The sequence below is a fragment of the Equus asinus genome, unplaced genomic scaffold (assembly GCF_041296235.1).
Source record: "Equus asinus isolate D_3611 breed Donkey unplaced genomic scaffold, EquAss-T2T_v2 contig_812, whole genome shotgun sequence".
NCBI classification, from domain to species: domain Eukaryota; kingdom Metazoa; phylum Chordata; class Mammalia; order Perissodactyla; family Equidae; genus Equus; species Equus asinus.
In genome coordinates, this window is record NW_027225530.1 from 312759 (window position 1) to 456475 (window position 143717).

The window sequence follows — 143717 nt, forward strand, 5'->3', positions numbered from 1 at the left end:
AAGCAAAAGAAACACACAAGGGCGTGGAGACCTGGGGAAAAAGCAACACGGAGAAATCCACCCTCTGAAACTGAGGAAGATGGGCAAGAGAGGCTAGCTCAGGTGGCAATCGTTAAGCAAAAACAAAACCCAAAGGCGTGGAGACCTGGGAAAAAGCAACCCTGAAATATCTACCCTCTGAAACTGAGGAAGATGGGCAAGAGAGGCTGGCTTCAGGTGGCAAACTTTAAGCAAAAGAAACACACAAGGGCGTGGAGACCTGGGGAAAAAGCAGCAGTGAGAAATCTACCCTCTGAAACTGACGAGGATGGGCAACAGAGGCTACCTCAGGTGGCAATCGTTAAGCAAAAGAAACACACAAGGGCGTGGAGACCTGGGGAAAAAGCAACACGGAGAAATCCACCCTCTGAAACTGAGGAACATGGGCAAAAGAAGCTAGCTCAGGTTGCAAACTTTAAGCAGAAAAAAAAAAAGACGCAAGGGCGTGGAGAGCTGGCAAAAAGCAACACGGAGAAATCCACCCTCTGAAACTGAGGAAGATGGGCAAGAGAGGATAGCTCAGGTGGCAATCTTTAAGCAAAAAAATAAAATAAAAAAATGCAATGGCGAGGAGACCCGGTCAAAAAGCAACCCTGAAAAAGGTACCCTTTGAAACTGAGGAAGCAGGGCAACAGTGCCTAGCTCAGGCGACAATCTTTAAGCAAAAGAAACACACAAGGGCGTGGGGAGCTGGCGAAAAGGCAACACTGAGAAATCCACCCTCTGAAACAGACGAAGATGGGCAACAGAGGCTAGCTCAGGTGGCAATCTTTAAGCAAAAACAATAAAATAAAAAAATACAATGGCGAGGAGACCCGGTCAAAAAGCAACCCTGAAAAAGGTACCCTCTGAAACTGAGGAAGCAGGGCAACAATGCCTAGCTCAGGTGACAATCTTTAAGCAAAAGAAACACACAAGGGCGTGGAGACCTGGGGAAAAAGCATCACGGAGAAATCCTCCAGCTGAAACGGAGGAAGATGGGCAACAGAGGCTACCTCAGGTGGCAATCGTTAAGCAAAAACAAAACACAAAGGCGTGGAGACCTTGGGAAAAAGCAACCCTGAAATATCTACCCTCTGAAACTGAGGAAGATGGGCAAGAGAGGCTGGCTTCATGTGGCAAACGATAAGCAAAAGAAACACACAAGGGCGTGGAGACCTGGGGAAAAAGCAACACGGAGAAATCCACCCTCTGAAACTGAGGAAGATGGGCAAGAGAGGCTAGCTCAGGTGGCAATCGTTAAGCAAAAACAAAACCCAAAGGCGTGGAGACCTGGGAAAAAGCAACCCTGAAATATCTACCCCCTGAAACTGAGGAAGATGGGCAAGAGAGGCTGGCTTCAGGTGGCAAACTTTAAGCAAAAGAAACACACAAGGGCGTGGAGACCTGGGGAAAAAGCAGCACTGAGAAATCTACCCTCTGAAACTGACGAGGATGGGCAACAGAGGCTACCTCAGGTGGCAATCGGTAAGCAAAAGAAACACACAAGGGCGTGGAGACCTGGGGAAAAAGCCACACGGAGAAATCCACCCTCTGAAACTGAAGAAGATGGGCAACAGAGGCTAGCTCAGGTGGCAATCTTTAAGCAAAAACAATAAAATAAAAAAATACAATGGCGAGGAGACCCGGTCAAAAAGCAACCCTGAAAAAGGTACCCTCTGAAACTGAGGAAGCAGGGCAACAATGCCTAGCTCAGGTGACAATCTTTAAGCAAAAGAAACACACAAGGGCGTGGAGACCTGGGGAAAAAGCATCACGGAGAAATCCTCTAGCTGAAACTGAGGCAGATGGGCAACAGAGGCTACCTCAGGTGGCAATCGTTAAGCAAAAACAAAACACAAAGGCGTGGAGACCTTGGGAAAAAGCAACCCTGAAATATCTACCCTCTGAAACTGAGGAAGATGGGCAAGAGAGGCTGGCTTCATGTGGCAAACGTTAAGCAAAAGAAACACACAAGGGCGTGGAGACCTGGGGAAAAAGCAACACGGAGAAATCCACCCTCTGAAACTGAGGAAGATGGGCAAGAGAGGCTAGCTCAGGTGGCAATCGTTAAGCAAAAACAAAACCCAAAGGCGTGGAGACCTGGGAAAAAGCAACCCTGAAATATCTACCCTCTGAAACTGAGGAAGATGGGCAAGAGAGGCTGGCTTCAGGTGGCAAACTTTAAGCAAAAGAAACACACAAGGGCGTGGAGACCTGGGGAAAAAGCAGCAGTGAGAAATCTACCCTCTGAAACTGACGAGGATGGGCAACAGAGGCTACCTCAGGTGGCAATCGTTAAGCAAAAGAAACACACAAGGGCGTGGAGACCTGGGGAAAAAGCAACACGGAGAAATCCACCCTCTGAAACTGAGGAACATGGGCAAAAGAAGCTAGCTCAGGTTGCAAACTTTAAGCAGAAAAAAAAAAAGACGCAAGGGCGTGGAGAGCTGGCAAAAAGCAACACGGAGAAATCCACCCTCTGAAACTGAGGAAGATGGGCAAGAGAGGATAGCTCAGGTGGCAATCTTTAAGCAAAAAAATAAAATAAAAAAATGCAATGGCGAGGAGACCCGGTCAAAAAGCAACCCTGAAAAAGGTACCCTTTGAAACTGAGGAAGCAGGGCAACAGTGCCTAGCTCAGGCGACAATCTTTAAGCAAAAGAAACACACAAGGGCGTGGGGAGCTGGCGAAAAGGCAACACTGAGAAATCCACCCTCTGAAACAGACGAAGATGGGCAACAGAGGCTAGCTCAGGTGGCAATCTTTAAGCAAAAACAATAAAATAAAAAAATACAATGGCGAGGAGACCCGGTCAAAAAGCAACCCTGAAAAAGGTACCCTCTGAAACTGAGGAAGCAGGGCAACAATGCCTAGCTCAGGTGACAATCTTTAAGCAAAAGAAACACACAAGGGCGTGGAGACCTGGGGAAAAAGCATCACGGAGAAATCCTCCAGCTGAAACGGAGGAAGATGGGCAACAGAGGCTACCTCAGGTGGCAATCGTTAAGCAAAAACAAAACACAAAGGCGTGGAGACCTTGGGAAAAAGCAACCCTGAAATATCTACCCTCTGAAACTGAGGAAGATGGGCAAGAGAGGCTGGCTTCATGTGGCAAACGATAAGCAAAAGAAACACACAAGGGCGTGGAGACCTGGGGAAAAAGCAACACGGAGAAATCCACCCTCTGAAACTGAGGAAGATGGGCAAGAGAGGCTAGCTCAGGTGGCAATCGTTAAGCAAAAACAAAACCCAAAGGCGTGGAGACCTGGGAAAAAGCAACCCTGAAATATCTACCCCCTGAAACTGAGGAAGATGGGCAAGAGAGGCTGGCTTCAGGTGGCAAACTTTAAGCAAAAGAAACACACAAGGGCGTGGAGACCTGGGGAAAAAGCAGCACTGAGAAATCTACCCTCTGAAACTGACGAGGATGGGCAACAGAGGCTACCTCAGGTGGCAATCGTTAAGCAAAAGAAACACACAAGGGCGTGGAGACCTGGGGAAAAAGCAACACGGAGAAATCCACCCTCTGAAACTGAGGAACATGGGCAAAAGAAGCTAGCTCAGGTTGCAAACTTTAAGCAGAAAAAAAAAAAGACGCAAGGGCGTGGAGAGCTGGCAAAAAGCAACACGGAGAAATCCACCCTCTGAAACTGAGGAAGATGGGCAAGAGAGGATAGCTCAGGTGGCAATCTTTAAGCAAAAAAATAAAATAAAAAAATGCAATGGCGAGGAGACCCGGTCAAAAAGCAACCCTGAAAAAGGTACCCTTTGAAACTGAGGAAGCAGGGCAACAGTGCCTAGCTCAGGCGACAATCTTTAAGCAAAAGAAACACACAAGGGCGTGGGGAGCTGGCGAAAAGGCAACACTGAGAAATCCACCCTCTGAAACAGACGAAGATGGGCAACAGAGGCTAGCTCAGGTGGCAATCTTTAAGCAAAAGAAACACACAAGTGCGTGGAGACCTGGGAAAAATGCAACACGGAGAAATCCACCCTCTGAAACTGAGGAAGATGGGCAAGAGAGGCTACCTCAGGTGGCAATCGTTAAGCAAAAACAAAGCACAAAGGCGTGGAGACCTGGGGAAAAAGCAACCCTGAAACATCTACCCTCTGAAACTGAGGAAGATGGGCAAGAGAGGCTGGCTTCAGGTGGCAAACTTTAAGCAAAAGAAACACACAAGGGCGTGGAGACCTGGGGAAAAAGCAACACGGAGAAATCCACCCTCTGAAACCGAGGAAGATGGGCAACAGAGGCTACCTCAGGTGGCAATCTTTAAGCAAAAAAAATAAAATTAAAAAAATACAATGGCGAGGAGACCCGGTCAAAAAGCAACCCTGAAAAAGGTACCCTCTGAAACTGAGGAAGCAGGGCAACAATGCCTAGCTCAGGTGACAATCTTTAAGCCAAAGAAACAGACAAGGGCGTGGAGACCTGGGGAAAAAGCATCACGGAGAAATCCTCCAGCTGAAACGGAGGAAGATGGGCAACAGAGGCTACCTCAGGTGGCAATCGTTAAGCAAAAACAAAACACAAAGGCGTGGAGACCTTGGGAAAAAGCAACCCTGAAATATCTACCCTCTGAAACTGAGGAAGATGGGCAAGAGAGGCTGGCTTCATGTGGCAAACGTTAAGCAAAAGAAACACACAAGGGCGTGGAGACCTGAGGAAAAAGCAACACGGAGAAATCCACCCTCTGAAACTGAGAAAGATGGGCAAGAGAGGCTAGCTCAGGTGGCAATCGTTAAGCAAAAACAAAACCCAAAGGCGTGGAGACCTGGGGAAAGAGCAACCCTGAAATTTCTACCCTCTGAAACTGAGGAAGATGGGCAAGAGAGGCTGGCTTCAGGTGGCAATCTTTAAGCAAAAGAAACACACAAGGGCGTGGAGACCTGGGGAAAAGGCAGCACTGAGAAATTTACCCTCTGAAACTGACGAGGATGGGCAACAGAGGCTACCTCAGGTGGCAATCGTTAAGCAAAAGAAACACACAAGGGCGTGGAGACCTGGGGAAAAAGCAACACGGAGAAATCCACCCTCTGAAACTGAGGAACATGGGCAAAAGAAGCTAGCTCAGGTTGCAAACTTTAAGCAGAAAAAAAAAAAGACGCAAGGGCGTGGAGAGCTGGCGAAAAAGCAACACGGAGAAATCCACCCTCTGAAACTGAGGAAGATGGGCAAGAGAGGCTAGCTCAGGTGGCAATCTTTAAGCAAAAAAATAAAATAAAAAAATGCAATGGCGAGGAGACCCGGTCAAAAAGCAACCCTGAAAAAGGTACACTTTGAAACTGAGGAAGCAGGCCAACAGTGCCTAGCTCAGGCGACAATCTTTAAGCAAAAGAAACACACAAGGGCGTGGGGAGCTGGCGAAAAGGCAACACTGAGAAATCCACCCTCTGAAACAGACGAAGATGGGCAACAGAGGCTAGCTCAGGTGGCAATCTTTAAGCAAAAGAAACACACAAGGGCGTGGAGACCTGGGGAAAAAGCATCACGGAGAAATCCTCCAGCTGAAACGTAGGAAGATGGGCAACAGAGGCTACCTCAGGTGGCAATCGTTAAGCAAAAACAAAACACAAAGGCGTGGAGACCTTGGAAAAAAGCAACCCTGAAATATCTACCCTCTGAAACAGAGGAAGATGGGCAAGAGAGGCTGGCTTCATGTGGCAAACGTTAAGCAAAAGAAACACACAAGGGCGTGGAGACCTGGGGAAAAAGCAACACGGAGAAATCCACCCTCTGAAACTGAGGAAGATGGGCAAGAGAGGCTAGCTCAGGTGGCAATCGTTAAGCAAAAACAAAACCCAAAGGCGTGGAGACCTGGGAAAAAGCAACCCTGAAATATCTACCCCCTGAAACTGAGGAAGATAGGCAAGAGAGGCTGGCTTCAGGTGGCAAACTTTAAGCAAAAGAAACACACAAGCGCGTGGAGACCTGGGGAAAAAGCAGCACTGAGAAATCTACCCTCTGAAACTGACGAGGATGGGCAACAGAGGCTACCTCAGGTGGCAATCGGTAAGCAAAAGAAACACACAAGGGCGTGGAGACCTGGGGAAAAAGCCACACGGAGAAATCCACCCTCTGAAACTGAAGAAGATGGGCAACAGAGGCTAGCTCAGGTGGCAATCTTTAAGCAAAAAAAATAAAATAAAAAAATACAATGGCGAGGAGACCCGGTCAAAAAGCAACCCTGAAAAAGGTACCGTCTGAAACTGAGGAAGCAGGGCAACAATGCCTAGCTCAGGTGACAATCTTTAAGCAAAAGAAACACACAAGGGCGTGGAGACCTGGGGAAAAAGCATCACGGAGAAATCCTGCAGCTGAAACTGAGGCAGATGGGCAACAGAGGCTACCTCAGGTGGCAATCGTTAAGCAAAAACAAAACACAAAGGCGTGGAGACCTTGGGAAAAAGCAACCCTGAAATAGCTACCCTCTGCAACTGAGGAAGATGGGCAAGAGAGGCTGGCTTCATGTGGCAAACGTTAAGCAAAAGAAACACACAAGGGCGTGGAGACGTGGGGAAAAAGCAACACGGAGAAATCCACCCTCTGAAACTGAGGAAGATGGGCAAGAGAGGCTAGCTCAGGTGGCATTCGTTAAGCAAAAACAAAACCCAAAGGCGTGGAGACCTGGGGAAAAAGCAACCCTGAAATATCTACCCTCTGAAACTGAGGAAGATGCGCAAGAGAGGCTGCATTCAGGTGGCAAACTTTAAGCAAAAGAAACACACAAGGGCGTGGAGACCTGGGGAAAAAGCAACACGGAGAAATCCACCCTCTGAAACCGAGGAAGATGGGCAACAGAGGCTAGCTCAGGTGGCAATCGTTAAGCAAAAACAATAAAATAAAAAAATACAATGGCGAGGAGACCCGGTCAAAAAGCAACCCTGAAAAATGTACCATCTGAAACTGAGGAAGCAGGGCAACAATGCCTAGCTCAGGTGACAATCTTTAAGCAAAAGAAACACACAAGGGCGTGGAGACTTGGGGAAAAAGCAACACGGAGAAATCCTCCAGCTGAAACGGAGGAAGATGGGCAACAGAGGCTACCTCAGGTGGCAATCGTTAAGCAAAAACAAAACACAAAGGCGTGGAGACCTTGGGAAAAAGCAACCCTGAAATATCTACCCTCTGAAACTGAGGAAGATGGGCAAGAGAGGCTGGCTTCATGTGGCAAACGTTAAGCAAAAGAAACACACAAGGGCGTGGAGACCTGGGGAAAAAGCAACACGGAGAAATCCACCCTCTGAAACTGAGGAAGATGGGCAAGAGAGGCTAGCTCAGGTGGCAATCGTTAAGCAAAAACAAAACCCAAAGGCGTGGAGACCTGGGAAAAAGCAACCCTGAAATATCTACCCCCTGAAACTGAGGAAGATGGGCAAGAGAGGCTGGCTTCAGGTGGCAAACTTTAAGCAAAAGAAACACACAAGGGCGTGGAGACCTGGGGAAAAAGCAGCACTGAGAAATCTACCCTCTGAAACTGACGAGGATGGGCAACAGAGGCTACCTCAGGTGGCAATCGGTAAGCAAAAGAAACACACAAGGGCGTGGAGACCTGGGGAAAAAGCCACACGGAGAAATCCACCCTCTGAAACTGAAGAAGATGGGCAACAGAGGCTAGCTCAGGTGGCAATCTTTAAGCAAAAAAAATAAAATAAAAAAATACAATGGCGAGGAGACCCGGTCAAAAAGCAACCCTGAAAAAGGTACCCTCTGAAACTGAGGAAGCAGGGCAACAATGCCTAGCTCAGGTGACAATCTTTAAGCAAAAGAAACACACAAGGGCGTGGAGACCTGGGGAAAAAGCATCACGGAGAAATCCTCCAGCTGAAACTGAGGCAGATGGGCAACAGAGGCTACCTCAGGTGGCAATCGTTAAGCAAAAACAAAACACAAAGGCGTGGAGACCTTGGGAAAAAGCAACCCTGAAATATCTACCCTCTGAAACTGAGGAAGATGGGCAAGAGAGGCTGGCTTCATGTGGCAAACGTTAAGCAAAAGAAACACACAAGGGCGTGGAGACCTGGGGAAAAAGCAACACGGAGAAATCCACCCTCTGAAACTGAGGAAGATGGGCAAGAGAGGCTAGCTCAGGTGGCAATCGTTAAGCAAAAACAAAACCCAAAGGCGTGGAGACCTGGGAAAAAGCAACCCTGAAATATCTACCCTCTGAAACTGAGGAAGATGGGCAAGAGAGGCTGGCTTCAGGTGGCAAACTTTAAGCAAAAGAAACACACAAGGGCGTGGAGACCTGGGGAAAAAGCAGCAGTGAGAAATCTACCCTCTGAAACTGACGAGGATGGGCAACAGAGGCTACCTCAGGTGGCAATCGTTAAGCAAAAGAAACACACAAGGGCGTGGAGACCTGGGGAAAAAGCAACACGGAGAAATCCACCCTCTGAAACTGAGAAAGATGGGCAAGAGAGGCTAGCTCAGGTGGCAATGGTTAAGCAAAAACAAAACCCAAAGGCGTGGAGACCTGGGAAAAAGCAACCCTGAAATATCTACCCTCTGAAACTGAGGAAGATGGGCAAGAGAGGCTGGCTTCAGGCGGCAAACTTTAAGCAAAAGAAACACACAAGGGCGTGGAGACCTGGGGAAAAGGCAGCACTGAGAAATCTACCCTCTGAAACTGACGAGGATGGGCAACAGAGGCTACCTCAGGTGGCAATCGTTAAGCAAAAGAAACACACAAGGGCGTGGAGACCTGGGGAAAAAGCAACACGGAGAAATCCACCCTCTGAAACTGAGAAAGATGGGCAAGAGAGGCTAGCTCAGGTGGCAATCGTTAAGCAAAAACAAAACCCAAAGGCGTGGAGACCTGGGGAAAGAGCAACCCTGAAATATCTACCCTCTGAAACTGAGGAAGATGGGGAAGAGAGGCTGGCTTCAGGTGGCAATCTTTAAGCAAGAGAAACACACAAGGGCGTGGAGACCTGGGGAAAAGGCAGCACTGAGAAATCTACCTTCTGAAACTGACGAGGATGGGCAAGAGAGGCTACCTCAGGTGGCAATCTTTAAGCAAAAGAAACACACAAGGGCGTGGAGACCTGGGGAAAAAGCAACACGGAGAAATCCACCCTCTGAAACTGAGGAACATGGGCAAAAGAAGCTAGCTCAGGTTGCAAAATTTAAGCAGAAAAAAAAAAAGACGCAAGGGCGTGGAGAGCTGGCGAAAAAGCAACACGGAGAAATCCACCCTCTGAAACTGAGGAAGATGGGCAAGAGAGGCTAGCTCAGGTGGCAATCTTTAAGCAAAAACAATAAAATAAAAAAATGCAATGGCGAGGAGACCCGGTCAAAAAGCAACCCTGAAAAAGGTACCCTTTGAAACTGAGGAAGCAGGGCAACAGTGCCTAGCTCAGGCGACAATCTTTAAGCAAAAGAAACACACAAGGGCGTGGGGAGCTGGCGAAAAGGCAACACTGAGAAATCCACCCTCTGAAACAGACGAAGATGGGCAACAGAGGCTAGCTCAGGTGGCAATCTTTAAGCAAAAACAATAAAATAAAAAAATACAATGGCGAGGAGACCCGGTCAAAAAGCAACCCTGAAAAAGGTACCCTCTGAAACTGAGGAAGCAGGGCAACAATGCCTAGCTCAGGTGACTATCTTTAAGCAAAAGAAACACACAAGGGCGTGGAGACCTGGGGAAAAAGCATCACGGAGAAATCCTCCAGCTGAAACGGAGGAAGATGGGCAACAGAGGCTACCTCAGGTGGCAATCGTTAAGCAAAAACAAAACCCAAAGGCGTGGAGACCTGGGGAAAAAGCAACACGGAGAAATCCACACTCTGAAACTGAGGAAGATGGGCAAGAGAGGCTGTCTTCAGGTGGCAAACTTTAAGCAAAAGAAACACACAAGGGCGTGGAGACCTGGGGAAAAAGCAGCAGTGAGAAATCTACCCTCTGAAACTGACGAGGATGGGCAACAGAGGCTACCTCAGGTGGCAATCGTTAAGCAAAAGAAACACACAAGGGCGTGGAGACCAGGGGAAAAAGCAACACGGAGAAATCCACCCTCTGAAACTGAGGAAGATGGGCAAGAGAGGCTACCTCAGGTGGCAATCGTTAAGCAAAAACAAAGCACAAAGGCGTGGAGACCTGGGGAAAAAGCAACCCTGAAATATCTACCCTCTGAAACTGAGGAAGATGGGCAAGAGAGGCTGGCTTCATGTGGCAAACGTTAAGCAAAAGAAACACACAAGGGCGTGGAGACCTGGGGAAAAAGCAACACGGAGATATCCTCCAGCTGAAACTGAGGAAGATGGGCAACAGAGGCAACCTCAGGTGGCAATCGTTAAGCAAAAACAAAACCCAAAGGCGTGGAGACCTCGGGAAAAAGCAACCCTGAAATATCTACCCTCTGAAACTGAGGAAGATGTGCAAGAGAGGCTGGCTTCAGGTGGCAAACTTTAAGCAAAAGAAACACACAAGGGCATGGAGACCTGGGGAAAAAGCAGCACTGAGAAATCTACCCTCTGAAACTGACGATGATGGGCAACAGAGGCTACCTCAGGTGGCAATCGGTAAGCAAAAGAAACACACAAGGGCGTGGAGACCTGGGGAAAAAGCCACACGGAGAAATCCACCCTCTGAAACTGAAGAAGATGGGCAACAGAGGCTAGCTCAGGTGGCAATCTTTAAGCAAAAAAAATAAAATAAAAAAATACAATGGCGAGGAGACCCGGTCAAAAAGCAACCCTGAAAAAGGTACCCTCTGAAACTGAGGAAGCAGGGCAACAATGCCTAGCTCAGGTGACAATCTTTAAGCAAAAGAAACACACAAGGGCGTGGAGACCTGGGGAAAAAGCATCACGGAGAAATCCTCCAGCTGAAACTGAGGCAGATGGGCAACAGAGGCTACCTCAGGTGGCAATCGTTAAGCAAAAACAAAACACAAAGGCGTGGAGACCTTGGGAAAAAGCAACCCTGAAATATCTACCCTCTGAAACTGAGGAAGATGGGCAAGAGAGGCTAGCTCAGGTGGCAATGGTTAAGCAAAAACAAAACCCAAAGGCGTGGAGACCTGGGAAAAAGCAACCCTGAAATATCTACCCTCTGAAACTGAGGAAGATGGGCAAGAGAGGCTGGCTTCAGGCGGCAAACTTTAAGCAAAAGAAACACACAAGGGCGTGGAGACCTGGGGAAAAGGCAGCACTGAGAAATCTACCCTCTGAAACTGACGAGGATGGGCAACAGAGGCTACCTCAGGTGGCAATCGTTAAGCAAAAGAAACACACAAGGGCGTGGAGACCTGGGGAAAAAGCAACACGGAGAAATCCACCCTCTGAAACTGAGAAAGATGGGCAAGAGAGGCTAGCTCAGGTGGCAATCGTTAAGCAAAAACAAAACCCAAAGGCGTGGAGACCTGGGGAAAGAGCAACCCTGAAATATCTACCCTCTGAAACTGAGGAAGATGGGGAAGAGAGGCTGGCTTCAGGTGGCAATCTTTAAGCAAGAGAAACACACAAGGGCGTGGAGACCTGGGGAAAAGGCAGCACTGAGAAATCTACCTTCTGAAACTGACGAGGATGGGCAAGAGAGGCTACCTCAGGTGGCAATCTTTAAGCAAAAGAAACACACAAGGGCGTGGAGACCTGGGGAAAAAGCAACACGGAGAAATCCACCCTCTGAAACTGAGGAACATGGGCAAAAGAAGCTAGCTCAGGTTGCAAAATTTAAGCAGAAAAAAAAAAAGACGCAAGGGCGTGGAGAGCTGGCGAAAAAGCAACACGGAGAAATCCACCCTCTGAAACTGAGGAAGATGGGCAAGAGAGGCTAGCTCAGGTGGCAATCTTTAAGCAAAAACAATAAAATAAAAAAATGCAATGGCGAGGAGACCCGGTCAAAAAGCAACCCTGAAAAAGGTACCCTTTGAAACTGAGGAAGCAGGGCAACAGTGCCTAGCTCAGGCGACAATCTTTAAGCAAAAGAAACACACAAGGGCGTGGGGAGCTGGCGAAAAGGCAACACTGAGAAATCCACCCTCTGAAACAGACGAAGATGGGCAACAGAGGCTAGCTCAGGTGGCAATCTTTAAGCAAAAACAATAAAATAAAAAAATACAATGGCGAGGAGACCCGGTCAAAAAGCAACCCTGAAAAAGGTACCCTCTGAAACTGAGGAAGCAGGGCAACAATGCCTAGCTCAGGTGACTATCTTTAAGCAAAAGAAACACACAAGGGCGTGGAGACCTGGGGAAAAAGCATCACGGAGAAATCCTCCAGCTGAAACGGAGGAAGATGGGCAACAGAGGCTACCTCAGGTGGCAATCGTTAAGCAAAAACAAAACCCAAAGGCGTGGAGACCTGGGGAAAAAGCAACACGGAGAAATCCACACTCTGAAACTGAGGAAGATGGGCAAGAGAGGCTGTCTTCAGGTGGCAAACTTTAAGCAAAAGAAACACACAAGGGCGTGGAGACCTGGGGAAAAAGCAGCAGTGAGAAATCTACCCTCTGAAACTGACGAGGATGGGCAACAGAGGCTACCTCAGGTGGCAATCGTTAAGCAAAAGAAACACACAAGGGCGTGGAGACCAGGGGAAAAAGCAACACGGAGAAATCCACCCTCTGAAACTGAGGAAGATGGGCAAGAGAGGCTACCTCAGGTGGCAATCGTTAAGCAAAAACAAAGCACAAAGGCGTGGAGACCTGGGGAAAAAGCAACCCTGAAATATCTACCCTCTGAAACTGAGGAAGATGGGCAAGAGAGGCTGGCTTCATGTGGCAAACGTTAAGCAAAAGAAACACACAAGGGCGTGGAGACCTGGGGAAAAAGCAACACGGAGATATCCTCCAGCTGAAACTGAGGAAGATGGGCAACAGAGGCAACCTCAGGTGGCAATCGTTAAGCAAAAACAAAACCCAAAGGCGTGGAGACCTCGGGAAAAAGCAACCCTGAAATATCTACCCTCTGAAACTGAGGAAGATGTGCAAGAGAGGCTGGCTTCAGGTGGCAAACTTTAAGCAAAAGAAACACACAAGGGCATGGAGACCTGGGGAAAAAGCAGCACTGAGAAATCTACCCTCTGAAACTGACGATGATGGGCAACAGAGGCTACCTCAGGTGGCAATCGGTAAGCAAAAGAAACACACAAGGGCGTGGAGACCTGGGGAAAAAGCCACACGGAGAAATCCACCCTCTGAAACTGAAGAAGATGGGCAACAGAGGCTAGCTCAGGTGGCAATCTTTAAGCAAAAAAAATAAAATAAAAAAATACAATGGCGAGGAGACCCGGTCAAAAAGCAACCCTGAAAAAGGTACCCTCTGAAACTGAGGAAGCAGGGCAACAATGCCTAGCTCAGGTGACAATCTTTAAGCAAAAGAAACACACAAGGGCGTGGAGACCTGGGGAAAAAGCATCACGGAGAAATCCTCCAGCTGAAACTGAGGCAGATGGGCAACAGAGGCTACCTCAGGTGGCAATCGTTAAGCAAAAACAAAACACAAAGGCGTGGAGACCTTGGGAAAAAGCAACCCTGAAATATCTACCCTCTGAAACTGAGGAAGATGGGCAAGAGAGGCTGGCTTCATGTGGCAAACGTTAAGCAAAAGAAACACACAAGGGCGTGGAGACCTGGGGAAAAAGCAACACGGAGAAATCCACCATCTGAAACTGAGGAAGATGGGCAAGAGAGGCTAGCTCAGGTGGCAATCGTTAAGCAAAAACAAAACCCAAAGGCGTGGAGACCTGGGGAAAAGCAACCCTGAAATATCTACCCCCTGAAACTGAGGAAGATGGGCAAGAGAGGCTGGCTTCAGGTGGCAATCTTTAAGCAAAAGAAACACACAAGGGCGTGGAGACCTGGGGAAAAGGCAGCACTGAGAAATCTACCCTCTGAAACTGACGAGGATGGGCAACAGAGGCTACCTCAGGTGGCAATCGTTAAGCAAAAGAAACACACAAGGGCGTGGAGACCTGGGGAAAAAGCAACACGGAGAAATCCACCCTCTGAAACTGAGGAACATGGGCAAAAGAAGCTAGCTCAGGTTGCAAAATTTAAGCAGAAAAAAAAAAAGACGCAAGGGCGTGGAGAGCTGGCGAAAAAGCAACACGGAGAAATCCACCCTCTGAAACTGAGGAAGATGGGCAAGAGAGGCTAGCTCAGGTGGCAATCTTTAAGCAAAAACAATAAAATAAAAAAATGCAATGGCGAGGAGACCCGGTCAAAAAGCAACCCTGAAAAAGGTACCCTTTGAAACTGAGGAAGCAGGGCAACAGTGCCTAGCTCAGGCGACAATCTTTAAGCAAAAGAAACACACAAGGGCGTGGGGAGCTGGCGAAAAGGCAACACTGAGAAATCCACCCTCTGAAACAGACGAAGATGGGCAACAGAGGCTAGCTCAGGTGGCAATCTTTAAGCAAAAACAATAAAATAAAAAAATACAATGGCGAGGAGACCCGGTCAAAAAGCAACCCTGAAAAAGGTACCCTCTGAAACTGAGGAAGCAGGGCAACAATGCCTAGCTCAGGTGACAATCTTTAAGCAAAAGAAACACACAAGGGCGTGGAGAAATTGGGAAAAAGCATCACGGAGAAATCCTCCAGCTGAAACGGAGGAAGATGGGCAACAGAGGCTACCTCAGGTGGCAATCGTTAAGCAAAAACAAAACACAAAGGCGTGGAGACCTGGGAAAAAGCAACCCTGAAATATATACCCCCTGAAACTGAGGAAGATGGGCAAGAGAGGCTGGCTTCATGTGGCAAACGTTAAGCAAAAGAAACACACAAGGGCGTGGAGACCTGGGGAAAAAGCAACACGGAGAAATCCACCCTCTGAAACTGAGGAAGATGGGCAAGAGAGGCTAGCTCAGGTGGCAATCGTTAAGCAAAAACAAAACCCAAAGGCGTGGAGACCTGGGAAAAAGCAACCCTGAAATATATACCCCCTGAAACTGAGGAAGATGGGCAAGAGAGGCTGGCTTCAGGTGGCAAACTTTAAGCAAAAGAAACACACAAGGGCGTGGAGACCTGGGGAAAAAGCAGCAGTGAGAAATCTACCCTCTGAAACTGACGAGGATGGGCAACAGAGGCTACCTCAGGTGGCAATCGGTAAGCAAAAGAAACACACAAGGGCGTGGAGACCTGGGGAAAAAGCCACACGGAGAAATCCACCCTCTGAAACTGAAGAAGATGGGCAACAGAGGCTAGCTCAGGTGGCAATCTTTAAGCAAAAAAAATAAAATAAAAAAATACAATGGCGAGGAGACCCGGTCAAAAAGCAACCCTGAAAAAGGTACCCTCTGAAACTGAGGAAGCAGGGCAACAATGCCTAGCTCAGGTGACAATCTTTAAGCAAAAGAAACACACAAGGGCGTGGAGACTTGGGGAAAAAGCAACACGGAGAAATCCTCCAGCTGAAACGGAGGAAGATGGGCAACAGAGGCTACCTCAGGTGGCAATCGTTAAGCAAAAACAAAACCCAAAGGCGTGGAGACCTGGGGAAAAAGCAACACGGAGAAATCCACCCTCTGAAACTGAGGAAGATGGGCAAGAGAGGCTGTCTTCAGGTGGCAAACTTTAAGCAAAAGAAACACACAAGGGCGTGGAGACCTGGGGAAAAAGCATCACGGAGAAATCCTCCAGCTGAAACTGAGGCAGATGGGCAACAGAGGCTACCTCAGGTGGCAATCGTTAAGCAAAAACAAAACACAAAGGCGTGGAGACCTTGGGAAAAAGCAACCCTGAAATATCTACCCTCTGAAACTGAGGAAGATGGGCAAGAGAGGCTGGCTTCATGTGGCAAACGTTAAGCAAAAGAAACACACAAGGGCGTGGAGACCTGGGGAAAAAGCAACACGGAGAAATCCACCATCTGAAACTGAGGAAGATGGGCAAGAGAGGCTAGCTCAGGTGGCAATCGTTAAGCAAAAACAAAACCCAAAGGCGTGGAGACCTGGGGAAAAGCAACCCTGAAATATCTACCCCCTGAAACTGAGGAAGATGGGCAAGAGAGGCTGGCTTCAGGTGGCAATCTTTAAGCAAAAGAAACACACAAGGGCGTGGAGACCTGGGGAAAAGGCAGCACTGAGAAATCTACCCTCTGAAACTGACGAGGATGGGCAACAGAGGCTACCTCAGGTGGCAATCGTTAAGCAAAAGAAACACACAAGGGCGTGGAGACCTGGGGAAAAAGCAACACGGAGAAATCCACCCTCTGAAACTGAGAAAGATGGGCAAGAGAGGCTAGCTCAGGTGGCAATCGTTAAGCAAAAACAAAACCCAAAGGCGTGGAGACCTGGGGAAAGAGCAACCCTGAAATATCTACCCTCTGAAACTGAGGAAGATGGGCAAGAGAGGCTGGCTTCAGGTGGCAATCTTTAAGCAAAAGAAACACACAAGGGCGTGGAGACCTGGGGAAAAGGCAGCACTGAGAAATCTACCTTCTGAAACTGACGAGGATGGGCAAGAGAGGCTACCTCAGGTGGCAATCTTTAAGCAAAAGAAACACACAAGGGCGTGGAGACCTGGGGAAAAAGCAACACGGAGAAATCCACCCTCTGAAACTGAGGAACATGGGCAAAAGAAGCTAGCTCAGGTTGCAAAATTTAAGCAGAAAAAAAAAAAGACGCAAGGGCGTGGAGAGCTGGCGAAAAAGCAACACGGAGAAATCCACCCTCTGAAACTGAGGAAGATGGGCAAGAGAGGCTAGCTCAGGTGGCAATCTTTAAGCAAAAACAATAAAATAAAAAAATGCAATGGCGAGGAGACCCGGTCAAAAAGCAACCCTGAAAAAGGTACCCTTTGAAACTGAGGAAGCAGGGCAACAGTGCCTAGCTCAGGCGACAATCTTTAAGCAAAAGAAACACACAAGGGCGTGGGGAGCTGGCGAAAAGGCAACACTGAGAAATCCACCCTCTGAAACAGACGAAGATGGGCAACAGAGGCTAGCTCAGGTGGCAATCTTTAAGCAAAAACAATAAAATAAAAAAATACAATGGCGAGGAGACCCGGTCAAAAAGCAACCCTGAAAAAGGTACCCTCTGAAACTGAGGAAGCAGGGCAACAATGCCTAGCTCAGGTGACAATCTTTAAGCAAAAGAAACACACAAGGGCGTGGAGACCTGGGGAAAAAGCATCACGGAGAAATCCTCCAGCTGAAACGGAGGAAGATGGGCAACAGAGGCTACCTCAGGTGGCAATCGTTAAGCAAAAACAAAACACAAAGGCGTGGAGACCTTGGGAAAAAGCAACCCTGAAATATCTACCCTCTGAAACTGAGGAAGATGGGCAAGAGAGGCTGGCTTCATGTGGCAAACGTTAAGCAAAAGAAACACACAAGGGCGTGGAGACCTGGGGAAAAAGCAACACGGAGAAATCCACCCTCTGAAACTGAGGAAGATGGGCAAGAGAGGCTAGCTCAGGTGGCAATCGTTAAGCAAAATCAAAACCCAAAGGCGTGGAGACCTGGGAAAAAGCAACCCTGAAATATATACCCCCTGAAACTGAGGAAGATGGGCAAGAGAGGCTGGCTTCAGGTGGCAAACTTTAAGCAAAAGAAACACACAAGGGCGTGGAGACCTGGGGAAAAAGCAGCAGTGAGAAATCTACCCTCTGAAACTGACGAGGATGGGCAACAGAGGCTACCTCAGGAGGCAATCGGTAAGCAAAAGAAACACACAAGGGCGTGGAGACCTGGGGAAAAAGCCACACGGAGAAATCCACCCTCTGAAACTGAAGAAGATGGGCAACAGAGGCTAGCTCAGGTGGCAATCTTTAAGCAAAAAAAATAAAATAAAAAAATACAATGGCGAGGAGACCCGGTCAAAAAGCAACCCTGAAAAAGGTACCCTCTGAAACTGAGGAAGCAGGGCAACAATGCCTAGCTCAGGTGACAATCTTTAAGCAAAAGAAACACACAAGGGCGTGGAGACTTGGGGAAAAAGCAGCAGTGAGAAATCTACCCTCTGAAACTGACGAGGATGGGCAACAGAGGCTACCTCAGGTGGCAATCGTTAAGCAAAAGAAACACACAAGGGCGTGGAGACCAGGGGAAAAAGCAACACGGAGAAATCCACCCTCTGAAACTGAGGAAGATGGGCAAGAGAGGCTACCTCAGGTGGCAATCGTTAAGCAAAAACAAAGCACAAAGGCGTGGAGACCTGGGGAAAAAGCAACCCTGAAATATCTACCCTCTGAAACTGAGGAAGATGGGCAAGAGAGGCTGGCTTCATGTGGCAAACGTTAAGCAAAAGAAACACACAAGGGCGTGGAGACCTGGGGAAAAAGCAACACGGAGATATCCTCCAGCTGAAACTGAGGAAGATGGGCAACAGAGGCAACCTCAGGTGGCAATCGTTAAGCAAAAACAAAACCCAAAGGCGTGGAGACCTCGGGAAAAAGCAACCCTGAAATATCTACCCTCTGAAACTGAGGAAGATGTGCAAGAGAGGCTGGCTTCAGGTGGCAAACTTTAAGCAAAAGAAACACACAAGGGCATGGAGACCTGGGGAAAAAGCAGCACTGAGAAATCTACACTCTGAAACTGACGATGATGGGCAACAGAGGCTACCTCAGGTGGCAATCGGTAAGCAAAAGAAACACACAAGGGCGTGGAGACCTGGGGAAAAAGCCACACGGAGAAATCCACCCTCTGAAACTGAAGAAGATGGGCAACAGAGGCTAGCTCAGGTGGCAATCTTTAAGCAAAAGAAACACACAAGTGCGTGGAGACCTGGGAAAAAAGCACCACGGAGAAATCCACCCTCTGAAACTGAGGAAGATGGGCAAGAGAGGCTACCTCAGGTGGCAATCGTTAAGCAAAAACAAAGCACAAAGGCGTGGAGACCTGGGGAAAAAGCAACCCTGAAACATCTACCCTCTGAAACTGAGGAAGATGGGCAAGAGAGGCTGGCTTCAGGTGGCAAACTTTAAGCAAAAGAAACACACAAGGGCGTGGAGACCTGGGGAAAAAGCAACACGGAGAAATCCACCCTCTGAAACCGAGGAAGATGGGCAACAGAGGCTAGCTCAGGTGGCAATCTTTAAGCAAAAAAAATAAAATAAAAAAATACAATGGCGAGGAGACCCGGTCAAAAAGCAACCCTGAAAAAGGTACCCTCTGAAACTGAGGAAGCAGGGCAACAATGCCTAGCTCAGGTGACAATGTTTAAGCAAAAGAAACACACAAGGGCGTGGAGACCTGGGGAAAAAGCATCACGGAGAAATCCTCCAGCTGAAACGGAGGAAGATGGGCAACAGAGGCTACCTCAGGTGGCAATCGTTAAGCAAAAACAAAACACAAAGGCGTGGAGACCTTGGGAAAAAGCAACCCTGAAATATCTACCCTCTGAAACTGAGGAAGATGGGCAAGAGAGGCTGGCTTCATGTGGCAAACGTTAAGCAAAAGAAACACACAAGTGCGTGGAGACCTGGGAAAAAAGCAACACGGAGAAATCCACCCTCTGAAACTGAGGAAGATGGGCAACAGAGGCTAGCTCAGGTGGCAATCTTTAAGCAAAAAAAATAAAATAAAAAAATACAATGGCGAGGAGACCCGGTCAAAAAGCAACCCTGAAAAAGGTACCCTCTGAAACTGAGGAAGCAGGGCAACAATGCCTAGCTCAGGTGACAATCTTTAAGCAAAAGAAACACACAAGGGCGTGGAGACCTGGGGAAAAAGCATCACGGAGAAATCCTCCAGCTGAAACGGAGGAAGATGGGCAACAGAGGCAACCTCAGGTGGCAATCGTTAAGCAAAAACAAAGCACAAAGGCGTGGAGACCTGGGGAAAAAGCAACCCTGAAACATCTACCCTCTGAAACTGAGGAAGATGGGCAAGAGAGGCTGGCTTCAGGTGGCAAACGTTAAGCAAAAGAAACACACAAGGGCGTGGAGACCTGGGGAAAAAGCAACACGGAGAAATCCACCCTCTGAAACCGAGGAAGATGGGCAACAGAGGCTAGCTCAGGTGGCAATCTTTAAGCAAAAAAAATAAAATAAAAAAATACAATGGCGAGGAGACCCGGTCAAAAAGCAACCCTGAAAAAGGTACCCTCTGAAACTGAGGAAGCAGGGCAACAATGCCTAGCTCAGGTGACAATCTTTAAGCAAAAGAAACACACAAGGGCGTGGAGACCTGGGAAAAAGCATCACGGAGAAATCCTCCAGCTGAAACGGAGGAAGATGGGCAACAGAGGCAACCTCAGGTGGCAATCGTTAAGCAAAAACAAAGCACAAAGGCGTGGAGACCTGGGGAAAAAGCAACCCTGAAACATCTACCCTCTGAAACTGAGGAAGATGGGCAAGAGAGGCTGGCTTCATGTGGCAAACGTTAAGCAAAAGAAACACACAAGGGCGTGGAGACCTGGGGAAAAAGCAACCCTGAAATATCTACCCTCTGAAACTGAGGAAGATGGCCAAGAGAGGCTGCCTTCAGGTAGCAAACGTTAAGCAAAAGAAACACACAAGGGCGTGGAGACCTGGGGAAAAAGCAACACGGAGAAATCCACCCTCTGAAACTGAGGAAGATGGGCAAGAGAGGCTAGCTCAGTTGGCAATCGTTAAACAAAAACAAAACCCAAAGGCGTGGAGACCTGGGGAAAAAGCAATCCTGAAATATCTACCCTCTGAAACTGAGGAAGATGGGCAAGAGAGGCTGGCTTCAGGTGGCAAACTTTAAGCAAAAGAAACACACAAGGGCGTGGAGACCTGGGGAAAAAGCAGCACTGAGAAATCTACCCTCTGAAACTGAAGAGGATGGGCAACAGAGGCTACCTCAGGTGGCAATCGTTAACCAAAAGAAACACACAAGGGCGTGGAGACCTGGGGAAAAAGCAACACGGAGAAATCCAACCTCTGAAACTGAGGAAGATGGGCAACAGAGGCTACCTCAGGTGGCAATCGTTAAGCAAAAGAAACACACAAGGGCGTGGAGACCAGGGGAAAAAGCAACACGGAGAAATCCACCCTCTGAAACTGAGGAAGATGGGCAAGAGAGGCTACCTCAGGTGGCAATCGTTAAGCAAAAACAAAGCACAAAGGCGTGGAGACCTGGGGAAAAAGCAACCCTGAAATATCTACCCTCTGAAACTGAGGAAGATGGGCAAGAGAGGCTGGCTTCATGTGGCAAACGTTAAGCAAAAGAAACACACAAGGGCGTGGAGACCTGGGGAAAAAGCAACACGGAGATATCCTCCAGCTGAAACTGAGGAAGATGGGCAACAGAGGCAACCTCAGGTGGCAATCGTTAAGCAAAAACAAAACCCAAAGGCGTGGAGACCTGGGGAAAAAGCAACCCTGAAATATCTACCCTCTGAAACTGAGGAAGATGTGCAAGAGAGGCTGGCTTCAGGTGGCAAACTTTAAGCAAAAGAAACACACAAGGGCATGGAGACCTGGGGAAAAAGCAGCACTGAGAAATCTACACTCTGAAACTGACGATGATGGGCAACAGAGGCTACCTCAGGTGGCAATCGGTAAGCAAAAGAAACACACAAGGGCGTGGAGACCTGGGGAAAAAGCCACACGGAGAAATCCACCCTCTGAAACTGAAGAAGATGGGCAACAGAGGCTATCTCAGGTGGCAATCTTTAAGCAAAAGAAACACACAAGTGCGTGGAGACCTGGGAAAAAAGCACCACGGAGAAATCCACCCTCTGAAACTGAGGAAGATGGGCAAGAGAGGCTACCTCAGGTGGCAATCGTTAAGCAAAAACAAAGCACAAAGGCGTGGAGACCTGGGGAAAAAGCAACCCTGAAACATCTACCCTCTGAAACTGAGGAAGATGGGCAAGAGAGGCTGGCTTCAGGTGGCAAACTTTAAGCAAAAGAAACACACAAGGGCGTGGAGACCTGGGGAAAAAGCAACACGGAGAAATCCACCTTCTGAAACCGAGGAAGATGGGCAACAGAGGCTAGCTCAGGTGGCAATCTTTAAGCAAAAAAAATAAAATAAAAAAATACAATGGCGAGGAGACCCGGTCAAAAAGCAACCCTGAAAAAGGTACCCTCTGAAACTGAGGAAGCAGGGCAACAATGCCTAGCTCAGGTGACAATGTTTAAGCAAAAGAAACACACAAGGGCGTGGAGACCTGGGGAAAAAGCATCACGGAGAAATCCTCCAGCTGAAACGGAGGAAGATGGGCAACAGAGGCTACCTCAGGTGGCAATCGTTAAGCAAAAACAAAACACAAAGGCGTGGAGACCTTGGGAAAAAGCAACCCTGAAATATCTACCCTCTGAAACTGAGGAAGATGGGCAAGAGAGGCTGGCTTCATGTGGCAAACGTTAAGCAAAAGAAACACACAAGTGCGTGGAGACCTGGGAAAAAAGCAACACGGAGAAATCCACCCTCTGAAACTGAGGAAGATGGGCAAGAGAGGCTAGCTCAGGTGGCAATCTTTAAGCAAAAAAAATAAAATAAAAAAATACAATGGCGAGGAGACCCGGTCAAAAAGCAACCCTGAAAAAGGTACCCTCTGAAACTGAGGAAGCAGGGCAACAATGCCTAGCTCAGGTGACAATCTTTAAGCAAAAGAAACACACAAGGGCGTGGAGACCTGGGGAAAAAGCATCACGGAGAAATCCTCCAGATGAAACGGAGGAAGATGGGCAACAGAGGCAACCTCAGGTGGCAATCGTTAAGCAAAAACAAAGCACAAAGGCGTGGAGACCTGGGGAAAAAGCAACCCTGAAACATCTACCCTCTGAAACTGAGGAAGATGGGCAAGAGAGGCTGGCTTCAGGTGGCAAACGTTAAGCAAAAGAAACACACAAGGGCGTGGAGACCTGGGGAAAAAGCAACACGGAGAAATCCACCCTCTGAAACCGAGGAAGATGGGCAACAGAGGCTAGCTCAGGTGGCAATCTTTAAGCAAAAAAAATAAAATAAAAAAATACAATGGCGAGGAGACCCGGTCAAAAAGCAACCCTGAAAAAGGTACCCTCTGAAACTGAGGAAGCAGGGCAACAATGCCTAGCTCAGGTGACAATCTTTAAGCAAAAGAAACACACAAGGGCAAGGAGACCTGGGGAAAAAGCATCACGGAGAAATCCTCCAGCTGAAACGGAGGAAGATGGGCAACAGAGGCTACCTCAGGTGGCAATCGTTAAGCAAAAACAAAACCCAAAGGCGTGGAGACCTGGGGAAAAGCAACCCTGAAATATCTACCCTCTGAAACTGAGGAAGATGGGCAAGAGAGGCTGGCTTCAGGTGGCAAACTTTAAGCAAAAGAAACACACAAGGGCGTGGAGACCTGGGGAAAAAGCATCACGGAGAAATCTACCCTCTGAAACTGACGAGGATGGGCAACAGAGGCTACCTCAGGTGGCAATCGTTAAGCAAAAGAAACACACAAGGGCGTGGATACCTGGGGAAAAAGCAACACGGAGAAATCCACCCTCTGAAACTGAGAAAGATGGGCAAGAGAGGCTAGCTCAGGTCGCAATCGTTAAGCAAAAACAAAACCCAAAGGCGTGGAGACCTGGGGAAAGAGCAACCCTGAAATATCTACCCTCTGAAACTGAGGAAGATGGGCAAGAGAGGCTGGCTTCAGGTGGCAATCTTTAAGCAAAAGAAACACACAAGGGCGTGGAGACCTGGGGAAAAGGCAGCACTGAGAAATCTACCCTCTGAAACTGACGAGGATGGGCAACAGAGGCTACCTCAGGTGGCAATCGTTAAGCAAAAGAAACACACAAGGGCGTGGAGACCTGGGGAAAAAGCAACACGGAGAAATCCACCCTCTGAAACTGAGGAACATGGGCAAAAGAAGCTAGCTCAGGTTGCAAACTTTAAGCAGAAAAAAAAAAAGACGCAAGGGCGTGGAGAGCTGGCGAAAAAGCAACACGGAGAAATCCACCCTCTGAAACTGAGGAAGATGGGCAAGAGAGGCTAGCTCAGGTGGCAATCTTTAAGCAAAAAAATAAAATAAAAAAATGCAATGGCGAGGAGACCCGGTCAAAAAGCAAAACTGAAAAAGGTACCCTTTGAAACTGAGGAAGCAGGGCAACAGTGCCTAGCTCAGGCGACAATCTTTAAGCAAAAGAAACACACAAGGGCGTGGGGAGCTGGCGAAAAGGCAACACTGAGAAATCCACCCTCTGAAACAGACGAAGATGGGCAACAGAGGCTAGCTCAGGTGGCAATCTTTAAGCAAAAACAATAAAATAAAAAAATACAATGGCGAGGAGACCCGGTCAAAAAGCAACCCTGAAAAAGGTACCCTCTGAAACTGAGGAAGCAGGGCAACAATGCCTAGCTCAGGTGACAATCTTTAAGCAAAAGAAACACACAAGGGCGTGGAGACCTGGGGAAAAAGCATCACGGAGAAATCCTCCAGCTGAAACGGAGGAAGATGGGCAACAGAGGCTACCTCAGGTGGCAATCGTTAAGCAAAAACAAAACACAAAGGCGTGGAGACCTTGGGAAAAAGCAACCCTGAAATATCTACCCTCTGAAACTGAGGAAGATGGGCAAGAGAGGCTGGCTTCATGTGGCAAACGTTAAGCAAAAGAAACACACAAGGGCGTGGAGACCTGGGGAAAAAGCAACACGGAGAAATCCACCCTCTGAAACTGAGGAAGATGGGCAAGAGAGGCTAGCTCAGGTGGCAATCGTTAAGCAAAAACAAAACCCAAAGGCGTGGAGACCTGGGAAAAAGCAACCCTGAAATATCTACCCCCTGAAACTGAGGAAGATAGGCAAGAGAGGCTGGCTTCAGGTGGCAAACTTTAAGCAAAAGAAACACACAAGGGCGTGGAGACCTGGGGAAAAAGCAGCAGTGAGAAATCTACCCTCTGAAACTGACGAGGATGGGCAACAGAGGCTACCTCAGGTGGCAATCGGTAAGCAAAAGAAACACACAAGGGCGTGGAGACCTGGGGAAAAAGCCACACGGAGAAATCCACCCTCTGAAACTGAAGAAGATGGGCAACAGAGGCTAGCTCAGGTGGCAATCTTTAAGCAAAAACAATAAAATAAAAAAATACAATGGCGAGGAGACCCGGTCAAAAAGCAACCCTGAAAAAGGTACCCTCTGAAACTGAGGAAGCAGGGCAACAATGCCTAGCTCAGGTGACAATCTTTAAGCAAAAGAAACACACAAGGGCGTGGAGACTTGGGGAAAAAGCAACACGGAGAAATCCTCCAGCTGAAACGGAGGAAGATGGGCAACAGAGGCTACCTCAGGTGGCAATCGTTAAGCAAAAACAAAACACAAAGGCGTGGAGACCTTGGGAAAAAGCAACCCTGAAATATCTACCCTCTGAAACTGAGGAAGATGGGCAAGAGAGGCTGGCTTCATGTGGCAAACGTTAAGCAAAAGAAACACACAAGGGCGTGGAGACCTGGGGAAAAAGCAACACGGAGAAATCCACCCTCTGAAACTGAGGAAGATGGGCAAGAGAGGCTAGCTCAGGTGGCAATCGTTAAGCAAAAACAAAACCCAAAGGCGTGGAGACCTGGGAAAAAGCAACCCTGAAATATCTACCCTCTGAAACTGAGGAAGATGGGCAAGAGAGGCTGGCTTCAGGTGGCAAACTTTAAGCAAAAGAAACACACAAGGGCGTGGAGACCTGGGGAAAAAGCAGCACTGAGAAATCTACCCTCTGAAACTGACGAGGATGGGCAACAGAGGCTACCTCAGGTGGCAATCGTTAAGCAAAAGAAACACACAAGGACGTGGAGACCTGGGGAAAAAGCAACACGGAGAAATCCACCCTCTGAAACTGAGGAACATGGGCAAAAGAAGCTAGCTCAGGTTGCAAACTTTAAGCAGAAAAAAAAAAAGACGCAAGGGCGTGGAGAGCTGGCAAAAAGCAACACGGAGAAATCCACCCTCTGAAACTGAGGAAGATGGGCAAGAGAGGATAGCTCAGGTGGCAATCTTTAAGCAAAAAAATAAAATAAAAAAATGCAATGGCGAGGAGACCCGGTCAAAAAGCAACCCTGAAAAAGGTACCCTTTGAAACTGAGGAAGCAGGGCAACAGTGCCTAGCTCAGGCGACAATCTTTAAGCAAAAGAAACACACAAGGGCGTGGGGAGCTGGCGAAAAGGCAACACTGAGAAATCCACCCTCTGAAACAGACGAAGATGGGCAACAGAGGCTAGCTCAGGTGGCAATCTTTAAGCAAAAGAAACACACAAGTGCCTGGAGACCTGGGAAAAATGCAACACGGAGAAATCCACCCTCTGAAACTGAGGAAGATGGGCAAGAGAGGCTACCTCAGGTGGCAATCGTTAAGCAAAAACAAAGCACAAAGGCGTGGAGACCTGGGGAAAAAGCAACCCTGAAACATCTACCCTCTGAAACTGAGGAAGATGGGCAAGAGAGGCTGGCTTCAGGTGGCAAACTTTAAGCAAAAGAAACACACAAGGGCGTGGAGACCTGGGGAAAAAGCAACACGGAGAAATCCACCCTCTGAAACCGAGGAAGATGGGCAACAGAGGCTACCTCAGGTGGCAATCTTTAAGCAAAAAAAATAAAATAAAAAAATACAATGGCGAGGAGACCCGGTCAAAAAGCAACCCTGAAAAAGGTACCCTCTGAAACTGAGGAAGCAGGGCAACAATGCCTAGCTCAGGTGACAATCTTTAAGCCAAAGAAACACACAAGGGCGTGGAGACCTGGGGAAAAAGCATCACGGAGAAATCCTCCAGCTGAAACGGAGGAAGATGGGCAACAGAGGCTACCTCAGGTGGCAATCGTTAAGCAAAAACAAAACACAAAGGCGTGGAGACCTTGGGAAAAAGCAACCCTGAAATATCTACCCTCTGAAACTGAGGAAGATGGGCAAGAGAGGCTGGCTTCATGTGGCAAACGTTAAGCAAAAGAAACACACAAGGGCGTGGAGACCTGAGGAAAAAGCAACACGGAGAAATCCACCCTCTGAAACTGAGGAAGATGGGCAAGAGAGGCTAGCTCAGGTGGCAATCGTTAAGCAAAAACAAAACCCAAAGGCGTGGAGACCTGGGAAAAAGCAACCCTGAAATATCTACCCCCTGAAACTGAGGAAGATGGGCAAGAGAGGCTGGCTTCAGGTGGCAAACTTTAAGCAAAAGAAACACACAAGGGCGTGGAGACCTGGGGAAAAAGCAGCACTGAGAAATCTACCCTCTGAAACTGACGAGGATGGGCAACAGAGGCTACCTCAGGTGGCAATAGGTAAGCAAAAGAAACACACAAGGGCGTGGAGACCTGGGGAAAAAGCCACACGGAGAAATCCACCCTCTGAAACTGAAGAAGATGGGCAACAGAGGCTAGCTCAGGTGGCAATCTTTAAGCAAAAAAAATAAAATAAAAAAATACAATGGCGAGGAGACCCGGTCAAAAAGCAACCCTGAAAAAGGTACCCTCTGAAACTGAGGAAGCAGGGCAACAATGCCTAGCTCAGGTGACAATCTTTAAGCAAAAGAAACACACAAGGGCGTGGAGACCTGGGGAAAAAGCATCACGGAGAAATCCTCCAGCTGAAACTGAGGCAGATGGGCAACAGAGGCTACCTCAGGTGGCAATCGTTAAGCAAAAACAAAACACAAAGGCGTGGAGACCTTGGGAAAAAGCAACCCTGAAATATCTACCCTCTGAAACTGAGGAAGATGGGCAAGAGAGGCTGGCTTCATGTGGCAAACGTTAAGCAAAAGAAACACACAAGGGCGTGGAGACCTGGGGAAAAAGCAACACGGAGAAATCCACCCTCTGAAACTGAGGAAGATGGGCAAGAGAGGCTAGCTCAGGTGGCAATCGTTAAGCAAAAACAAAACCCAAAGGCGTGGAGACCTGGGAAAAAGCAACCCTGAAATATCTACCCTCTGAAACTGAGGAAGATGGGCAAGAGAGGCTGGCTTCAGGTGGCAAACTTTAAGCAAAAGAAACACACAAGGGCGTGGAGACCTGGGGAAAAGGCAGCACTGAGAAATCTACCCTCTGAAACTGACGAGGATGGGCAACAGAGGCTACCTCAGGTGGCAATCGTTAAGCAAAAGAAACACACAAGGGCGTGGAGACCTGGGGAAAAAGCAACACGGAGAAATCCACCCTCTGAAACTGAGAAAGATGGGCAAGAGAGGCTAGCTCAGGTGGCAATCGTTAAGCAAAAACAAAACCCAAAGGCGTGGAGACCTGGGGAAAGAGCAACCCTGAAATATCTACCCTCTGAAACTGAGGAAGATGGGCAAGAGAGGCTGGCTTCAGGTGGCAATCTTTAAGCAAAAGAAACACACAAGGGCGTGGAGACCTGGGGAAAAGGCAGCACTGAGAAATCTACCTTCTGAAACTGACGAGGATGGGCAAGAGAGGCTACCTCAGGTGGCAATCTTTAAGCAAAAGAAACACACAAGGGCGTGGAGACCTGGGGAAAAAGCAACACGGAGAAATCCACCCTCTGAAACTGAGGAACATGGGCAAAAGAAGCTAGCTCAGGTTGCAAAATTTAAGCAGAACAAAAAAAAGACGCAAGGGCGTGGAGAGCTGGCGAAAAAGCAACACGGAGAAATCCACCCTCTGAAACTGAGGAAGATGGGCAAGAGAGGCTAGCTCAGGTGGCAATCTTTAAGCAAAAACAATAAAATAAAAAAATGCAATGGCGAGGAGACCCGGTCAAAAAGCAACCCTGAAAAAGGTACCCTTTGTAACTGAGGAAGCAGGGCAACAGTGCCTAGCTCAGGCGACAATCTTTAAGCAAAAGAAACACACAAGGGCGTGGGGAGCTGGCGAAAAGGCAACACTGAGAAATCCACCCTCTGAAACAGACGAAGATGGGCAACAGAGGCTAGCTCAGGTGGCAATCTTTAAGCAAAAACAATAAAATAAAAAAATACAATGGCGAGGAGACCCGGTCAAAAAGCAACCCTGAAAAAGGTACCCTCTGAAACTGAGGAAGCAGGGCAACAATGCCTAGCTCAGGTGACAATCTTTAAGCAAAAGAAACACACAAGGGCGTGGAGACCTGGGGAAAAAGCATCACGGAGAAATCCTCCAGCTGAAACGGAGGAAGATGGGCAACAGAGGCTACCTCAGGTGGCAATCGTTAAGCAAAAACAAAACACAAAGGCGTGGAGACCTTGGGAAAAAGCAACCCTGAAATATCTACCCTCTGAAACTGAGGAAGATGGGCAAGAGAGGCTGGCTTCATGTGGCAAACGTTAAGCAAAAGAAACACACAAGGGCGTGGAGACCTGGGGAAAAAGCAACACGGAGAAATCCACCCTCTGAAACTGAGGAAGATGGGCAAGAGAGGCTAGCTCAGGTGGCAATCGTTAAGCAAAAACAAAACCCAAAGGCGTGGAGACCTGGGAAAAAGCAACCCTGAAATATCTACCCCCTGAAACTGAGGAAGATAGGCAAGAGAGGCTGGCTTCAGGTGGCAAACTTTAAGCAAAAGAAACACACAAGGGCGTGGAGACCTGGGGAAAAAGCAGCAGTGAGAAATCTACCCTCTGAAACTGACGAGGATGGGCAACAGAGGCTACCTCAGGTGGCAATCGGTAAGCAAAAGAAACACACAAGGGCGTGGAGACCTGGGGAAAAAGCCACACGGAGAAATCCACCCTCTGAAACTGAAGAAGATGGGCAACAGAGGCTAGCTCAGGTGGCAATCTTTAAGCAAAAACAATAAAATAAAAAAATACAATGGCGAGGAGACCCGGTCAAAAAGCAACCCTGAAAAAGGTACCCTCTGAAACTGAGGAAGCAGGGCAACAATGCCTAGCTCAGGTGACAATCTTTAAGCAAAAGAAACACACAAGGGCGTGGAGACTTGGGGAAAAAGCAACACGGAGAAATCCTCCAGCTGAAACGGAGGAAGATGGGCAACAGAGGCTACCTCAGGTGGCAATCGTTAAGCAAAAACAAAACACAAAGGCGTGGAGACCTTGGGAAAAAGCAACCCTGAAATATCTACCCTCTGAAACTGAGGAAGATGGGCAAGAGAGGCTGGCTTCATGTGGCAAACGTTAAGCAAAAGAAACACACAAGGGCGTGGAGACCTGGGGAAAAAGCAACACGGAGAAATCCACCCTCTGAAACTGAGGAAGATGGGCAAGAGAGGCTAGCTCAGGTGGCAATCGTTAAGCAAAAACAAAACCCAAAGGCGTGGAGACCTGGGAAAAAGCAACCCTGAAATATCTACCCTCTGAAACTGAGGAAGATGGGCAAGAGAGGCTGGCTTCAGGTGGCAAACTTTAAGCAAAAGAAACACACAAGGGCGTGGAGACCTGGGGAAAAAGCAGCAGTGAGAAATCTACCCTCTGAAACTGACGAGGATGGGCAACAGAGGCTACCTCAGGTGGCAATCGTTAAGCAAAAGAAACACACAAGGGCGTGGAGACCTGGGGAAAAAGCAACACGGAGAAATCCACCCTCTGAAACTGAGGAACATGGGCAAAAGAAGCTAGCTCAGGTTGCAAACTTTAAGCAGAAAAAAAAAAAGACGCAAGGGCGTGGAGAGCTGGCAAAAAGCAACACGGAGAAATCCACCCTCTGAAACTGAGGAAGATGGGCAAGAGAGGATAGCTCAGGTGGCAATCTTTAAGCAAAAAAATAAAATAAAAAAATGCAATGGCGAGGAGACCCGGTCAAAAAGCAACCCTGAAAAAGGTACCCTTTGAAACTGAGGAAGCAGGGCAACAGTGCCTAGCTCAGGCGACAATCTTTAAGCAAAAGAAACACACAAGGGCGTGGGGAGCTGGCGAAAAGGCAACACTGAGAAATCCACCCTCTGAAACAGACGAAGATGGGCAACAGAGGCTAGCTCAGGTGGCAATCTTTAAGCAAAAGAAACACACAAGTGCGTGGAGACCTGGGAAAAATGCAACACGGAGAAATCCACCCTCTGAAACTGAGGAAGATGGGCAAGAGAGGCTACCTCAGGTGGCAATTGTTAAGCAAAAACAAAGCACAAAGGCGTGGAGACCTGGGGAAAAAGCAACCCTGAAACATCTACCCTCTGAAACTGAGGAAGATGGGCAAGAGAGGCTGGCTTCAGGTGGCAAACTTTAAGCAAAAGAAACACACAAGGGCGTGGAGACCTGGGGAAAAAGCAACACGGAGAAATCCACCCTCTGAAACCGAGGAAGATGGGCAACAGAGGCTACCTCAGGTGGCAATCTTTAAGCAAAAAAAATAAAATAAAAAAATACAATGGCGAGGAGACCCGGTCAAAAAGCAACCCTGAAAAAGGTACCCTCTGAAACTGAGGAAGCAGGGCAACAATGCCTAGCTCAGGTGACAATCTTTAAGCCAAAGAAACACACAAGGGCGTGGAGACCTGGGGAAAAAGCATCACGGAGAAATCCTCCAGCTGAAACGGAGGAAGATGGGCAACAGAGGCTACCTCAGGTGGCAATCGTTAAGCAAAAACAAAACACAAAGGCGTGGAGACCTTGGGAAAAAGCAACCCTGAAATATCTACCCTCTGAAACTGAGGAAGATGGGCAAGAGAGGCTGGCTTCATGTGGCAAACGTTAAGCAAAAGAAACACACAAGGGCGTGGAGACCTGAGGAAAAAGCAACACGGAGAAATCCACCCTCTGAAACTGAGGAAGATGGGCAAGAGAGGCTAGCTCAGGTGGCAATCGTTAAGCAAAAACAAAACCCAAAGGCGTGGAGACCTGGGAAAAAGCAACCCTGAAATATCTACCCCCTGAAACTGAGGAAGATGGGCAAGAGAGGCTGGCTTCAGGTGGCAAACTTTAAGCAAAAGAAACACACAAGGGCGTGGAGACCTGGGGAAAAAGCAGCACTGAGAAATCTACCCTCTGAAACTGACGAGGATGGGCAACAGAGGCTACCTCAGGTGGCAATCGGTAAGCAAAAGAAACACACAAGGGCGTGGAGACCTGGGGAAAAAGCCACACGGAGAAATCCACCCTCTGAAACTGAAGAAGATGGGCAACAGAGGCTAGCTCAGGTGGCAATCTTTAAGCAAAAAAAATAAAATAAAAAAATACAATGGCGAGGAGACCCGGTCAAAAAGCAACCCTGAAAAAGGTACCCTCTGAAACTGAGGAAGCAGGGCAACAATGCCTAGCTCAGGTGACAATCTTTAAGCAAAAGAAACACACAAGGGCGTGGAGACCTGGGGAAAAAGCATCACGGAGAAATCCTCCAGCTGAAACTGAGGCAGATGGGCAACAGAGGCTACCTCAGGTGGCAATCGTTAAGCAAAAACAAAACACAAAGGCGTGGAGACCTTGGGAAAAAGCAACCCTGAAATATCTACCCTCTGAAACTGAGGAAGATGGGCAAGAGAGGCTGGCTTCATGTGGCAAACGTTAAGCAAAAGAAACACACAAGGGCGTGGAGACCTGGGGAAAAAGCAACACGGAGAAATCCACCCTCTGAAACTGAGGAAGATGGGCAAGAGAGGCTAGCTCAGGTGGCAATCGTTAAGCAAAAACAAAACCCAAAGGCGTGGAGACCTGGGAAAAAGCAACCCTGAAATATCTACCCTCTGAAACTGAGGAAGATGGGCAAGAGAGGCTGGCTTCAGGTGGCAAACTTTAAGCAAAAGAAACACACAAGGGCGTGGAGACCTGGGGAAAAAGCAGCAGTGAGAAATCTACCCTCTGAAACTGACGAGGATGGGCAACAGAGGCTACCTCAGGTGGCAATCGTTAAGCAAAAGAAACACACAAGGGCGTGGATACCTGGGGAAAAAGCAACACGGAGAAATCCACCCTCTGAAACTGAGAAAGATGGGCAAGAGAGGCTAGCTCAGGTGGCAATCGTTAAGCAAAAACAAAACCCAAAGGCGTGGAGACCTGGGAAAAAGCAACCCTGAAATATCTACCCTCTGAAACTGAGGAAGATGGGCAAGAGAGGCTGGCTTCAGGCGGCAAACTTTAAGCAAAAGAAACACACAAGGGCGTGGAGACCTGGGTAAAAGGCAGCACTGAGAAATCTACCCTCTGAAACTGACGAGGATGGGCAACAGAGGCTACCTCAGGTGGCAATCGTTAAGCAAAAGAAACACACAAGGGCGTGGAGACCTGGGGAAAAAGCAACACGGAGAAATCCACCCTCTGAAACTGAGAAAGATGGGCAAGAGAGGCTACCTCAGGTGGCAATCGTTAAGCAAAAACAAAACCCAAAGGCGTGGAGACCTGGGGAAAGAGCAACCCTGAAATATCTACCCTCTGAAACTGAGGAAGATGGGCAAGAGAGGCTGGCTTCAGGTGGCAATCTTTAAGCAAGAGAAACACACAAGGGCGTGGAGACCTGGGGAAAAGGCAGCACTGAGAAATCTACCTTCTGAAACTGACGAGGATGGGCAAGAGAGGCTACCTCAGGTGGCAATCTTTAAGCAAAAGAAACACACAAGGGCGTGGAGACCTGGGGAAAAAGCAACACGGAGAAATCCACCCTCTGAAACTGAGGAACATGGGCAAAAGAAGCTAGCTCAGGTTGCAAAATTTAAGCAGAAAAAAAAAAAGACGCAAGGGCGTGGAGAGCTGGCGAAAAAGCAACACGGAGAAATCCACCCTCTGAAACTGAGGAAGATGGGCAAGAGAGGCTAGCTCAGGTGGCAATCTTTAAGCAAAAACAATAAAATAAAAAAATGCAATGGCGAGGAGACCCGGTCAAAAAGCAACCCTGAAAAAGGTACCCTTTGAAACTGAGGAAGCAGGGCAACAGTGCCTAGCTCAGGCGACAATCTTTAAGCAAAAGAAACACACAAGGGCGTGGGGAGCTGGCGAAAAGGCAACACTGAGAAATCCACCCTCTGAAACAGACGAAGATGGGCAACAGAGGCTAGCTCAGGTGGCAATCTTTAAGCAAAAACAATAAAATAAAAAAATACAATGGCGAGGAGACCCGGTCAAAAAGCAACCCTGAAAAAGGTACCCTCTGAAACTGAGGAAGCAGGGCAACAATGCCTAGCTCAGGTGACAATCTTTAAGCAAAAGAAACACACAAGGGCGTGGAGACCTGGGGAAAAAGCAACACGGAGAAATCCACCCTCTGAAACTGAGGAAGATGGGCAAGAGAGGCTAGCTCAGGTGGCAATCGTTAAGCAAAAACAAAACCCAAAGGCGTGGAGACCTGGGAAAAAGCAACCCTGAAATATCTACCCCCTGAAACTGAGGAAGATGGGCAAGAGAGGCTGGCTTCAGGTGGCAAACTTTAAGCAAAAGAAACACACAAGGGCGTGGAGACCTGGGGAAAAAGCAGCACTGAGAAATCTACCCTCTGAAACTGACGAGGATGGGCAACAGAGGCTACCTCAGGTGGCAATCGGTAAGCAAAAGAAACACACAAGGGCGTGGAGACCTGGGGAAAAAGCCACACGGAGAAATCCACCCTCTGAAACTGAAGAAGATGGGCAACAGAGGCTAGCTCAGGTGGCAATCTTTAAGCAAAAAAAATAAAATAAAAAAATACAATGGCGAGGAGACCCGGTCAAAAAGCAACCCTGAAAAAGGTACCCTCTGAAACTGAGGAAGCAGGGCAACAATGCCTAGCTCAGGTGACAATCTTTAAGCAAAAGAAACACACAAGGGCGTGGAGACTTGGGGAAAAAGCAACACGGAGAAATCCTCCAGCTGAAACTGAGGCAGATGGGCAACAGAGGCTACCTCAGGTGGCAATCGTTAAGCAAAAACAAAACACAAAGGCGTGGAGACCTTGGGAAAAAGCAACCCTGAAATATCTACCCTCTGAAACTGAGGAAGATGGGCAAGAGAGGCTGGCTTCATGTGGCAAACGTTAAGCAAAAGAAACACACAAGGGCGTGGAGACCTGGGGAAAAAGCAACACGGAGAAATCCACCCTCTGAAACTGAGGAAGATGGGCAAGAGAGGCTAGCTCAGGTGGCAATCGTTAAGCAAAAACAAAACCCAAAGGCGTGGAGACCTGGGAAAAAGCAACCCTGAAATATCTACCCTCTGAAACTGAGGAAGATGGGCAAGAGAGGCTGGCTTCAGGTGGCAAACTTTAAGCAAAAGAAACACACAAGGGCGTGGAGACCTGGGGAAAAAGCAGCAGTGAGAAATCTACCCTCTGAAACTGACGAGGATGGGCAACAGAGGCTACCTCAGGTGGCAATCGTTAAGCAAAAGAAACACACAAGGGCGTGGAGACCTGGGGAAAAAGCAACACGGAGAAATCCACCCTCTGAAACTGAGGAACATGGGCAAAAGAAGCTAGCTCAGGTTGCAAACTTTAAGCAGAAAAAAAAAAAGACGCAAGGGCGTGGAGAGCTGGCAAAAAGCAACACGGAGAAATCCACCCTCTGAAACTGAGGAAGATGGGCAAGAGAGGATAGCTCAGGTGGCAATCTTTAAGCAAAAAAATAAAATAAAAAAATGCAATGGCGAGGAGACCCGGTCAAAAAGCAACCCTGAAAAAGGTACCCTTTGAAACTGAGGAAGCAGGGCAACAGTGCCTAGCTCAGGCGACAATCTTTAAGCAAAAGAAACACACAAGGGCGTGGGGAGCTGGCGAAAAGGCAACACTGAGAAATCCACCCTCTGAAACAGACGAAGATGGGCAACAGAGGCTAGCTCAGGTGGCAATCTTTAAGCAAAAGAAACACACAAGTGCGTGGAGACCTGGGAAAAATGCAACACGGAGAAATCCACCCTCTGAAACTGAGGAAGATGGGCAAGAGAGGCTACCTCAGGTGGCAATCGTTAAGCAAAAACAAAGCACAAAGGCGTGGAGACCTGGGGAAAAAGCAACCCTGAAACATCTACCCTCTGAAACTGAGGAAGATGGGCAAGAGAGGCTGGCTTCAGGTGGCAAACTTTAAGCAAAAGAAACACACAAGGGCGTGGAGACCTGGGGAAAAAGCAACACGGAGAAATCCACCCTCTGAAACCGAGGAAGATGGGCAACAGAGGCTACCTCAGGTGGCAATCTTTAAGCAAAAAAAATAAAATAAAAAAATACAATGGCGAGGAGACCCGGTCAAAAAGCAACCCTGAAAAAGGTACCCTCTGAAACTGAGGAAGCAGGGCAACAATGCCTAGCTCAGGTGACAATCTTTAAGCCAAAGAAACACACAAGGGCGTGGAGACCTGGGGAAAAAGCATCACGGAGAAATCCTCCAGCTGAAACGGAGGAAGATGGGCAACAGAGGCTACCTCAGGTGGCAATCGTTAAGCAAAAACAAAACACAAAGGCGTGGAGACCTTGGGAAAAAGCAACCCTGAAATATCTACCCTCTGAAACTGAGGAAGATGGGCAAGAGAGGCTGGCTTCATGTGGCAAACGTTAAGCAAAAGAAACACACAAGGGCGTGGAGACCTGAGGAAAAAGCAACACGGAGAAATCCACCCTCTGAAACTGAGGAAGATGGGCAAGAGAGGCTAGCTCAGGTGGCAATCGTTAAGCAAAAACAAAACCCAAAGGCGTGGAGACCTGGGAAAAAGCAACCCTGAAATATCTACCCCCTGAAACTGAGGAAGATGGGCAAGAGAGGCTGGCTTCAGGTGGCAAACTTTAAGCAAAAGAAACACACAAGGGCGTGGAGACCTGGGGAAAAAGCAGCACTGAGAAATCTACCCTCTGAAACTGACGAGGATGGGCAACAGAGGCTACCTCAGGTGGCAATCGGTAAGCAAAAGAAACACACAAGGGCGTGGAGACCTGGGGAAAAAGCCACACGGAGAAATCCACCCTCTGAAACTGAAGAAGATGGGCAACAGAGGCTAGCTCAGGTGGCAATCTTTAAGCAAAAAAAATAAAATAAAAAAATACAATGGCGAGGAGACCCGGTCAAAAAGCAACCCTGAAAAAGGTACCCTCTGAAACTGAGGAAGCAGGGCAACAATGCCTAGCTCAGGTGACAATCTTTAAGCAAAAGAAACACACAAGGGCGTGGAGACCTGGGGAAAAAGCATCACGGAGAAATCCTCCAGCTGAAACTGAGGCACATGGGCAAGAGAGGCTAGCTCAGGTGGCAATCGTTAAGCAAAAACAAAACCCAAAGGCGTGGAGACCTGGGAAAAAGCAACCCTGAAATATCTACCCTCTGAAACTGAGCAAGATGGGCAAGAGAGGCTGGCTTCAGGTGGCAAACTTTAAGCAAAAGAAACACACAAGGGCGTGGAGACCTGGGGAAAAGGCAGCACTGAGAAATCTACCTTCTGAAACTGACGAGGATGGGCAAGAGAGGCTACCTCAGGTGGCAATCTTTAAGCAAAAGAAACACACAAGGGCGTGGAGACCTGGGGAAAAAGCAACACGGAGAAATCCACCCTCTGAAACTGAGGAACATGGGCAAAAGAAGCTAGCTCAGGTTGCAAAATTTAAGCAGAAAAAAAAAAGACGCAAGGGCGTGGAGAGCTGGCGAAAAAGCAACACGGAGAAATCCACCCTCTGAAACTGAGGAAGATGGGCAAGAGAGGCTAGCTCAGGTGGCAATCTTTAAGCAAAAACAATAAAATAAAAAAATGCAATGGCGAGGAGACCCGGTCAAAAAGCAACCCTGAAAAAGGTACCCTTTGAAACTGAGGAAGCAGGCCAACAGTGCCTAGCTCAGGCGACAATCTTTAAGCAAAAGAAACACACAAGGGCGTGGGGAGCTGGCGAAAAGGCAACACTGAGAAATCCACCCTCTGAAACAGACGAAGATGGGCAACAGAGGCTAGCTCAGGTGGCAATCTTTAAGCAAAAACAATAAAATAAAAAAATACAATGGCGAGGAGACCCGGTCAAAAAGCAACCCTGAAAAAGGTACCCTCTGAAACTGAGGAAGCAGGGCAACAATGCCTAGCTCAGGTGACAATCTTTAAGCCAAAGAAACACACAAGGGCGTGGAGACCTGGGGAAAAAGCATCACGGAGAAATCCTCCAGCTGAAACGGAGGAAGATGGGCAACAGAGGCTACCTCAGGTGGCAATCGTTAAGCAAAAACAAAACACAAAGGCGTGGAGACCTTGGGGAAAAGCAACCCTGAAATATCTACCCTCTGAAACTGAGGAAGATGGGCAAGAGAGGCTGGCTTCATGTGGCAAACGTTAAGCAAAAGAAACACACAAGGGCGTGGAGACCTGGGGAAAAAGCAACACGGAGAAATCCACCCTGTGAGACTTAGGAAGATGGGCAAGAGAGGCTACCTCAGGTGGCAATCGTTAAGCAAAAACAAAACCCAAAGGCGTGGAGACCTGGGCATAAAGCAACCTTGAAATATCTACCCTCTGAAACTGAGGAAGATGGCCAAGAGAGGCTGGCTTCAGGTGGCAAAATTTAAGCAAAAGAAACACACAAGGGCGTGGAGACCTGAGGAAAAAGCAACACGGAGAAATCCACCCTCTGAAACCGAGGAAGATGGGCAACAGAGGCTAGCTCAGGTGGCAATCTTTAAGCAAAAAAAATAAAATAAAAAAATACAATGGCGAGGAGACCCGGTCAAAAAGCAACCCTGAAAAAGGTACCCTCTGAAACTGAGGAAGCAGGGCAACAATGCCTAGCTCAGGTGACAATGTTTAAGCAAAAGAAACACACAAGGGCGTGGAGACCTGGGGAAAAACCATCACGGAGAAATCCTCCAGCTGAAACGGAGGAAGATGGGCAACAGAGGCTACCTCAGGTGGCAATCGTTAAGCAAAAACAAAACACAAAGGCGTGGAGACCTTGGGAAAAAGCAACCCTGAAATATCTACCCTCTGAAACTGAGGAAGATGGGCAAGAGAGGCTGGCTTCATGTGGCAAACGTTAAGCAAAAGAAACACACAAGGGCGTGGAGACCTGGGGAAAAAGCAACACGGAGAAATCCACCCTCTGAAACTGAGGAAGATGGGCAAGAGAGGCTAGCTCAGGTGGCAATCGTTAAGCAAAAACAAAACCCAAAGGCGTGGAGACCTGGGGAAAAGCAACCCTGAAATATCTACCCTCTGAAACTGAGGAAGATGGGCAAGAGAGGCTGGCTTCAGGTGGCAAACTTTAAGCAAAAGAAACACACAAGGGCGTGGAGACCTGGGGAAAAAGCAGCAGTGAGAAATCTACCCTCTGAAACTGACGAGGATGGGCAACAGAGGCTACCTCAGGTGGCAATCTTTAAGCAAAAGAAACACACAAGGGCGTGGATACCTGGGGAAAAAGCAACACGGAGAAATCCACCCTCTGAAACTGAGAAAGATGGGCAAGAGAGGCTAGCTCAGGTGGCAATCGTTAAGCAAAAACAAAACCCAAAGGCGTGGAGACCTGGGGATAAAGCAACCTTGAAATATCTACCCTCTGAAACTGAGGAAGATGGCCAAGAGAGGCTGGCTTCAGGTGGCAAAATTTAAGCAAAAGAAACACACAAGGGCGTGGAGACCTGAGGAAAAAGCAACACGGAGAAATCCACCCTCTGAAACCGAGGAAGATGGGCAACAGAGGCTAGCTCAGGTGGCAATCTTTAAGCAAAAAAAATAAAATAAAAAAATACAATGGCGAGGAGACCCGGTCAAAAAGCAACCCTGAAAAAGGTACCCTCTGAAACTGAGGAAGCAGGGCAACAATGCCTAGCTCAGGTGACAATGTTTAAGCAAAAGAAACACACAAGGGCGTGGAGACCTGGGGAAAAACCATCACGGAGAAATCCTCCAGCTGAAACGGAGGAAGATGGGCAACAGAGGCTACCTCAGGTGGCAATCGTTAAGCAAAAACAAAACACAAAGGCGTGGAGACCTTGGGAAAAAGCAACCCTGAAATATCTACCCTCTGAAACTGAGGAAGATGGGCAAGAGAGGCTGGCTTCATGTGGCAAACGTTAAGCAAAAGAAACACACAAGGGCGTGGAGACCTGGGGAAAAAGCAACACGGAGAAATCCACCCTCTGAAACTGAGGAAGATGGGCAAGAGAGGCTAGCTCAGGTGGCAATCGTTAAGCAAAAACAAAACCCAAAGGCGTGGAGACCTGGGGAAAAGCAACCCTGAAATATCTACCCTCTGAAACTGAGGAAGATGGGCAAGAGAGGCTGGCTTCAGGTGGCAAACTTTAAGCAAAAGAAACACACAAGGGCGTGGAGACCTGGGGAAAAAGCAGCAGTGAGAAATCTACCCTCTGAAACTGACGAGGATGGGCAACAGAGGCTACCTCAGGTGGCAATCTTTAAGCAAAAGAAACACACAAGGGCGTGGATACCTGGGGAAAAAGCAACACGGAGAAATCCACCCTCTGAAACTGAGAAAGATGGGCAAGAGAGGCTAGCTCAGGTGGCAATCGTTAAGCAAAAACAAAACCCAAAGGCGTGGAGACCTGGGGAAAGAGCAACCCTGAAATATCTACCCTCTGAAACTGAGGAAGATGGGCAAGAGAGGCTGGCTTCAGGTGGCAATCTTTAAGCAAAAGAAACACACAAGGGCGTGGAGACCTGGGGAAAAGGCAGCACTGAGAAATCTACCCTCTGAAACTGACGAGGATGGGCAACAGAGGCTACCTCAGGTGGCAATCGTTAAGCAAAAGAAACACACAAGGGCGTGGAGACCTGGGGAAAAAGCAACACGGAGAAATCCACCCTCTGAAACTGAGGAACATGGGCAAAAGAAGCTAGCTCAGGTTGCAAACTTTAAGCAGAAAAAAAAAAAGACGCAAGGGCGTGGAGAGCTGGCGAAAAAGCAACACGGAGAAATCCACCCTCTGAAACTGAGGAAGATGGGCAAGAGAGGCTAGCTCAGGTGGCAATCTTTAAGCAAAAAAATAAAATAAAAAAATGCAATGGCGAGGAGACCCGGTCAAAAAGCAACCCTGAAAAAGGTACCCTTTGAAACTGAGGAAGCAGGCCAACAGTGCCTAGCTCAGGCGACAATCTTTAAGCAAAAGAAACACACAAGGGCGTGGGGAGCTGGCGAAAAGGCAACACTGAGAAATCCACCCTCTGAAACAGACGAAGATGGGCAACAGAGGCTAGCTCAGGTGGCAATCTTTAAGCAAAAGAAACACACAAGTGCGTGGAGACCTGGGAAAAATGCAACACGGAGAAATCCACCCTCTGAAACTGAGGAAGATGGGCAAGAGAGGCTAGCTCAGGTGGCATTCGTTAAGCAAAAACAAAACCCAAAGGCGTGGAGACCTGGGGAAAAAGCAACCCTGAAATATCTACCCTCTGAAACTGAGGAAGATGCGCAAGAGAGGCTGCATTCAGGTGGCAAACTTTAAGCAAAAGAAACACACAAGGGCGTGGAGACCTGGGGAAAAAGCAACACGGAGAAATCCACCCTCTGAAACCGAGGAAGATGGGCAACAGAGGCTAGCTCAGGTGGCAATCGTTAAGCAAAAACAATAAAATAAAAAAATACAATGGCGAGGAGACCCGGTCAAAAAGCAACCCTGAAAAATGTACCCTCTGAAACTGAGGAAGCAGGGCAACAATGCCTAGCTCAGGTGACAATCTTTAAGCAAAAGAAACACACAAGGGCGTGGAGACTTGGGGAAAAAGCAACACGGAGAAATCCTCCAGCTGAAACGGAGGAAGATGGGCAACAGAGGCTACCTCAGGTGGCAATCGTTAAGCAAAAACAAAACACAAAGGCGTGGAGACCTTGGGAAAAAGCAACCCTGAAATATCTACCCTCTGAAACTGAGGAAGATGGGCAAGAGAGGCTGGCTTCATGTGGCAAACGTTAAGCAAAAGAAACACACAAGGGCGTGGAGACCTGGGGAAAAAGCAACACGGAGAAATCCACCCTCTGAAACTGAGGAAGATGGGCAAGAGAGGCTAGCTCAGGTGGCAATCGTTAAGCAAAAACAAAACCCAAAGGCGTGGAGACCTGGGAAAAAGCAACCCTGAAATATCTACCCCCTGAAACTGAGGAAGATGGGCAAGAGAGGCTGGCTTCAGGTGGCAAACTTTAAGCAAAAGAAACACACAAGGGCGTGGAGACCTGGGGAAAAAGCAGCACTGAGAAATCTACCCTCTGAAACTGACGAGGATGGGCAACAGAGGCTACCTCAGGTGGCAATCGGTAAGCAAAAGAAACACACAAGGGCGTGGAGACCTGGGGAAAAAGCCACACGGAGAAATCCACCCTCTGAAACTGAAGAAGATGGGCAACAGAGGCTAGCTCAGGTGGCAATCTTTAAGCAAAAAAAATAAAATAAAAAAATACAATGGCGAGGAGACCCGGTCAAAAAGCAACCCTGAAAAAGGTACCCTCTGAAACTGAGGAAGCAGGGCAACAATGCCTAGCTCAGGTGACAATCTTTAAGCAAAAGAAACACACAAGGGCGTGGAGACCTGGGGAAAAAGCATCACGGAGAAATCCTCCAGCTGAAACTGAGGCAGATGGGCAACAGAGGCTACCTCAGGTGGCAATCGTTAAGCAAAAACAAAACACAAAGGCGTGGAGACCTTGGGAAAAAGCAACCCTGAAATATCTACCCTCTGAAACTGAGGAAGATGGGCAAGAGAGGCTGGCTTCATGTGGCAAACGTTAAGCAAAAGAAACACACAAGGGCGTGGAGACCTGGGGAAAAAGCAACACGGAGAAATCCACCCTCTGAAACTGAGGAAGATGGGCAAGAGAGGCTAGCTCAGGTGGCAATCGTTAAGCAAAAACAAAACCCAAAGGCGTGGAGACCTGGGAAAAAGCAACCCTGAAATATCTACCCTCTGAAACTGAGGAAGATGGGCAAGAGAGGCTGGCTTCAGGTGGCAAACTTTAAGCAAAAGAAACACACAAGGGCGTGGAGACCTGGGGAAAAAGCAGCAGTGAGAAATCTACCCTCTGAAACTGACGAGGATGGGCAACAGAGGCTACCTCAGGTGGCAATCGTTAAGCAAAAGACACACAAGGGCGTGGATACCTGGGGAAAAAGCAACACGGAGAAATCCACCCTCTGAAACTGAGAAAGATGGGCAAGAGAGGCTAGCTCAGGTGGCAATCGTTAAGCAAAAACAAAACCCAAAGGCGTGGAGACCTGGGAAAAAGCAACACGGAGAAATCCACCCTCTGAAACTGAGGAACATGGGCAAAAGAAGCTAGCTCAGGTTGCAAACTTTAAGCAGAAAAAAAAAAAGACGCAAGGGCGTGGAGAGCTGGCAAAAAGCAACACGGAGAAATCCACCCTCTGAAACTGAGGAAGATGGGCAAGAGAGGATAGCTCAGGTGGCAATCTTTAAGCAAAAAAATAAAATAAAAAAATGCAATGGCGAGGAGACCCGGTCAAAAAGCAACCCTGAAAAAGGTACCCTTTGAAACTGAGGAAGCAGGGCAACAGTGCCTAGCTCAGGCGACAATCTTTAAGCAAAAGAAACACACAAGGGCGTGGGGAGCTGGCGAAAAGGCAACACTGAGAAATCCACCCTCTGAAACAGACGAAGATGGGCAACAGAGGCTAGCTCAGGTGGCAATCTTTAAGCAAAAGAAACACACAAGTGCGTGGAGACCTGGGAAAAATGCAACACGGAGAAATCCACCCTCTGAAACTGAGGAAGATGGGCAAGAGAGGCTACCTCAGGTGGCAATCGTTAAGCAAAAACAAAGCACAAAGGCGTGGAGACCTGGGGAAAAAGCAACCCTGAAACATCTACCCTCTGAAACTGAGGAAGATGGGCAAGAGAGGCTGGCTTCAGGTGGCAAACTTTAAGCAAAAGAAACACACAAGGGCGTGGAGACCTGGGGAAAAAGCAACACGGAGAAATCCACCCTCTGAAACCGAGGAAGATGGGCAACAGAGGCTACCTCAGGTGGCAATCTTTAAGCAAAAAAAATAAAATAAAAAAATACAATGGCGAGGAGACCCGGTCAAAAAGCAACCCTGAAAAAGGTACCCTCTGAAACTGAGGAAGCAGGGCAACAATGCCTAGCTCAGGTGACAATCTTTAAGCCAAAGAAACACACAAGGGCGTGGAGACCTGGGGAAAAAGCATCACGGAGAAATCCTCCAGCTGAAACGGAGGAAGATGGGCAACAGAGGCTACCTCAGGTGGCAATCGTTAAGCAAAAACAAAACACAAAGGCGTGGAGACCTTGGGAAAAAGCAACCCTGAAATATCTACCCTCTGAAACTGAGGAAGATGGGCAAGAGAGGCTGGCTTCATGTGGCAAACGTTAAGCAAAAGAAACACACAAGGGCGTGGAGACCTGAGGAAAAAGCAACACGGAGAAATCCACCCTCTGAAACTGAGGAAGATGGGCAAGAGAGGCTAGCTCAGGTGGCAATCGTTAAGCAAAAACAAAACCCAAAGGCGTGGAGACCTGGGAAAAAGCAACCCTGAAATATCTACCCCCTGAAACTGAGGAAGATGGGCAAGAGAGGCTGGCTTCAGGTGGCAAACTTTAAGCAAAAGAAACACACAAGGGCGTGGAGACCTGGGGAAAAAGCAGCACTGAGAAATCTACCCTCTGAAACTGACGAGGATGGGCAACAGAGGCTACCTCAGGTGGCAATCGGTAAGCAAAAGAAACACACAAGGGCGTGGAGACCTGGGGAAAAAGCCACACGGAGAAATCCACCCTCTGAAACTGAAGAAGATGGGCAACAGAGGCTAGCTCAGGTGGCAATCTTTAAGCAAAAAAAATAAAATAAAAAAATACAATGGCGAGGAGACCCGGTCAAAAAGCAACCCTGAAAAAGGTACCCTCTGAAACTGAGGAAGCAGGGCAACAATGCCTAGCTCAGGTGACAATCTTTAAGCAAAAGAAACACACAAGGGCGTGGAGACCTGGGGAAAAAGCATCACGGAGAAATCCTCCAGCTGAAACTGAGGCACATGGGCAAGAGAGGCTAGCTCAGGTGGCAATCGTTAAGCAAAAACAAAACCCAAAGGCGTGGAGACCTGGGAAAAAGCAACCCTGAAATATCTACCCTCTGAAACTGAGCAAGATGGGCAAGAGAGGCTGGCTTCAGGTGGCAAACTTTAAGCAAAAGAAACACACAAGGGCGTGGAGACCTGGGGAAAAGGCAGCACTGAGAAATCTACCTTCTGAAACTGACGAGGATGGGCAAGAGAGGCTACCTCAGGTGGCAATCTTTAAGCAAAAGAAACACACAAGGGCGTGGAGACCTGGGGAAAAAGCAACACGGAGAAATCCACCCTCTGAAACTGAGGAACATGGGCAAAAGAAGCTAGCTCAGGTTGCAAAATTTAAGCAGAAAAAAAAAAGACGCAAGGGCGTGGAGAGCTGGCGAAAAAGCAACACGGAGAAATCCACCCTCTGAAACTGAGGAAGATGGGCAAGAGAGGCTAGCTCAGGTGGCAATCTTTAAGCAAAAACAATAAAATAAAAAAATGCAATGGCGAGGAGACCCGGTCAAAAAGCAACCCTGAAAAAGGTACCCTTTGAAACTGAGGAAGCAGGCCAACAGTGCCTAGCTCAGGCGACAATCTTTAAGCAAAAGAAACACACAAGGGCGTGGGGAGCTGGCGAAAAGGCAACACTGAGAAATCCACCCTCTGAAACAGACGAAGATGGGCAACAGAGGCTAGCTCAGGTGGCAATCTTTAAGCAAAAACAATAAAATAAAAAAATACAATGGCGAGGAGACCCGGTCAAAAAGCAACCCTGAAAAAGGTACCCTCTGAAACTGAGGAAGCAGGGCAACAATGCCTAGCTCAGGTGACAATCTTTAAGCCAAAGAAACACACAAGGGCGTGGAGACCTGGGGAAAAAGCATCACGGAGAAATCCTCCAGCTGAAACGGAGGAAGATGGGCAACAGAGGCTACCTCAGGTGGCAATCGTTAAGCAAAAACAAAACACAAAGGCGTGGAGACCTTGGGGAAAAGCAACCCTGAAATATCTACCCTCTGAAACTGAGGAAGATGGGCAAGAGAGGCTGGCTTCATGTGGCAAACGTTAAGCAAAAGAAACACACAAGGGCGTGGAGACCTGGGGAAAAAGCAACACGGAGAAATCCACCCTGTGAGACTTAGGAAGATGGGCAAGAGAGGCTACCTCAGGTGGCAATCGTTAAGCAAAAACAAAACCCAAAGGCGTGGAGACCTGGGGATAAAGCAACCTTGAAATATCTACCCTCTGAAACTGAGGAAGATGGCCAAGAGAGGCTGGCTTCAGGTGGCAAAATTTAAGCAAAAGAAACACACAAGGGCGTGGAGACCTGAGGAAAAAGCAACACGGAGAAATCCACCCTCTGAAACCGAGGAAGATGGGCAACAGAGGCTAGCTCAGGTGGCAATCTTTAAGCAAAAAAAATAAAATAAAAAAATACAATGGCGAGGAGACCCGGTCAAAAAGCAACCCTGAAAAAGGTACCCTCTGAAACTGAGGAAGCAGGGCAACAATGCCTAGCTCAGGTGACAATGTTTAAGCAAAAGAAACACACAAGGGCGTGGAGACCTGGGGAAAAACCATCACGGAGAAATCCTCCAGCTGAAACGGAGGAAGATGGGCAACAGAGGCTACCTCAGGTGGCAATCGTTAAGCAAAAACAAAACACAAAGGCGTGGAGACCTTGGGAAAAAGCAACCCTGAAATATCTACCCTCTGAAACTGAGGAAGATGGGCAAGAGAGGCTGGCTTCATGTGGCAAACGTTAAGCAAAAGAAACACACAAGGGCGTGGAGACCTGGGGAAAAAGCAACACGGAGAAATCCACCCTCTGAAACTGAGGAAGATGGGCAAGAGAGGCTAGCTCAGGTGGCAATCGTTAAGCAAAAACAAAACCCAAAGGCGTGGAGACCTGGGGAAAAGCAACCCTGAAATATCTACCCTCTGAAACTGAGGAAGATGGGCAAGAGAGGCTGGCTTCAGGTGGCAAACTTTAAGCAAAAGAAACACACAAGGGCGTGGAGACCTGGGGAAAAAGCAGCAGTGAGAAATCTACCCTCTGAAACTGACGAGGATGGGCAACAGAGGCTACCTCAGGTGGCAATCTTTAAGCAAAAGAAACACACAAGGGCGTGGATACCTGGGGAAAAAGCAACACGGAGAAATCCACCCTCTGAAACTGAGAAAGATGGGCAAGAGAGGCTAGCTCAGGTGGCAATCGTTAAGCAAAAACAAAACCCAAAGGCGTGGAGACCTGGGGATAAAGCAACCTTGAAATATCTACCCTCTGAAACTGAGGAAGATGGCCAAGAGAGGCTGGCTTCAGGTGGCAAAATTTAAGCAAAAGAAACACACAAGGGCGTGGAGACCTGAGGAAAAAGCAACACGGAGAAATCCACCCTCTGAAACCGAGGAAGATGGGCAACAGAGGCTAGCTCAGGTGGCAATCTTTAAGCAAAAAAAATAAAATAAAAAAATACAATGGCGAGGAGACCCGGTCAAAAAGCAACCCTGAAAAAGGTACCCTCTGAAACTGAGGAAGCAGGGCAACAATGCCTAGCTCAGGTGACAATGTTTAAGCAAAAGAAACACACAAGGGCGTGGAGACCTGGGGAAAAACCATCACGGAGAAATCCTCCAGCTGAAACGGAGGAAGATGGGCAACAGAGGCTACCTCAGGTGGCAATCGTTAAGCAAAAACAAAACACAAAGGCGTGGAGACCTTGGGAAAAAGCAACCCTGAAATATCTACCCTCTGAAACTGAGGAAGATGGGCAAGAGAGGCTGGCTTCATGTGGCAAACGTTAAGCAAAAGAAACACACAAGGGCGTGGAGACCTGGGGAAAAAGCAACACGGAGAAATCCACCCTCTGAAACTGAGGAAGATGGGCAAGAGAGGCTAGCTCAGGTGGCAATCGTTAAGCAAAAACAAAACCCAAAGGCGTGGAGACCTGGGGAAAAGCAACCCTGAAATATCTACCCTCTGAAACTGAGGAAGATGGGCAAGAGAGGCTGGCTTCAGGTGGCAAACTTTAAGCAAAAGAAACACACAAGGGCGTGGAGACCTGGGGAAAAAGCAGCAGTGAGAAATCTACCCTCTGAAACTGACGAGGATGGGCAACAGAGGCTACCTCAGGTGGCAATCTTTAAGCAAAAGAAACACACAAGGGCGTGGATACCTGGGGAAAAAGCAACACGGAGAAATCCACCCTCTGAAACTGAGAAAGATGGGCAAGAGAGGCTAGCTCAGGTGGCAATCGTTAAGCAAAAACAAAACCCAAAGGCGTGGAGACCTGGGGAAAGAGCAACCCTGAAATATCTACCCTCTGAAACTGAGGAAGATGGGCAAGAGAGGCTGGCTTCAGGTGGCAATCTTTAAGCAAAAGAAACACACAAGGGCGTGGAGACCTGGGGAAAAGGCAGCACTGAGAAATCTACCCTCTGAAACTGACGAGGATGGGCAACAGAGGCTACCTCAGGTGGCAATCGTTAAGCAAAAGAAACACACAAGGGCGTGGAGACCTGGGGAAAAAGCAACACGGAGAAATCCACCCTCTGAAACTGAGGAACATGGGCAAAAGAAGCTAGCTCAGGTTGCAAACTTTAAGCAGAAAAAAAAAAAGACGCAAGGGCGTGGAGAGCTGGCGAAAAAGCAACACGGAGAAATCCACCCTCTGAAACTGAGGAAGATGGGCAAGAGAGGCTAGCTCAGGTGGCAATCTTTAAGCAAAAAAATAAAATAAAAAAATGCAATGGCGAGGAGACCCGGTCAAAAAGCAACCCTGAAAAAGGTACCCTTTGAAACTGAGGAAGCAGGCCAACAGTGCCTAGCTCAGGCGACAATCTTTAAGCAAAAGAAACACACAAGGGCGTGGGGAGCTGGCGAAAAGGCAACACTGAGAAATCCACCCTCTGAAACAGACGAAGATGGGCAACAGAGGCTAGCTCAGGTGGCAATCTTTAAGCAAAAGAAACACACAAGTGCGTGGAGACCTGGGAAAAATGCAACACGGAGAAATCCACCCTCTGAAACTGAGGAAGATGGGCAAGAGAGGCTAGCTCAGGTGGCATTCGTTAAGCAAAAACAAAACCCAAAGGCGTGGAGACCTGGGGAAAAAGCAACCCTGAAATATCTACCCTCTGAAACTGAGGAAGATGCGCAAGAGAGGCTGCATTCAGGTGGCAAACTTTAAGCAAAAGAAACACACAAGGGCGTGGAGACCTGGGGAAAAAGCAACACGGAGAAATCCACCCTCTGAAACCGAGGAAGATGGGCAACAGAGGCTAGCTCAGGTGGCAATCGTTAAGCAAAAACAATAAAATAAAAAAATACAATGGCGAGGAGACCCGGTCAAAAAGCAACCCTGAAAAATGTACCCTCTGAAACTGAGGAAGCAGGGCAACAATGCCTAGCTCAGGTGACAATCTTTAAGCAAAAGAAACACACAAGGGCGTGGAGACTTGGGGAAAAAGCAACACGGAGAAATCCTCCAGCTGAAACGGAGGAAGATGGGCAACAGAGGCTACCTCAGGTGGCAATCGTTAAGCAAAAACAAAACACAAAGGCGTGGAGACCTTGGGAAAAAGCAACCCTGAAATATCTACCCTCTGAAACTGAGGAAGATGGGCAAGAGAGGCTGGCTTCATGTGGCAAACGTTAAGCAAAAGAAACACACAAGGGCGTGGAGACCTGGGGAAAAAGCAACACGGAGAAATCCACCCTCTGAAACTGAGGAAGATGGGCAAGAGAGGCTAGCTCAGGTGGCAATCGTTAAGCAAAAACAAAACCCAAAGGCGTGGAGACCTGGGAAAAAGCAACCCTGAAATATCTACCCCCTGAAACTGAGGAAGATGGGCAAGAGAGGCTGGCTTCAGGTGGCAAACTTTAAGCAAAAGAAACACACAAGGGCGTGGAGACCTGGGGAAAAAGCAGCACTGAGAAATCTACCCTCTGAAACTGACGAGGATGGGCAACAGAGGCTACCTCAGGTGGCAATCGGTAAGCAAAAGAAACACACAAGGGCGTGGAGACCTGGGGAAAAAGCCACACGGAGAAATCCACCCTCTGAAACTGAAGAAGATGGGCAACAGAGGCTAGCTCAGGTGGCAATCTTTAAGCAAAAAAAATAAAATAAAAAAATACAATGGCGAGGAGACCCGGTCAAAAAGCAACCCTGAAAAAGGTACCCTCTGAAACTGAGGAAGCAGGGCAACAATGCCTAGCTCAGGTGACAATCTTTAAGCAAAAGAAACACACAAGGGCGTGGAGACCTGGGGAAAAAGCAACACGGAGAAATCCACCCTCTGAAACTGAGAAAGATGGGCAAGAGAGGCTAGCTCAGGTGGCAATCGTTAAGCAAAAACAAAACCCAAAGGCGTGGAGACCTGGGAAAAAGCAACCCTGAAATATCTACCCTCTGAAACTGAGGAAGATGGGCAAGAGAGGCTGGCTTCAGGCGGCAAACTTTAAGCAAAAGAAACACACAAGGGCGTGGAGACCTGGGGAAAAGGCAGCACTGAGAAATCTACCCTCTGAAACTGACGAGGATGGGCAACAGAGGCTACCTCAGGTGGCAATCGTTAAGCAAAAGAAACACACAAGGGCGTGGAGACCTGGGGAAAAAGCAACACGGAGAAATCCACCCTCTGAAACTGAGAAAGATGGGCAAGAGAGGCTAGCTCAGGTGGCAATCGTTAAGCAAAAACAAAACCCAAAGGCGTGGAGACCTGGGGAAAGAGCAACCCTGAAATATCTACCCTCTGAAACTGAGGAAGATGGGCAAGAGAGGCTGGCTTCAGGTGGCAATCTTTAAGCAAAAGAAACACACAAGGGCGTGGAGACCTGGGGAAAAGGCAGCACTGAGAAATCTACCTTCTGAAACTGACGAGGATGGGCAAGAGAGGCTACCTCAGGTGGCAATCTTTAAGCAAAAGAAACACACAAGGGCGTGGAGACCTGGGGAAAAAGCAACACGGAGAAATCCACCCTCTGAAACTGAGGAACATGGGCAAAAGAAGCTAGCTCAGGTTGCAAAATTTAAGCAGAAAAAAAAAAAGACGCAAGGGCGTGGAGAGCTGGCGAAAAAGCAACACGGAGAAATCCACCCTCTGAAACTGAGGAAGATGGGCAAGAGAGGCTAGCTCAGGTGGCAATCTTTAAGCAAAAACAATAAAATAAAAAAATGCAATGGCGAGGAGACCCGGTCAAAAAGCAACCCTGAAAAAGGTACCCTTTGAAACTGAGGAAGCAGGGCAACAGTGCCTAGCTCAGGCGACAATCTTTAAGCAAAAGAAACACACAAGGGCGTGGGGAGCTGGCGAAAAGGCAACACTGAGAAATCCACCCTCTGAAACAGACGAAGATGGGCAACAGAGGCTAGCTCAGGTGGCAATCTTTAAGCAAAAACAATAAAATAAAAAAATACAATGGCGAGGAGACCCGGTCAAAAAGCAACCCTGAAAAAGGTACCCTCTGAAACTGAGGAAGCAGGGCAACAATGCCTAGCTCAGGTGACAATCTTTAAGCAAAAGAAACACACAAGGGCGTGGAGACCTGGGGAAAAAGCATCACGGAGAAATCCTCCAGCTGAAACGGAGGAAGATGGGCAACAGAGGCTACCTCAGGTGGCAATCGTTAAGCAAAAACAAAACACAAAGGCGTGGAGACCTTGGGAAAAAGCAACCCTGAAATATCTACCCTCTGAAACTGAGGAAGATGGGCAAGAGAGGCTGGCTTCATGTGGCAAACGTTAAGCAAAAGAAACACACAAGGGCGTGGAGACCTGGGGAAAAAGCAACACGGAGAAATCCACCCTCTGAAACTGAGGAAGATGGGCAAGAGAGGCTAGCTCAGGTGGCAATCGTTAAGCAAAAACAAAACCCAAAGGCGTGGAGACCTGGGAAAAAGCAACCCTGAAATATATACCCCCTGAAACTGAGGAAGATGGGCAAGAGAGGCTGGCTTCAGGTGGCAAACTTTAAGCAAAAGAAACACACAAGGGCGTGGAGACCTGGGGAAAAAGCAGCAGTGAGAAATCTACCCTCTGAAACTGACGAGGATGGGCAACAGAGGCTACCTCAGGTGGCAATCGGTAAGCAAAAGAAACACACAAGGGCGTGGAGACCTGGGGAAAAAGCCACACGGAGAAATCCACCCTCTGAAACTGAAGAAGATGGGCAACAGAGGCTAGCTCAGGTGGCAATCTTTAAGCAAAAAAAATAAAATAAAAAAATACAATGGCGAGGAGACCCGGTCAAAAAGCAACCCTGAAAAAGGTACCCTCTGAAACTGAGGAAGCAGGGCAACAATGCTTAGCTCAGGTGACAATCTTTAAGCAAAAGAAACACACAAGGGCGTGGAGACTTGGGGAAAAAGCAACACGGAGAAATCCTCCAGCTGAAACGGAGGAAGATGGGCAACAGAGGCTACCTCAGGTGGCAATCGTTAAGCAAAAACAAAACCCAAAGGCGTGGAGACCTGGGGAAAAAGCAACACGGAGAAATCCACACTCTGAAACTGAGGAAGATGGGCAAGAGAGGCTGTCTTCAGGTGGCAAACTTTAAGCAAAAGAAACACACAAGGGCGTGGAGACCTGGGGAAAAAGCAGCAGTGAGAAATCTACCCTCTGAAACTGACGAGGATGGGCAACAGAGGCTACCTCAGGTGGCAATCGTTAAGCAAAAGAAACACACAAGGGCGTGGAGACCAGGGGAAAAAGCAACACGGAGAAATCCACCCTCTGAAACTGAGGAAGATGGGCAAGAGAGGCTACCTCAGGTGGCAATCGTTAAGCAAAAACAAAGCACAAAGGCGTGGAGACCTGGGGAAAAAGCAACCCTGAAATATCTACCCTCTGAAAATGAGGAAGATGGGCAAGAGAGGCTGGCTTCATGTGGCAAACGTTAAGCAAAAGAAACACACAAGGGCGTGGAGACCTGGGGAAAAAGCAACACGGAGATATCCTCCAGCTGAAACTGAGGAAGATGGGCAACAGAGGCAACGTCAGGTGGCAATCGTTAAGCAAAAACAAAACCCAAAGGCGTGGAGACCTCGGGAAAAAGCAACCCTGAAATATCTACCCTCTGAAACTGAGGAAGATGTGCAAGAGAGGCTGGCTTCAGGTGGCAAACTTTAAGCAAAAGAAACACACAAGGGCATGGAGACCTGGGGAAAAAGCAGCACTGAGAAATCTACACTCTGAAACTGACGATGATGGGCAACAGAGGCTACCTCAGGTGGCAATCGGTAAGCAAAAGAAACACACAAGGGCGTGGAGACCTGGGGAAAAAGCCACACGGAGAAATCCACCCTCTGAAACTGAAGAAGATGGGCAACAGAGGCCAGCTCAGGTGGCAATCTTTAAGCAAAAGAAACACACAAGTGCGTGGAGACCTGGGAAAAAAGCACCACGGAGAAATCCACCCTCTGAAACTGAGGAAGATGGGCAAGAGAGGCTACCTCAGGTGGCAATCGTTAAGCAAAAACAAAGCACAAAGGCGTGGAGACCTGGGGAAAAAGCAACCCTGAAACATCTACCCTCTGAAACTGAGGAAGATGGGCAAGAGAGGCTGGCTTCAGGTGGCAAACTTTAAGCAAAAGAAACACACAAGGGCGTGGAGACCTGGGGAAAAAGCAACACGGAGAAATCCACCCTCTGAAACCGAGGAAGATGGGCAACAGAGGCTAGCTCAGGTGGCAATCTTTAAGCAAAAAAAATAAAATAAAAAAATACAATGGCGAGGAGACCCGGTCAAAAAGCAACCCTGAAAAAGGTACCCTCTGAAACTGAGGAAGCAGGGCAACAATGCCTAGCTCAGGTGACAATGTTTAAGCAAAAGAAACACACAAGGGCGTGGAGACCTGGGGAAAAAGCATCACGGAGAAATCCTCCAGCTGAAACGGAGGAAGATGGGCAACAGAGGCTACCTCAGGTGGCAATCGTTAAGCAAAAACAAAACACAAAGGCGTGGAGACCTTGGGAAAAAGCAACCCTGAAATATCTACCCTCTGAAACTGAGGAAGATGGGCAAGAGAGGCTGGCTTCATGTGGCAAACGTTAAGCAAAAGAAACACACAAGTGCGTGGAGACCTGGGAAAAAAGCAACACGGAGAAATCCACCCTCTGAAACTGAGGAAGATGGGCAACAGAGGCTAGCTCAGGTGGCAATCTTTAAGCAAAAAAAATAAAATAAAAAAATACAATGGCGAGGAGACCCGGTCAAAAAGCAACCCTGAAAAAGGTACCCTCTGAAACTGAGGAAGCAGGGCAACAATGCCTAGCTCAGGTGACAATCTTTAAGCAAAAGAAACACACAAGGGCGTCGAGACCTGGGGAAAAAGCATCACGGAGAAATCCTCCAGCTGAAACGGAGGAAGATGGGCAACAGAGGCAACCTCAGGTGGCAATCGTTAAGCAAAAACAAAGCACAAAGGCGTGGAGACCTGGGGAAAAAGCAACCCTGAAACATCTACCCTCTGAAACTGAGGAAGATGGGCAAGAGAGGCTGGCTTCAGGTGGCAAACGTTAAGCAAAAGAAACACACAAGGGCGTGGAGACCTGGGGAAAAAGCAACACGGAGAAATCCACCCTCTGAAACCGAGGAAGATGGGCAACAGAGGCTAGCTCAGGTGGCAATCTTTAAGCAAAAAAAATAAAATAAAAAAATACAATGGCGAGGAGACCCGGTCAAAAAGCAACCCTGAAAAAGGTACCCTCTGAAACTGAGGAAGCAGGGCAACAATGCCTAGCTCAGGTGACAATCTTTAAGCAAAAGAAACACACAAGGGCGTGGAGACCTGTGGAAAAAGCATCACGGAGAAATCCTCCAGCTGAAACTGAGGCAGATGGGCAACAGAGGCTACCTCAGGTGGCAATCGTTAAGCAAAAACAAAACACAAAGGCGTGGAGACCTTGGGAAAAAGCAACCCTGAAATATCTACCCTCTGAAACTGAGGAAGATGGGCAAGAGAGGCTGGCTTCATGTGGCAAACGTTAAGCAAAAGAAACACACAAGGGCGTGGAGACCTGGGGAAAAAGCAACCCTGAAATATCTACCCTCTGAAACTGAGGAAGATGGCCAAGAGAGGCTGCCTTCAGGTGGCAAACGTTAAGCAAAAGAAACACACAAGGGCGTGGAGACCTGGGGAAAAAGCAACACGGAGAAATCCACCCTCTGAAACTGAGGAAGATGGGCAAGAGAGGCTAGCTCAGTTGGCAATCGTTAAACAAAAACAAAACCCAAAGGCGTGGAGACCTGGGGAAAAAGCAATCCTGAAATATCTACCCTCTGAAACTGAGGAAGATGGGCAAGAGAGGCTGGCTTCAGGTGGCAAACTTTAAGCAAAAGAAACACACAAGGGCGTGGAGACCTGGGGAAAAAGCAGCACTGAGAAATCTACCCTCTGAAACTGAAGAGGATGGGCAACAGAGGCTACCTCAGGTGGCAATCGTTAAGCAAAAGAAACACACAAGGGCGTGGAGACCTGGGGAAAAAGCAACACGGAGAAATCCACCCTCTGAAACTGAGGAAGATGGGCAACAGAGGCTACCTCAGGTGGCAATCGATAAGCAAAAGAAACACACAAGGGCGTGGAGACCAGGGGAAAAAGCAACACGGAGAAATCCACCCTCTGAAACTGAGGAAGATGGGCAAGAGAGGCTACCTCAGGTGGCAATCGTTAAGCAAAAACAAAGCACAAAGGCGTGGAGACCTGGGGAAAAAGCAACCCTGAAATATCTACCCTCTGAAACTGAGGAAGATGGGCAAGAGAGGCTGGCTTCATGTGGCAAACGTTAAGCAAAAGAAACACACAAGGGCGTGGAGACCTGGGGAAAAAGCAACACGGAGATATCCTCCAGCTGAAACTGAGGAAGATGGGCAACAGAGGCAACCTCAGGTGGCAATCGTTAAGCAAAAACAAAACCCAAAGGCGTGGAGACCTGGGGAAAAAGCAACCCTGAAATATCTACCCTCTGAAACTGAGGAAGATGTGCAAGAGAGGCTGGCTTCAGGTGGCAAACTTTAAGCAAAAGAAACACACAAGGGCATGGAGACCTGGGGAAAAAGCATCACGGAGAAATCCTCCAGCTGAAACGGAGGAAGATGGGCAACAGAGGCTACCTCAGGTGGCAATCGTTAAGCAAAAACAAAACACAAAGGCGTGGAGACCTTGGGAAAAAGCAACCCTGAAATATCTACCCTCTGAAACTGAGGAAGATGGGCAAGAGAGGCTGGCTTCATGTGGCAAACGTTAAGCAAAAGAAACACACAAGTGCGTGGAGACCTGGGAAAAAAGCAACACGGAGAAATCCACCCTCTGAAACTGAGGAAGATGGGCAACAGAGGCTAGCTCAGGTGGCAATCTTTAAGCAAAAAAAATAAAATAAAAAAATACAATGGCGAGGAGACCCGGTCAAAAAGCAACCCTGAAAAAGGTACCCTCTGAAACTGAGGAAGCAGGGCAACAATGCCTAGCTCAGGTGACAATCTTTAAGCAAAAGAAACACACAAGGGCGTGGAGACCTGGGGAAAAAGCATCACGGAGAAATCCTCCAGCTGAAACGGAGGAAGATGGGCAACAGAGGCTACCTCAGGTGGCAATCGTTAAGCAAAAACAAAACACAAAGGCGTGGAGACCTTGGGAAAAAGCAACCCTGAAATATCTACCCTCTGAAACTGAGGAAGATGGGCAAGAGAGGCTGGCTTCATGTGGCAAACGTTAAGCAAAAGAAACACACAAGTGCGTGGAGACCTGGGAAAAAAGCAACACGGAGAAATCCACCCTCTGAAACTGAGGAAGATGGGCAACAGAGGCTAGCTCAGGTGGCAATCTTTAAGCAAAAAAAATAAAATAAAAAAATACAATGGCGAGGAGACCCGGTCAAAAAGCAACCCTGAAAAAGGTACCCTCTGAAACTGAGGAAGCAGGGCAACAATGCCTAGCTCAGGTGACAATCTTTAAGCAAAAGAAACACACAAGGGCGTGGAGACCTGGGGAAAAAGCATCACGGAGAAATCCTCCAGCTGAAACGGAGGAAGATGGGCAACAGAGGCAACCTCAGGTGGCAATCGTTAAGCAAAAACAAAGCACAAAGGCGTGGAGACCTGGGGAAAAAGCAACCCTGAAACATCTACCCTCTGAAACTGAGGAAGATGGGCAAGAGAGGCTGGCTTCAGGTGGCAAACGTTAAGCAAAAGAAACACACAAGGGCGTGGAGACCTGGGGAAAAAGCAACACGGAGAAATCCACCCTCTGAAACCGAGGAAGATGGGCAACAGAGGCTAGCTCAGGTGGCAATCTTTAAGCAAAAAAAATAAAATAAAAAAATACAATGGCGAGGAGACCCGGTCAAAAAGCAACCCTGAAAAAGGTACCCTCTGAAACTGAGGAAGCAGGGCAACAATGCCTAGCTCAGGTGACAATCTTTAAGCAAAAGAAACACACAAGGGCGTGGAGACCTGGGGAAAAAGCATCACGGAGAAATCCTCCAGCTGAAACGGAGGAAGATGGGCAACAGAGGCAACCTCAGGTGGCAATCGTTAAGCAAAAACAAAGCACAAAGGCGTGGAGACCTGGGGAAAAAGCAACCCTGAAACATCTACCCTCTGAAACTGAGGAAGATGGGCAAGAGAGGCTGGCTTCAGGTGGCAAACGTTAAGCAAAAGAAACACACAAGGGCGTGGAGACCTGGGGAAAAAGCAGCACTGAGAAATCTACCCTCTGAAACTGACGAGGATGGGCAACAGAGGCTACCTCAGGTGGCAGTCGGTAAGCAAAAGAAACACACAAGGGCGTGGAGACCTGGGGAAAAAGCCACACGGAGAAATCCACCCTCTGAAACCGAAGAAGATGGGCAACAGAGGCTAGCTCAGGTGGCAATCTTTAAGCAAAAAAAATAAAATAAAAAAATACAATGGCGAGGAGACCCGGTCAAAAAGCAACCCTGAAAAAGGTACCCTCTGAAACTGAGGAAGCAGGGCAACAATGCCTAGCTCAGGTGACAATCTTTAAGCAAAAGAAACACACAAGGGCGTGGAGACCTGGGGAAAAAGCATCACGGAGAAATCCTCCAGCTGAAACTGAGGCAGATGGGCAACAGAGGCTACCTCAGGTGGCAATCGTTAAGCAAAAACAAAACACAAAGGCGTGGAGACCTTGGGAAAAAGCAACCCTGAAATATCTACCCTCTGAAACTGAGGAAGATGGGCAAGAGAGGCTGGCTTCATGTGGCAAACGTTAAGCAAAAGAAACACACAAGGGCGTCGAGACCTGGGGAAAAAGCAACCCTGAAATATCTACCCTCTGAAACTGAGGAAGATGGCCAAGAGAGGCTGCCTTCAGGTGGCAAACGTTAAGCAAAAGAAACACACAAGGGCGTGGAGACCTGGGGAAAAAGCAACACGGAGAAATCCACCCTCTGAAACTGAGGAAGATGGGCAAGAGAGGCTAGCTCAGTTGGCAATCGTTAAACAAAAACAAAACCCAAAGGCGTGGAGACCTGGGGAAAAAGCAATCCTGAAATATCTACCCTCTGAAACTGAGGAAGATGGGCAAGAGAGGCTGGCTTCAGGTGGCAAACTTTAAGCAAAAGAAACACACAAGGGCGTGGAGACCTGGGGAAAAAGCAGCACTGAGAAATCTACCCTCTGAAACTGAAGAGGATGGGCAACAGAGGCTACCTCAGGTGGCAATCGTTAAGCAAAAGAAACACACAAGGGCGTGGAGACCTGGGGAAAAAGCAACACGGAGAAATCCACCCTCTGAAACTGAGGAAGATGGGCAAGAGAGGCTACCTCAGGTGGCAATCGTTAAGCAAAAACAAAGCACAAAGGCGTGGAGACCTGGGGAAAAAGCAACCCTGAAATATCTACCCTCTGAAACTGAGGAAGATGGGCAAGAGAGGCTGGCTTCATGTTGCAAACGTTAAGCAAAAGAAACACACAAGGGCGTGGAGACCTGGGGAAAAAGCAACACGGAGATATCCTCCAGCTGAAACTGAGGAAGATGGGCAACAGAGGCAACCTCAGGTGGCAATCGTTAAGCAAAAACAAAACCCAAAGGCGTGGAGACCTGGGGAAAAAGCAACCCTGAAATATCTACCCTCTGAAACTGAGGAAGATGTGCAAGAGAGGCTGGCTTCAGGTGGCAAACTTTAAGCAAAAGAAACACACAAGGGCATGGAGACCTGGGGAAAAAGCAGCACTGAGAAATCTACACTCTGAAACTGACGATGATGGGCAACAGAGGCTACCTCAGGTGGCAATCGGTAAGCAAAAGAAACACACAAGGGCGTGGAGACCTGGGGAAAAAGCCACACGGAGAAATCCACCCTCTGAAACTGAAGAAGATGGGCAACAGAGGCTAGCTCAGGTGGCAATCTTTAAGCAAAAGAAACACACAAGTGCGTGGAGACCTGGGAAAAAAGCACCACGGAGAAATCCACCCTCTGAAACTGAGGAAGATGGGCAAGAGAGGCTACCTCAGGTGGCAATCGTTAAGCAAAAACAAAGCACAAAGGCGTGGAGACCTGGGGAAAAAGCAACCCTGAAACATCTACCCTCTGAAACTGAGGAAGATGGGCAAGAGAGGCTGGCTTCAGGTGGCAAACTTTAAGCAAAAGAAACACACAAGGGCGTGGAGACCTGGGGAAAAAGCAACACGGAGAAATCCACCCTCTGAAACCGAGGAAGATGGGCAACCGAGGCTAGCTCAGGTGGCAATCTTTAAGCAAAAAAAATAAAATAAAAAAATACAATGGCGAGGAGACCCGGTCAAAAAGCAACCCTGAAAAAGGTACCCTCTTTAACTGAGGAAGCAGGGCAACAATGCCTAGCTCAGGTGACAATGTTTAAGCAAAAGAAACACACAAGGGCGTGGAGACCTGGGGAAAAAGCATCACGGAGAAATCCTCCAGCTGAAACGGAGGAAGATGGGCAACAGAGGCTACCTCAGGTGGCAATCGTTAAGCAAAAACAAAACACAAAGGCGTGGAGACCTTGGGAAAAAGCAACCCTGAAATATCTACCCTCTGAAACTGAGGAAGATGGGCAAGAGAGGCTGGCTTCATGTGGCAAACGTTAAGCAAAAGAAACACACAAGTGCGTGGAGACCTGGGAAAAAAGCAACACGGAGAAATCCACCCTCTGAAACTGAGGAAGATGGGCAACAGAGGCTAGCTCAGGTGGCAATCTTTAAGCAAAAAAAATAAAATAAAAAAATACAATGGCGAGGAGACCCGGTCAAAAAGCAACCCTGAAAAAGGTACCCTCTGAAACTGAGGAAGCAGGGCAACAATGCCTAGCTCAGGTGACAATCTTTAAGCAAAAGAAACACACAAGGGCGTGGAGACCTGGGGAAAAAGCATCACGGAGAAATCCTCCAGCTGAAACGGAGGAAGATGGGCAACAGAGGCAACCTCAGGTGGCAATCGTTAAGCAAAAACAAAGCACAAAGGCGTGGAGACCTGGGGAAAAAGCAACCCTGAAACATCTACCCTCTGAAACTGAGGAAGATGGGCAAGAGAGGCTGGCTTCAGGTGGCAAACGTTAAGCAAAAGAAACACACAAGGGCGTGGAGACCTGGGGAAAAAGCAACACGGAGAAATCCACCCTCTGAAACCGAGGAAGATGGGCAACAGAGGCTAGCTCAGGTGGCAATCTTTAAGCAAAAAAAATAAAATAAAAAAATACAATGGCGAGGAGACCCGGTCAAAAAGCAACCCTGAAAAAGGTACCCTCTTTAACTGAGGAAGCAGGGCAACAATGCCTAGCTCAGGTGACAATCTTTAAGCAAAAGAAACACACAAGGGCAAGGAGACCTGGGGAAAAAGCATCACGGAGAAATCCTCCAGCTGAAACTGAGGAAGATGGGCAACAGAGGCTACCTCAGGTGGCAATCGTTAAGCAAAAACAAAACCCAAAGGCGTGGAGACCTGGGGAAAAGCAACCCTGAAATATCTACCCTCTGAAACTGAGGAAGATGGGCAAGAGAGGCTGGCTTCAGGTGGCAAACTTTAAGCAAAAGAAACACACAAGGGCGTGGAGACCTGGGGAAAAAGCAGCAGTGAGAAATCTACCCTCTGAAACTGACGAGGATGGGCAACAGAGGCTACCTCAGGAGGCAATCGTTAAGCAAAAGAAACACACAAGGGCGTGGATACCTGGGGAAAAAGCAACACGGAGAAATCCACCCTCTGAAACTGAGAAAGATGGGCAAGAGAGGCTAGCTCAGGTGGCAATCGTTAAGCAAAAACAAAACCCAAAGGCGTGGAGACCTGGGGAAAGAGCAACCCTGAAATATCTACCCTCTGAAACTGAGGAAGATGGGCAAGAGAGGCTGGCTTCAGGTGGCAATCTTTAAGCAAAAGAAACACACAAGGGCGTGGAGACCTGGGGAAAAGGCAGCACTGAGAAATCTACCCTCTGAAACTGACGAGGATGGGCAACAGAGGCTACCTCAGGTGGCAATCGTTAAGCAAAAGAAACACACAAGGGCGTGGAGACCTGGGGAAAAAGCAACACGGAGAAATCCACCCTCTGAAACTGAGGAACATGGGCAAAAGAAGCTAGCTCAGGTTGCAAACTTTAAGCAGAAAAAAAAAAAGACGCAAGGGCGTGGAGAGCTGGCGAAAAAGCAACACGGAGAAATCCACCCTCTGAAACTGAGGAAGATGGGCAAGAGAGGCTAGCTCAGGTGGCAATCTTTAAGCAAAAAAATAAAATAAAAAAATGCAATGGCGAGGAGACCCGGTCAAAAAGCAAAACTGAAAAAGGTACCCTTTGAAACTGAGGAAGCAGGGCAACAGTGCCTAGCTCAGGCGACAATCTTTAAGCAAAAGAAACACACAAGGGCGTGGGGAGCTGGCGAAAAGGCAACACTGAGAAATCCACCCTCTGAAACAGACGAAGATGGGCAACAGAGGCTAGCTCAGGTGGCAATCTTTAAGCAAAAACAATAAAATAAAAAAATACAATGGCGAGGAGACCCGGTCAAAAAGCAACCCTGAAAAAGGTACCCTCTGAAACTGAGGAAGCAGGGCAACAATGCCTAGCTCAGGTGACAATCTTTAAGCAAAAGAAACACACAAGGGCGTGGAGACCTGGGGAAAAAGCATCACGGAGAAATCCTCCAGCTGAAACGGAGGAAGATGGGCAACAGAGGCTACCTCAGGTGGCAATCGTTAAGCAAAAACAAAACACAAAGGCGTGGAGACCTTGGGAAAAAGCAACCCTGAAATATCTACCCTCTGAAACTGAGGAAGATGGGCAAGAGAGGCTGGCTTCATGTGGCAAACGTTAAGCAAAAGAAACACACAAGGGCGTGGAGACCTGGGGAAAAAGCAACACGGAGAAATCCACCCTCTGAAACTGAGGAAGATGGGCAAGAGAGGCTAGCTCAGGTGGCAATCGTTAAGCAAAAACAAAACCCAAAGGCGTGGAGACCTGGGAAAAAGCAACCCTGAAATATCTACCCCCTGAAACCGAGGAAGATAGGCAAGAGAGGCTGGCTTCAGGTGGCAAACTTTAAGCAAAAGAAACACACAAGGGCGTGGAGACCTGGGGAAAAAGCAGCAGTGAGAAATCTACCCTCTGAAACTGACGAGGATGGGCAACAGAGGCTACCTCAGGTGGCAATCGGTAAGCAAAAGAAACACACAAGGGCGTGGAGACCTGGGGAAAAAGCCACACGGAGAAATCCACCCTCTGAAAGTGAAGAAGATGGGCAACAGAGGCTAGCTCAGGTGGCAATCTTTAAGCAAAAAAAATAAAATAAAAAAATACAATGGCGAGGAGACCCGGTCAAAAAGCAACCCTGAAAAAGGTACCCTCTGAAACTGAGGAAGCAGGGCAACAATGCCTAGCTCAGGTGACAATCTTTAAGCAAAAGAAACACACAAGGGCGTGGAGACCTGGGGAAAAAGCATCACGGAGAAATCCTCCAGCTGAAACGGAGGAAGATGGGCAACAGAGGCTACCTCAGGTGGCAATCGTTAAGCAAAAACAAAACACAAAGGCGTGGAGACCTTGGGAAAAAGCAACCCTGAAATATCTACCCTCTGAAACTGAGGAAGATGGGCAAGAGAGGCTGGCTTCATGTGGCAAACGTTAAGCAAAAGAAACACACAAGTGCGTGGAGACCTGGGAAAAAAGCAACACGGAGAAATCCACCCTCTGAAACTGAGGAAGATGGGCAACAGAGGCTAGCTCAGGTGGCAATCTATAAGCAAAAAAAATAAAATAAAAAAATACAATGGCGAGGAGACCCGGTCAAAAAGCAACCCTGAAAAAGGTACCCTCTGAAACTGAGGAAGCAGGGCAACAATGCCTAGCTCAGGTGACAATCTTTAAGCAAAAGAAACACACAAGGGCGTGGAGACCTGGGGAAAAAGCATCACGGAGAAATCCTCCAGCTGAAACGGAGGAAGATGGGGAACAGAGGCAACCTCAGGTGGCAATCGTTAAGCAAAAACAAAGCACAAAGGCGTGGAGACCTGGGGAAAAAGCAACCCTGAAACATCTACCCTCTGAAACTGAGGAAGATGGGCAAGAGAGGCTGGCTTCAGGTGGCAAACGTTAAGCAAAAGAAACACACAAGGGCGTGGAGACCTGGGGAAAAAGCAACACGGAGAAATCCACCCTCTGAAACCGAGGAAGATGGGCAACAGAGGCTAGCTCAGGTGGCAATCTTTAAGCAAAAAAAATAAAATAAAAAAATACAATGGCGAGGAGACCCGGTCAAAAAGCAACCCTGAAAAAGGTACCCTCTGAAACTGAGGAAGCAGGGCAACAATGCCTAGCTCAGGTGACAATCTTTAAGCAAAAGAAACACACAAGGGCGTGGAGACCTGGGGAAAAAGCATCACGGAGAAATCCTCCAGCTGAAACGGAGGAAGATGGGCAACAGAGGCAACCTCAGGTGGCAATCGTTAAGCAAAAACAAAGCACAAAGGCGTGGAGACCTGGGGAAAAAGCAACCCTGAAACATCTACCCTCTGAAACTGAGGAAGATGGGCAAGAGAGGCTGGCTTCAGGTGGCAAACGTTAAGCAAAAGAAACACACAAGGGCGTGGAGACCTGGGGAAAAAGCAGCACTGAGAAATCTACCCTCTGAAACTGACGAGGATGGGCAACAGAGGCTACCTCAGGTGGCAATCGGTAAACAAAAGAAACACACAAGGGCGTGGAGTCCTGGGGAAAAAGCCACACGGAGAAATCCACCCTCTGAAACTGAAGAAGATGGTCAACAGAGGCTACCTCAGGTGGCAATCTTTAAGCAAAAAAAATAAAATAAAAAAATACAATGGCGAGGAGACCCGGTCAAAAAGCAACCCTGAAAAAGGTACCCTCTGAAACTGAGGAAGCAGGGCAACAATGCCTAGCTCAGGTGACAATCTTTAAGCAAAAGAAACACACAAGGGCGTGGAGACCTGGGGAAAAAGCATCACGGAGAAATCCTCCAGCTGAAACTGAGGCAGATGGGCAACAGAGGCTACCTCAGGTGGCAATCGTTAAGCAAAAACAAAACACAAAGGCGTGGAGACCTTGGGAAAAAGCAACCCTGAAATATCTACCCTCTGAAACTGAGGAAGATGGGCAAGAGAGGCTGGCTTCATGTGGCAAACGTTAAGCAAAAGAAACACACAAGGGCGTGGAGAACTGGGGAAAAAGCAACACGGAGAAATCCACCCTGTGAGACTGAGGAAGATGGGCAAGAGAGGCTACCTCAGGTGGCAATCGTTAAGCAAAAACAAAACCCAAAGGCGTGGAGACCTGGGGAGAAAGCAACCTTGAAATATCTACCCTCTGAAACTGACGAGGATGGGCAACAGAGGCTGCCTTCAGGTGGCAAAATTTAAGCAAAAGAAACACACAAGGGCGTGGAGACCTGGGGAAAAAGCAACACGGAGAAATCCACCCTCTGAAACTGAGGAAGATGGGCAAGAGAGGCTAGCTCAGGTGGCAATCGTTAAGCAAAAACAAAACCCAAAGGCGTGGAGACCTGGGGAAAGAGCAACCCTGAAATATCTACCCTCTGAAACTGAGGAAGATGGGCAAGAGAGGCTGGCTTCAGGTGGCAATCTTTAAGCAAAAGAAACACACAAGGGCGTGGAGACCTGGGGAAAAGGCAGCACTGAGAAATCTACCCTCTGAAACTGACGAGGATGGGCAACAGAGGCTACCTCAGGTGGCAATCGTTAAGCAAAAGAAACACACAAGGGCGTGGAGACCTGGGGAAAATCAACACGGAGAAATCCACCCTCTGAAACTGAGGAACATGGGCAAAAGAAGCTAGCTCAGGTTGCAAACTTTAAGCAGAAAAAAAAAAAGACGCAAGGGCGTGGAGAGCTGGCGAAAAAGCAACACGGAGAAATCCACCCTCTGAAACTGAGGAACATGGGCAAAAGAAGCTAGCTCAGGTTGCAAACTTTAAGCAGAAAAAAAAAAAGACGCAAGGGCGTGGAGAGCTGGCGAAAAAGCAACACGGAGAAATCCACCCTCTGAAACTGAGGAAGATGGGCAAGAGAGGCTAGCTCAGGTGGCAATCTTTAAGCAAAAAAATAAAATAAAAAAATGCAATGGCGAGGAGACCCGGTCAAAAAGCAACCCTGAAAAAGGTACCCTTTGAAACTGAGGAAGCAGGGCAACAGTGCCTAGCTCAGGCGACAATCTTTAAGCAAAAGAAACACACAAGGGCGTGGAGACCTGGGGAAAAGGCATCACGGAGAAATCCTCCAGCTGATACTGAGGCAGATGGGCAACAGAGGCTACCTCAGGTGGCAATCGTTAAGCAAAAACAAAACACAAAGGCGTGGAGACCTTGGGAAAAAGCAACCCTGAAATATCTACCCTCTGAAACTGAGGAAGATGGGCAAGAGAGGCTGGCTTCATGTGGCAAACGTTAAGCAAAAGAAACACACAAGGGCGTGGAGACCTGGGGAAAAAGCAACACGGAGAAATCCACCCTCTGAAACTGAGGAAGATGGGCAAGAGAGGCTAGCTCAGGTGGCATTCGTTAAGCAAAAACAAAACCCAAAGGCGTGGAGACCTGGGGAAAAAGCAACCCTGAAATATCTACCCTCTGAAACTGAGGAAGATGCGCAAGAGAGGCTGCCTTCAGGTGGCAAACTTTAAGCAAAAGAAACACACAAGGGCGTGGAGACCGGGGAAAAAGCAGCACTGAGAAATCTACCTTCTGAAACTGACGAGGATGGGCAACAGAGGCTACCTCAGGTGGCAATCGGTAAGCAAAAGAAACACACAAGGGCGTGGAGACCTGGGGAAAAAGCCACACGGAGAAATCCACCCTCTGAAACTGAAGAAGATGGGCAACAGAGGCTAGCTCAGGTGGCAATCTTTAAGCAAAAAAAATAAAATAAAAAAATACAATGGCGAGGAGACCAGGTCAAAAAGCAACCCTGAAAAAGGTACCCTCTGAAACTGAGGAAGCAGGGCAACAATGCCTAGCTCAGGTGACAATCTTTAAGCAAAAGAAACACACAAGGGCGTGGAGACCTGGGGAAAAAGCATCACGGAGAAATCCTCCAGCTGAAACTGAGGCAGATGGGCAACAGAGGCTACCTCAGGTGGCAATCGTTAAGCAAAAACAAAACACAAAGGCGTGGAGACCTTGGGAAAAAGCAACCCTGAAATAGCTACCCTCTGAAACTGAGGAAGATGGGCAAGAGAGGCTGGCTTCATGTGGCAAACGTTAAGCCAAAGAAACACACAAGGGCGTGGAGACCTGGGGAAAAAGCAACACGGAGAAATCCACCCTCTGAAACTGAGGAAGATGGGCAAGAGAGGCTAGCTCAGGTGGCAATCGTTAAGCAAAAACAAAACCCAAAGGCGTGGAGACCTGGGGAAAAGCAACCCTGAAATATCTACCCTCTGAAACTGAGGAAGATGGGCAAGAGAGGCTGGCTTCAGGTGGCAAACTTTAAGCAAAAGAAACACACAAGGGCGTGGAGACCTGGGGAAAAAGCAGCAGTGAGAAATCTACCCTCTGAAACTGACGAGGATGGGCAACAGAGGCTACCTCAGGTGGCAATCGTTAAGCAAAAGAAACACACAAGGGCGTGGATACCTGGGGAAAAAGCAACACGGAGAAATCCACCCTCTGAAACTGAGAAAGATGGGCAAGAGAGGCTAGCTCAGGTGGCAATCGTTAAGCAAAAACAAAACCCAAAGGCGTGGAGACCTGGGGAAAGAGCAACCCTGAAATATCTACCCTCTGAAACTGAGGAAGATGGGCAAGAGAGGCTGGCTTCAGGTGGCAATCTTTAAGCAAAAGAAACACACAAGGGCGTGGAGACCTGGGGAAAAGGCAGCACTGAGAAATCTACCCTCTGAAACTGACGAGGATGGGCAACAGAGGCTACCTCAGGTGGCAATCGTTAAGCAAAAGAAACACACAAGGGCGTGGAGACCTGGGGAAAAAGCAACACGGAGAAATCCACCCTCTGAAACTGAGGAACATGGGCAAAAGAAGCTAGCTCAGGTTGCAAACTTTAAGCAGAAAAAAAAAAAGACGCAAGGGCATGGAGAGCTGGCGAAAAAGCAACACGGAGAAATCCACCCTCTGAAACTGAGGAAGATGGGCAAGAGAGGCTAGCTCAGGTGGCAATCTTTAAGCAAAAAAATAAAATAAAAAAATGCAATGGCGAGGAGACCCGGTCAAAAAGCAACCCTGAAAAAGGTACCCTTTGAAACTGAGGAAGCAGGGCAACAGTGCCTAGCTCAGGCGACAATCTTTAAGCAAAAGAAACACACAAGGGCGTGGGGAGCTGGCGAAAAGGCAACACTGAGAAATCCACCCTCTGAAACAGACGAAGATGGGCAACAGAGGCTAGCTCAGGTGGCAATCTTTAAGCAAAAGAAACACACAAGTGCGTGGAGAACTGGGAAAAATGCAACACGGAGAAATCCACCCTCTGAAACTGAGGAAGATGGGCAAGAGAGGCTACCTCAGGTGGCAATCGTTAAGCAAAAACAAAGCACAAAGGCGTGGAGACCTGGGGAAAAAGCAACCCTGAAACATCTACCCTCTGAAACTGAGGAAGATGGGCGAGAGAGGCTGGCTTCAGGTGGCAAACTTTAAGCAAAAGAAACACACAAGGGCGTGGAGACCTGGGGAAAAAGCAACACGGAGAAATCCACCCTCTGAAACCGAGGAAGATGGGCAACAGAGGCTACCTCAGGTGGCAATCTTTAAGCAAAAAAAATAAAATAAAAAAATACAATGGCGAGGAGACCCGGTCAAAAAGCAACCCTGAAAAAGGTACCCTCTGAAACTGAGGAAGCAGGGCAACAATGCCTAGCTCAGGTGACAATCTTTAAGCAAAAGAAACACACAAGGGCGTGGAGACCTGGGGAAAAAGCATCACGGAGAAATCCTCCAGCTGAAACGGAGGAAGATGGGCAACAGAGGCTACCTCAGGTGGCAATCGTTAAGCAAAAACAAAACACAAAGGCGTGGAGACCTTGGGAAAAAGCAACCCTGAAATATCTACCCTCTGAAACTGAGGAAGATGGGCAAGAGAGGCTGGCTTCATGTGGCAAACGTTAAGCAAAAGAAACACACAAGGGCGTGGAGACCTGGGGAAAAAGCAACACGGAGAAATCCACCCTCTGAAACTGAGGAAGATGGGCAAGAGAGGCTAGCTCAGGTGGCAATCGTTAAGCAAAAACAAAACCCAAAGGCGTGGAGACCTGGGGAAAAAGCAACCCTGAAATATCTACCCCCTGAAACTGAGGAAGATGGGCAAGAGAGGCTGGCTTCAGGTGGCAAACTTTAAGCAAAAGAAACACACAAGGGCGTTGAGACCTGGGGAAAAAGCAGCACTGAGAAATCTACCCTCTGAAACTGACGAGGATGGGCAACAGAGGCTACCTCAGGTGGCAATCGGTAAGCAAAAGAAACACACAAGGGCGTGGAGACCTGGGGAAAAAGCAGCAGTGAGAAATCTACCCTCTGAAACTGACGAGGATGGGCAACAGAGGCTACCTCAGGTGGCAATCGTTAAGCAAAAGAAACACACAAGGGCGTGGATACCTGGGGAAAAAGCAACACGGAGAAATCCACCCTCTGAAACTGAGGAACATGGGCAAAAGAAGCTAGCTCAGGTTGCAAACTTTAAGCAGAAAAAAAAAAAGACGCAAGGGCGTGGAGAGCTGGCGAAAAAGCAACACGGAGAAATCCTCCCTCTGAAACTGAGGAAGATGGGCAAGAGAGGCTAGCTCAGGTGGCAATCTTTAAGCAAAAAAATAAAATAAAAAAATGCAATGGCGAGGAGACCCGGTCAAAAAGCAACCCTGAAAAAGGTACCCTCTGAAACTGAGGAAGCAGGGCAACAATGCCTAGCTCAGGTGACAAACTTTAAGCAAAAGAAACACACAAGGGCGTGGAGACCTGGGGAAAAAGCATCACGGAGAAATCCTCCAGCTGAAACTGAGGCAGATGGGCAACAGAGGCTACCTCAGGTGGCAATCGTTAAGCAAAAACAAAACACAAAGGCGTGGAGATCTTGGGAAAAAGCAACCCTGAAATATCTACCCTCTGAAACTGAGGAAGATGGGCAAGAGAGGCTGGCTTCATGTGGCAAACGTTAAGCAAAAGAAACACACAAGGGCGTGGAGACCTGGGGAAAAAGCAACACGGAGAAATCCACCCTCTGAAACTGAGGAAGATGGGCAAGAGAGGCTAGCTCAGGTGGCATTCGTTAAGCAAAAACAAAACCCAAAGGCGTGGAGACCTGGGGAAAAAGCAACCCTGAAATATCTACCCTCTGAAACTGAGGAAGATGGGCAAGAGAGGCTGCCTTCAGGTGGCAAACTTTAAGCAAAAGAAACACACAAGGGCGTGGAGACCGGGGAAAAAGCAGCACTGAGAAATCTACCTTCTGAAACTGACGAGGATGGGCAACAGAGGCTACCTCAGGTGGCAATCGGTAAGCAAAAGAAAAACACAAGGGCGTGGAGACCTGGGGAAAAAGCCACACGGAGAAATACACCCTCTGAAACTGAAGAAGATGGGCAACAGAGGCTAGCTCAGGTGGCAATCTTTAAGCAAAAAAAATAAAATAAAAAAATACAATGGCGAGGAGACCCGGTCAAAAAGCAACCCTGAAAAAGGTACCCTCTGAAACTGAGGAAGCAGGGCAACAATGCCTAGCTCAGGTGACAATCTTTAAGCAAAAGAAACACAAAAGGGCGTGGAGACCTGGGGAAAAAGCAACACGGAGAAATCCACCCTCTGAAGCTGAGGAAAATGGGCAACAGAGGCTACCTCATGTGGCAATCGTTAAGCAAAAACAAAACCCAAAGGCGTGGAGACCTCGGGAAAAAGCAACCCTGAAATATCTACCCTCTGAAACTGAGGAAGATGGGCAAGAGAGGCTGCCTTCAGGTGGCAAACTTTAAGCAAAAGAAACACACAAGGGCGTGGAGACCTGGGGAAAAAGCAGCAGTGAGAAATCCACCCTCTGAAAATGACGAGGATGGGCAACAGAGGCTACCTCAGGTGGCAATCGTTAAGCAAAAGAAACACACAAGGGCGTGGATACCTGGGGAAAAAGCAACACGGAGAAATCCACCCTCTGAAACTGAGAAAGATGGGCAAGAGAGGCTAGCTCAGGTGGCAATCGTTAAGCAAAAACAAAACCCAAAGGCGTAGAGACCTGGGGAAAGAGCAACCCTGAAATATCTACCCTCTGAAACTGAGGAAGATGGGCAAGAGAGGCTGGCTTCAGGTGGCAATCTTTAAGCAAAAGAAACACACAAGGGCGTGGAGACCTGGGGAAAAGGCAGCACTGAGAAATCTACCCTCTGAAACTGACGAGGATGGGCAACAGAGGCTACCTCAGGTGGCAATCGTTAAGCAAAAGAAACACACAAGGGCGTGGAGACCTGGGGAAAAAGCAACACGGAGAAATCCACCCTCTGAAACTGAGGAACATGGGCAAAAGAAGCTAGCTCAGGTTGCAAACTTTAAGCAGAAAAAAAAAAAGACGCAAGGGCGTGGAGAGCTGGCGAAAAAGCAACACGGAGAAATCCACCCTCTGAAACTGAGGAAGATGGGCAAGAGAGGCTAGCTCAGGTGGCAATCTTTAAGCAAAAAAATAAAATAAAAAAATGCAATGGCGAGGAGACCCGGTCAAAAAGCAACCCTGAAAAAGGTACCCTCTGAAACTGAGGAAGCAGGGCAACAATGCCTAGCTCAGGTGACAATCTTTAAGCAAAAGAAACACACAAGGGCGTGGAGACCTGGGGAAAAAGCATCACGGAGAAATCCTCCAGCTGAAACTGAGGCAGATGGGCAACAGAGGCTACCTCAGGTGGCAATCGTTAAGCAAAAACAAAACACAAAGGCGTGGAGACCTTGGGAAAAAGCAACCCTGAAATATCTACCCTCTGAAACTGAGGAAGATGGGCAAGAGAGGCTGGCTTCAGGTGGCAATCGTTAAGCAAAAGAAACACACAAGGGCGTGGAGTCCTGGGGAAAAAGCAACACGGAGAAATCCACCCTCTGAAACTGAGGAACATGGGCAAAAGAAGCTAGCTCAGGTTGCAAACTTTAAGCAGAAAAAAAAAAAGACGCAAGGGCGTGGAGAGCTGGCGAAAAAGCAACACGGAGAAATACACCCTCTGAAACTGAGGAAGATGGGCAAGAGAGGCTAGCTCAGGGGGCAATCTTTAAGCAAAAAAATAAAATAAAAAAATGCAATGGCGAGGAGACCCGGTCAAAAAGCAACCCTGAAAAAGGTACCCTCTGAAACTGAGGAAGCAGGGCAACAATGCCTAGCTCAGGTGACAATCTTTAAGCAAAAGAAACACACAAGGGCGTGGAGACCGGGGAAAAAGCAGCACTGAGAAATCTACCTTCTGAAACTGACGAGGATGGGCAACAGAGGCTACCTCAGGTGGCAATCGGTAAGCAAAAGAAACACACAAGGGCGTGGAGACCTGGGGAAAAAGCAACACGGAGAAATCCACCCTCTGAAACCGAGGAAGATGGGCAACAGAGGCTACCTCAGGTGGCAATCTTTAAGCAAAAAAAATAAAATAAAAAAATACAATGGCGAGGAGACCCGGTCAAAAAGCAACCCTGAAAAAGGTACACTCTGAAACTGAGGAAGCAGGGCAACAATGCCTAGCTCAGGTGACAATCTTTAAGCAAAAGAAACACACAAGGGCGTGGAGACCTGGGGAAAAAGCATCACGGAGAAATCCTCCAGCTGAAACGGAGGAAGATGGGTAACAGAGGCTACCTCAGGTGGCAATCGTTAAGCAAAAACAAAACACAAAGGCGTGGAGACCTTGGGAAAAAGCAACCCTGAAATATCTACCCTCTGAAACTGAGGAAGATGGGCAAGAGAGGCTGGCTTCATGTGGCAAACGTTAAGCAAAAGAAACACACAAGGGCGTGGAGACCTGGGGAAAAAGCAACACGGAGAAATCCACCCTCTGAAACTGAGGAAGATGGGCAAGAGAGGCTAGCTCAGGTGGCAATCGTTAAGCAAAAACAAAACCCAAAGGCGTGGAGACCTGGGGAAAAAGCAACCCTGAAATATCTAACCCCTGAAACTGAGGAAGATGGGCAAGAGAGGCTGGCTTCAGGTGGCAAACTTTAAGCAAAAGAAACACACAAGGGCGTGGAGACCTGGGGAAAAAGCAGCACTGAGAAATCTACCCTCTGAAACTGACGAGGATGGGCAACAGAGGCTACCTCAGGTGGCAATCGGTAAGCAAAAGAAACACACAAGGGCGTGGAGACCTGGGGAAAAAGCCACACGGAGAAATCCACCCTCTGAAACTGAAGAAGATGGGCAACAGAGGCTAGCTCAGGTGGCAATCTTTAAGCAAAAGAAACACACAAGTGCGTGGAGACCTGGGAAAAAAGCACCAAGGAGAAATCCACCCTCTGAAACTGAGGAAGATGGGCAAGAGAGGCTACCTCAGGTGGCAATCGTTAAGCAAAAACAAAGCACAAAGGCGTGGAGACCTGGGGAAAAAGCAACCCTGAAACATCTACCCTCTGAAACTGAGGAAGATGGGCAAGAGAGGCTGGCTTCAGGTGGCAAACTTTAAGCAAAAGAAACACACAAGGGCGTGGAGACCTGGTGAAAAAGCAACACGGAGAAATCCACCCTCTGAAACCGAGGAATTGGGCAACAGAGGCTAGCTCAGGTGGCAATCTTTAAGCAAAAAAAATAAAATAAAAAAATACAATGGCGAGGAGACCCGGTCAAAAAGCAACCCTGAAAAAGGTACACTCTGAAACTGAGGAAGCAGGGCAACAATGCCTAGCTCAGGTGACAATCTTTAAGCAAAAGAAACACACAAGGGCGTGGAGACCTGGGGAAAAAGCATCACGGAGAAATCCTCTAGCTGAAACTGAGGCAGATGGGCAACAGAGGCTACCTCAGGTGGCAATCGTTAAGCAAAAACAAAACACAAAGGCGTGGAGACCTTGGGAAAAAGCAACCCTGAAATATCTACCCTCTGAAACTGAGGAAGATGGGCAAGAGAGGCTGGCTTCATGTGGCAAACGTTAAGCAAAAGAAACACACAAGGGCGTGGAGACCTGGGGAAAAAGCAACACGGAGAAATCCACCCTCTGAAACTGAGGAAGATGGGCAAGAGAAGCTAGCTCAGGTGGCAATCGTTAAGCAAAAACAAAACCCAAAGGCGTGGAGAACTGGGGAAAAGCAACCCTGAAATATCTACCCTCTGAAACTGAGGAAGATGGGCAAGAGAGGCTGGCTTCAGGTGGCAAACTTTAAGCAAAAGAAACACACAAGGGCGTGGAGACCTGGGGAAAAAGCAGCAGTGAGAAATCTACCCTCTGAAACTGACGAGGATGGGCAACAGAGGCTACCTCAGGTGGCAATCGTTAAGCAAAAGAAACACACAAGGGCGTGGATACCTGGGGAAAAAGCAACACGGAGAAATCCACCCTCTGAAACTGAGGAACATGGGCAAAAGAAGCTAGCTCAGGTTGCAAACTTTAAGCAGAAAAAAAAAAAGACGCAAGGGCGTGGAGAGCTGGCGAAAAAGCAACACGGAGAAATCCACCCTCTGAAACTGAGGAAGATGGGCAAGAGAGGCTAGCTCAGGTGGCAATCTTTAAGCAAAAAAATAAAATAAAAAAATGCAATGGCGAGGAGACCCGGTCAAAAAGCAACCCTGAAAAAGGTACCCTCTGAAACTGAGGAAGCAGGGCAACAATGCCTAGCTCAGGTGACAAACTTTAAGCAAAAGAAACACACAAGGGCGTGGAGACCTGGGGAAAAAGCATCACGGAGAAATCCTCCAGCTGAAACTGAGGCAGATGGGCAACAGAGGCTACCTCAGGTGGCAATCGTTAAGCAAAAACAAAACACAAAGGCGTGGAGACCTTGGGAAAAAGCAACCCTGAAATATCTACCCTCTGAAACTGAGGAAGATGGGCAAGAGAGGCTGGCTTCATGTGGCAAACGTTAAGCAAAAGAAACACACAAGGGCGTGGAGACCTGGGGAAAAAGCAACACGGAGAAATCCACCCTCTGAAACTGAGGAAGATGGGCAAGAGAGGCTAGCTCAGGTGGCATTCGTTAAGCAAAAACAAAACCCAAAGGCGTGGAGACCTGGGGAAAAAGCAACCCTGAAATATCTACCCTCTGAAACTGAGGAAGATGGGCAAGAGAGGCTGCCTTCAGGTGGCAAACTTTAAGCAAAAGAAACACACAAGGGCGTGGAGACCGGGGAAAAAGCAGCACTGAGAAATCTACCTTCTGAAACTGACGAGGATGGGCAACAGAGGCTACCTCAGGTGGCAATCGGTAAGCAAAAGAAACACACAAGGGCGTGGAGACCTGGGGAAAAAGCCACACGGAGAAATACACCCTCTGAAACTGAAGAAGATGGGCAACAGAGGCTAGCTCAGGTGGCAATCTTTAAGCAAAAAAAATAAAATAAAAAAATACAATGGCGAGGAGACCCGGTCAAAAAGCAACCCTGAAAAAGGTACCCTCTGAAACTGAGGAAGCAGGGCAACAATGCCTAGCTCAGGTGACAATCTTTAAGCAAAAGAAACACAAAAGGGCGTGGAGACCTGGGGAAAAAGCAACACGGAGAAATCCACCCTCTGAAGCTGAGGAAAATGGGCAACAGAGGCTACCTCATGTGGCAATCGTTAAGCAAAAACAAAACCCAAAGGCGTGGAGACCTCGGGAAAAAGCAACCCTGAAATATCTACCCTCTGAAACTGAGGAAGATGGGCAAGAGAGGCTGCCTTCAGGTGGCAAACTTTAAGCAAAAGAAACACACAAGGGCGTGGAGACCTGGGGAAAAAGCAGCAGTGAGAAATCCACCCTCTGAAAATGACGAGGATGGGCAACAGAGGCTACCTCAGGTGGCAATCGTTAAGCAAAAGAAACACACAAGGGCGTGGATACCTGGGGAAAAAGCAACACGGAGAAATCCGCCCTCTGAAACTGAGAAAGATGGGCAAGAGAGGCTAGCTCAGGTGGCAATCGTTAAGCAAAAACAAAACCCAAAGGCGTAGAGACCTGGGGAAAGAGCAACCCTGAAATATCTACCCTCTGAAACTGAGGAAGATGGGCAAGAGAGGCTGGCTTCAGGTGGCAATCTTTAAGCAAAAGAAACACACAAGGGCGTGGAGACCTGGGGAAAAGGCAGCACTGAGAAATCTACCCTCTGAAACTGACGAGGATGGGCAACAGAGGCTACCTCAGGTGGCAATCGTTAAGCAAAAGAAACACACAAGGGCGTGGAGACCTGGGGAAAAAGCAACACGGAGAAATCCACCCTCTGAAACTGAGGAACATGGGCAAAAGAAGCTAGCTCAGGTTGCAAACTTTAAGCAGAAAAAAAAAAAGACGCAAGGGCGTGGAGAGCTGGCGAAAAAGCAACACGGAGAAATCCACCCTCTGAAACTGAGGAAGATGGGCAAGAGAGGCTAGCTCAGGTGGCAATCTTTAAGCAAAAAAATAAAATAAAAAAATGCAATGGCGAGGAGACCCGGTCAAAAAGCAACCCTGAAAAAGGTACCCTCTGAAACTGAGGAAGCAGGGCAACAATGCCTAGCTCAGGTGACAATCTTTAAGCAAAAGAAACACACAAGGGCGTGGAGACCTGGGGAAAAAGCATCACGGAGAAATCCTCCAGCTGAAACTGAGGCAGATGGGCAACAGAGGCTACCTCAGGTGGCAATCGTTAAGCAAAAACAAAACACAAAGGCGTGGAGACCTTGGGAAAAAGCAACCCTGAAATATCTACCCTCTGAAACTGAGGAAGATGGGCAAGAGAGGCTGGCTTCAGGTGGCAATCGTTAAGCAAAAGAAACACACAAGGGCGTGGAGTCCTGGGGAAAAAGCAACACGGAGAAATCCACCCTCTGAAACTGAGGAACATGGGCAAAAGAAGCTAGCTCAGGTTGCAAACTTTAAGCAGAAAAAAAAAAAGACGCAAGGGCGTGGAGAGCTGGCGAAAAAGCAACACGGAGAAATACACCCTCTGAAACTGAGGAAGATGGGCAAGAGAGGCTAGCTCAGGGGGCAATCTTTAAGCAAAAAAATAAAATAAAAAAATGCAATGGCGAGGAGACCCGGTCAAAAAGCAACCCTGAAAAAGGTACCCTCTGAAACTGAGGAAGCAGGGCAACAATGCCTAGCTCAGGTGACAATCTTTAAGCAAAAGAAACACACAAGGGCGTGGAGACCGGGGAAAAAGCAGCACTGAGAAATCTACCTTCTGAAACTGACGAGGATGGGCAACAGAGGCTACCTCAGGTGGCAATCGGTAAGCAAAAGAAACACACAAGGGCGTGGAGACCTGGGGAAAAAGCAACACGGAGAAATCCACCCTCTGAAACTGAGGAAGTTTGGCAAGAGAGGCTAGCTCAGGTGGCAATCGTTAAGCAAAAACAAAACCCAAAGGCGTGGAGACCTGGGGAAAAGCAACCCTGAAATATCTACCCTCTGAAACTGAGGAAGATGGGCAAGAGAGGCTGGCTTCAGGTGGCAAACTTTAAGCAAAAGAAACACACAAGGGCGTGGAGACCTGGGGAAAAAGCATCACGGAGAAATCCTCTAGCTGAAACTGAGGCAGATGGGCAACAGAGGCTACCTCAGGTGGCAATCGTTAAGCAAAAGAAACACACAAGGGCGTGGAGAGCTGGCGAAAAAGCAACACGGAGAAATCCACCCTCTGAAACTGAGAAAGATGGGCAAGAGAGGCTAGCTCAGGTGGCAATCGTTAAGCAAAAACAAAACCCAAAGGCGTGGAGACCTGGGGAAAGAGCAACCCTGAAATATCTACCCTCTGAAACTGAGGAAGATGGGCAAGAGAGGCTGGCTTCAGGTGGCAATCTTTAAGCAAAAGAAACACACAAGGGCGTGGAGACCTGGGGAAAAGGCAGCACTGAGAAATCTACCCTCTGAAACTGACGAGGATGGGCAACAGAGGCTACCTCAGGTGGCAATCGTTAAGCAAAAGAAACACACAAGGGCGTGGAGACCTGGGGAAAAAGCAACACGGAGAAATCCACCCTCTGAAACTGAGGAACATGGGCAAAAGAAGCTAGCTCAGGTTGCAAACTTTAAGCAGAAAAAAAAAAAGACGCAAGGGCGTGGAGAGCTGGCGAAAAAGCAACACGGAGAAATCCACCCTCTGAAACTGAGGAAGATGGGCAAGAGAGGCTAGCTCAGGTGGCAATCTTTAAGCAAAAAAATAAAATAAAAAAATGCAATGGCGAGGAGACCCGGTCAAAAAGCAACCCTGAAAAAGGTACCCTCTGAAACTGAGGAAGCAGGGCAACAATGCCTAGCTCAGGTGACAATCTTTAAGCAAAAGAAACACACAAGGGCGTGGAGACCGGGGAAAAAGCAGCACTGAGAAATCTACCTTCTGAAACTGACGAGGATGGGCAACAGAGGCTACCTCAGGTGGCAATCGCTAAGCAAAAGAAACAAGGGCGTGGAGACCTGGGGAAAAAGCCACACGGAGAAATCCACCCTCTGAAACTGAAGAAGATGGGCAACAGAGGCTAGCTCAGGTGGCAATCTTTAAGCAAAAAAAATAAAATAAAAAAATACAATGGCGAGGAGACCCGGTCAAAAAGCAACCCTGAAAAAGGTACCCTCTGAAACTGAGGAAGCAGGGCAACAATGCCTAGCTCAGGTGACAATCTTTAAGCAAAAGAAACACACAAGGGCGTGGAGACCTGGGGAAAAAGCATCACGGAGAAATCCTCTAGCTGAAACTGAGGCAGATGGGCAACAGAGGCTACCTCAGGTGGCAATCGTTAAGCAAAAGAAACACACAAGGGCGTGGAGAGCTGGCGAAAAAGCAACACGGAGAAATCCACCCTCTGAAACTGAGAAAGATGGGCAAGAGAGGCTAGCTCAGGTGGCAATCGTTAAGCAAAAACAAAACCCAAAGGCGTGGAGACCTGGGGAAAGAGCAACCCTGAAATATCTACCCTCTGAAACTGAGGAAGATGGGCAAGAGAGGCTGGCTTCAGGTGGCAATCTTTAAGCAAAAGAAACACACAAGGGCGTGGAGACCTGGGGAAAAGGCAGCACTGAGAAATCTACCCTCTGAAACTGACGAGGATGGGCAACAGAGGCTACCTCAGGTGGCAATCGTTAAGCAAAAGAAACACACAAGGGCGTGGAGACCTGGGGAAAAAGCAACACGGAGAAATCCACCCTCTGAAACTGAGGAACATGGGCAAAAGAAGCTAGCTCAGGTTGCAAACTTTAAGCAGAAAAAAAAAAAGACGCAAGGGCGTGGAGAGCTGGCGAAAAAGCAACACGGAGAAATCCACCCTCTGAAACTGAGGAAGATGGGCAAGAGAGGCTAGCTCAGGTGGCAATCTTTAAGCAAAAAAATAAAATAAAAAAATGCAATGGCGAGGAGACCCGGTCAAAAAGCAACCCTGAAAAAGGTACCCTCTGAAACTGAGGAAGCAGGGCAACAATGCCTAGCTCAGGTGACAATCTTTAAGCAAAAGAAACACACAAGGGCGTGGAGACCGGGGAAAAAGCAGCACTGAGAAATCTACCTTCTGAAACTGACGAGGATGGGCAACAGAGGCTACCTCAGGTGGCAATCGGTAAGCAAAAGAAACACACAAGGGCGTGGAGACCTGGGGAAAAAGCCACACGGAGAAATCCACCCTCTGAAACTGAAGAAGATGGGCAACAGAGGCTAGCTCAGGTGGCAATCTTTAAGCAAAAAAAATAAAATAAAAAAATACAATGGCGAGGAGACCCGGTCAAAAAGCAACCCTGAAAAAGGTACCCTCTGAAACTGAGGAAGCAGGGCAACAATGCCTAGCTCAGGTGACAATCTTTAAGCAAAAGAAACACACAAGGGCGTGGAGACCTGGGGAAAAAGCATCACGGAGAAATCCTCCAGCTGAAACTGAGGCAGATGGGCAACAGAGGCTACCTCAGGTGGCAATCGTTAAGCAAAAGAAACACACAAGGGCGTGGATACCTGGGGAAAAAGCAACACGGAGAAATCCACCCTCTGAAACTGAGAAAGATGGGCAAGAGAGGCTAGCTCAGGTGGCAATCGTTAAGCAAAAACAAAACCCAAAGGCGTGGAGACCTGGGGAAAGAGCAACCCTGAAATATCTACCCTCTGAAACTGAGGAAGATGGGCAAGAGAGGCTGGCTTCAGGTGGCAAACTTTAAGCAAAAGAAACACACAAGGGCGTGGAGACCTGGGGAAAAGGCAGCACTGAGAAATCTACCCTCTGAAACTGACGAGGATTGGCAACAGAGGCTACCTCAGGTGGCAATCGTTAAGCAAAAGAAACACACAAGGGCGTGGAGAGCTGGCGAAAAAGCAACACGGAGAAATCCACCCTCTGAAACTGAGAAAGATGGGCAAGAGAGGCTAGCTCAGGTGGCAATCGTTAAGCAAAAACAAAACCCAAAGGCGTGGAGACCTGGGGAAAGAGCAACCCTGAAATATCTACCCTCTGAAACTGAGGAAGATGGGCAAGAGAGGCTGGCTTCAGGTGGCAATCTTTAAGCAAAAGAAACACACAAGGGCGTGGAGACCTGGGGAAAAGGCAGCACTGAGAAATCTACCCTCTGAAACTGACGAGGATGGGCAACAGAGGCTACCTCAGGTGGCAATCGTTAAGCAAAAGAAACACACAAGGGCGTGGAGACCTGGGGAAAAAGCAACACGGAGAAATCCACCCTCTGAAACTGAGGAACATGGGCAAAAGAAGCTAGCTCAGGTTGCAAACTTTAAGCAGAAAAAAAAAAAGACGCAAGGGCGTGGAGAGCTGGCGAAAAACAACACGGAGAAATCCACCCTCTGAAACTGAGGAAGATGGGCAAGAGAGGCTAGCTCAGGTGGCAATCTTTAAGCAAAAAAATAAAATAAAAAAATGCAATGGCGAGGAGACCCGGTCAAAAAGCAACCCTGAAAAAGGTACCCTCTGAAACTGAGGAAGCAGGGCAACAATGCCTAGCTCAGGTGACAATCTTTAAACAAAAGAAACACACAAGGGCGTGGAGACCGGGGAAAAAGCAGCACTGAGAAATCTACCTTCTGAAACTGACGAGGATGGGCAACAGAGGCTACCTCAGGTGGCAATCGGTAAGCAAAAGAAACACACAAGGGCGTGGAGACCTGGGGAAAAAGCCACACGGAGAAATCCACCCTCTGAAACTGAAGAAGATGGGCAACAGAGGCTAGCTCAGGTGGCAATCTTTAAGCAAAAAAAATAAAATAAAAAAATACAATGGCGAGGAGACCCGGTCAAAAAGCAACCCTGAAAAAGGTACCCTCTGAAACTGAGGAAGCAGGGCAACAATGCCTAGCTCAGGTGACAATCTTTAAGCAAAAGAAACACACAAGGGCGTGGAGACCTGGGGAAAAAGCATCACGGAGAAATCCTCCAGCTGAAACTGAGGCAGATGGGCAACAGAGGCTACCTCAGGTGGCAATCGTTAAGCAAAAGAAACACACAAGGGCGTGGAGAGCTGGCGAAAAAGCAACACGGAGAAATCCACCCTCTGAAACTGAGAAAGATGGGCAAGAGAGGCTAGCTCAGGTGGCAATCGTTAAGCAAAAACAAAACCCAAAGGCGTGGAGACCTGGGGAAAGAGCAACCCTGAAATATCTACCCTCTGAAACTGAGGAAGATGGGCAAGAGAGGCTGGCTTCAGGTGGCAATCTTTAAGCAAAAGAAACACACAAGGGCGTGGAGACCTGGGGAAAAGGCAGCACTGAGAAATCTACCCTCTGAAACTGACGAGGATGGGCAACAGAGGCTACCTCAGGTGGCAATCGTTAAGCAAAAGAAACACACAAGGGCGTGGAGACCTGGGGAAAAAGCAACACGGAGAAATCCACCCTCTGAAACTGAGGAACATGGGCAAAAGAAGCTAGCTCAGGTTGCAAACTTTAAGCAGAAAAAAAAAAAGACGCAAGGGCGTGGAGAGCTGGCGAAAAAGCAACACGGAGAAATCCACCCTCTGAAACTGAGGAAGATGGGCAAGAGAGGCTAGCTCAGGTGGCAATCTTTAAGCAAAAAAATAAAATAAAAAAATGCAATGGCGAGGAGACCCGGTCAAAAAGCAACCCTGAAAAAGGTACCCTCTGAAACTGAGGAAGCAGGGCAACAATGCCTAGCTCAGGTGACAATCTTTAAACAAAAGAAACACACAAGGGCGTGGAGACCGGGGAAAAAGCAGCACTGAGAAATCTACCTTCTGAAACTGACGAGGATGGGCAACAGAGGCTACCTCAGGTGGCAATCGGTAAGCAAAAGAAACACACAAGGGCGTGGAGACCTGGGGAAAAAGCCACACGGAGAAATCCACCCTCTGAAACTGAAGAAGATGGGCAACAGAGGCTAGCTCAGGTGGCAATCTTTAAGCAAAAAAAATAAAATAAAAAAATACAATGGCGAGGAGACCCGGTCAAAAAGCAACCCTGAAAAAGGTACCCTCTGAAACTGAGGAAGCAGGGCAACAATGCCTAGCTCAGGTGACAATCTTTAAGCAAAAGAAACACACAAGGGCGTGGAGACCTGGGGAAAAAGCATCACGGAGAAATCCTCCAGCTGAAACTGAGGCAGATGGGCAACAGAGGCTACCTCAGGTGGCAATCGTTAAGCAAAAGAAACACACAAGGGCGTGGAGAGCTGGCGAAAAAGCAACACGGAGAAATCCACCCTCTGAAACTGAGAAAGATGGGCAAGAGAGGCTAGCTCAGGTGGCAATCGTTAAGCAAAAACAAAACCCAAAGGCGTGGAGACCTGGGGAAAGAGCAACCCTGAAATATCTACCCTCTGAAACTGAGGAAGATGGGCAAGAGAGGCTGGCTTCAGGTGGCAATCTTTAAGCAAAAGAAACACACAAGGGCGTGGAGACCTGGGGAAAAGGCAGCACTGAGAAATCTACCCTCTGAAACTGACGAGGATGGGCAACAGAGGCTACCTCAGGTGGCAATCGTTAAGCAAAAGAAACACACAAGGGCGTGGAGACCTGGGGAAAAAGCAACACGGAGAAATCCACCCTCTGAAACTGAGGAACATGGGCAAAAGAAGCTAGCTCAGGTTGCAAACTTTAAGCAGAAAAAAAAAAAGACGCAAGGGCGTGGAGAGCTGGCGAAAAAGCAACACGGAGAAATCCACCCTCTGAAACTGAGGAAGATGGGCAAGAGAGGCTAGCTCAGGTGGCAATCTTTAAGCAAAAAAATAAAATAAAAAAATGCAATGGCGAGGAGACCCGGTCAAAAAGCAACCCTGAAAAAGGTACCCTCTGAAACTGAGGAAGCAGGGCAACAATGCCTAGCTCAGGTGACAATCTTTAAGCAAAAGAAACACACAAGGGCGTGGAGACCGGGGAAAAAGCAGCACTGAGAAATCTACCTTCTGAAACTGACGAGGATGGGCAACAGAGGCTACCTCAGGTGGCAATCGCTAAGCAAAAGAAACAAGGGCGTGGAGACCTGGGGAAAAAGCCACACGGAGAAATCCACCCTCTGAAACTGAAGAAGATGGGCAACAGAGGCTAGCTCAGGTGGCAATCTTTAAGCAAAAAAAATAAAATAAAAAAATACAATGGCGAGGAGACCCGGTCAAAAAGCAACCCTGAAAAAGGTACCCTCTGAAACTGAGGAAGCAGGGCAACAATGCCTAGCTCAGGTGACAATCTTTAAGCAAAAGAAACACACAAGGGCGTGGAGACCTGGGGAAAAAGCATCACGGAGAAATCCTCTAGCTGAAACTGAGGCAGATGGGCAACAGAGGCTACCTCAGGTGGCAATCGTTAAGCAAAAGAAACACACAAGGGCGTGGAGAGCTGGCGAAAAAGCAACACGGAGAAATCCACCCTCTGAAACTGAGAAAGATGGGCAAGAGAGGCTAGCTCAGGTGGCAATCGTTAAGCAAAAACAAAACCCAAAGGCGTGGAGACCTGGGGAAAGAGCAACCCTGAAATATCTACCCTCTGAAACTGAGGAAGATGGGCAAGAGAGGCTGGCTTCAGGTGGCAATCTTTAAGCAAAAGAAACACACAAGGGCGTGGAGACCTGGGGAAAAGGCAGCACTGAGAAATCTACCCTCTGAAACTGACGAGGATGGGCAACAGAGGCTACCTCAGGTGGCAATCGTTAAGCAAAAGAAACACACAAGGGCGTGGAGACCTGGGGAAAAAGCAACACGGAGAAATCCACCCTCTGAAACTGAGGAACATGGGCAAAAGAAGCTAGCTCAGGTTGCAAACTTTAAGCAGAAAAAAAAAAAGACGCAAGGGCGTGGAGAGCTGGCGAAAAAGCAACACGGAGAAATCCACCCTCTGAAACTGAGGAAGATGGGCAAGAGAGGCTAGCTCAGGTGGCAATCTTTAAGCAAAAAAATAAAATAAAAAAATGCAATGGCGAGGAGACCCGGTCAAAAAGCAACCCTGAAAAAGGTACCCTCTGAAACTGAGGAAGCAGGGCAACAATGCCTAGCTCAGGTGACAATCTTTAAGCAAAAGAAACACACAAGGGCGTGGAGACCGGGGAAAAAGCAGCACTGAGAAATCTACCTTCTGAAACTGACGAGGATGGGCAACAGAGGCTACCTCAGGTGGCAATCGGTAAGCAAAAGAAACACACAAGGGCGTGGAGACCTGGGGAAAAAGCCACACGGAGAAATCCACCCTCTGAAACTGAAGAAGATGGGCAACAGAGGCTAGCTCAGGTGGCAATCTTTAAGCAAAAAAAATAAAATAAAAAAATACAATGGCGAGGAGACCCGGTCAAAAAGCAACCCTGAAAAAGGTACCCTCTGAAACTGAGGAAGCAGGGCAACAATGCCTAGCTCAGGTGACAATCTTTAAGCAAAAGAAACACACAAGGGCGTGGAGACCTGGGGAAAAAGCATCACGGAGAAATCCTCCAGCTGAAACTGAGGCAGATGGGCAACAGAGGCTACCTCAGGTGGCAATCGTTAAGCAAAAGAAACACACAAGGGCGTGGATACCTGGGGAAAAAGCAACACGGAGAAATCCACCCTCTGAAACTGAGAAAGATGGGCAAGAGAGGCTAGCTCAGGTGGCAATCGTTAAGCAAAAACAAAACCCAAAGGCGTGGAGACCTGGGGAAAGAGCAACCCTGAAATATCTACCCTCTGAAACTGAGGAAGATGGGCAAGAGAGGCTGGCTTCAGGTGGCAAACTTTAAGCAAAAGAAACACACAAGGGCGTGGAGACCTGGGGAAAAGGCAGCACTGAGAAATCTACCCTCTGAAACTGACGAGGATTGGCAACAGAGGCTACCTCAGGTGGCAATCGTTAAGCAAAAGAAACACACAAGGGCGTGGAGAGCTGGCGAAAAAGCAACACGGAGAAATCCACCCTCTGAAACTGAGAAAGATGGGCAAGAGAGGCTAGCTCAGGTGGCAATCGTTAAGCAAAAACAAAACCCAAAGGCGTGGAGACCTGGGGAAAGAGCAACCCTGAAATATCTACCCTCTGAAACTGAGGAAGATGGGCAAGAGAGGCTGGCTTCAGGTGGCAATCTTTAAGCAAAAGAAACACACAAGGGCGTGGAGACCTGGGGAAAAGGCAGCACTGAGAAATCTACCCTCTGAAACTGACGAGGATGGGCAACAGAGGCTACCTCAGGTGGCAATCGTTAAGCAAAAGAAACACACAAGGGCGTGGAGACCTGGGGAAAAAGCAACACGGAGAAATCCACCCTCTGAAACTGAGGAACATGGGCAAAAGAAGCTAGCTCAGGTTGCAAACTTTAAGCAGAAAAAAAAAAAGACGCAAGGGCGTGGAGAGCTGGCGAAAAACAACACGGAGAAATCCACCCTCTGAAACTGAGGAAGATGGGCAAGAGAGGCTAGCTCAGGTGGCAATCTTTAAGCAAAAAAATAAAATAAAAAAATGCAATGGCGAGGAGACCCGGTCAAAAAGCAACCCTGAAAAAGGTACCCTCTGAAACTGAGGAAGCAGGGCAACAATGCCTAGCTCAGGTGACAATCTTTAAACAAAAGAAACACACAAGGGCGTGGAGACCGGGGAAAAAGCAGCACTGAGAAATCTACCTTCTGAAACTGACGAGGATGGGCAACAGAGGCTACCTCAGGTGGCAATCGGTAAGCAAAAGAAACACACAAGGGCGTGGAGACCTGGGGAAAAAGCCACACGGAGAAATCCACCCTCTGAAACTGAAGAAGATGGGCAACAGAGGCTAGCTCAGGTGGCAATCTTTAAGCAAAAAAAATAAAATAAAAAAATACAATGGCGAGGAGACCCGGTCAAAAAGCAACCCTGAAAAAGGTACCCTCTGAAACTGAGGAAGCAGGGCAACAATGCCTAGCTCAGGTGACAATCTTTAAGCAAAAGAAACACACAAGGGCGTGGAGACCTGGGGAAAAAGCATCACGGAGAAATCCTCCAGCTGAAACTGAGGCAGATGGGCAACAGAGGCTACCTCAGGTGGCAATCGTTAAGCAAAAGAAACACACAAGGGCGTGGAGAGCTGGCGAAAAAGCAACACGGAGAAATCCACCCTCTGAAACTGAGAAAGATGGGCAAGAGAGGCTAGCTCAGGTGGCAATCGTTAAGCAAAAACAAAACCCAAAGGCGTGGAGACCTGGGGAAAGAGCAACCCTGAAATATCTACCCTCTGAAACTGAGGAAGATGGGCAAGAGAGGCTGGCTTCAGGTGGCAATCTTTAAGCAAAAGAAACACACAAGGGCGTGGAGACCTGGGGAAAAGGCAGCACTGAGAAATCTACCCTCTGAAACTGACGAGGATGGGCAACAGAGGCTACCTCAGGTGGCAATCGTTAAGCAAAAGAAACACACAAGGGCGTGGAGACCTGGGGAAAAAGCAACACGGAGAAATCCACCCTCTGAAACTGAGGAACATGGGCAAAAGAAGCTAGCTCAGGTTGCAAACTTTAAGCAGAAAAAAAAAAAGACGCAAGGGCGTGGAGAGCTGGCGAAAAAGCAACACGGAGAAATCCACCCTCTGAAACTGAGGAAGATGGGCAAGAGAGGCTAGCTCAGGTGGCAATCTTTAAGCAAAAAAATAAAATAAAAAAATGCAATGGCGAGGAGACCCGGTCAAAAAGCAACCCTGAAAAAGGTACCCTCTGAAACTGAGGAAGCAGGGCAACAATGCCTAGCTCAGGTGACAATCTTTAAACAAAAGAAACACACAAGGGCGTGGAGACCGGGGAAAAAGCAGCACTGAGAAATCTACCTTCTGAAACTGACGAGGATGGGCAACAGAGGCTACCTCAGGTGGCAATCGGTAAGCAAAAGAAACACACAAGGGCGTGGAGACCTGGGGAAAAAGCCACACGGAGAAATCCACCCTCTGAAACTGAAGAAGATGGGCAACAGAGGCTAGCTCAGGTGGCAATCTTTAAGCAAAAAAAATAAAATAAAAAAATACAATGGCGAGGAGACCCGGTCAAAAAGCAACCCTGAAAAAGGTACCCTCTGAAACTGAGGAAGCAGGGCAACAATGCCTAGCTCAGGTGACAATCTTTAAGCAAAAGAAACACACAAGGGCGTGGAGACCTGGGGAAAAAGCATCACGGAGAAATCCTCCAGCTGAAACTGAGGCAGATGGGCAACAGAGGCTACCTCAGGTGGCAATCGTTAAGCAAAAGAAACACACAAGGGCGTGGAGAGCTGGCGAAAAAGCAACACGGAGAAATCCACCCTCTGAAACTGAGAAAGATGGGCAAGAGAGGCTAGCTCAGGTGGCAATCGTTAAGCAAAAACAAAACCCAAAGGCGTGGAGACCTGGGGAAAGAGCAACCCTGAAATATCTACCCTCTGAAACTGAGGAAGATGGGCAAGAGAGGCTGGCTTCAGGTGGCAATCTTTAAGCAAAAGAAACACACAAGGGCGTGGAGACCTGGGGAAAAGGCAGCACTGAGAAATCTACCCTCTGAAACTGACGAGGATGGGCAACAGAGGCTACCTCAGGTGGCAATCGTTAAGCAAAAGAAACACACAAGGGCGTGGAGACCTGGGGAAAAAGCAACACGGAGAAATCCACCCTCTGAAACTGAGGAACATGGGCAAAAGAAGCTAGCTCAGGTTGCAAACTTTAAGCAGAAAAAAAAAAAGACGCAAGGGCGTGGAGAGCTGGCGAAAAAGCAACACGGAGAAATCCACCCTCTGAAACTGAGGAAGATGGGCAAGAGAGGCTAGCTCAGGTGGCAATCTTTAAGCAAAAAAATAAAATAAAAAAATGCAATGGCGAGGAGACCCGGTCAAAAAGCAACCCTGAAAAAGGTACCCTCTGAAACTGAGGAAGCAGGGCAACAATGCCTAGCTCAGGTGACAATCTTTAAGCAAAAGAAACACACAAGGGCGTGGAGACCGGGGAAAAAGCAGCACTGAGAAATCTACCTTCTGAAACTGACGAGGATGGGCAACAGAGGCTACCTCAGGTGGCAATCGGTAAGCAAAAGAAACACACAAGGGCGTGGAGACCTGGGGAAAAAGCCACACGGAGAAATCCACCCTCTGAAACTGAAGAAGATGGGCAACAGAGGCTAGCTCAGGTGGCAATCTTTAAGCAAAAAAAATAAAATAAAAAAATACAATGGCGAGGAGACCCGGTCAAAAAGCAACCCTGAAAAAGGTACCCTCTGAAACTGAGGAAGCAGGGCAACAATGCCTAGCTCAGGTGACAATCTTTAAGCAAAAGAAACACACAAGGGCGTGGAGACCTGGGGAAAAAGCATCACGGAGAAATCCTCCAGCTGAAACTGAGGCAGATGGGCAACAGAGGCTACCTCAGGTGGCAATCGTTAAGCAAAAACAAAACACAAAGGCGTGGAGACCTTGGGAAAAAGCAACCCTGAAATATCTACCCTCTGAAACTGAGGAAGATGGGCAAGAGAGGCTGGCTTCATGTGGCAAACGTTAAGCAAAAGAAACACACAAGGGCGTGGAGACCTGGGGAAAAAGCAACACGGAGAAATCCACCCTCTGAAACTGAGGAAGATGGGCAAGAGAGGCTAGCTCAGGTGGCAATCGTTAAGCAAAAACAAAACCCAAAGGCGTGGAGACCTGGGGAAAAGCAACCCTGAAATATCTACCCTCTGAAACTGAGGAAGATGGGCAAGAGAGGCTGGCTTCAGGTGGCAATCTTTAAGCAAAAGAAACACACAAGGGCGTGGAGACCTGGGGAAAAGGCAGCACTGAGAAATCTACCCTCTGAAACTGACGAGGATGGGCAACAGAGGCTACCTCAGGTGGCAATCGGTAAGCAAAAGAAACACACAAGGGCGTGGAGACCTGGGGAAAAAGCAACACGGAGAAATCCACCCTCTGAAACTGAGGAACATGGGCAAAAGAAGCTAGCTCAGGTTGCAAACTTTAAGCAGAAAAAAAAAAAGACGCAAGGGCGTGGAGAGCTGGCGAAAAAGCAACACGGAGAAATCCACCCTCTGAAACTGAGGAAGATGGGCAAGAGAGGCTAGCTCAGGTGGCAATCTTTAAGCAAAAAAATAAAATAAAAAAATGCAATGGCGAGGAGACCCGGTCAAAAAGCAACCCTGAAAAAGGTACCCTCTGAAACTGAGGAAGCAGGGCAACAATGCCTAGCTCAGGTGACAATCTTTAAGCAAAAGAAACACACAAGGGCGTGGAGACCGGGGAAAAAGCAGCACTGAGAAATCTACCTTCTGAAACTGACGAGGATGGGCAACAGAGGCTACCTCAGGTGGCAATCGGTAAGCAAAAGAAACACACAAGGGCGTGGAGACCTGGGGAAAAAGCCACACGGAGAAATCCACCCTCTGAAACTGAAGAAGATGGGCAACAGAGGCTAGCTCAGGTGGCAATCTTTAAGCAAAAAAAATAAAATAAAAAAATACAATGGCGAGGAGACCCGGTCAAAAAGCAACCCTGAAAAAGGTACCCTCTGAAACTGAGGAAGCAGGGCAACAATGCCTAGCTCAGGTGACAATCTTTAAGCAAAAGAAACACACAAGGGCGTGGAGACCTGGGGAAAAAGCATCACGGAGAAATCCTCCAGCTGAAACTGAGGCAGATGGGCAACAGAGGCTACCTCAGGTGGCAATCGTTAAGCAAAAACAAAACACAAAGGCGTGGAGACCTTGGGAAAAAGCAACCCTGAAATATCTACCCTCTGAAACTGAGGAAGATGGGCAAGAGAGGCTGGCTTCATGTGGCAAACGTTAAGCAAAAGAAACACACAAGGGCGTGGAGACCTGGGGAAAAAGCAACACGGAGAAATCCACCCTCTGAAACTGAGGAAGATGGGCAAGAGAGGCTAGCTCAGGTGGCAATCGTTAAGCAAAAACAAAACCCAAAGGCGTGGAGACCTGGGGAAAAGCAACCCTGAAATATCTACCCTCTGAAACTGAGGAAGATGGGCAAGAGAGGCTGGCTTCAGGTGGCAATCTTTAAGCAAAAGAAACACACAAGGGCGTGGAGACCTGGGGAAAAGGCAGCACTGAGAAATCTACCCTCTGAAACTGACGAGGATGGGCAACAGAGGCTACCTCAGGTGGCAATCGGTAAGCAAAAGAAACACACAAGGGCGTGGAGACCTGGGGAAAAAGCAACACGGAGAAATCCACCCTCTGAAACTGAGGAACATGGGCAAAAGAAGCTAGCTCAGGTTGCAAACTTTAAGCAGAAAAAAAAAAAGACGCAAGGGCGTGGAGAGCTGGCGAAAAAGCAACACGGAGAAATCCACCCTCTGAAACTGAGGAAGATGGGCAAGAGAGGCTAGCTCAGGTGGCAATCTTTAAGCAAAAAAATAAAATAAAAAAATGCAATGGCGAGGAGACCCGGTCAAAAAGCAACCCTGAAAAAGGTACCCTCTGAAACTGAGGAAGCAGGGCAACAATGCCTAGCTCAGGTGACAATCTTTAAGCAAAAGAAACACACAAGGGCGTGGAGACCGGGGAAAAAGCAGCACTGAGAAATCTACCTTCTGAAACTGACGAGGATGGGCAACAGAGGCTACCTCAGGTGGCAATCGGTAAGCAAAAGAAACACACAAGGGCGTGGAGACCTGGGGAAAAAGCCACACGGAGAAATCCACCCTCTGAAACTGAAGAAGATGGGCAACAGAGGCTAGCTCAGGTGGCAATCTTTAAGCAAAAAAAATAAAATAAAAAAATACAATGGCGAGGAGACCCGGTCAAAAAGCAACCCTGAAAAAGGTACCCTCTGAAACTGAGGAAGCAGGGCAACAATGCCTAGCTCAGGTGACAATCTTTAAGCAAAAGAAACACACAAGGGCGTGGAGACCTGGGGAAAAAGCATCACGGAGAAATCCTCCAGCTGAAACTGAGGCAGATGGGCAACAGAGGCTACCTCAGGTGGCAATCGTTAAGCAAAAACAAAACACAAAGGCGTGGAGACCTTGGGAAAAAGCAACCCTGAAATATCTACCCTCTGAAACTGAGGAAGATGGGCAAGAGAGGCTGGCTTCATGTGGCAAACGTTAAGCAAAAGAAACACACACGGGCGTGGAGACCTGGGGAAAAAGCAACACGGAGAAATCCACCCTCTGAAACTGAGGAAGATGGGCAAGAGAGGCTAGCTCAGGTGGCAATCGTTAAGCAAAAACAAAACCCAAAGGCGTGGAGACCTGGGGAAAAGCAACCCTGAAATATCTACCCTCTGAAACTGAGGAAGATGGGCAAGAGAGGCTGGCTTCAGGTGGCAAACTTTAAGCAAAAGAAACACACAAGGGCGTGGAGACCTGGGGAAAAAGCAGCACTGAGAAATCTACCCTCTGAAACTGACGAGGATGGGCAACAGAGGCTACCTCAGGTGGCAATCGTTAAGCAAAAGAAACACACAAGGGCGTGGAGAGCTGGCGAAAAAGCAACACGGAGAAATCCACCCTCTGAAACTGAGAAAGATGGGCAAGAGAGGCTAGCTCAGGTGGCAATCGTTAAGCAAAAACAAAACCCAAAGGCGTGGAGACCTGGGGAAAGAGCAACCCTGAAATATCTACCCTCTGAAACTGAGGAAGATGGGCAAGAGAGGCTGGCTTCAGGTGGCAATCTTTAAGCAAAAGAAACACACAAGGGCGTGGAGACCTGGGGAAAAGGCAGCACTGAGAAATCTACCCTCTGAAACTGACGAGGATGGGCAACAGAGGCTACCTCAGGTGGCAATCGTTAAGCAAAAGAAACACACAAGGGCGTGGAGACCTGGGGAAAAAGCAACACGGAGAAATCCACCCTCTGAAACTGAGGAACATGGGCAAAAGAAGCTAGCTCAGGTTGCAAACTTTAAGCAGAAAAAAAAAAAGACGCAAGGGCGTGGAGAGCTGGCGAAAAAGCAACACGGAGAAATCCACCCTCTGAAACTGAGGAAGATGGGCAAGAGAGGCTAGCTCAGGTGGCAATCTTTAAGCAAAAAAATAAAATAAAAAAATGCAATGGCGAGGAGACCCGGTCAAAAAGCAACCCTGAAAAAGGTACCCTCTGAAACTGAGGAAGCAGGGCAACAATGCCTAGCTCAGGTGACAATCTTTAAGCAAAAGAAACACACAAGGGCGTGGAGACCGGGGAAAAAGCAGCACTGAGAAATCTACCTTCTGAAACTGACGAGGATGGGCAACAGAGGCTACCTCAGGTGGCAATCGGTAAGCAAAAGAAACACACAAGGGCGTGGAGACCTGGGGAAAAAGCCACACGGAGAAATCCACCCTCTGAAACTGAAGAAGATGGGCAACAGAGGCTAGCTCAGGTGGCAATCTTTAAGCAAAAAAAATAAAATAAAAAAATACAATGGCGAGGAGACCCGGTCAAAAAGCAACCCTGAAAAAGGTACCCTCTGAAACTGAGGAAGCAGGGCAACAATGCCTAGCTCAGGTGACAATCTTTAAGCAAAAGAAACACACAAGGGCGTGGAGACCTGGGGAAAAAGCATCACGGAGAAATCCTCCAGCTGAAACTGAGGCAGATGGGCAACAGAGGCTACCTCAGGTGGCAATCGTTAAGCAAAAACAAAACACAAAGTCGTGGAGACCTTGGGAAAAAGCAACCCTGAAATATCTACCCTCTGAAACTGAGGAAGATGGGCAAGAGAGGCTGGCTTCATGTGGCAAACGTTAAGCAAAAGAAACACACAAGGGCGTGGAGACCTGGGGAAAAAGCAACACGGAGAAATCCACCCTCTGAAACTGAGGAAGATGGGCAAGAGAGGCTAGCTCAGGTGGCAATCGTTAAGCAAAAACAAAACCCAAAGGCGTGGAGACCTGGGGAAAAGCAACCCTGAAATATCTACCCTCTGAAACTGAGGAAGATGGGCAAGAGAGGCTGGCTTCAGGTGGCAATCTTTAAGCAAAAGAAACACACAAGGGCGTGGAGACCTGGGGAAAAGGCAGCACTGAGAAATCTACCCTCTGAAACTGACGAGGATGGGCAACAGAGGCTACCTCAGGTGGCAATCGGTAAGCAAAAGAAACACACAAGGGCGTGGAGACCTGGGGAAAAAGCAACACGGAGAAATCCACCCTCTGAAACTGAGGAACATGGGCAAAAGAAGCTAGCTCAGGTTGCAAACTTTAAGCAGAAAAAAAAAAAGACGCAAGGGCGTGGAGAGCTGGCGAAAAAGCAACACGGAGAAATCCACCCTCTGAAACTGAGGAAGATGGGCAAGAGAGGCTAGCTCAGGTGGCAATCTTTAAGCAAAAAAATAAAATAAAAAAATGCAATGGCGAGGAGACCCGGTCAAAAAGCAACCCTGAAAAAGGTACCCTCTGAAACTGAGGAAGCAGGGCAACAATGCCTAGCTCAGGTGACAATCTTTAAGCAAAAGAAACACACAAGGGCGTGGAGACCGGGGAAAAAGCAGCACTGAGAAATCTACCTTCTGAAACTGACGAGGATGGGCAACAGAGGCTACCTCAGGTGGCAATCGGTAAGCAAAAGAAAGACACAAGGGCGTGGAGACCTGGGGAAAAAGCCACACGGAGAAATCCACCCTCTGAAACTGAAGAAGATGGGCAACAGAGGCTAGCTCAGGTGGCAATCTTTAAGCAAAAAAAATAAAATAAAAAAATACAATGGCGAGGAGACCCGGTCAAAAAGCAACCCTGAAAAAGGTACCCTCTGAAACTGAGGAAGCAGGGCAACAATGCCTAGCTCAGGTGACAATCTTTAAGCAAAAGAAACACACAAGGGCGTGGAGACCTGGGGAAAAAGCATCACGGAGAAATCCTCCAGCTGAAACTGAGGCAGATGGGCAACAGAGGCTACCTCAGGTGGCAATCGTTAAGCAAAAACAAAACACAAAGGCGTGGAGACCTTGGGAAAAAGCAACCCTGAAATATCTACCCTCTGAAACTGAGGAAGATGGGCAAGAGAGGCTGGCTTCATGTGGCAAACGTTAAGCAAAAGAAACACACACGGGCGTGGAGACCTGGGGAAAAAGCAACACGGAGAAATCCACCCTCTGAAACTGAGGAAGATGGGCAAGAGAGGCTAGCTCAGGTGGCAATCGTTAAGCAAAAACAAAACCCAAAGGCGTGGAGACCTGGGGAAAAGCAACCCTGAAATATCTACCCTCTGAAACTGAGGAAGATGGGCAAGAGAGGCTGGCTTCAGGTGGCAAACTTTAAGCAAAAGAAACACACAAGGGCGTGGAGACCTGGGGAAAAAGCAGCACTGAGAAATCTACCCTCTGAAACTGACGAGGATGGGCAACAGAGGCTACCTCAGGTGGCAATCGTTAAGCAAAAGAAACACACAAGGGCGTGGAGAGCTGGCGAAAAAGCAACACGGAGAAATCCACCCTCTGAAACTGAGAAAGATGGGCAAGAGAGGCTAGCTCAGGTGGCAATCGTTAAGCAAAAACAAAACCCAAAGGCGTGGAGACCTGGGGAAAGAGCAACCCTGAAATATCTACCCTCTGAAACTGAGGAAGATGGGCAAGAGAGGCTGGCTTCAGGTGGCAATCTTTAAGCAAAAGAAACACACAAGGGCGTGGAGACCTGGGGAAAAGGCAGCACTGAGAAATCTACCCTCTGAAACTGACGAGGATGGGCAACAGAGGCTACCTCAGGTGGCAATCGTTAAGCAAAAGAAACACACAAGGGCGTGGAGACCTGGGGAAAAAGCAACACGGAGAAATCCACCCTCTGAAACTGAGGAACATGGGCAAAAGAAGCTAGCTCAGGTTGCAAACTTTAAGCAGAAAAAAAAAAAGACGCAAGGGCGTGGAGAGCTGGCGAAAAACAACACGGAGAAATCCACCCTCTGAAACTGAGGAAGATGGGCAAGAGAGGCTAGCTCAGGTGGCAATCTTTAAGCAAAAAAATAAAATAAAAAAATGCAATGGCGAGGAGACCCGGTCAAAAAGCAACCCTGAAAAAGGTACCCTCTGAAACTGAGGAAGCAGGGCAACAATGCCTAGCTCAGGTGACAATCTTTAAGCAAAAGAAACACACAAGGGCGTGGAGACCGGGGAAAAAGCAGCACTGAGAAATCTACCTTCTGAAACTGACGAGGATGGGCAACAGAGGCTACCTCAGGTGGCAATCGGTAAGCAAAAGAAACACACAAGGGCGTGGAGACCTGGGGAAAAAGCCACACGGAGAAATCCACCCTCTGAAACTGAAGAAGATGGGCAACAGAGGCTAGCTCAGGTGGCAATCTTTAAGCAAAAAAAATAAAATAAAAAAATACAATGGCGAGGAGACCCGGTCAAAAAGCAACCCTGAAAAAGGTACCCTCTGAAACTGAGGAAGCAGGGCAACAATGCCTAGCTCAGGTGACAATCTTTAAGCAAAAGAAACACACAAGGGCGTGGAGACCTGGGGAAAAAGCATCACGGAGAAATCCTCCAGCTGAAACTGAGGCAGATGGGCAACAGAGGCTACCTCAGGTGGCAATCGTTAAGCAAAAACAAAACACAAAGGCGTGGAGACCTTGGGAAAAAGCAACCCTGAAATATCTACCCTCTGAAACTGAGGAAGATGGGCAAGAGAGGCTGGCTTCATGTGGCAAACGTTAAGCAAAAGAAACACACACGGGCGTGGAGACCTGGGGAAAAAGCAACACGGAGAAATCCACCCTCTGAAACTGAGGAAGATGGGCAAGAGAGGCTAGCTCAGGTGGCAATCGTTAAGCAAAAACAAAACCCAAAGGCGTGGAGACCTGGGGAAAAGCAACCCTGAAATATCTACCCTCTGAAACTGAGGAAGATGGGCAAGAGAGGCTGGCTTCAGGTGGCAAACTTTAAGCAAAAGAAACACACAAGGGCGTGGAGACCTGGGGAAAAAGCAGCACTGAGAAATCTACCCTCTGAAACTGACGAGGATGGGCAACAGAGGCTACCTCAGGTGGCAATCGTTAAGCAAAAGAAACACACAAGGGCGTGGAGAGCTGGCGAAAAAGCAACACGGAGAAATCCACCCTCTGAAACTGAGAAAGATGGGCAAGAGAGGCTAGCTCAGGTGGCAATCGTTAAGCAAAAACAAAACCCAAAGGCGTGGAGACCTGGGGAAAGAGCAACCCTGAAATATCTACCCTCTGAAACTGAGGAAGATGGGCAAGAGAGGCTGGCTTCAGGTGGCAATCTTTAAGCAAAAGAAACACACAAGGGCGTGGAGACCTGGGGAAAAGGCAGCACTGAGAAATCTACCCTCTGAAACTGACGAGGATGGGCAACAGAGGCTACCTCAGGTGGCAATCGTTAAGCAAAAGAAACACACAAGGGCGTGGAGACCTGGGGAAAAAGCAACACGGAGAAATCCACCCTCTGAAACTGAGGAACATGGGCAAAAGAAGCTAGCTCAGGTTGCAAACTTTAAGCAGAAAAAAAAAAAGACGCAAGGGCGTGGAGAGCTGGCGAAAAACAACACGGAGAAATCCACCCTCTGAAACTGAGGAAGATGGGCAAGAGAGGCTAGCTCAGGTGGCAATCTTTAAGCAAAAAAATAAAATAAAAAAATGCAATGGCGAGGAGACCCGGTCAAAAAGCAACCCTGAAAAAGGTACCCTCTGAAACTGAGGAAGCAGGGCAACAATGCCTAGCTCAGGTGACAATCTTTAAGCAAAAGAAACACACAAGGGCGTGGAGACCGGGGAAAAAGCAGCACTGAGAAATCTACCTTCTGAAACTGACGAGGATGGGCAACAGAGGCTACCTCAGGTGGCAATCGTTAAGCAAAAACAAAACACAAAGGCGTGGAGACCTTGGGAAAAAGCAACCCTGAAATATCTACCCTCTGAAACTGAGGAAGATGGGCAAGAGAGGCTGGCTTCATGTGGCAAACGCTAAGCAAAAGAAACACACAAGGGCGTGGAGACCTGGGGAAAAAGCAACACGGAGAAATCCACCCTCTGAAACTGAGGAAGATGGGCAAGAGAGGCTAGCTCAGGTGGCATTCGTTAAGCAAAAACAAAACCCAAAGGCGTGGAGACCTGGGGAAAAAGCAACCCTGAAATATCTACCCTCTGAAACTGAGGAAGATGCGCAAGAGAGGCTGCCTTCAGGTGGCAAACTTTAAGCAAAAGAAACACACAAGGGCGTGGAGACCGGGGAAAAAGCAGCAGTGAGAAATCTACCTTCTGAAACTGACGAGGATGGGCAACAGAGGCTACCTCAGGTGGCAATCGGTAAGCAAAAGAAACACACAAGGGCGTGGAGACCTGGGGAAAAAGCCACACGGAGAAATCCACCCTCTGAAACTGAAGAAGATGGGCAACAGAGGCTAGCTCAGGTGGCAATCTTTAAGCAAAAAAAATAAAATAAAAAAATACAATGGCGAGGAGACCCGGTCAAAAAGCAACCCTGAAAAAGGTACCCTCTGAAACTGAGGAAGCAGGGCAACAATGCCTAGCTCAGGTGACAATCTTTAAGCAAAAGAAACACACAAGGGCGTGGAGACCTGGGGAAAAAGCATCACGGAGAAATCCTCCAGCTGAAACTGAGGAAGATGGGCAACAGAGTCTACCTCAGGTGGCAATCGTTAAGCAAAAACAAAACCCAAAGGCGTGGAGACCTCGGGAAAAAGCAACCCTGAAATATCTACTCTCTGAAACTGAGGAAGATGGGCAAGAGAGGCTGGCTTCAGGTGGCAAACTTTAAGCAAAAGAAACACACAAGGGCGTGGAGACCTGGGGAAAAGGCAGCACTGAGAAATCTACCCTCTGAAACTGAAGAGGATGGGCAACAGAGGCTACCTCAGGTGGCAATCGTTAAGCAAAAGAAACACACAAGGGCGTGGAGACCTGGGGAAAAAGAAACACGGAGAAATCCACCCTGTGAAACTGAGGAAGATGGGCAAGAGAGGCTAGCTCAGGTGGCAATCGTTAAGCAAAAACAAAGCACAAAGGCGTGGAGACCTGGGGAAAAAGCAACCCTGAAATATCTACCCTCTGAAACTGAGGAAGATGGGCAAGAGAGGCTGGCTTCATGTGGCAAACGTTAAGCAAAAGAAACACACAAGTGCGTGGAGACCTGGGGAAAAAGCAACACGGAGATATCCTCCAGCTGAAACTGAGGAAGATGGGCAACAGAGGCCAACTCAGGTGGCAATCGTTAGGCAAAAACAAAACCCAAAGGCGTGGAGACCTCGGGAAAAAGCAACCCTGAAATATCTACCCTCTGAACCTGAGGAAGATGGGCAAGAGAGGCTGGCTTCAGGTGGCAAACTTTAAGCAAAAGAAACACACAAGGGCGTGGAGACCTGGGGAAAAAGCAGCACTGAGAAATCTACACTCTGAAACTGACGATGATGGGCAACAGAGGCTACCTCAGGTGGCAATCGGTAAGCAAAAGAAACACACAAGGGCGTGGAGACCTGGGGAAAAAGCCACACGGAGAAATCCACCCTCTGAAACTGAAGAAGATGGGCAACAGTGGCTAGCTCAGGTGGCAATCTTTAAGCAAAAGAAACACACAAATGCGTGGAGACCTGGGAAAAAAGCACCAAGGAGAAATCCACCCTCTGAAACTGAGGAAGATGGGCAAGAGAGGCTACCTCAGGTGGCAATCGTTAAGCAAAAACAAAGCACAAAGGCGTGGAGACCTGGGGAAAAAGCAACCCTGAAACATCTACCCTCTGAAACTGAGGAAGATGGGCAAGAGAGGCTGGCTTCAGGTGGCAAACTTTAAGCAAAAGAAACACACAAGGGCGTGGAGACCTGGGGAAAAAGCAACACGGAGAAATCCACCCTCTGAAACCGAGGAAGATGGGCAACAGAGGCTAGCTCAGGTGGCAATCTTTAAGCAAAAAAAATAAAATAAAAAAATACAATGGCGAGGAGACCCGGTCAAAAAGCAACCCTGAAAAAGGTACCCTCTGAAACTGAGGAAGCAGGGCAACAATGCCTAGCTCAGGTGACAATCTTTAAGCAAAAGAAACACACAAGGGCGTGGAGACCTGGGGAAAAAGCATCACGGAGAAATCCTCCAGCTGAAACGGAGGAAGATGGGAAACAGAGGCTACCTCAGGTGGCAATCGTTAAGCAAAAACAAAACACAAAGGCGTGGAGACCTCGGGAAAAAGCAACCCTGAAATATCTACCCTCTGAAACTGAGGAAGATGGGCAAGAGAGGCTGGCTTCAGGTGGCAAACTTTAAGCAAAAGAAACACACAAGGGCGTGGAGACCTGGGGAAAAAGCAGCACTGAGAAATCTACCCTCTGAAACTGACGATGATGGGCAACAGAGGCTACCTCAGGTGGCAATCGGTAAGCAAAAGAAACACACAAGGGCGTGGAGACCTGGGGAAAAAGCCACACGGAGAAATCCACCCTCTGAAACTGAAGAAGATGGGCAACAGAGGCTAGCTCAGGTGGCAATCGTTAAGCAAAAACAAAACCCAAAGGCGTGGAGACCTGGGGAAAAAGCAACACGGAGAAATCCACCCTCTGAAACCGAGGAAGATGGGCAACAGAGGCTAGCTCAGGTGGCAATCTTTAAGCAAAAATAATAAAATAAAAAAATACAATGGCGAGGAGACCCGGTCAAAAAGCAACCCTGAAAAAGGTACCCTCTGAAACTGAGGAAGCAGGGCAACAATGCCTAGCTCAGGTGACAATCGTTAAGCAAAAGAAACACACAAGGGCGTGGAGACCTGGGGAAAAAGCATCACGGAGAAATCCTCCAGCTGAAACTGAAGAAGATGGGCAACAGAGGCTACCTCAGGTGGCAATCGTTAAGCAAAAACAAAACACAAAGGCGTGGAGACCTTGGGAAAAAGCAACCCTGAAATAGCTACCCTCTGAAACTGAGGAAGATGGGCAAGAGAGGCTGGCTTCATGTGGCAAACGTTAAGCAAAAGAAACACACAAGGGCGTGGAGACCTGGGGAAAAAGCAACACGGAGAAATCCACCCTCTGAAACTGAGGAAGATGGGCAAGAGAGGCTACCTCAGGTGGCAATCGTTAAGCAAAAACAAAACCCAAAGGCGTGGAGACCTGGGGAAAAAGCAACCCTGAAATATCGACCCTCTGAAACTGAGGAAGATGGCCAAGAGAGGCTGCCTTCAGGTGGCAAACTTTAAGCAAAAGAAACACACAAGGGCGTGGAGACCTGGGGAAAAAGCAACACGGAGAAATCCACCCTCTGAAACTGAGGAAGATGGGCAAGAGAGGCTAGCTCAGGTGGCAATCGTTAAGCAAAAACAAAACCCAAAGGCGTGGAGACCTGGGGAAAAAGGAACCCTGAAATATCTACCCTCTGAAACTGAGGAAGATGGGCAAGAGAGGCTGGCTTCAGGTGGCAAACGTTAAGCAAAAGAAACACACAAGGGCGTGGAGACCTGGGGAAAAAGCAGCACTGAGAAATCTACCCTCTGAAACTGAGGAAGATGGGCAAGAGAGGCTACCTCAGGTGGCAATCGTTAAGCAAAAACAAAACCCAAAGGCGTGGAGACCTGGGGAAAAAGCAACACGGAGAAATCCACCCTCTGAAACCGAGGAAGATGGGCAACAGAGGCTAGCTCAGGTGGCAATCTTTAAGCAAAAAAAATAAAATAAAAAAATACAATGGCGAGGAGACCCGGTCAAAAAGCAACCCTGAAAAAGGTACCCTCTGAAACTGAGGAAGCTGGGCAACAATGCCTAGCTCAGGTGACAATCGTTAAGCAAAAGAAACACACAAGGGCGTGGAGACCTGGGGAAAAAGCATCACGGAGAAATCCTCCAGCTGAAACTGAAGAAGATGGGCAACAGAGGCTACCTCAGGTGGGAATCGTTAAGCAAAAACAAAACACAAAGGCGTGGAGACCTTGGGAAAAAGCAACCCTGAAATAGCTACCCTCTGAAACTGAGGAAGATGGGCAAGAGAGGCTGGCTTCATGTGGCAAACGTTAAGTAAAAGAAACACACAAGGGCGTGGAGACCTGGGGAAAAAGCAACACGGAGAAATCCACCCTCTGAAACTGAGGAAGATGGGCAAGAGAGGCTAGCTCAGGTGGCAATCGTTAAGCAAAAACAAAACCCAAAGGCGTGGAGACCTGGGGAAAAAGCAACCCTGAAATATCTACCCTCTGAAACTGAGGAAGTTGGGCAAGAGAGGCTGGCTTCAGGTGGAAAACTTTAAGCAAAAGAAACACACAAGGGCGTGGAGACCTGGGGAAAAAGCAGCACTGAGAAATCTACCCTCTGAAACTGACGAGGATGGGCAACAGAGGCTACATCAGGTGGCAATCGTTAAGCAAAAGAAACACACAAGGGCGTGGAGACCTGGGGAAAAAGCAACACGGAGAAATCCACCCTCTGAAACTGAGGAAGATGGGCAAGAGAGGCTAGCTCAGGTGGCAATCGTTAAGCAAAAACAAAACCCAAAGGCGTGGAGACCTGGGAAAAAGCAACCCTGAAATATCTACCCTCTGAAACTGAGGAAGATGGGCAAGAGAGGCTGGCTTCAGGTGGCAAACTTTAAACAAAAGAAACACACAAGTGCGTGGAGACCTGGGGAAAAAGCCACACGGAGAAATCCACCCTCTGAAACTGAAGAAGATGGGCAACAGAGGCTAGCTCAGGTGGCAATCTTTAAGCAAAAAAAATAAAATAAAAAAATACAATGGCGAGGAGACCCGGTCAAAAAGCAACCCTGAAAAAGGTACCCTCTGAAACTGAGGAAGCTGGGCAACAATGCCTAGCTCAGGTGACAATCGTTAAGCAAAAGAAACACACAAGGGCGTGGAGACCTGGGGAAAAAGCATCACGGAGAAATCCTCCAGCTGAAACTGAAGAAGATGGGCAACAGAGGCTACCTCAGGTGGCAATCGTTAAGCAAAAACAAAACACAAAGGCGTGGAGACCTTGGGAAAAAGCAACCCTGAAATAGCTACCCTCTGAAACTGAGGAAGATGGGCAAGAGAGGCTGGCTTCATGTGGCAAACGTTAAGCAAAAGAAACACACAAGGGCGTGGAGACCTGGGGAAAAAGCAACACGGAGAAATCCACCCTCTGAAACTGAAGAAGATGGGCAAGAGAGGCTACCTCAGGTGGCAATCGTTAAGCAAAAACAAAACCCAAAGGCGTGGAGACCTGGGGAAAAAGCAACACGGAGAAATCCACCCTCTGAAACCGAGGAAGATGGGCAACAGATGCTAGCTCAGGTGGCAATCTTTAAGCAAAAATAATAAAATAAAAAAATACAATGGCGAGGAGACCCGGTCAAAAAGCAACCCTGAAAAAGGTACCCTCTGAAACTGAGGAAGCAGGGCAACAATGCCTAGCTCAGGTGACAATCTTTAAGCAAAAGAAACACACAAGGGCGTGGAGACCTGGGGAAAAAGCATCACGGAGAAATCCTCCAGCTGAAACTGAGGCAGATGGGCAACAGAGGCTACCTCAGGTGGCAATCGTTAAGCAAAAACAAAACACAAAGGCGTGGAGACCTTGGGAAAAAGCAACCCTGAAATAGCTACCCTCTGAAACTGAGGAAGATGGGCAAGAGAGGCTGGCTTCATGTGGCAAAAGTTAAGCAAAAGAAACACACAAGGGCGTGGAGACCTGGGGAAAAAGCAACACGGAGAAATCCACCCTCTGAAACTGAAGAAGATGGGCAAGAGAGGCTACCTCAGGTGGCAATCGTTAAGCAAAAACAAAACCCAAAGGCGTGGAGACCTGGGGAAAAAGCCACACGGAGAAATCCACCCTCTGAAACCGAGGAAGATGGGCAACAGATGCTAGCTCAGGTGGCAATCTTTAAGCAAAAATAATAAAATAAAAAAATACAATGGCGAGGAGACCCGGTCAAAAAGCAACCCTGAAAAAGGTACCCTCTGAAACTGAGGAAGCAGGGCAACAATGCCTAGCTCAGGTGACAATCTTTAAGCAAAAGAAACACACAAGGGCGTGGAGACCTGGGGAAAAAGCATCACGGAGAAATCCTCCAGCTGAAACTGAGGCAGATGGGCAACAGAGGCTACCTCAGGTGGCAATCGTTAAGCAAAAACAAAACACAAAGGCGTGGAGACCTTGGGAAAAAGCAACCCTGAAATATCTACCCTCTGAAACTGAGGAAGATGGGCAAGAGAGGCTGGCTTCATGTGGCAAACGTTAAGCCAAAGAAACACACAAGGGCGTGGAGACCTGGGGAAAAAGCAACACGGAGAAATCCACCCTCTGAAGCTGAGGAAGATGGGCAACAGAGTCTACCTCAGGTGGCAATCGTTAAGCAAAAACAAAACCCAAAGGCGTGGAGACCTCGGGAAAAAGCAACCCTGAAATATCTACTCTCTGAAACTGAGGAAGATGGGCAAGAGAGGCTGGCTTCAGGTGGCAAACTTTAAGCAAAAGAAACACACAAGGGCGTGGAGACCTGGGGAAAAAGCCACACGGAGAAATCCACCCTCTGAAACTGAAGAAGATGGGCAACAGAGGCTAGCTCAGGTGGCAATCTTTAAGCAAAAAAAATAAAATAAAAAAATACAATGGCGAGGAGACCCGGTCAAAAAGCAACCCTGAAAAAGGTACCCTCTGAAACTGAGGAAGCTGGGCAACAATGCCTAGCTCAGGTGACAATCGTTAAGCAAAAGAAACACACAAGGGCGTGGAGACCTGGGGAAAAAGCATCACGGAGAAATCCTCCAGCTGAAACTGAAGAAGATGGGCAACAGAGGCTACCTCAGGTGGCAATCGTTAAGCAAAAACAAAACACAAAGGCGTGGAGACCTTGGGAAAAAGCAACCCTGAAATAGCTACCCTCTGAAACTGAGGAAGATGGGCAAGAGAGGCTGGCTTCATGTGGCAAACGTTAAGCAAAAGAAACACACAAGGGCGTGGAGACCTGGGGAAAAAGCAACACGGAGAAATCCACCCTCTGAAACTGAGGAAGATGGGCAAGAGAGGCTACCTCAGGTGGCAATCGTTAAGCAAAAACAAAACCCAAAGGCGTGGAGACCTGGGGAAAAAGCAACCCTGAAATATCGACCCTCTGAAACTGAGGAAGATGGCCAAGAGAGGCTGCCTTCAGGTGGCAAACTTTAAGCAAAAGAAACACACAAGGGCGTGGAGACCTGGGGAAAAAGCAACACGGAGAAATCCACCCTCTGAAACTGAGGAAGATGGGCAAGAGAGGCTAGCTCAGGTGGCAATCGTTAAGCAAAAACAAAACCCAAAGTCGTGGAGACCTGGGGAAAAAGGAACCCTGAAATATCTACCCTCTGAAACTGAGGAAGATGGGCAAGAGAGGCTGGCTTCAGGTGGCAAACGTTAAGCAAAAGAAACACACAAGGGCGTGGAGACCTTGGGAAAAAGCAGCACTGAGAAATCTACCCTCTGAAACTGAGGAAGATGGGCAAGAGAGGCTACCTCAGGTGGCAATCGTTAAGCAAAAACAAAACCCAAAGGCGTGGAGACCTGGGGAAAAAGCAACACGGAGAAATCCACCCTCTGAAACCGAGGAAGATGGGCAACAGAGGCTAGCTCAGGTGGCAATCTTTAAGCAAAAAAAATAAAATAAAAAAATACAATGGCGAGGAGACCCGGTCAAAAAGCAACCCTGAAAAAGGTACCCTCTGAAACTGAGGAAGCTGGGCAACAATGCCTAGCTCAGGTGACAATCGTTAAGCAAAAGAAACACACAAGGGCGTGGAGACCTGGGGAAAAAGCATCACGGAGAAATCCTCCAGCTGAAACTGAAGAAGATGGGCAACAGAGGCTACCTCAGGTGGCAATCGTTAAGCAAAAACAAAACACAAAGGCGTGGAGACCTTGGGAAAAAGCAACCCTGAAATAGCTACCCTCTGAAACTGAGGAAGATGGGCAAGAGAGGCTGGCTTCATGTGGCAAACGTTAAGCAAAAGAAACACACAAGGGCGTGGAGACCTGGGGAAAAAGCAACACGGAGAAATCCACCCTCTGAAACTGAAGAAGATGGGCAAGAGAGGCTACCTCAGGTGGCAATCGTTAAGCAAAAACAAAACCCAAAGGCGTGGAGACCTGGGGAAAAAGCAACACGGAGAAATCCACCCTCTGAAACCGAGGAAGATGGGCAACAGATGCTAGCTCAGGTGGCAATCTTTAAGCAAAAATAATAAAATAAAAAAATACAATGGCGAGGAGACCCGGTCAAAAAGCAACCCTGAAAAAGGTACCCTCTGAAACTGAGGAAGCAGGGCAACAATGCCTAGCTCAGGTGACAATCTTTAAGCAAAAGAAACACACAAGGGCGTGGAGACCTGGGGAAAAAGCATCACGGAGAAATCCTCCAGCTGAAACTGAGGCAGATGGGCAACAGAGGCTACCTCAGGTGGCAATCGTTAAGCAAAAACAAAACACAAAGGCGTGGAGACCTTGGGAAAAAGCAACCCTGAAATAGCTACCCTCTGAAACTGAGGAAGATGGGCAAGAGAGGCTGGCTTCATGTGGCAAAAGTTAAGCAAAAGAAACACACAAGGGCGTGGAGACCTGGGGAAAAAGCAACACGGAGAAATCCACCCTCTGAAACTGAAGAAGATGGGCAAGAGAGGCTACCTCAGGTGGCAATCGTTAAGCAAAAACAAAACCCAAAGGCGTGGAGACCTGGGGAAAAAGCCACACGGAGAAATCCACCCTCTGAAACCGAGGAAGATGGGCAACAGATGCTAGCTCAGGTGGCAATCTTTAAGCAAAAATAATAAAATAAAAAAATACAATGGCGAGGAGACCCGGTCAAAAAGCAACCCTGAAAAAGGTACCCTCTGAAACTGAGGAAGCAGGGCAACAATGCCTAGCTCAGGTGACAATCTTTAAGCAAAAGAAACACACAAGGGCGTGGAGACCTGGGGAAAAAGCATCACGGAGAAATCCTCCAGCTGAAACTGAGGCAGATGGGCAACAGAGGCTACCTCAGGTGGCAATCGTTAAGCAAAAACAAAACACAAAGGCGTGGAGACCTTGGGAAAAAGCAACCCTGAAATATCTACCCTCTGAAACTGAGGAAGATGGGCAAGAGAGGCTGGCTTCATGTGGCAAACGTTAAGCCAAAGAAACACACAAGGGCGTGGAGACCTGGGGAAAAAGCAACACGGAGAAATCCACCCTCTGAAGCTGAGGAAGATGGGCAACAGAGTCTACCTCAGGTGGCAATCGTTAAGCAAAAACAAAACCCAAAGGCGTGGAGACCTCGGGAAAAAGCAACCCTGAAATATCTACTCTCTGAAACTGAGGAAGATGGGCAAGAGAGGCTGGCTTCAGGTGGCAAACTTTAAGCAAAAGAAACACACAAGGGCGTGGAGACCTGGGGAAAAAGCCACACGGAGAAATCCACCCTCTGAAACTGAAGAAGATGGGCAACAGAGGCTAGCTCAGGTGGCAATCTTTAAGCAAAAAAAATAAAATAAAAAAATACAATGGCGAGGAGACCCGGTCAAAAAGCAACCCTGAAAAAGGTACCCTCTGAAACTGAGGAAGCTGGGCAACAATGCCTAGCTCAGGTGACAATCGTTAAGCAAAAGAAACACACAAGGGCGTGGAGACCTGGGGAAAAAGCATCACGGAGAAATCCTCCAGCTGAAACTGAAGAAGATGGGCAACAGAGGCTACCTCAGGTGGCAATCGTTAAGCAAAAACAAAACACAAAGGCGTGGAGACCTTGGGAAAAAGCAACCCTGAAATAGCTACCCTCTGAAACTGAGGAAGATGGGCAAGAGAGGCTGGCTTCATGTGGCAAACGTTAAGCAAAAGAAACACACAAGGGCGTGGAGACCTGGGGAAAAAGCAACACGGAGAAATCCACCCTCTGAAACTGAGGAAGATGGGCAAGAGAGGCTACCTCAGGTGGCAATCGTTAAGCAAAAACAAAACCCAAAGGCGTGGAGACCTGGGGAAAAAGCAACCCTGAAATATCGACCCTCTGAAACTGAGGAAGATGGCCAAGAGAGGCTGCCTTCAGGTGGCAAACTTTAAGCAAAAGAAACACACAAGGGCGTGGAGACCTGGGGAAAAAGCAACACGGAGAAATCCACCCTCTGAAACTGAGGAAGATGGGCAAGAGAGGCTAGCTCAGGTGGCAATCGTTAAGCAAAAACAAAACCCAAAGTCGTGGAGACCTGGGGAAAAAGGAACCCTGAAATATCTACCCTCTGAAACTGAGGAAGATGGGCAAGAGAGGCTGGCTTCAGGTGGCAAACGTTAAGCAAAAGAAACACACAAGGGCGTGGAGACCTTGGGAAAAAGCAGCACTGAGAAATCTACCCTCTGAAACTGAGGAAGATGGGCAAGAGAGGCTACCTCAGGTGGCAATCGTTAAGCAAAAACAAAACCCAAAGGCGTGGAGACCTGGGGAAAAAGCAACACGGAGAAATCCACCCTCTGAAACCGAGGAAGATGGGCAACAGAGGCTAGCTCAGGTGGCAATCTTTAAGCAAAAAAAATAAAATAAAAAAATACAATGGCGAGGAGACCCGGTCAAAAAGCAACCCTGAAAAAGGTACCCTCTGAAACTGAGGAAGCTGGGCAACAATGCCTAGCTCAGGTGACAATCGTTAAGCAAAAGAAACACACAAGGGCGTGGAGACCTGGGGAAAAAGCATCACGGAGAAATCCTCCAGCTGAAACTGAAGAAGATGGGCAACAGAGGCTACCTCAGGTGGCAATCGTTAAGCAAAAACAAAACACAAAGGCGTGGAGACCTTGGGAAAAAGCAACCCTGAAATAGCTACCCTCTGAAACTGAGGAAGATGGGCAAGAGAGGCTGGCTTCATGTGGCAAACGTTAAGTAAAAGAAACACACAAGGGCGTGGAGACCTGGGGAAAAAGCAACACGGAGAAATCCACCCTCTGAAACTGAGGAAGATGGGCAAGAGAGGCTAGCTCAGGTGGCAATCGTTAAGCAAAAACAAAACCCAAAGGCGTGGAGACCTGGGGAAAAAGCAACCCTGAAATATCTACCCTCTGAAACTGAGGAAGTTGGGCAAGAGAGGCTGGCTTCAGGTGGAAAACTTTAAGCAAAAGAAACACACAAGGGCGTGGAGACCTGGGGAAAAAGCAGCACTGAGAAATCTACCCTCTGAAACTGACGAGGATGGGCAACAGAGGCTACATCAGGTGGCAATCGTTAAGCAAAAGAAACACACAAGGGCGTGGAGACCTGGGGAAAAAGCAACACGGAGAAATCCACCCTCTGAAACTGAGGAAGATGGGCAAGAGAGGCTAGCTCAGGTGGCAATCGTTAAGCAAAAACAAAACCCAAAGGCGTGGAGACCTGGGAAAAAGCAACCCTGAAATATCTACCCTCTGAAACTGAGGAAGATGGGCAAGAGAGGCTGGCTTCAGGTGGCAAACTTTAAACAAAAGAAACACACAAGTGCGTGGAGACCTGGGGAAAAAGCCACACGGAGAAATCCACCCTCTGAAACTGAAGAAGATGGGCAACAGAGGCTAGCTCAGGTGGCAATCTTTAAGCAAAAAAAATAAAATAAAAAAATACAATGGCGAGGAGACCCGGTCAAAAAGCAACCCTGAAAAAGGTACCCTCTGAAACTGAGGAAGCTGGGCAACAATGCCTAGCTCAGGTGACAATCGTTAAGCAAAAGAAACACACAAGGGCGTGGAGACCTGGGGAAAAAGCATCACGGAGAAATCCTCCAGCTGAAACTGAAGAAGATGGGCAACAGAGGCTACCTCAGGTGGCAATCGTTAAGCAAAAACAAAACACAAAGGCGTGGAGACCTTGGGAAAAAGCAACCCTGAAATAGCTACCCTCTGAAACTGAGGAAGATGGGCAAGAGAGGCTGGCTTCATGTGGCAAACGTTAAGCAAAAGAAACACACAAGGGCGTGGAGACCTGGGGAAAAAGCAACACGGAGAAATCCACCCTCTGAAACTGAAGAAGATGGGCAAGAGAGGCTACCTCAGGTGGCAATCGTTAAGCAAAAACAAAACCCAAAGGCGTGGAGACCTGGGGAAAAAGCAACACGGAGAAATCCACCCTCTGAAACCGAGGAAGATGGGCAACAGATGCTAGCTCAGGTGGCAATCTTTAAGCAAAAATAATAAAATAAAAAAATACAATGGCGAGGAGACCCGGTCAAAAAGCAACCCTGAAAAAGGTACCCTCTGAAACTGAGGAAGCAGGGCAACAATGCCTAGCTCAGGTGACAATCTTTAAGCAAAAGAAACACACAAGGGCGTGGAGACCTGGGGAAAAAGCATCACGGAGAAATCCTCCAGCTGAAACTGAGGCAGATGGGCAACAGAGGCTACCTCAGGTGGCAATCGTTAAGCAAAAACAAAACACAAAGGCGTGGAGACCTTGGGAAAAAGCAACCCTGAAATAGCTACCCTCTGAAACTGAGGAAGATGGGCAAGAGAGGCTGGCTTCATGTGGCAAACGTTAAGCAAAAGAAACACACAAGGGCGTGGAGACCTGGGGAAAAAGCAACACGGAGAAATCCACCCTCTGAAACTGAAGAAGATGGGCAAGAGAGGCTACCTCAGGTGGCAATCGTTAAGCAAAAACAAAACCCAAAGGCGTGGAGACCTGGGGAAAAAGCCACACGGAGAAATCCACCCTCTGAAACCGAGGAAGATGGGCAACAGATGCTAGCTCAGGTGGCAATCTTTAAGCAAAAATAATAAAATAAAAAAATACAATGGCGAGGAGACCCGGTCAAAAAGCAACCCTGAAAAAGGTACCCTCTGAAACTGAGGAAGCAGGGCAACAATGCCTAGCTCAGGTGACAATCTTTAAGCAAAAGAAACACACAAGGGCGTGGAGACCTGGGGAAAAAGCATCACGGAGAAATCCTCCAGCTGAAACTGAGGCAGATGGGCAACAGAGGCTACCTCAGGTGGCAATCGTTAAGCAAAAACAAAACACAAAGGCGTGGAGACCTTGGGAAAAAGCAACCCTGAAATATCTACCCTCTGAAACTGAGGAAGATGGGCAAGAGAGGCTGGCTTCATGTGGCAAACGTTAAGCCAAAGAAACACACAAGGGCGTGGAGACCTGGGGAAAAAGCAACACGGAGAAATCCACCCTCTGAAGCTGAGGAAGATGGGCAACAGAGTCTACCTCAGGTGGCAATCGTTAAGCAAAAACAAAACCCAAAGGCGTGGAGACCTCGGGAAAAAGCAACCCTGAAATATCTACTCTCTGAAACTGAGGAAGATGGGCAAGAGAGGCTGGCTTCAGGTGGCAAACTTTAAGCAAAAGAAACACACAAGGGCGTGGAGACCTGGGGAAAAAGCCACACGGAGAAATCCACCCTCTGAAACTGAAGAAGATGGGCAACAGAGGCTAGCTCAGGTGGCAATCTTTAAGCAAAAAAAATAAAATAAAAAAATACAATGGCGAGGAGACCCGGTCAAAAAGCAACCCTGAAAAAGGTACCCTCTGAAACTGAGGAAGCTGGGCAACAATGCCTAGCTCAGGTGACAATCGTTAAGCAAAAGAAACACACAAGGGCGTGGAGACCTGGGGAAAAAGCATCACGGAGAAATCCTCCAGCTGAAACTGAAGAAGATGGGCAACAGAGGCTACCTCAGGTGGCAATCGTTAAGCAAAAACAAAACACAAAGGCGTGGAGACCTTGGGAAAAAGCAACCCTGAAATAGCTACCCTCTGAAACTGAGGAAGATGGGCAAGAGAGGCTGGCTTCATGTGGCAAACGTTAAGCAAAAGAAACACACAAGGGCGTGGAGACCTGGGGAAAAAGCAACACGGAGAAATCCACCCTCTGAAACTGAAGAAGATGGGCAAGAGAGGCTACCTCAGGTGGCAATCGTTAAGCAAAAACAAAACCCAAAGGCGTGGAGACCTGGGGAAAAAGCAACACGGAGAAATCCACCCTCTGAAACCGAGGAAGATGGGCAACAGATGCTAGCTCAGGTGGCAAACTTTAAGCAAAAATAATAAAATAAAAAAATACAATGGCGAGGAGACCCGGTCAAAAAGCAACCCTGAAAAAGGTACCCTCTGAAACTGAGGAAGCAGGGCAACAATGCCTAGCTCAGGTGACAATCTTTAAGCAAAAGAAACACACAAGGGCGTGGAGACCTGGGGAAAAAGCATCACGGAGAAATCCTCCAGCTGAAACTGAGGCAGATGGGCAACAGAGGCTACCTCAGGTGGCAATCGTTAAGCAAAAACAAAACACAAAGGCGTGGAGACCTTGGGAAAAAGCAACCCTGAAATAGCTACCCTCTGAAACTGAGGAAGATGGGCAAGAGAGGCTGGCTTCATGTGGCAAACGTTAAGCAAAAGAAACACACAAGGGCGTGGAGACCTGGGGAAAAAGCAACACGGAGAAATCCACCCTCTGAAACTGAAGAAGATGGGCAAGAGAGGCTACCTCAGGTGGCAATCGTTAAGCAAAAACAAAACCCAAAGGCGTGGAGACCTGGGGAAAAAGCCACACGGAGAAATCCACCCTCTGAAACCGAGGAAGATGGGCAACAGATGCTAGCTCAGGTGGCAATCTTTAAGCAAAAATAATAAAATAAAAAAATACAATGGCGAGGAGACCCGGTCAAAAAGCAACCCTGAAAAAGGTACCCTCTGAAACTGAGGAAGCAGGGCAACAATGCCTAGCTCAGGTGACAATCTTTAAGCAAAAGAAACACACAAGGGCGTGGAGACCTGGGGAAAAAGCATCACGGAGAAATCCTCCAGCTGAAACTGAGGCAGATGGGCAACAGAGGCTACCTCAGGTGGCAATCGTTAAGCAAAAACAAAACACAAAGGCGTGGAGACCTTGGGAAAAAGCAACCCTGAAATATCTACCCTCTGAAACTGAGGAAGATGGGCAAGAGAGGCTGGCTTCATGTGGCAAACGTTAAGCCAAAGAAACACACAAGGGCGTGGAGACCTGGGGAAAAAGCAACACGGAGAAATCTACCCTCTGAAGCTGAGGAAGATGGGCAACAGAGTCTACCTCAGGTGGCAATCGTTAAGCAAAAACAAAACCCAAAGGCGTGGAGACCTCGGGAAAAAGCAACCCTGAAATATCTACTCTCTGAAACTGAGGAAGATGGGCAAGAGAGGCTGGCTTCAGGTGGCAAACTTTAAGCAAAAGAAACACACAAGGGCGTGGAGACCTGGGGAAAAGGCAGCACTGAGAAATCTACCCTCTGAAACTGAAGAGGATGGGCAACAGAGGCTACCTCAGGTGGCAATCGTTAAGCAAAAGAAACACACAAGGGCGTGGAGACCTGGGGAAAAAGAAAGACGGAGAAATCCACCCTGTGAAACTGAGGAATATGGGCAAGAGAGGCTAGCTCAGGTGGCAATCGTTAAGCAAAAACAAAACCCAAAGGCGTGGAGACCTGGGGAAAAAGCAACCCTGAAATATCTACCCTCTGAAACTGAGGAAGATGGCCAAGAGAGGCTGTCTTCAGGTGGCAAACTTTAAGCAAAAGAAACACACAAGGGCGTGGAGACCTGGGGAAAAAGCAGCACTGAGAAATCTACCCTCTGAAACTGACGAGGATGGGCAACAGAGGCTACCTCAGGTGGCAATCGTTAAGCAAAAGAAACACACAAGGGCGTGGAGACCAGGGGAAAAAGCAACACGGAGAAATCCACCCTCTGAAACTGAGGAAGATGGGCAAGAGAGGCAACCTCAGGTGGCAATCGTTAAGCAAAAACAAAGCACAAAGGCGTGGAGACCTGGGGAAAAAGCAACCCTGAAATATCTACCCTCTGAAACTGAGGAAGATGGGCAAGAGAGGCTGGCTTCATGTGGCAAACGTTAAGCAAAAGAAACACACAAGTGCGTGGAGACCTGGGGAAAAAGCAACACGGAGATATCCTCCAGCTGAAACTGAGGAAGATGGGCAACAGAGGCCACCTCAGGTGGCAATCGTTAGGCAAAAACAAAACCCAAAGGCGTGGAGACCTGGGGAAAAAGCAACCCTGAAATATCTACCCTCTGAACCTGAGGAAGATGGGCAAGAGAGGCTGGCTTCAGGTGGCAAACTTTAAGCAAAAGAAACACACAAGGGCGTGGAGACCTGGGGAAAAAGCAGCACTGAGAAATCTACACTCTGAAACTGACGATGATGGGCAACAGAGGCTACCTCAGGTGGCAATCGGTAAGCAAAAGAAACACACAAGGGCGTGGAGACCTGGGGAAAAAGCCACACGGAGAAATCCACCCTCTGAAACTGAAGAAGATGGGCAACAGAGGCTAGCTCAGGTGGCAATCTTTAAGCAAAAGAAACACACAAATGCGTGGAGACCTGGGAAAAAAGCACCAAGGAGAAATCCACCCTCTGAAACTGAGGAAGATGGGCAAGAGAGGCTACCTCAGGTGGCAATCGTTAAGCAAAAACAAAGCACAAAGGCGTGGAGACCTGGGGAAAAAGCAACCCTGAAACATCTACCCTCTGAAACTGAGGAAGATGGGCAAGAGAGGCTGGCTTCAGGTGGCAAACTTTAAGCAAAAGAAACACACAAGGGCGTGGAGACCTGGGGAAAAAGCAACACGGAGAAATCCACCCTCTGAAACCGAGGAAGATGGGCAACAGAGGCTAGCTCAGGTGGCAATCTTTAAGCAAAAATAATAAAATAAAAAAATACAATGGCGAGGAGACCCAGTCAAAAAGCAACCCTGAAAAAGGTACCCTCTGAAACTGAGGAAGCAGGGCAACAATGCCTAGCTCAGGTGACAATCGTTAAGCAAAAGAAACACACAAGGGCGTGGAGACCTGGGGAAAAAGCATCACGGAGAAATCCTCCAGCTGAAACTGAAGAAGATGGGCAACAGAGGCTACCTCAGGTGGCAATCGTTAAGCAAAAACAAAACACAAAGGCGTGGAGACCTTGGGAAAAAGCAACCCTGAAATAGCTACCCTCTGAAACTGAGGAAGATGGGCAAGAGAGGCTGGCTTCATGTGGCAAACGTTAAGCAAAAGAAACACACAAGGGCGTGGAGACCTGGGGAAAAAGCAACACGGAGAAATCCACCCTCTGAAACTGAGGAAGATGGGCAAGAGAGGCTACCTCTGGTGGCAATCGTTAAGCAAAAACAAAACCCAAAGCCGTGGAGACCTGGGGAAAAGCAACCCTGAAATATCTACCCTCTGAAACTGAGGAAGATGGGCAAGAGAGGCTGGCTTCAGGTGGCAAACTTTAAGCAAAAGAAACACACAAGGGCGTGGAGACCTGGGGAAAAAGCAACACGGAGAAATCCACCCTCTGAAACTGAGGAAGATGGGCAAGAGAGGCTAGCTCAGGTGGCAATCGTTAAGCAAAAACAAAACCCAAAGGCGTGGAGACCTGGGGAAAAAGGAACCCTGAAATATCTACCCTCTGAAACTGAGGAAGATGGGCAAGAGAGGCTGGCTTCAGGTGGCAAACGTTAAGCAAAAGAAACACACAAGGGCGTGGAGACCTGGGGAAAAAGCAGCACTGAGAAATCTACCCTCTGAAACTGACGAGGATGGGCAACAGAGGCGACATCAGGTGGCAATCGTTAAGCAAAAGAAACACACAAGGGCGTGGAGACCTGGGGAAAAAGCAACACGGAGAAATCCACCTTCTGAAGCTGAGGAAGATGGGCAACAGAGGCTACCTCAGGTGGCAATCGTTAAGCAAAAACAAAACCCAAAGGCGTGGAGACCTCGGGAAAAAGCAACCCTGAAATATCTACCCTCTGAAACTGAGGAAGATGGGCAAGAGAGGCTGGCTTCAGGAGGCAAACTTTAAGCAAAAGAAACACACAAGGGCGTGGAGACCTGGGGAAGAAGCAACACGGAGAAATCCACCCTCTGAAACTGAGGAAGATGGGCAAGAGAGGCTACCTCAGGTGGCAATCGTTAAGCAAAAACAAAACCCAAAGGCGTGGAGACCTGGGGAAAAGCAACCCTGAAATATCTACCCTCTGAAACTGAGGAAGATGGGCAAGAGAGGCTGGCTTCAGGTGGCAAACTTTAAGCAAAAGAAACACACAAGGGCGTGGAGACCTGGGGAAAAAGCAGCAGTGAGAAATCTACCCTCTGAAACTGACGAGGATGGGCAACAGAGGCTACCTCAGGTGGCAATCGTTAAGCAAAAGAAACACACAAGGGCGTGGATACCTGGGGAAAAAGCAACACGGAGAAATCCACCCTCTGAAACTGAGAAAGATGGGCAAGAGAGGCTAGCTCAGGTGGCAATCGTTAAGCAAAAACAAAACCCAAAGGCGTGGAGACCTGGGGAAAGAGCAACCCTGAAATATCTACCCTCTGAAACTGAGGAAGATGGGCAAGAGAGGCTGGCTTCAGGTGGCAATCTTTAAGCAAAAGAAACACACAAGGGCGTGGAGACCTGGGGAAAAGGCAGCACTGAGAAATCTACCCTCTGAAACTGACGAGGATGGGCAACAGAGGCTACCTCAGGTGGCAATCGTTAAGCAAAAGAAACACACAAGGGCGTGGAGACCTGGGGAAAAAGCAACACGGAGAAATCCACCCTCTGAAACTGAGGAACATGGGCAAAAGAAGCTAGCTCAGGTTGCAAACTTTAAGCAGAAAAAAAAAAAGATTCAAGGGCGTGGAGAGCTGGCGAAAAAGCAACACGGAGAAATCCACCCTCTGAAACTGAGGAAGATGGGCAAGAGAGGCTAGCTCAGGTGGCAATCTTTAAGCAAAAAAATAAAATAAAAAAATGCAATGGCGAGGAGACCCGGTCAAAAAGCAACCCTGAAAAAGGTACCCTCTGAAACTGAGGAAGCAGGGCAACAATGCCTAGCTCAGGTGACAATCTTTAAGCAAAAGAAACACACAAGGGCGTGGAGACCGGGGAAAAAGCAGCACTGAGAAATCTACCTTCTGAAACTGACGAGGATGGGCAACAGAGGCTACCTCAGGTGGCAATCGGTAAGCAAAAGAAACACACAAGGGCGTGGAGACCTGGGGAAAAAGCCACACGGAGAAATCCACCCTCTGAAACTGAAGAAGATGGGCAACAGAGGCTAGCTCAGGTGGCAATCTTTAAGCAAAAAAAATAAAATAAAAAAATACAATGGCGAGGAGACCCGGTCAAAAAGCAACCCTGAAAAAGGTACCCTCTGAAACTGAGGAAGCAGGGCAACAATGCCTAGCTCAGGTGACAATCTTTAAGCAAAAGAAACACACAAGGGCGTGGAGACCTGGGGAAAAAGCATCACGGAGAAATCCTCCAGCTGAAACTGAGGCAGATGGGCAACAGAGGCTACCTCAGGTGGCAATCGTTAAGCAAAAACAAAACACAAAGGCGTGGAGACCTTGGGAAAAAGCAACCCTGAAATATCTACCCTCTGAAACTGAGGAAGATGGGCAAGAGAGGCTGGCTTCATGTGGCAAACGTTAAGCAAAAGAAACACACAAGGGCGTGGAGACCTGGGGAAAAAGCAACACGGAGAAATCCACCCTCTGAAACTGAGGAAGATGGGCAAGAGAGGCTAGCTCAGGTGGCAATCGTTAAGCAAAAACAAAACACAAAGGCGTGGAGACCTTGGGAAAAAGCAACCCTGAAATAGCTACCCTCTGAAACTGAGGAAGATGGGCAAGAGAGGCTGGCTTCAGGTGGCAAACTTTAAGCAAAAGAAACACACAAGGGCGTGGAGACCTGGGGAAAAAGCAGCACTGAGAAATCTACCCTCTGAAACTGACGAGGATGGGCAACAGAGGCTACCTCAGGTGGCAATCGGTAAGCAAAAGAAACACACAAGGGCGAGGAGATCTGGGGAAAAGCCACACGGAGAAATCCACCCTCTGAAACTGAAGAAGATGGGCAACAGAGGCTAGCTCAGGTGGCAATCTTTAAGCAAAAAAAATAAAATAAAAAAATACAATGGCGAGGAGACCCGGTCAAAAGCAACCCTGAAAAAGGTGCCCTCTGAAACTGAGGAAGCAGGGCAACAATGCCTAGCTCAGGTGACAATCTTCAAGGAAAAGAAACACTCAAGGGCGTGGAGACCTAGGGAAAAAGCAACACGGAGAAATCCACCCTCTGAAGCTGAGGAAGATGGGCAACAGAGGCTACCTCAGGTGGCAATCGTTAAGCAAAAACAAAACCCAAAGGCGTGGAGACCTCGGGAAAAAGCAACCCTGATATATCTACCCTCTGAAACTGAGGAAGATGGGCAAGAGAGGCTGGCTTCAGGTGGCAAACTTTAAGCAAAAGAAACACACAAGGGCGTGGAGACCTGGGGAAAAGGCAGCACTGAGAAATCTACCCTCTGAAACTGAAGAGGATGGGCAACAGAGGCTACCTCTGGTGGCAATCGTTAAGCAAAAGAAACACACAAGGGCGTGGAGACCTGGGGAAAAAGAAACACGGAGAAATCCACCCTCTGAAACTGAGGAAGATGGGCAAGAGAGGCTAGCTCAGGTGGCAATCGTTAAGCAAAAACAAAACCCAAAGGCGTGGAGACCTGGGGAAAAAGCAACCCTGAAATATCTACCCTCTGAAACTGAGGAAGATGGCCAAGAGAGGCTGCCTTCAGGTGGCAAACTTTAAGCAAAAGAAACACACAAGGGCGTGGAGACCTGGGGAAAAAGCAACACGGAGAAATCCACCCTCTGAAACTGAGGAAGATGGGCAAGAGAGGCTAGTTCAGTTGGCAATCGTTAAGCAAAAACAAAACCCAAAGGCGTGGAGACTTGGGGAAAAAGCAATCCTGAAATATCTACCCTCTGAAACTGAGGAAGATGGGCAAGAGAGGCTGGCTTCAGGTGGCAAACTTTAAGCAAAAGAAACACACAAGGGCGTGGAGACCTGGGGAAAAAGCAGCACTGAGAAATCAACCCTCTGAAACTGACGAGGATGGGCAACAGAGGCTACCTCAGGTGGCAATCGTTAAGCAAAAGAAACACACAAGGGCGTGGAGACCAGGGGAAAAAGCAACACGGAGAAATCCACCCTCTGAAACTGAGGAAGATGGGCAAGAGAGGCTACCTCAGGTGGCAATCGTTAAGCAAAAACAAAGCACAAAGGCGTGGAGACCTGGGGAAAAAGCAACCCTGAAATATCTACCCTCTGAAACTGAGGAAGATGGGCAAGAGAGGCTGGCTTCATGTGGCAAACGTTAAGCAAAAGAAACACACAAGGGCGTGGAGACCTGGGGAAAAAGCAACACGGAGATATCCTCCAGCTGAAACTGAGGAAGATGGGCAACAGAGGCCAGCTCAGGTGGCAATCGTTAGGCAAAAACAAAACCCAAAGGCGTGGAGACCTCGGGAAAAAGCAACCCTGAAATATCTACCCTCTGAAACTGAGGAAGATGGGCAAGAGAGGCTGGCTTCAGGTGGCAAACTTTAAGCAAAAGAAACACACAAGGGCGTGGAGACCTGGGGAAAAAGCAGCACTGAGAAATCTACACTCTGAAACTGACGATGATGGGCAACAGAGGCTACCTCAGGTGGCAATCGGTAAGCAAAAGAAACACACAAGGGCGTGGAGACCTGGGGAAAAAGCCACACGGAGAAATCCACCCTCTGAAACTGAAGAAGATGGGCAACAGAGGCTAGCTCAGGTGGCAATCTTTAAGCAAAAGAAACACACAAGTGCGTGGAGACCTGGGAAAAAAGCACCAAGGAGAAATCCACCCTCTGAAACTGAGGAACATGGGCAAAAGAAGCTAGCTCAGGTTGCAAACTTTAAGCAGAAAAAAAAAAAGACGCAAGGGCGTGGAGAGCTGGCGAAAAAGCAACACGGAGAAATCCACCCTCTGAAACTGAGGAAGATGGGCAAGAGAGGCTAGCTCAGGTGGCAATCTTTAAGCAAAAAAATAAAATAAAAAAATGCAATGGCGAGGAGACCCGGTCAAAAAGCAACCCTGAAAAAGGTACCCTCTGAAACTGAGGAAGCAGGGCAACAATGCCTAGCTCAGGTGACAAACTTTAAGCAAAAGAAACACACAAGGGCGTGGAGACCTGGGGAAAAAGCATCACGGAGAAATCCTCCAGCTGAAACTGAGGCAGATGGGCAACAGAGGCTACCTCAGGTGGCAATCGTTAAGCAAAAACAAAACACAAAGGCGTGGAGACCTTGGGAAAAAGCAACCCTGAAATATCTACCCTCTGAAACTGAGGAAGATGGGCAAGAGAGGCTGGCTTCATGTGGCAAACGTTAAGCAAAAGAAACACACAAGGGCGTGGAGACCTGGGGAAAAAGCAACACGGAGAAATCCACCCTCTGAAACTGAGGAAGATGGGCAAGAGAGGCTAGCTCAGGTGGCATTCGTTAAGCAAAAACAAAACCCAAAGGCGTGGAGACCTGGGGAAAAAGCAACCCTGAAATATCTACCCTCTGAAACTGAGGAAGATGGGCAAGAGAGGCTGCCTTCAGGTGGCAAACTTTAAGCAAAAGAAACACACAAGGGCGTGGAGACCGGGGAAAAAGCAGCACTGAGAAATCTACCTTCTGAAACTGACGAGGATGGGCAACAGAGGCTACCTCAGGTGGCAATCGGTAAGCAAAAGAAACACACAAGGGCGTGGAGACCTGGGGAAAAAGCCACACGGAGAAATACACCCTCTGAAACTGAAGAAGATGGGCAACAGAGGCTACCTCAGGTGGCAATCGTTAAGCAAAAACAAAACACAAAGGCGTGGAGACCTTGGGAAAAAGCAACCCTGAAATAGCTACCCTCTGAAACTGAGGAAGATGGGCAAGAGAGGCTGGCTTCAGGTGGCAAACTTTAAGCAAAAGAAACACACAAGGGCGTGGAGACCTGGGGAAAAAGCAGCACTGAGAAATCTACCCTCTGAAACTGACGAGGATGGGCAACAGAGGCTACCTCAGGTGGCAATCTGTAAGCAAAAGAAACACACAAGGGCGAGGAGACCTGGGGAAAAGCCACACGGAGAAATCCACCCTCTGAAACTGAAGAAGATGGGCAACAGAGGCTAGCTCAGGTGGCAATCTTTAAGCAAAAAAAATAAAATAAAAAAATACAATGGCGAGGAGACCCGGTCAAAAGCAACCCTGAAAAAGGTGCCCTCTGAAACTGAGGAAGCAGGGCAACAATGCCTAGCTCAGGTGACAATCTTCAAGGAAAAGAAACACTCAAGGGCGTGGAGACCTGGGGAAAAAGCAACACGGAGAAATCCACCCTCTGAAGCTGAGGAAGATGGGCAACAGAGGCTACCTCAGGTGGCAATCGTTAAGCAAAAACAAAACCCAAAGGCGTGGAGACCTCGGGAAAAAGCAACCCTGATATATCTACCCTCTGAAACTGAGGAAGATGGGCAACAGAGGCTGGCTTCAGGTGGCAAACTTTAAGCAAAAGAAACACACAAGGGCGTGGAGACCTGGGGAAAAGGCAGCACTGAGAAATCTACCCTCTGAAACTGAAGAGGATGGGCAACAGAGGCTACCTCAGGTGGCAATCGTTAAGCAAAAGAAACACACAAGGGCGTGGAGACCTGGGGAAAAAGAAACACGGAGAAATCCACCCTCTGAAACTGAGGAAGATGGGCAAGAGAGGCTAGCTCAGGTGGCAATCGTTAAGCAAAAACAAAACCCAAAGGCGTGGAGACCTGGGGAAAAAGCAACCCTGAAATATCTACCCTCTGAAACTGAGGACGATGGCCAAGAGAGGCTGCCTTCAGGTGGCAAACTTTAAGCAAAAGAAACACACAAGGGCGTGGAGACCTGGGGAAAAAGCAACACGGAGAAATCCACCCTCTGAAACTGAGGAAGATGGGCAAGAGAGGCTAGCTCAGTTGGCAATCGTTAAGCAAAAACAAAACCCAAAGGCGTGGAGACTTGGGGAAAAAGCAATCCTGAAATATCTACCCTCTGAAACTGAGGAAGATGGGCAAGAGAGGCTGGCTTCAGGTGGCAAACTTTAAGCAAAAGAAACACACAAGGGCGTGGAGACCTGGGGAAAAAGCAGCACTGAGAAATCAACCCTCTGAAACTGACGAGGATGGGCAACAGAGGCTACCTCAGGTGGCAATCGTTAAGCAAAAGAAACACACAAGGGCGTGGAGACCAGCTGAAAAAGCAACACGGAGAAATCCACCCTCTGAAACTGAGGAAGATGGGCAAGAGAGGCTACCTCAGGTGGCAATCGTTAAGCAAAAACAAAGCACAAAGGCGTGGAGACCTGGGGAAAAAGCAACCCTGAAATATCTACCCTCTGAAACTGAGGAAGATGGGCAAGAGAGGCTGGCTTCATGTGGCAAACGTTAAGCAAAAGAAACACACAAGGGCGTGGAGACCTGGGGAAAAAGCAACACGGAGATATCCTCCAGCTGAAACGGAGGAAGATGGGCAACAGAGGCCAGCTCAGGTGGCAATCGTTAGGCAAAAACAAAACCCAAAGGCGTGGAGACCTCGGGAAAAAGCAACCCTGAAATATCTACCCTCTGAAACTGAGGAAGATGGGCAAGAGAGGCTGGCTTCAGGTGGCAAACTTTAAGCAAAAGAAACACACAAGGGCGTGGAGACCTGGGGAAAAAGCAGCACTGAGAAATCTACACTCTGAAACTGACGATGATGGGCAACAGAGGCTACCTCAGGTGGCAATCGGTAAGCAAAAGAAACACACAAGGGCGTGGAGACCTGGGGAAAAAGCCACACGGAGAAATCCACCCTCTGAAACTGAAGAAGATGGGCAACAGAGGCTAGCTCAGGTGGCAATCTTTAAGCAAAAGAAACACACAAGTGCGTGGAGACCTGGGAAAAAAGCACCAAGGAGAAATCCACCCTCTGAAACTGAGGAACATGGGCAAAAGAAGCTAGCTCAGGTTGCAAACTTTAAGCAGAAAAAAAAAAAGACGCAAGGGCGTGGAGAGCTGGCGAAAAAGCAACACGGAGAAATCCACCCTCTGAAACTGAGGAAGATGGGCAAGAGAGGCTAGCTCAGGTGGCAATCTTTAAGCAAAAAAATAAAATAAAAAAATGCAATGGCGAGGAGACCCGGTCAAAAAGCAACCCTGAAAAAGGTACCCTCTGAAACTGAGGAAGCAGGGCAACAATGCCTAGCTCAGGTGACAAACTTTAAGCAAAAGAAACACACAAGGGCGTGGAGACCTGGGGAAAAAGCATCACGGAGAAATCCTCCAGCTGAAACTGAGGCAGATGGGCAACAGAGGCTACCTCAGGTGGCAATCGTTAAGCAAAAACAAAACACAAAGGCGTGGAGACCTTGGGAAAAAGCAACCCTGAAATATCTACCCTCTGAAACTGAGGAAGATGGGCAAGAGAGGCTGGCTTCATGTGGCAAACGTTAAGCAAAAGAAACACACAAGGGCGTGGAGACCTGGGGAAAAAGCAACACGGAGAAATCCACCCTCTGAAACTGAGGAAGATGGGCAAGAGAGGCTAGCTCAGGTGGCATTCGTTAAGCAAAAACAAAACCCAAAGGCGTGGAGACCTGGGGAAAAAGCAACCCTGAAATATCTACCCTCTGAAACTGAGGAAGATGGGCAAGAGAGGCTGCCTTCAGGTGGCAAACTTTAAGCAAAAGAAACACACAAGGGCGTGGAGACCGGGGAAAAAGCAGCACTGAGAAATCTACCTTCTGAAACTGACGAGGATGGGCAACAGAGGCTACCTCAGGTGGCAATCGGTAAGCAAAAGAAACACACAAGGGCGTGGAGACCTGGGGAAAAAGCCACACGGAGAAATACACCCTCTGAAACTGAAGAAGATGGGCAACAGAGGCTAGCTCAGGTGGCAATCTTTAAGCAAAAAAAATAAAATAAAAAAATACAATGGCGAGGAGACCCGGTCAAAAAGCAACCCTGAAAATGGTACCCTCTGAAACTGAGGAAGCAGGGCAACAATGCCTAGCTCAGGTGACAATCTTTAAGCAAAAGAAACACACAAGGGCGTGGAGACCTGGGGAAAAAGCATCACGGAGAATCCTCCAGCTGAAACTGAGGCAGATGGGCAACAGAGGCTACCTCAGGTGGCAATCGTTAAGCAAAAACAAAACACAAAGGCGTGGAGACCTTGGGAAAAAGCAACCCTGAAATAGCTACCCTCTGAAACTGAGGAAGATGGGCAAGAGAGGCTGGCTTCATGTGGCAAACGTTAAGCAAAAGAAACACACAAGGGCGTGGAGACCTGGGGAAAAAGCAACACGGAGAAATCCACCCTCTGAAACTGAGGAAGATGGGCAAGAGAGGCTAGCTCAGGTGGCATTCGTTAAGCAAAAACAAAACCCAAAGGCGTGGAGACCTGGGGAAAAAGCAACCCTGAAATATCTACCCTCTGAAACTGAGGAAGATGCGCAAGAGAGGCTGCCTTCAGGTGGCAAACTTTAAGCAAAAGAAACACACAAGGGCGTGGAGACCGGGGAAAAAGCAGCACTGAGAAATCTACCTTCTGAAACTGACGAGGATGGGCAACAGAGGCTACCTCAGGTGGCAATCGGTAAGCAAAAGAAACACACAAGGGCGTGGAGACCTGGGGAAAAAGCCACACGGAGAAATCCACCCTCTGAAACTGAAGAAGATGGGCAACAGAGGCTAGCTCAGGTGGCAATCTTTAAGCAAAAAAAATAAAATAAAAAAATACAATGGCGAGGAGACCCGGTCAAAAAGCAACCCTGAAAAAGGTACCCTCTGAAACTGAGGAAGCAGGGCAACAATGCCTAGCTCAGGTGACAATCTTTAAGCAAAAGAAACACACAAGGGCGTGGAGACCTGGGGAAAAAGCATCACGGAGAAATCCTCCAGCTGAAACTGAGGCAGATGGGCAACAGAGGCTACCTCAGGTGGCAATCGTTAAGCAAAAACAAAACACAAAGGCGTGGAGACCTTGGGAAAAAGCAACCCTGAAATAGCTACCCTCTGAAACTGAGGAAGATGGGCAAGAGAGGCTGGCTTCAGGTGGCAAACTTTAAGCAAAAGAAACACACAAGGGCGTGGAGACCTGGGGAAAAAGCAGCACTGAGAAATCTACCCTCTGAAACTGAGGAAGATGGGCAAGAGAGGCTAGCTCAGGTGGCAATCGTTAAGCAAAAACAAAACCCAAAGGCGTGGAGACCTGGGAAAAAGCAACCCTGAAATATCTACCCCCTGAAACTGAGGAAGATGGGCAAGAGAGGCTGGCTTCAGGTGGCAAACTTTAAGCAAAAGAAACACACAAGCGCGTGGAGACCTGGGGAAAAAGCAGCACTGAGAAATCTACCCTCTGAAACTGACGAGGATGGGCAACAGAGGCTACCTCAGGTGGCAATCGGTAAGCAAAAGAAACACACAAGGGCGTGGAGACCTGGGGAAAAAGCCACACGGAGAAATCCACCCTCTGAAACTGAAGAAGATGGGCAACAGAGGCTAGCTCAGGTGGCAATCTTTAAGCAAAAAAAATAAAATAAAAAAATACAATGGCGAGGAGACCCGGTCAAAAAGCAACCCTGAAAAAGGTACCCTCTGAAACTGAGGAAGCAGGGCAACAATGCCTAGCTCAGGTGACAATCTTTAAGCAAAAGAAACACACAAGGGCGTGGAGACCTGGGGAAAAAGCATCACGGAGAAATCCTCCAGCTGAAACTGAGGCAGATGGGCAACAGAGGCTACCTCAGGTGGCAATCGTTAAGCAAAAACAAAACACAAAGGCGTGGAGACCTTGGGAAAAAGCAACCCTGAAATATCTACCCTCTGAAACTGAGGAAGATGGGCAAGAGAGGCTGGCTTCATGTGGCAAACGTTAAGCAAAAGAAACACACAAGGGCGTGGAGACCTGGGGAAAAAGCAACACGGAGAAATCCACCCTCTGAAACTGAGGAAGATGGGCAAGAGAGGCTAGCTCAGGTGGCAATCGTTAAGCAAAAACAAAACCCAAAGGCGTGGAGACCTCGGGAAAAAGCAACCCTGAAATATCTACCCTCTGAAACTGAGGAAGATGGGCAAGAGAGGCTGGCTTCAGGTGGCAAACTTTAAGCAAAAGAAACACACAAGGGCGTGGAGACCTGGGGAAGAAGCAACACGGAGAAATCCACCCTCTGAAACTGAGGAAGATGGGCAAGAGAGGCTACCTCAGGTGGCAATCGTTAAGCAAAAACAAAACCCAAAGGCGTGGAGACCTGGGGAAAAGCAACCCTGAAATATCTACCCTCTGAAACTGAGGAAGATGGGCAAGAGAGGCTGGCTTCAGGTGGCAAACTTTAAGCAAAAGAAACACACAAGGGCGTGGAGACCTGGGGAAAAAGCAGCAGTGAGAAATCTACCCTCTGAAACTGACGAGGATGGGCAACAGAGGCTACCTCAGGTGGCAATCGTTAAGCAAAAGAAACACACAAGGGCGTGGATACCTGGGGAAAAAGCAACACGGAGAAATCCACCCTCTGAAACTGAGAAAGATGGGCAAGAGAAGCTAGCTCAGGTGGCAATCGTTAAGCAAAAACAAAACCCAAAGGCGTGGAGACCTGGGGAAAGAGCAACCCTGAAATATCTACCCTCTGAAACTGAGGAAGATGGGCAAGAGAGGCTGGCTTCAGGTGGCAATCTTTAAGCAAAAGAAACACACAAGGGCGTGGAGACCTGGGGAAAAGGCAGCACTGAGAAATCTACCCTCTGAAACTGACGAGGATGGGCAACAGAGGCTACCTCAGGTGGCAATCGTTAAGCAAAAGAAACACACAAGGGCGTGGAGACCTGGGGAAAAAGCAACACGGAGAAATCCACCCTCTGAAACTGAGGAACATGGGCAAAAGAAGCTAGCTCAGGTTGCAAACTTTAAGCAGAAAAAAAAAAAGACGCAAGGGCGTGGAGAGCTGGCGAAAAAGCAACACGGAGAAATCCACCCTCTGAAACTGAGGAAGATGGGCAAGAGAGGCTAGCTCAGGTGGCAATCTTTAAGCAAAAAAATAAAATAAAAAAATGCAATGGCGAGGAGACCCGGTCAAAAAGCAACCCTGAAAAAGGTACCCTCTGAAACTGAGGAAGCAGGGCAACAATGCCTAGCTCAGGTGACAATCTTTAAGCAAAAGAAACACACAAGGGCGTGGAGACCGGGGAAAAAGCAGCACTGAGAAATCTACCTTCTGAAACTGACGAGGATGGGCAACAGAGGCTACCTCAGGTGGCAATCGCTAAGCAAAAGAAACACACAAGGGCGTGGAGACCTGGGGAAAAAGCCACACGGAGAAATCCACCCTCTGAAACTGAAGAAGATGGGCAACAGAGGCTAGCTCAGGTGGCAATCTTTAAGCAAAAAAAATAAAATAAAAAAATACAATGGCGAGGAGACCCGGTCAAAAAGCAACCCTGAAAAAGGTACCCTCTGAAACTGAGGAAGCAGGGCAACAATGCCTAGCTCAGGTGACAATCTTTAAGCAAAAGAAACACACACGGGCGTGGAGACCTGGGGAAAAAGCATCACGGAGAAATCCTCCAGCTGAAACTGAGGCAGATGGGCAACAGAGGCTACCTCAGGTGGCAATCGTTAAGCAAAAACAAAACACAAAGGCGTGGAGACCTTGGGAAAAAGCAACCCTGAAATATCTACCCTCTGAAACTGAGGAAGATGGGCAAGAGAGGCTGGCTTCATGTGGCAAACGTTAAGCAAAAGAAACACACAAGGGCGTGGAGACCTGGGGAAAAAGCAACACGGAGAAATCCACCCTCTGAAACTGAGGAAGATGGGCAAGAGAGGCTAGCTCAGGTGGCAATCGTTAAGCAAAAACAAAACCCAAAGTCGTGGAGACCTGGGGAAAAGCAACCCTGAAATATCTACCCTCTGAAACTGAGGAAGATGGGCAAGAGAGGCTGGCTTCAGGTGGCAAACTTTAAGCAAAAGAAACACACAAGGGCGTGGAGACCTGGGGAAAAAGCAGCAGTGAGAAATCTACCCTCTGAAACTGACGAGGATGGGCAACAGAGGCTACCTCAGGTGGCAATCGTTAAGCAAAAGAAACACACAAGGGCGTGGAGACCTGGGGAAAAAGCAACACGGAGAAATCCACCCTCTGAAACTGAGAAAGATGGGCAAGAGAGGCTAGCTCAGGTGGCAATCGTTAAGCAAAAACAAAACCCAAAGGCGTGGAGACCTGGGGAAAGAGCAACCCTGAGATATCTACCCTCTGAAACTGAGGAAGATGGGCAAGAGAGGCTGGCTTCAGGTGGCAATCTTTAAGCAAAAGAAACACACAAGGGCGTGGAGACCTGGGGAAAAGGCAGCACTGAGAAATCTACCCTCTGAAACTGACGAGGATGGGCAACAGAGGCTACCTCAGGTGGCAATCGTTAAGCAAAAGAAACACACAAGGGCGTGGAGACCTGGGGAAAAAGCAACACGGAGAAATCCACCCTCTGAAACTGAGGAACATGGGCAAAAGAAGCTAGCTCAGGTTGCAAACTTTAAGCAGAAAAAAAAAAAGACGCAAGGGCGTGGAGAGCTGGCGAAAAAGCAACACGGAGAAATCCACCCTCTGAAACTGAGGAAGATGGGCAAGAGAGGCTAGCTCAGGTGGCAATCTTTAAGCAAAAAAATAAAATAAAAAAATGCAATGGCGAGGAGACCCGGTCAAAAAGCAACCCTGAAAAAGGTACCCTTTGAAACTGAGGAAGCAGGGCAACAGTGCCTAGCTCAGGCGACAATCTTTAAGCAAAAGAAACACACAAGGGCGTGGAGACCTGGGGAAAAAGCATCACGGAGAAATCCTCCAGCTGAAACTGAGGCAGATGGGCAACAGAGGCTACCTCAGGTGGCAATCGTTAAGCAAAAACAAAACACAAAGGCGTGGAGACCTTGGGAAAAAGCAACCCTGAAATATCTACCCTCTGAAACTGAGGAAGATGGGCAAGAGAGGCTGGCTTCATGTGGCAAACGTTAAGCAAAAGAAACACACAAGGGCGTGGAGACCTGGGGAAAAAGCAACACGGAGAAATCCACCCTCTGAAACTGAGGAAGATGGGCAAGAGAGGCTAGCTCAGGTGGCATTCGTTAAGCAAAAACAAAACCCAAAGGCGTGGAGACCTGGGGAAAAAGCAACCCTGAAATATCTACCCTCTGAAACTGAGGAAGATGCGCAAGAGAGGCTGCCTTCAGGTGGCAAACTTTAAGCAAAAGAAACACACAAGGGCGTGGAGACCGGGGAAAAAGCAGCACTGAGAAATCTACCTTCTGAAACTGACGAGGATGGGCAACAGAGGCTACCTCAGGTGGCAATCGGTAAGCAAAAGAAACACACAAGGGCGTGGAGACCTGGGGAAAAAGCCACACGGAGAAATCCACCCTCTGAAACTGAAGAAGATGGGCAACAGAGGCTAGCTCAGGTGGCAATCTTTAAGCAAAAAAAATAAAATAAAAAAATACAATGGCGAGGAGACCCGGTCAAAAAGCAACCCTGAAAAAGGTACCCTCTGAAACTGAGGAAGCAGGGCAACAATGCCTAGCTCAGGTGACAATCTTTAAGCAAAAGAAACACACAAGGGCGTGGAGACCTGGGGAAAAAGCATCACGGAGAAATCCTCCAGCTGAAACTGAGGCAGATGGGCAACAGAGGCTACCTCAGGTGGCAATCGTTAAGCAAAAACAAAACACAAAGGCGTGGAGACCTTGGGAAAAAGCAACCCTGAAATAGCTACCCTCTGAAACTGAGGAAGATGGGCAAGAGAGGCTGGCTTCAGGTGGCAAACTTTAAGCAAAAGAAACACACAAGGGCGTGGAGACCTGGGGAAAAAGCAGCACTGAGAAATCTACCCTCTGAAACTGACGAGGATGGGCAACAGAGGCTACCTCAGGTGGCAATCGGTAAGCAAAAGAAACACACAAGGGCGAGGAGACCTGGGGAAAAGCCACACGGAGAAATCCACCCTCTGAAACTGAAGAAGATGGGCAACAGAGGCTAGCTCAGGTGGCAATCTTTAAGCAAAAAAAATAAAATAAAAAAATACAATGGCGAGGAGACCCGGTCAAAAGCAACCCTGAAAAAGGTGCCCTCTGAAACTGAGGAAGCAGGGCAACAATGCCTAGCTCAGGTGACAATCTTCAAGGAAAAGAAACACTCAAGGGCGTGGAGACCTGGGGAAAAAGCAACACGGAGATATCCACTCTCTGAAGCTGAGGAAGATGGGCAACAGAGGCTACCTCAGGTGGCAATCGTTAAGCAAAAACAAAACCCAAAGGCGTGGAGACCTCGGGAAAAAGCAACCCTGATATATCTACCCTCTGAAACTGAGGAAGATGGGCAAGAGAGGCTGGCTTCAGGTGGCAAACTTTAAGCAAAAGAAACACACAAGGGCGTGGAGACCTGGGGAAAAGGCAGCACTGAGAAATCTACCCTCTGAAACTGAAGAGGATGGGCAACAGAGGCTACCTCAGGTGGCAATCGTTAAGCAAAAGAAACACACAAGGGCGTGGAGACCTGGGGAAAAAGAAACACGGAGAAATCCACCCTCTGAAACTGAGGAAGATGGGCAAGAGAGGCTAGCTCAGGTGGCAATCGTTAAGCAAAAACAAAACCCAAAGGCGTGGAGACCTGGGGAAAAAGCAACCCTGAAATATCTACCCTCTGAAACTGAGGAAGATGGCCAAGAGAGGCTGCCTTCAGGTGGCAAACTTTAAGCAAAAGAAACACACAAGGGCGTGGAGACCTGGGGAAAAAGCAACACGGAGAAATCCACCCTCTGAAACTGAGGAAGATGGGCAAGAGAGGCTAGCTCAGGTGGCATTCGTTAAGCAAAAACAAAACCCAAAGGCGTGGAGACCTGGGGAAAAAGCAACCCTGAAATATCTACCCTCTGAAACTGAGGAAGATGCGCAAGAGAGGCTGCCTTCAGGTGGCAAACTTTAAGCAAAAGAAACACACAAGGGCGTGGAGACCTGGGAAAAAGCAGCACTGAGAAATCTACCTTCTGAAACTGACGAGGATGGGCAACAGAGGCTACCTCAGGTGGCAATCGGTAAGCAAAAGAAACACACAAGGGCGTGGAGACCTGGGGAAAAAGCCACACGGAGAAATCCACCCTCTGAAACTGAAGAAGATGGGCAACAGAGGCTAGCTCAGGTGGCAATCTTTAAGCAAAAAAAATAAAATAAAAAAATACAATGGCGAGGAGACCCGGTCAAAAAGCAACCCTGAAAAAGGTACCCTCTGAAACTGAGGAAGCAGGGCAACAATGCCTAGCTCAGGTGACAATCTTTAAGCAAAAGAAACACACAAGGGCGTGGAGACCTGGGGAAAAAGCATCACGGAGAAATCCTCCAGCTGAAACTGAGGCAGATGGGCAACAGAGGCTACCTCAGGTGGCAATCGTTAAGCAAAAACAAAACACAAAGGCGTGGAGACCTTGGGAAAAAGCAACCCTGAAATAGCTACCCTCTGAAACTGAGGAAGATGGGCAAGAGAGGCTGGCTTCAGGTGGCAAACTTTAAGCAAAAGAAACACACAAGGGCGTGGAGACCTGGGGAAAAAGCAGCACTGAGAAATCTACCCTCTGAAACTGACGAGGATGGGCAACAGAGGCTACCTCAGGTGGCAATCGGTAAGCAAAAGAAACACACAAGGGCGAGGAGACCTGGGGAAAAGCCACACGGAGAAATCCACCCTCTGAAACTGAAGAAGATGGGCAACAGAGGCTAGCTCAGGTGGCAATCTTTAAGCAAAAAAAATAAAATAAAAAAATACAATGGCGAGGAGACCCGGTCAAAAGCAACCCTGAAAAAGGTGCCCTCTGAAACTGAGGAAGCAGGGCAACAATGCCTAGCTCAGGTGACAATCTTCAAGGAAAAGAAACACTCAAGGGCGTGGAGACCTGGGGAAAAAGCAACACGGAGAAATCCACCCTCTGAAGCTGAGGAAGATGGGCAACAGAGGCTACCTCAGGTGGCAATCGTTAAGCAAAAACAAAACCCAAAGGCGTGGAGACCTCGGGAAAAAGCAACCCTGATATATCTACCCTCTGAAACTGAGGAAGATGGGCAAGAGAGGCTGGCTTCAGGTGGCAAACTTTAAGCAAAAGAAACACACAAGGGCGTGGAGACCTGGGGAAAAGGCAGCACTGAGAAATCTACCCTCTGAAACTGAAGAGGATGGGCAACAGAGGCTACCTCAGGTGGCAATCGTTAAGCAAAAGAAACACACAAGGGCGTGGAGACCTGGGGAAAAAGAAACACGGAGAAATCCACCCTCTGAAACTGAGGAAGATGGGCAAGAGAGGCTAGCTCAGGTGGCAATCGTTAAGCAAAAACAAAACCCAAAGGCGTGGAGACCTGGGGAAAAAGCAACCCTGAAATATCTACCCTCTGAAACTGAGGAAGATGGCCAAGAGAGGCTGCCTTCAGGTGGCAAACTTTAAGCAAAAGAAACACACAAGGGCGTGGAGACCTGGGGAAAAAGCAACACGGAGAAATCCACCCTCTGAAACTGAGGAAGATGGGCAAGAGAGGCTAGCTCAGTTGGCAATCGTTAAGCAAAAACAAAACCCAAAGGCGTGGAGACTTGGGGAAAAAGCAATCCTGAAATATCTACCCTCTGAAACTGAGGAAGATGGGCAAGAGAGGCTGGCTTCAGGTGGCAAACTTTAAGCAAAAGAAACACACAAGGGCGTGGAGACCTGGGGAAAAAGCAGCACTGGGAAATCAACCCTCTGAAACTGACGAGGATGGGCAACAGAGGCTACCTCAGGTGGCAATCGTTAAGCAAAAGAAACACACAAGGGCGTGGAGACCAGGGGAAAAAGCAACACGGAGAAATCCACCCTCTGAAACTGAGGAAGATGGGCAAGAGAGGCTACCTCAGGTGGCAATCGTTAAGCAAAAACAAAGCACAAATGCGTGGAGACCTGGGGAAAAAGCAACCCTGAAATATCTACCCTCTGAAACTGAGGAAGATGGGCAAGAGAGGCTGGCTTCATGTGGCAAACGTTAAGCAAAAGAAACACACAAGGGCGTGGAGACCTGGGGAAAAAGCAACACGGAGATATCCTCCAGCTGAAACTGAGGAAGATGGGCAACAGAGGCCAGCTCAGGTGGCAATCGTTAGGCAAAAACAAAACCCAAAGGCGTGGAGACCTCGGGAAAAAGCAACCCTGAAATATCTACCCTCTGAAACTGAGGAAGATGGGCAAGAGAGGCTGGCTTCAGGTGGCAAACTTTAAGCAAAAGAAACACACAAGGGCGTGGAGACCTGGGGAAAAAGCAGCACTGAGAAATCTACACTCTGAAACTGACGATGATGGGCAACAGAGGCTACCTCAGGTGGCAATCGGTAAGCAAAAGAAACACACAAGGGCGTGGAGACCTGGGGAAAAAGCCACACGGAGAAATCCACCCTCTGAAACTGAAGAAGATGGGCAACAGAGGCTAGCTCAGGTGGCAATCTTTAAGCAAAAGAAACACACAAGTGCGTGGAGACCTGGGAAAAAAGCACCAAGGAGAAATCCACCCTCTGAAACTGAGGAACATGGGCAAAAGAAGCTAGCTCAGGTTGCAAACTTTAAGCAGAAAAAAAAAAAGACGCAAGGGCGTGGAGAGCTGGCGAAAAAGCAACACGGAGAAATCCACCCTCTGAAACTGAGGAAGATGGGCAAGAGAGGCTAGCTCAGGTGGCAATCTTTAAGCAAAAAAATAAAATAAAAAAATGCAATGGCGAGGAGACCCGGTCAAAAAGCAACCCTGAAAAAGGTACCCTCTGAAACTGAGGAAGCAGGGCAACAATGCCTAGCTCAGGTGACAAACTTTAAGCAAAAGAAACACACAAGGGCGTGGAGACCTGGGGAAAAAGCATCACGGAGAAATCCTCCAGCTGAAACTGAGGCAGATGGGCAACAGAGGCTACCTCAGGTGGCAATCGTTAAGCAAAAACAAAACACAAAGGCGTGGAGACCTTGGGAAAAAGCAACCCTGAAATATCTACCCTCTGAAACTGAGGAAGATGGGCAAGAGAGGCTGGCTTCATGTGGCAAACGTTAAGCAAAAGAAACACACAAGGGCGTGGAGACCTGGGGAAAAAGCAACACGGAGAAATCCACCCTCTGAAACTGAGGAAGATGGGCAAGAGAGGCTAGCTCAGGTGGCATTCGTTAAGCAAAAACAAAACCCAAAGGCGTGGAGACCTGGGGAAAAAGCAACCCTGAAATATCTACCCTCTGAAACTGAGGAAGATGGGCAAGAGAGGCTGCCTTCAGGTGGCAAACTTTAAGCAAAAGAAACACACAAGGGCGTGGAGACCGGGGAAAAAGCAGCACTGAGAAATCTACCTTCTGAAACTGACGAGGATGGGCAACAGAGGCTACCTCAGGTGGCAATCGGTAAGCAAAAGAAACACACAAGGGCGTGGAGACCTGGGGAAAAAGCCACACGGAGAAATACACCCTCTGAAACTGAAGAAGATGGGCAACAGAGGCTAGCTCAGGTGGCAATCTTTAAGCAAAAAAAATAAAATAAAAAAATACAATGGCGAGGAGACCCGGTCAAAAAGCAACCCTGAAAATGGTACCCTCTGAAACTGAGGAAGCAGGGCAACAATGCCTAGCTCAGGTGACAATCTTTAAGCAAAAGAAACACACAAGGGCGTGGAGACCTGGGGAAAAAGCATCACGGAGAAATCCTCCAGCTGAAACTGAGGCAGATGGGCAACAGAGGCTACCTCAGGTGGCAATCGTTAAGCAAAAACAAAACACAAAGGCGTGGAGACCTTGGGAAAAAGCAACCCTGAAATAGCTACCCTCTGAAACTGAGGAAGATGGGCAAGAGAGGCTGGCTTCATGTGGCAAACGTTAAGCAAAAGAAACACACAAGGGCGTGGAGACCTGGGGAAAAAGCAACACGGAGAAATCCACCCTCTGAAACTGAGGAAGATGGGCAAGAGAGGCTAGCTCAGGTGGCATTCGTTAAGCAAAAACAAAACCCAAAGGCGTGGAGACCTGGGGAAAAAGCAACCCTGAAATATCTACCCTCTGAAACTGAGGAAGATGCGCAAGAGAGGCTGCCTTCAGGTGGCAAACTTTAAGCAAAAGAAACACACAAGGGCGTGGAGACCGGGGAAAAAGCAGCACTGAGAAATCTACCTTCTGAAACTGACGAGGATGGGCAACAGAGGCTACCTCAGGTGGCAATCGGTAAGCAAAAGAAACACACAAGGGCGTGGAGACCTGGGGAAAAAGCCACACGGAGAAATCCACCCTCTGAAACTGAAGAAGATGGGCAACAGAGGCTAGCTCAGGTGGCAATCTTTAAGCAAAAAAAATAAAATAAAAAAATACAATGGCGAGGAGACCCGGTCAAAAAGCAACCCTGAAAAAGGTACCCTCTGAAACTGAGGAAGCAGGGCAACAATGCCTAGCTCAGGTGACAATCTTTAAGCAAAAGAAACACACAAGGGCGTGGAGACCTGGGGAAAAAGCATCACGGAGAAATCCTCCAGCTGAAACTGAGGCAGATGGGCAACAGAGGCTACCTCAGGTGGCAATCGTTAAGCAAAAACAAAACACAAAGGCGTGGAGACCTTGGGAAAAAGCAACCCTGAAATAGCTACCCTCTGAAACTGAGGAAGATGGGCAAGAGAGGCTGGCTTCAGGTGGCAAACTTTAAGCAAAAGAAACACACAAGGGCGTGGAGACCTGGGGAAAAAGCAGCACTGAGAAATCTACCCTCTGAAACTGACGAGGATGGGCAACAGAGGCTACCTCAGGTGGCAATCGGTAAGCAAAAGAAACACACAAGGGCGAGGAGACCTGGGGAAAAGCCACACGGAGAAATCCACCCTCTGAAACTGAAGAAGATGGGCAACAGAGGCTAGCTCAGGTGGCAATCTTTAAGCAAAAAAAATAAAATAAAAAAATACAATGGCGAGGAGACCCGGTCAAAAGCAACCCTGAAAAAGGTGCCCTCTGAAACTGAGGAAGCAGGGCAACAATGCCTAGCTCAGGTGACAATCTTCAAGGAAAAGAAACACTCAAGGGCGTGGAGACCTGGGGAAAAAGCAACACGGAGAAATCCACCCTCTGAAGCTGAGGAAGATGGGCAACAGAGGCTACCTCAGGTGGCAATCGTTAAGCAAAAACAAAACCCAAAGGCGTGGAGACCTCGGGAAAAAGCAACCCTGATATATCTACCCTCTGAAACTGAGGAAGATGGGCAAGAGAGGCTGGCTTCAGGTGGCAAACTTTAAGCAAAAGAAACACACAAGGGCGTGGAGACCTGGGGAAAAGGCAGCACTGAGAAATCTACCCTCTGAAACTGAAGAGGATGGGCAACAGAGGCTACCTCAGGTGGCAATCGTTAAGCAAAAGAAACACACAAGGGCGTGGAGACCTGGGGAAAAAGAAACACGGAGAAATCCACCCTCTGAAACTGAGGAAGATGGGCAAGAGAGGCTAGCTCAGGTGGCAATCGTTAAGCAAAAACAAAACCCAAAGGCGTGGAGACCTGGGGAAAAAGCAACCCTGAAATATCTACCCTCTGAAACTGAGGAAGATGGCCAAGAGAGGCTGCCTTCAGGTGGCAAACTTTAAGCAAAAGAAACACACAAGGGCGTGGAGACCTGGGGAAAAAGCAACACGGAGAAATCCACCCTCTGAAACTGAGGAAGATGGGCAAGAGAGGCTAGCTCAGTTGGCAATCGTTAAGCAAAAACAAAACCCAAAGGCGTGGAGACTTGGGGAAAAAGCAATCCTGAAATATCTACCCTCTGAAACTGAGGAAGATGGGCAAGAGAGGCTGGCTTCAGGTGGCAAACTTTAAGCAAAAGAAACACACAAGGGCGTGGAGACCTGGGGAAAAAGCAGCACTGAGAAATCAACCCTCTGATACTGACGAGGATGGGCAACAGAGGCTACCTCAGGTGGCAATCGTTAAGCAAAAGAAACACACAAGGGCGTGGAGACCAGGGGAAAAAGCAACACGGAGAAATCCACCCTCTGAAACTGAGGAAGATGGGCAAGAGAGGCTACCTCAGGTGGCAATCGTTAAGCAAAAACAAAGCACAAAGGCGTGGAGACCTGGGGAAAAAGCAACCCTGAAATATCTACCCTCTGAAACTGAGGAAGATGGGCAAGAGAGGCTGGCTTCATGTGGCAAACGTTAAGCAAAAGAAACACACAAGGGCGTGGAGACCTGGGGAAAAAGCAACACGGAGATATCCTCCAGCTGAAACTGAGGAAGATGGGCAACAGAGGCCAGCTCAGGTGGCAATCGTTAGGCAAAAACAAAACCCAAAGGCGTGGAGACCTCGGGAAAAAGCAACCCTGAAATATCTACCCTCTGAAACTGAGGAAGATGGGCAAGAGAGGCTGGCTTCAGGTGGCAAACTTTAAGCAAAAGAAACACACAAGGGCGTGGAGACCTGGGGAAAAAGCAGCACTGAGAAATCTACACTCTGAAACTGACGATGATGGGCAACAGAGGCTACCTCAGGTGGCAATCGGTAAGCAAAAGAAACACACAAGGGCGTGGAGACCTGGGGAAAAAGCCACACGGAGAAATCCACCCTCTGAAACTGAAGAAGATGGGCAACAGAGGCTAGCTCAGGTGGCAATCTTTAAGCAAAAGAAACACACAAGTGCGTGGAGACCTGGGAAAAAAGCACCAAGGAGAAATCCACCCTCTGAAACTGAGGAACATGGGCAAAAGAAGCTAGCTCAGGTTGCAAACTTTAAGCAGAAAAAAAAAAAGACGCAAGGGCGTGGAGAGCTGGCGAAAAAGCAACACGGAGAAATCCACCCTCTGAAACTGAGGAAGATGGGCAAGAGAGGCTAGCTCAGGTGGCAATCTTTAAGCAAAAAAATAAAATAAAAAAATGCAATGGCGAGGAGACCCGGTCAAAAAGCAACCCTGAAAAAGGTACCCTCTGAAACTGAGGAAGCAGGGCAACAATGCCTAGCTCAGGTGACAAACTTTAAGCAAAAGAAACACACAAGGGCGTGGAGACCTGGGGAAAAAGCATCACGGAGAAATCCTCCAGCTGAAACTGAGGCAGATGGGCAACAGAGGCTACCTCAGGTGGCAATCGTTAAGCAAAAACAAAACCCAAAGGCGTGGAGACCTGGGGAAAGAGCAACCCTGAAATATCTACCCTCTGAAACTGAGGAAGATGGGCAAGAGAGGCTGGCTTCAGGTGGCAATCTTTAAGCAAAAGAAACACACAAGGGCGTGGAGACCTGGGGAAAAGGCAGCACTGAGAAATCTACCCTCTGAAACTGACGAGGATGGGCAACAGAGGCTACCTCAGGTGGCAATCGTTAAGCAAAAGAAACACACAAGGGCGTGGAGACCTGGGGAAAAAGCAACACGGAGAAATCCACCCTCTGAAACTGAGGAACATGGGCAAAAGAAGCTAGCTCAGGTTGCAAACTTTAAGCAGAAAAAAAAAAAGACGCAAGGGCGTGGAGAGCTGGCGAAAAAGCAACACGGAGAAATCCACCCTCTGAAACTGAGGAAGATGGGCAAGAGAGGCTAGCTCAGGTGGCAATCTTTAAGCAAAAAAATAAAATAAAAAAATGCAATGGCGAGGAGACCCGGTCAAAAAGCAACCCTGAAAAAGGTACCCTCTGAAACTGAGGAAGCAGGGCAACAATGCCTAGCTCAGGTGACAATCTTTAAGCAAAAGAAACACACAAGGGCGTGGAGACCGGGGAAAAAGCAGCACTGAGAAATCTACCTTCTGAAACTGACGAGGATGGGCAACAGAGGCTACCTCAGGTGGCAATCACTAAGCAAAAGAAACACACAAGGGCGTGGAGACCTGGGGAAAAAGCCACTCGGAGAAATCCACCCTCTGAAACTGAAGAAGATGGGCAACAGAGGCTAGCTCAGGTGGCAATCTTTAAGCAAAAAAAATAAAATAAAAAAATACAATGGCGAGGAGACCCGGTCAAAAAGCAACCCTGAAAAAGGTACCCTCTGAAACTGAGGAAGCAGGGCAACAATGCCTAGCTCAGGTGACAATCTTTAAGCAAAAGAAACACACAAGGGCGTGGAGACCTGGGGAAAAAGCATCACGGAGAAATCCTCCAGCTGAAACTGAGGCAGATGGGCAACAGAGGCTACCTCAGGTGGCAATCGTTAAGCAAAAACAAAACACAAAGGCGTGGAGACCTTGGGAAAAAGCAACCCTGAAATATCTACCCTCTGAAACTGAGGAAGATGGGCAAGAGAGGCTGGCTTCAGGTGGCAAACGTTAAGCAAAAGAAACACACAAGGGCGTGGAGACCTGGGGAAAAAGCAACACGGAGAAATCCACCCTCTGAAACTGAGGAAGATGGGCAAGAGAGGCTAGCTCAGGTGGCAATCGTTAAGCAAAAACAAAACCCAAAGTCGTGGAGACCTGGGGAAAAGCAACCCTGAAATATCTACCCTCTGAAACTGAGGAAGATGGGCAAGAGAGGCTGGCTTCAGGTGGCAAACTTTAAGCAAAAGAAACACACAAGGGCGTGGAGACCTGGGGAAAAAGCAACACGGAGAAATCCACCCTCTGAAACTGAGAAAGATGGGCAAGAGAGGCTAGCTCAGGTGGCAATCGTTAAGCAAAAACAAAACCCAAAGGCGTGGAGACCTGGGGAAAGAGCAACCCTGAAATATCTACCCTCTGAAACTGAGGAAGATGGGCAAGAGAGGCTGGCTTCAGGTGGCAATCTTTAAGCAAAAGAAACACACAAGGGCGTGGAGACCTGGGGAAAAGGCAGCACTGAGAAATCTACCCTCTGAAACTGACGAGGATGGGCAACAGAGGCTACCTCAGGTGGCAATCGTTAAGCAAAAGAAACACACAAGGGCGTGGAGACCTGGGGAAAAAGCAACACGGAGAAATCCACCCTCTGAAACTGAGGAACATGGGCAAAAGAAGCTAGCTCAGGTTGCAAACTTTAAGCAGAAAAAAAAAAAGACGCAAGGGCGTGGAGAGCTGGCGAAAAAGCAACACGGAGAAATCCACCCTCTGAAACTGAGGAAGATGGGCAAGAGAGGCTAGCTCAGGTGGCAATCTTTAAGCAAAAAAATAAAATAAAAAAATGCAATGGCGAGGAGACCCGGTCAAAAAGCAACCCTGAAAAAGGTACCCTTTGAAACTGAGGAAGCAGGGCAACAGTGCCTAGCTCAGGTGACAATCTTTAAGCAAAAGAAACACACAAGGGCGTGGAGACCTGGGGAAAAAGCATCACGGAGAAATCCTCCAGCTGAAACTGAGGCAGATGGGCAACAGAGGCTACCTCAGGTGGCAATCGTTAAGCAAAAACAAAACACAAAGGCGTGGAGACCTTGGGAAAAAGCAACCCTGAAATATCTACCCTCTGAAACTGAGGAAGATGGGCAAGAGAGGCTGGCTTCATGTGGCAAACGTTAAGCAAAAGAAACACACAAGGGCGTGGAGACCTGGGGAAAAAGCAACACGGAGAAATCCACCCTCTGAAACTGAGGAAGATGGGCAAGAGAGGCTAGCTCAGGTGGCATTCGTTAAGCAAAAACAAAACCCAAAGGCGTGGAGACCTGGGGAAAAAGCAACCCTGAAATATCTACCCTCTGAAACTGAGGAAGATGCGCAAGAGAGGCTGCCTTCAGGTGGCAAACTTTAAGCAAAAGAAACACACAAGGGCGTGGAGACCGGGGAAAAAGCAGCACTGAGAAATCTACCTTCTGAAACTGACGAGGATGGGCAACAGAGGCTACCTCAGGTGGCAATCGGTAAGCAAAAGAAACACACAAGGGCGTGGAGACCTGGGGAAAAAGCCACACGGAGAAATCCACCCTCTGAAACTGAAGAAGATGGGCAACAGAGGCTAGCTCAGGTGGCAATCTTTAAGCAAAAAAAATAAAATAAAAAAATACAATGGCGAGGAGACCCGGTCAAAAAGCAACCCTGAAAAAGGTACCCTCTGAAACTGAGGAAGCAGGGCAACAATGCCTAGCTCAGGTGACAATCCTTAAGCAAAAGAAACACACAAGGGCGTGGAGACCTGGGGAAAAAGCATCACGGAGAAATCCTCCAGCTGAAACTGAGGCAGATGGGCAACAGAGGCTACCTCAGGTGGCAATCGTTAAGCAAAAACAAAACACAAAGGCGTGGAGACCTTGGGAAAAAGCAACCCTGAAATAGCTACCCTCTGAAACTGAGGAAGATGGGCAAGAGAGGCTGGCTTCAGGTGGCAAACTTTAAGCAAAAGAAACACACAAGGGCGTGGAGACCTGGGGAAAAAGCAGCACTGAGAAATCTACCCTCTGAAACTGACGAGGATGGGCAACAGAGGCTACCTCAGGTGGCAATCGGTAAGCAAAAGAAACACACAAGGGCGAGGAGACCTGGGGAAAAGCCACACGGAGAAATCCACCCTCTGAAACTGAAGAAGATGGGCAACAGAGGCTAGCTCAGGTGGCAATCTTTAAGCAAAAAAAATAAAATAAAAAAATACAATGGCGAGGAGACCCGGTCAAAAGCAACCCTGAAAAAGGTGCCCTCTGAAACTGAGGAAGCAGGGCAACAATGCCTAGCTCAGGTGACAATCTTCAAGGAAAAGAAACACTCAAGGGCGTGGAGACCTGGGGAAAAAGCAACACGGAGAAATCCACCCTCTGAAGCTGAGGAAGATGGGCAACAGAGGCTACCTCAGGTGGCAATCGTTAAGCAAAAACAAAACCCAAAGGCGTGGAGACCTCGGGAAAAAGCAACCCTGATGTATCTACCCTCTGAAACTGAGGAAGATGGGCAAGAGAGGCTGGCTTCAGGTGGCAAACTTTAAGCAAAAGAAACACACAAGGGCGTGGAGACCTGGGGAAAAGGCAGCACTGAGAAATCTACCCTCTGAAACTGAAGAGGATGGGCAACAGAGGCTACCTCAGGTGGCAATCGTTAAGCAAAAGAAACACACAAGGGCGTGGAGACCTGGGGAAAAAGAAACACGGAGAAATCCACCCTCTGAAACTGAGGAAGATGGGCAAGAGAGGCTAGCTCAGGTGGCAATCGTTAAGCAAAAACAAAACCCAAAGGCGTGGAGACCTGGGGAAAAAGCAACCCTGAAATATCTACCCTCTGAAACTGAGGAAGATGGCCAAGAGAGGCTGCCTTCAGGTGGCAAACTTTAAGCAAAAGAAACACACAAGGGCGTGGAGACCTGGGGAAAAAGCAACACGGAGAAATCCACCCTCTGAAACTGAGGAAGATGGGCAAGAGAGGCTAGCTCAGTTGGCAATCGTTAAGCAAAAACAAAACCCAAAGGCGTGGAGACTTGGGGAAAAAGCAATCCTGAAATATCTACCCTCTGAAACTGAGGAAGATGGGCAAGAGAGGCTGGCTTCAGGTGGCAAACTTTAAGCAAAAGAAACACACAAGGGCGTGGAGACCTGGGGAAAAAGCAGCACTGAGAAATCAACCCTCTGATACTGACGAGGATGGGCAACAGAGGCTACCTCAGGTGGCAATCGTTAAGCAAAAGAAACACACAAGGGCGTGGAGACCAGGGGAAAAAGCAACACGGAGAAATCCACCCTCTGAAACTGAGGAAGATGGGCAAGAGAGGCTACCTCAGGTGGCAATCGTTAAGCAAAAACAAAGCACAAAGGCGTGGAGACCTGGGGAAAAAGCAACCCTGAAATATCTACCCTCTGAAACTGAGGAAGATGGGCAAGAGAGGCTGGCTTCATGTGGCAAACGTTAAGCAAAAGAAACACACAAGGGCGTGGAGACCTGGGGAAAAAGCAACACGGAGATATCCTCCAGCTGAAACTGAGGAAGATGGGCAACAGAGGCCAGCTCAGGTGGCAATCGTTAGGCAAAAACAAAACCCAAAGGCGTGGAGACCTCGGGAAAAAGCAACCCTGAAATATCTACCCTCTGAAACTGAGGAAGATGGGCAAGAGAGGCTGGCTTCAGGTGGCAAACTTTAAGCAAAAGAAACACACAAGGGCGTGGAGACCTGGGGAAAAAGCAGCACTGAGAAATCTACACTCTGAAACTGACGATGATGGGCAACAGAGGCTACCTCAGGTGGCAATCGGTAAGCAAAAGAAACACACAAGGGCGTGGAGACCTGGGGAAAAAGCCACACGGAGAAATCCACCCTCTGAAACTGAAGAAGATGGGCAACAGAGGCTAGCTCAGGTGGCAATCTTTAAGCAAAAGAAACACACAAGTGCGTGGAGACCTGGGAAAAAAGCACCAAGGAGAAATCCACCCTCTGAAACTGAGGAACATGGGCAAAAGAAGCTAGCTCAGGTTGCAAACTTTAAGCAGAAAAAAAAAAAGACGCAAGGGCGTGGAGAGCTGGCGAAAAAGCAACACGGAGAAATCCACCCTCTGAAACTGAGGAAGATGGGCAAGAGAGGCTAGCTCAGGTGGCAATCTTTAAGCAAAAAAATAAAATAAAAAAATGCAATGGCGAGGAGACCCGGTCAAAAAGCAACCCTGAAAAAGGTACCCTCTGAAACTGAGGAAGCAGGGCAACAATGCCTAGCTCAGGTGACAAACTTTAAGCAAAAGAAACACACAAGGGCGTGGAGACCTGGGGAAAAAGCATCACGGAGAAATCCTCCAGCTGAAACTGAGGCAGATGGGCAACAGAGGCTACCTCAGGTGGCAATCGTTAAGCAAAAACAAAACCCAAAGGCGTGGAGACCTGGGGAAAGAGCAACCCTGAAATATCTACCCTCTGAAACTGAGGAAGATGGGCAAGAGAGGCTGGCTTCAGGTGGCAATCTTTAAGCAAAAGAAACACACAAGGGCGTGGAGACCTGGGGAAAAGGCAGCACTGAGAAATCTACCCTCTGAAACTGACGAGGATGGGCAACAGAGGCTACCTCAGGTGGCAATCGTTAAGCAAAAGAAACACACAAGGGCGTGGAGACCTGGGGAAAAAGCAACACGGAGAAATCCACCCTCTGAAACTGAGGAACATGGGCAAAAGAAGCTAGCTCAGGTTGCAAACTTTAAGCAGAAAAAAAAAAAGACGCAAGGGCGTGGAGAGCTGGCGAAAAAGCAACACGGAGAAATCCACCCTCTGAAACTGAGGAAGATGGGCAAGAGAGGCTAGCTCAGGTGGCAATCTTTAAGCAAAAAAATAAAATAAAAAAATGCAATGGCGAGGAGACCCGGTCAAAAAGCAACCCTGAAAAAGGTACCCTCTGAAACTGAGGAAGCAGGGCAACAATGCCTAGCTCAGGTGACAATCTTTAAGCAAAAGAAACACACAAGGGCGTGGAGACCGGGGAAAAAGCAGCACTGAGAAATCTACCTTCTGAAACTGACGAGGATGGGCAACAGAGGCTACCTCAGGTGGCAATCGCTAAGCAAAAGAAACACACAAGGGCGTGGAGACCTGGGGAAAAAGCCACACGGAGAAATCCACCCTCTGAAACTGAAGAAGATGGGCAACAGAGGCTAGCTCAGGTGGCAATCTTTAAGCAAAAAAAATAAAATAAAAAAATACAATGGCGAGGAGACCCGGTCAAAAAGCAACCCTGAAAAAGGTACCCTCTGAAACTGAGGAAGCAGGGCAACAATGCCTAGCTCAGGTGACAATCTTTAAGCAAAAGAAACACACACGGGCGTGGAGACCTGGGGAAAAAGCATCACGGAGAAATCCTCCAGCTGAAACTGAGGCAGATGGGCAACAGAGGCTACCTCAGGTGGCAATCGTTAAGCAAAAACAAAACACAAAGGCGTGGAGACCTTGGGAAAAAGCAACCCTGAAATATCTACCCTCTGAAACTGAGGAAGATGGGCAAGAGAGGCTGGCTTCATGTGGCAAACGTTAAGCAAAAGAAACACACAAGGGCGTGGAGACCTGGGGAAAAAGCAACACGGAGAAATCCACCCTCTGAAACTGAGGAAGATGGGCAAGAGAGGCTAGCTCAGGTGGCAATCGTTAAGCAAAAACAAAACCCAAAGTCGTGGAGACCTGGGGAAAAGCAACCCTGAAATATCTACCCTCTGAAACTGAGGAAGATGGGCAAGAGAGGCTGGCTTCAGGTGGCAAACTTTAAGCAAAAGAAACACACAAGGGCGTGGAGACCTGGGGAAAAAGCAGCAGTGAGAAATCTACCCTCTGAAACTGACGAGGATGGGCAACAGAGGCTACCTCAGGTGGCAATCGTTAAGCAAAAGAAACACACAAGGGCGTGGATACCTGGGGAAAAAGCAACACGGAGAAATCCACCCTCTGAAACTGAGAAAGATGGGCAAGAGAGGCTAGCTCAGGTGGCAATCGTTAAGCAAAAACAAAACCCAAAGGCGTGGAGACCTGGGGAAAGAGCAACCCTGAGATATCTACCCTCTGAAACTGAGGAAGATGGGCAAGAGAGGCTGGCTTCAGGTGGCAATCTTTAAGCAAAAGAAACACACAA